Source organism: Rhodamnia argentea, chromosome 11 (assembly GCF_020921035.1).
Source record: "Rhodamnia argentea isolate NSW1041297 chromosome 11, ASM2092103v1, whole genome shotgun sequence".
NCBI lineage: Eukaryota > Viridiplantae > Streptophyta > Magnoliopsida > Myrtales > Myrtaceae > Rhodamnia > Rhodamnia argentea.
In genome coordinates this window covers 13,700,708-13,803,087 of record NC_063160.1, presented here as the reverse complement: position 1 = coordinate 13,803,087, position 102,380 = coordinate 13,700,708, and the positions used below count along the sequence as shown (strand labels likewise).

The following is a 102,380-nucleotide window of genomic DNA, read 5'->3' as shown; positions in this document are numbered from 1 at the left end:
TTGGTAATTTTATAATATTTTAAAAGAAAAATTCTAAATAAGGTCTTGAAATGCTTTTATTTTCTTAAATAAGGGTTTGAAGTAGACTTTGTTTCAAATAAAGAATTGAAGAATGCTTGTTTTAAACAAGGAATTGAAGCGCTTTTATTATTTCAAAGACAGGCCCGACCAAGAGGATTTTTATCATTTACCTTTTTTTTTTTTCTTTTTTCCCCTTTCTTTTCTCTAGTAGCTAGTCTCGGGTGATGGCCAGCCACAGGCAAAAGTTGGGCGAGGATGTTCCTCGCCCGTGGCCATCGAGGCGAGGTCGCCCTAGATGGCCGCGAGGGACAACCTCAATTAGGCAAGTCTGTCCCTCGCTTGTAGCCGTTGAGGCGTGGTCTCGCTTGGGTGAGCCCTCGCTTGATCTGGCAAGGGTTGCCTCGCGATTCTTGGTGAGGGCATAAGCGAGGCGACTCTTGTCAACCGCAATAAATAAAAAAAGAAATAGGAAAAATGAAGAGAAAAAATGAAAACAAATAAAAAAGTAAATGACGAAAATGCTCTCTCGGGTTTTTTTTTATACAATAAGTATATTTGAGATCCTTATTTGAAAAAATAAGAATACGAAGTGTCTTATTTGGAATTTTACTTATTTTAAAAGACGCTAGAAAATTTTCAGTCTTGTATACAATATTATCAAATGGATAATTTAGAAGTCGGAAGCATCAAATCCATCCACTCATTTTCCCTCCCTCCCTCCCTCGAAAACACAAAGCCGAACACCATGGAGGCTGGGATCCTCCATTCCCTCGCTCCTAGTCCTAAATCACCGCCACCGTCATTCTTCGCCTTCACAACCACCACCACCGCCACCACCACCTCTCCTCCCCTCCTCCTCCTCCCTCGACGCCGGCGTCCCATCCCCACCGTCAAGGCCAGCGCCACCGGAGGCTCCGGGGACGACGAGCGGAGTAACCCCGCGCCGCCGACAACGCCGCCGGACGCGGTGGAGATACGGTTCCGGAGGGGGTCGAGGAGGAGGAGCAGGCAGCAGCAGAGGGAGGACGGAGCGGGCGGGGGAGCGGCGAAGGCGGCGACGGAGAGGGCGACGGCGACGGCGACGCCGAAGAGGTGGGAGGAGATGAGCGTGGCGGAGAAGGCGGTGGAGCTGTACGTGGGGGAGAAGGGGCTGCTGTTCTGGCTCAACAAGTTCGCCTACGCTTCGATCTTCATCGTGATCGGAGCTTGGATCCTGTTCAGGTTCGTCGGGCCTTCGCTCAATCTGTACCAGCTGGACTCTCCTCCTCTGTCGCCGACGTCCATACTCAAGGGCTGAGATCGTCTCCAAAATTCACGACTGGGTTTCTGCTCCTCAAGAGAAACAGATTTGATTTCTCTCTCTAGTTACACAATGCCAAATTCTTGTGTGCTGCTATAAATTTGGATGAAGGTCCTAAGTATAGATTGAGATCAGGTCATGCTTGTCCAAGACGGGCCGAGAACTCAATCAATCCCGACCGAATACCGTATTTTTGGATCAAGTTAGTGCAACTTCGACAGTATCGAGAATTCGATTAATCCCGATCAAATACTGGAATTCTGGGTCAAGTTAGTGCAACTTTGACAGCATCGAGTAGATAAATCAGCTGAATTTGTGAATCTATGTCACCAAAATGTGCTTCACTGAGGACCCTAGCACTAGCTTCATCAAGGACTGGATCAGCATGAGCTTCAAGAACAATCTGCTAAGACCACATTCTGGAATTACTGCTATACTTGCCGCTTCCCAGTAGAACACATTTCCTTCTTTGCAGGATCTAACTATTGATGGGCGGGCATGACAACACTTTTGCGTCAGAAATCAACTTTTGACCAAAACTTAATTTTTCTAGAGAGATACTGCAATAGCTAGATCCTGCAAAGAAGGATACTGACCCCGTTTGAGCATTGCAAACAAAAGCTGCGATCATGATGCCGACACCGACACCGACACAACATACCTTTTTTCCTCGGCCCACGTAAACTCGAGTTTGTGGCAGCGTGTTCAGAGCTCGTGCCCGAAAACAATGTCGAAACCTTCCTGAAAGATTTTTTGTAGCAGCTTATCATTGTTTCATAGAAGCACGGCCTTCAGCCACGTCAAATGCTTCTCTTCCTTTGACAAGACCAACATCTTCCTCCATGTCAGGTTCTGAAACAAGCATCTGGTGCTGCCTGGAGAGACCGCAACCAAGTCCTAAGGCCGATCCGCTGAGAAAGCATGATGTACTCAGATAATGCATCTGCATTCAACTTGGCTTTGCGAGCCTTGATCGAGATATCCTCTGTTTCATCCAAATGGTCGATTGGTCATCCTGGCTTGAAGTAGGCACGAAGCAATCATCACAAAAGGGCTTCGAATTTGATCAATTTCTTGATTCAACACACTTCCACTGTAGTGTCCGAGCAGATATCTTACTTTTGACCTCGCCGGTCCCTCTCTTTTCTCATCTCTCCTGTACATTTTGAGCTTTTCGATTGGACCTCACTCATGCACTATTGTGGATGTGGCTTGTGCCGACAAACCCGGGTTACCTCCTGCCTTCCGACTCAGTCATGAGACATTGCTGGCGTACTCTCTATGCCGAAGCTCAGAATGCACCTGCAAGTTCCCGGAGAATCAGCTCAACTCGAACGGCAATCATAAAAGCAAAAGTCTCGTTAATGTCTAGAACAAACGAGTTTCACCTTTAACACATTCACTTACGGAATCGATCCGGACCACCTTACCAGCCACCGTGTTTGTAAAGCGTCTTCACTATCCTGTATGTTTCCCTCAACAAGGCGAGATGTCTATCGAGCTCGAGCTTCTTGTGCTCCGCACCCATCTGCCAGGTCAATTCTTCACGCACGTGATCCAGTGAATTGTCATTAAGATCGAGGTGCGCGCGTCAAGATGATTCCCCATTTCGTCAATTAGCAAATTCGGAAATGTTCTCTCCGAATGGCACGCCAGTTCAGGTTCCGCCACACGTACTCTGACCGATCCGACTTTTCATAGAGCCGTTCGCTCTTACATTAGACATTAGGTAGACGAGGCATCGTTGGAATCGAACATGTTACTCAAGTGTACGCAATCCCTTTCACTGGGACAACCAACCAGGATTCAAGATGAAGCACTCAACAAGCTGAAAACTCTCAATCTCTCTGTTATATCGAGATTGTCGTTTTACCCTCTGAGTGAATCACGAAGCCACATATAGGTGGGAAGTCAGTCAGCACGTCGGATTCGTCGAGTTTCGAGGGCCGTGTCGTTTTACTGCTTTCATCTTCCTTTGTTGCTCCGGCTATCAAGTAGAGTCAAACTTCATCCTATCACTGTTAAACTTCCCATTTCCTTACCAATTTGAGTGTACTTAAGGACTTGTCCCTACTACAAACATCAGCCTTTGAAATTTAGAGGGCTGCGGTAATGTGTACGATGAGCATGTCTGTTCTGGTTATGAAACCTGGGCCTTTATTTGACACGCAGAGAAAGATTCAGGACGGAGAATCGGGGCCCAGGTTGAGGCCCAGGTTTATTTAATCAAGCTACGGCCCGAGAACAAATCGGCCTTTAGTTCCACCTTAACAACTGAATTTTAAACGTGAAAATGTTTCGAACTCAATTGATACAATTAAGAATTTTTGGACCATTTTCTCGAGTTAGAGTTGAGGCTGTTATGAGTTAAAATAACCATTTACATAGGACATGGACCTAATTAAGGTTGACAATATGTGTTCACATGTCATATTTTAGTTTTATAACCATTTCAAGTCGCATCACCAAAAAACCACCATCTCGTTAATTATGCAACAAAACTAACGCACGATTCGGGTCTAACACATGAAAGAGACCATGGCGTGAATGAACAGAACGTCGACGAATGCTAAATTTGTAATAATGGTACGATGTTTCGTGCTTTTTGGAGAGGGTTAAAAGTTTTGTGATTACATTTGTATGAAATGATTTAATGTTGTTATTTTTTAAGACATACGAAACTAACCGTTGATTCTACAATGTAAAAAGGTCGTGTATTTACTCTCCCTCTCTTTCCTTTTTCTTGCATTTGCTAATTGGTCGATCCCAATTACAGCTCGTATTATTTTCATCGACCTGGTACTACCAAATCAATCATGTCACTGTCACACACCATTTTATTGTCGTGGTCTTTAATGGGTTTCTCAAAGTATAATCCAAATAGTATCATCTCCACACCCGATGGAGTTATGTTTTAAATGAAGTTAAAAAAAACAAATTGGGGTCCACGTGGCACTCAGACAAATTGTGGTTTTTTTTCTCAGCAAGCAGTCACTTGCCTTCAGCTTCTTCCAACAAGAAAAACGAAGCAGACTCCCTGCCGTTTCGTCTGTCAGGATCTGCAGCCCCGTTGGTACTTGTCTCCGATTCCATGGTGGCATCCCTCTTCGGCCAGATCTCGACCCTCCGTTCCACGTAGACCTCGATCCAACGGCCCAACACATTCCGGATACCGGGTGACGACGAATGGAGCGAATCTGTCACATAAACATTGGTATGAAAGAGGAAAGATAACGTTAAACCGGATGGCATCCCGTTCCCCAGATTCAACTGACACAGTTGGTTTCTTCTCTGCCGTTAAGCCCACCAATTTCATCTGGTTCTTGGTTATGTCTTGAGCTCACCAAGTTTAATCTTTCGAATTTCCCCGGATCAGCTGCGATGTATCGCAGTAGGATCGAATCCTCTGATCGGAAGGAGCGAGCGACGACGATTCGAATATGAGCGCTGAGCACCTGGAAGATGAAAAATGGTTTTTTTCCCCCCCACTTTTTGCTGTGTTCTTTGAAGAAGAATGAGTTCTGAGGATTGGAGATGGAGACTAAGACGGCTGGCAATGTGAAAAAGTCCGAGGGATGGTTTTGGCGGGTTTCAGTGACTGTCATCGGAGCTCTTGTGATTGCGGCGGCTGTGCTCACGATTCTGGGGGACTTCCGTTCCAAGGCGCCAAAGGTCCACAGCCGCCACGGTCCTGTCGTGCAGAAATATGCAGATGCTCTCGGAATCGCTATGCAGTTCTTCGACGTTCAAAAATGTCCGTGCACTTGCCCTTCTCAAATGAAGAAAAATAGTAGACGTAGTTCATTTTCAGTGTTGTCGATGCGGATGGGCAACAGGCTCGGCATGAATTCAAACATCCGGTTGTAGATGTTCAGGCAATCGCATCCCGCTTTTCGCCCTCCGCTGATAAAAAAAAAAAATCATGGTTAATAGTTAGCAAAATGTTGAAAAAAGGAGATTAGCAATTCTTTCTCTGTGAATTTCTTCATATTGGGATACTTTTCTAAGTGGAGACTTAAGAGATACTATGACTTATGTTCCTGCAGCTGGTAAGTTGGTGAATAACAGGATTTCTTGGAGGGGCGATTCGGGTCTCACGGATGGCAGCGAAGAAGGCTTAGATTTGTCGAAAGGAATGTACGACGCGGGGGACTCGATGAAGTTCAATTTCCCCATGGCGTTCACCGCGACGATGCTATCGTGGGCGATACTCGAGTATGGAGATCAGATGAATGCGGTGAAGCAGTTGAGACCTGCACAGGACTCCCTCAAATGGATCACTGATTATCTCATCAACTCCCATCCTTCACCAGATGTGCTCTATATTCAGGCAACCCTATTCCTTAACCCTATGTTGAACGTTATAACGTCACAATATTATAACTTGTCTTGAATTTTGCTGCAAGGATAGTACTTGTGCTTGCATTTCACGACTTCTCAGATGATTTTCTGAGAGGATCAAGCGGATGATGATATGGTCATCGGTATCTATCATCGATTGCCTTCTATCAACTACAAAGCCTATCTTGCTTGCTTTCCTTCCCTAATTCTGTTCTCTAGCCATTTTTGTGCTGCAACATGAAACTCGTTGCAGGCGACTGGAAACACGACTGATAAGCCAGTTTGAATTGTCAATAGGAACTGAGATTCTCACTTCAGTATCCCTAGGACGTTCTCAACCGCCAAATTGGCCAGTCTATTATGGGCATTTGCAGTGCCTGCTTGTTTAGGATTTCGATCCTTCCTTTTTCCGCTTAAACATTTGTAATCTTGTGCCGTTCTTGAAGGTGGGTGATCCTGACTTGGACCATAAGTGTTGGCAAAGGCCCGAATCCTTGTCCTCGCAAAGACCCCTGACTCAAGTGAACACGTCGTTTCCAGGAACAGAGGTTGCGGCAGAAACTGCCGCTGCAATGGCGTCTGCTTCTCTGGTCTTCAAGAAGATCAACTCCACTTATTCAAGTTCGCTGCTGATGCATGCGGAGCAGCTGTTTGCTTTTGCTGATACCTACCAGGGTTCATACAGTGTCACGGTCCCCAGTGGGCAAAGATTCTACAATTCTTCAGGCTATGGAGATGAACTGCTTTGGGCAGCTAGCTGGCTCTACCTTGCGTCTGCCGACAGATCGTATCTAAGTTATGTAACAGTCGACCATGGGCAGGAATTTGGTAATTGGAGACGACCGAGCTGGATTAGTTGGGATGACAAGCTTCCAGGAGTCCAGGTAAATGTCATGATAATCTTTGGTCATTTACCTCACGGAAGTGGATAATCGTGTTTATAGTTTGCACCTGTTTGTCAAGCTAGAATTTCATGACTTAAAGAGGGGTGGATCTTTGCCGTACGGAATGCAATACATGACTATTTGTGATCTTCAAGCAGGTGTTACTATCGCGCATAGATTTCTTCGGAGCAAGCGAAGTTCCGATCGCTGAGAATCTCGCGCTCCAGATGTACAGGGAAACCGCCGAGATGATGATGTGTAGCCTTCCGCCTGATTCACCGACTGCAACATCTAGCAGAACGGAAAGTAAGTGCCTGAAACAAATAAAATAAAAAAATTCCTAGTCATAATTTATCTGGATAACCCTCTGATACAGAGATTTTCAGTAATTTGAAGCTCCTTCTTCTTGAAGCAAAACGTGATTTCAACAGGATCCTGATTGGTCCTGTCTTTGGTATTTCTTTATATGAGGAATGAGATTGTCCTGTGATCCAGGTGGGCTAATTTGGGTGACTGAATGGAACTCGCTGCTGCATCCTGTGGGTGCGGCATTCCTAGCCATCCTTTACAGCGATTACATGCTCACTTCCGGTACCGAGGCCTTGGAATGCAGCGGGAGATCCTATAGCCCAGGCGAACTTCGGGATTTTGTGACTTCGCAGGTACACTTTGATGCCGGAAACGTGCATTCATCGGATGGTTGTGGCTAGGACTTGTGGAGTGTCAACATTGATATCCAGGATTAGTGATCCTGAATTCTTGATCTGGCTCTCAGGTTGCGAAAATCAGCAAATTCAAGGCCCTCATTTTGGGTCAAAAACCTTTTATCTTCAAATCAATGAAGGGCTCAATCCGATATCGGCATCCTGGTTTCTTTGCTTCTTTCCAGGACTTCTTCATGAACCTGGACAATGTCATTGAAGAAGATACTTCTAGTCAACATAAACCATGATCATCACAGTAACTATTTCAATGTGAATCATGCTCACTTTATTCACTCCTTGTTCTCATTTCAAATTTTCGCAGGTGGATTATGTATTGGGTGAAAACCCGATGAAGCTGAGCTATCTTGTCGGGTTTGGGGAAAACTACCCTCAGTATGTACACCACAGAGGGTCTTCCATCCCGGTCGATGCGACCACCGGGTGCAGAGACGGGTTTAAGTGGCTCAACTCCTCCGCTCCCAACCCGAACCTAGCGGTCGGAGCGCTCGTCGGCGGGCCCTTCCAGAACGAGACATACAGCGACTCTCGTAACAACTCGATGCAAGGCGAGCCGAGCACTTACAATAGCGGCCTCATAGTTGGCGTCCTCTCGGGTTTGGTCACGAGCTCTCCAGTGGCGAAATCCTTCCTATAGGGGTAGCATATCCTTGTAAGAATGACCGGATGTCGTCTCCTCCGGCGAATCGCGACGCGTCCATGTAGCACGGGCTACTTACTACTCGTTAGGAAATCTGTTCTGTTCCTGTTGTACATCTCTACTTCTGTGCCCATTCGAATCATGTGTAAAGAGCCTCTTCTTAACTGAGATGGGTCAGTTTCCAGAATGTTTAAAGTCTTTTCAGTTGGTATCTATCCATGACATGGCCCAAAGTGTTGCCTGATGATAGCTTAGGGCAAAAAGACTGTCTTTTTCTATTAAAAAAAATGGTTATTTTTTTTTTAAATATAATCACTTTTAGTTGTATTGTCTGAAATAACTAGTCAATAGAAAATATTTTTGTTATGAGCAATAATCTATGTTTAAATATTATCGTGAATGATGGAAATATTTTTTGTTCACTTATTTTTGTAAGTAATACGAGCGGTCACTTTCAAGAATATATTTTTAAAATTATTTATTTTTCGTGAAATAAGCATGCCTTTTGTACTCAAATCATACCCAAGGAGATCATAATTGGAAACTGAGATTATCATATAGAAGCACCATTCGAAATGAAGACGGGGCGGATCATATTTTTATGACCGGACCGGAAGCTAATTTAGGATATTACCCGACTTTTACCCGGAAGAAGAAGAAGAAGAAGAAGAAGAAGAAGAAGAGAGAAACGAATATGTGAATAAAGTAATATGTAATGTTCACGAGGAGATTTGTTAATTTCCGAATGTGGGTATTGAATGAAAATTACTATGAAGACTTAGGGGTTGATTGTTTCTTAAGACCATTGCATTGCATTGGAGTTTTTTCGCATTTCACTTGAGCAAAACAATGTGTCAACGAGCAATAAGAAGGAACGATGGCACAAATGATCTTTGAATTTAGATCCAACGTTCAATATAATTCCTAAATTTTAACCAAATGTGCATCTTGATTCCTTAATATTTAATTTGATCAATATAGTCATGGAATTTTTGGAATATGTTTAACGTAGTCCGTGAATTATAAGAAGATATTGAATGCAGTCCTTCTATTAATTCAAGTTCATGAACGATTTTGTATATTTATTTTTATATTTTAGAGGCTATATTAAATATATTTCAAAAGTTTGGGATCATATTTAACAAATTAAGATTTTATGGATCATATTACATATTGAACTAACGTTTATAGATTATATTAGTTAAATTAAAAATTTTAAAAATCACGTTGCATGTTAAGCTTAAAGTGTTCGGGGATCATATGCGTCATTTTCCCACCGTAAGAAAGAAAAATCGAATGATGAGGACAAAAAGAAAGAAGTAAAAATGAAAGCAACGCTACCGCCGAAATGGGAGAGCCGGAAGGAATTAAGCCCCGTCAAAACCCTAATTCCCAATTATCGCTCGACGTAGAATTTCTCGGTCGTCGAATTCTTCAGCGCGAGCAACCCGAATTTCGGTTCAGAATCAGGCAGAACAATGTCCTCGAGGAAACAGGGCGACATCCAGCCCGAAGATGGCGGCACTGGCTTTAAGCGCATCAAGATCACAAAATCTTCGGAAGATCCCGAGAAGAAGGTGCCATTCGCCGTCCCTTTTCTCTTTCGCACTCTAGATCATCTTCCTCGGTAGTTTAGTCTCCGATAGCCAGAAGTTTTGCATGTGACCGGAGGTTTGTGTTCCCCGTGTGAGGAAGGGTCTGCGTTCACCGGCGAATGAGTGAAGTGATGGGTCGGTTAGTTAAGGTGCTTTAATTTTTGAATTTGATCTGGATGTTGTTGCTCCTGGGTTTTGTTACTAGGGCTTAAGCCGGAGGCTCAAGGATGCTGAAATTAGCTTGCCGATCGTGTACGGAACCATTGCGTTCTATCTAGGTAGAAAGGCTAGTGAGTAAGTATCGATCTTTTTATTTCGTGTCTGTACTGTTGGTGGCTTGATGTTGGCTATATCATGTTGCCCTGATGTGTTGGTAATAACCGGTTCTTTTGTGTTTCCCATGATAAGGTCCCAATCGCATAAATGGACGGTGTATGTCCGCGGGGCGACAAATGAAGATCTTGGTGCGGTGATCAAGCGGGTTGTGTTCCAATTGCATCCCAGTTTCAACAATCCTACGAGAGTTGTCGAAGCTCCACCTTTTGAATTGACAGAATGTGGCTGGGGTGAATTTGAAATCGCTATTTCCCTTGTCTTTCATCCTGATGTTTGCGACAAGCAGTTGGATCTGTGAGTTCTTTGTGCTGTTACTCCATCGATTTCTCCTTGTTGGAGGCAGCTTTATTTACCCGTTGTTTCACATGTAGTTATCACCATTTGAAGCTGTACCCGGAAGATGAGTCTGGTCCTCAATCAACCAAGAAACCAGTTGTTGTTGAATCTTATGATGAGATTGTCTTCCCCGATTCTTCAGAGTCTTTCTATGCCCGGGTTCAGAATCATCCAGCTGTTATAGTGCCACGCATGTCCGCCGGTTTTAACATTTCTGCTTCTGGTAAATCATCATCCTTCTGTCTTCTGATTATCTCTGCTGCCCTTTGGATGTTTTGTTTATTCTATAGACCCTGCAGTACCCCCAGAAAACTCTAATGAACGGGAGAGAGGCGATACTAAAGATCATCCTCTTAGTCAATGGTTCTTGAATTTCTCAGAGGCAGATGAGCTGCTGAAGCTTGCTGCAGCTCGCCAGCAGGTCAGAAAGGCCTTAGTTTATTCTTGTTTGTCGTTCATTCTTAACTTTCTTATGCTTCTTCTGAAGTTGTTGGGCATGGGCATCCGCATTCATTTTTATAAAGGAATTAGGATTGCACTTTGGAGCTTTTATGTGTTGGCTTACATCTATGGTGTATTCAGGATATGACGTGGGGTGGCTGGTGTTGAGTCAAGCAATTTTGAACAAAAATCGAAGTAATGAGAAATGACACATTTCATCAGCATATTTTAACAAGCACCTGACAAGAGGGCAGCTGCTGCCACCAGCTTCGCTCTCCTCCTCGTTTCTCCCCCTCCATCCGCTTCGACACCCACACAATCTAAGTCTCAATTTTCTACCTGGCACCATATGGATAATAATTTTTCTCTCTCATCTATTTGTTGAAACTGGAATTTTGGATAGTCTCTGATGTCACAAGCAGTTGGAATTTGGAAATACTCATCTGTTCAGTTCTCAATAATGCCTCCTTACTTGATGTTTGTTTGGGAAGGAGGTTTAAAGGCTGGGGAGTTGTGTTAAAAGTTAACATTGTTTAAACATGATTTGCATTTAGGTGCAAGCTCATATTATCAAGCTGAGGAGACAACTTAGTGTGATGGATGGGATGCCTCAACTGTCAAAGCCAGCCTCTGCTTATGAATAAATATGTCATGTGAGACTTCTGAAGTTTCTCCTTCAGCTTTCTCATGCAGGAACTGATAGATGACATGTCAGATAGTGGAGTGGCGTAATATTGTGAAGCATTCTCCTTTTGTTGAGTAGTTACTCCTGCAAGAGTTTTTTCAGAATTTGAGAAGCTGAAGGAAAAGGGTCAAACCATATCTTAGTGAAGAATCTGACTAATGAGGAACAAACAAATAAATTATCACTATGTTTATTCCTTTTTCTACTTCTTCCAAGTGCGTGTCGGTGAGGGATACACTTACCAGAGCAAAGTAACTGGTTGGAAGCTTGATATCAACCTCCATTTACATCTCTTTGATAACTGTCTGCAATGTGGAACTGAATGCAGAGTAGAGATGCCACTTTGCCATGTCTGGTAATTCTTACGTTACTCAATCTGATAGAATGTAAATATTATTTCACGGGGTTACAAATGAGTCAATTTTCTGGAGTCAATTGAACGTACCAAACAAAATTTAGAATGACCAATTTACATACTTAGTGTTACCAACTTTAGCCATGGAAGCAGTGTACTCTCATCCTTGGTCTATGGGGAATCCAATCTGGATTGTAATTTTTGGAACATTGTCTCTGGTGCATCCGTTCTAATCGTGCCTCTTCTCTATGCCTATGAATATTTTCATATGCTATACTTCATGGAGTGATAGTCAAAAACTGTGTAGGCATGGCTTCTTTGTCATTGGCCAATGATCACAATGAGAAATAGTCAGTTGTAAGTCAGAACTACTGTTCTGGAAGTTCAGAAAAGTTAATGAAGACAGCTAAATATATATATATATATATATATATATGTATGAAGGGATATTGATGAGGGAAATGTAATTACTCGTTACTTACAATTTCCAATAATATTTGGAGCCTTTTGTTAAACGCTTTTATGGATATCCCATATTTTAGTTTCATGGGATGCTTGTTCTCTTTCCAAATAGTTGGTAGCCATTCATGGAGACGATGTATGAAAATAGATGGAGGCTTGTATTTACAAGGAGATCTTCGGACGAGGAAGATATTGCTCTAATGGTAAGGTTTTTTTTTTGGTCAACTAATGGGGCAATGATGCAGCTAGTGAGGTACTAGTGGTAAGTTTCAGATATTCAGTTTTGCGGGTGAAGTGTCCATCCATTATCTAAGTAAGAAGATTGTGGGAATGACTAGTTCTTAGCTTCATGCTATCTCGGTAGTTGTGTTTTAGTAACAACATGGCTCGCATTTGTCCATAATTCAACTTTGGCATTGTATGCTTCATATAAGTTTGCAATATTCAATTATCGCAAAACATCTTGCAGCCATCGACACGCGAAGAAAAGTAGGAATTAGTCTTATTTCCGATAGTTTTAGATTGCCAGTCGTTTTTCTTCTTTTGAGGATTCCTCATTTATCTCCACTTTGTATCTTCTTTTTTATTTATCGCATCTTGGCACATAGGAATTTTTTTTAGAGGAAGCTTAACTCCGTTAGAGAAATTCTTGAGTGGGTGGTTGTTCTACTTTGCTATCCCACATAGCTTATGTCTTTAACTTGGGATGATCGGATATTGGGAACCATTTGTCAGAATATTTAAATAGTAAATCACGCCATCACCTAACAGTTTAAAGTTTTGAGTTGAAAATTCTACCTCGGAGTATAAGGTCCTAAGTTCAAATTTTCCTAGCCTCTAATTTGTCTCTACAATTATATATCCTCACACTTTAGTCTTGGGCGAAATCCAAGCCGGCGGAGCATTTAATATTAGACCACACCTTCATACAATAATGTCCACTTCCAGAATAGATGGCAGCGGTCCCACAAACTTGTTGACCATTTAATGGGAAATGCTGCTCTTAAACCGAGATTCTGCATTGTACACGAGATTTATATGTCCAAGTGTGATAGATATTTAGGGGATTCTGCTGCTTCATTCCATCTAGCATTTCCTTAATATGGTTGTTATAAAGAACAACAAATTGTGCAAATACCTATAGTGGCAGGTTTCCTAGGACAGCTATTGTTATTATAACTGGTGATTACTTTTAATTTAACTTCTCGTCGTAACCTAGCTTTCAAGGAGGTAATCACCATATATATAGTTATTGGGGAGTCTAATTTATGTCCGTTGTTACATGGCCGTAAGACAAGTTAGGAATCTAATGTTCGTGTTTTCTGTCATAATTCCAACCTGTCTTAGATGCTAAATGATACTGTGTCAAACACTTAATTTGTCAATCCTTTTAAAACTCTTTTGAGTCATTTTGGTGACTTATGGTTCCGTATTTGCAACCATCGATATGTCTATGTCGTTTTTTTTTTTTTAAATTTTTGGTCGGACGTGTCTATGTCGTCGCGGACATCATGTTTGTTGATTATTATTATTGTTATTATTATTTTTTTTGTATCTTGTGTTACGGGGATAAGTTGTTGGAAGCAAGATACATGATTTTTAATTCTTTCCGATTGTCAACGGTAATTAACTTTATTTGATGAGAAAAACAACGTATATATACAAACTAAGATAAAACTCCCAAAACCCACAAGCCCACAAAGACAATTCTACCCTTACTCTTTAACACTCCCCCTCAAGTTGGAGCATGGATATCAAGTATGCCCAGCTTGTTACAAATATACTCAACCCTACTACTTCCTAGAGATTTGGTGAAAATATCGGCCAGTTGTTCACCGGTCTTAATATAACTAGTAGAGATAACTCTAGCTTGAAGTTTCTCACGAACAAGATGACAATCAACTTCAATATTTTTGGTACGCTCATGGAATATTGGATTAAAAGTAATATGGATAGTTGCTTGATTATCGCACCACAACTCCATTGGTGCGGGATCTTTGAATCCGAGTTTAACTAATAGCCGACGCATCCGGATTAACTCACAAGTAGCTTGAGCCATAGCCTTATATTCTGATTCCGCACTTGATCTAGCCACAACACTTTGTTTTTTACTCTTCTAAGATACTAGGTTTCCTCCCACAAAGGTGCGGTAGCTTGATGTAGATCTTCTATCTATGGGAGATCCCGCCCAATCGACATCCGAGAAGGCTTCCACTTTTCCGTGACCACGATCCCTATAAATGAGCCCACGACCTGGGACTTTCTTCAAGTATCTCGGAATTCTAATTACGGCATCCCAATGTGAGGTACGGGAGAAGACATAAACCGACTCACAACACTAATCGGAAAGGAAATATCGGGTCGAGTGATAGTCGGATAATTTAGCTTTCCAACAAGTCTTCGATACCTTTACGAATCCTCTAATAGTTCACCATTCTCTGCCATCAACTTCAAGCCCACTTCCATTGGTGTATCCAATGGTTTAGCTCCTAACATACCGTCTCGCATAAGTAAATCCAGAACATACTTTCGTTGTGAAATATGAATGCCTTTCTTCGCCCGTGCCACTTCGATACCCAAGAAGTATCTCGGTGATCCTAAATCCTTTATATGGAATTGCTGCTGCGGATATAGTTTTAACTCATTAATTCCCGTAGAATCATCTCCAGTTATGACAATATCATCCACATAAACTATAAGAAATATGCGACTAGCTCCAGAAACTCGGTAAAACATCGAATGATCTCCAGTACATCTACTCGGTCAAAACTGGAGTACCGCATCAGAAAACTTCCCGAACCATGCTTTGGGAGATTGTTTCAAACCGTATTAAGATTTTTTTAAGCGACAAACATGGCCGGACTCCCCCTGAGCAACAAACCCGGGTGGTTTCTCTATATACACCTCTTCCCGTAAATCTCCATGAAGAAAGACATTTTTAACATCAAGCTGAAACAGAGGCCAACTAGCAGAGGTAGCCAAAGAAAGTAAGAGACAAACAGAGGTCATCTTAACCACCGGGGAAAAGGTATCACCATAATCGACTCCAGAAACTTGTGCATACCCTTTAGCAACCAATCTCGCCTTAAGACGAGCAAGAGAACCATCAGAATTAACCTTGACAAGAAATACCCACTTACATCCAATAGCCGTCTTCCCTGGGAGTAAAGAGACAAGATCCCAAGTTTGGTTTTGGTCCAATGCCAATAGTTCCTCCTCCATAGCTTTCCTCCAGCCTGGACTAGATAATGCTTCAGCAAGAGTTTTAGGAATAGGATGTGTATCAATGGTCATTAGACTAGCACGATAAGAGGCAGATAAACCAGAATAGGAGACAAACTGTGCAATAAAGTGTTTCGTACAACTACGAACTCCTTTTCGATGTGCAATGGGAATATCAAGGTCAGTATATAACTAACTTACCTCGGGTTCGGAGGACAAAGAAGACGAAGTAGGCTCAGACTCATCTGCAGGGGGCTCCACATGCCGACGAGGACGTCTACCGTAAACATAATGGACAGGTGGAGGAGTTGGAGGTTCTGAAGTTGGTGTTGATTCCATAATGACATATGTCAAGGAATCATCATCCATTGTAGGAGGCGCCATTGGAATATCGGAATAGACAATAGACTAAAAAAATGAGACATCTCAGGTAGTAAAATACTTATGTAAAGAGGGACAGTAGCACTAGTAACCCTTTTGTGTACGAGAGTACCCCACAAAGATGCATTTAAGAGATCATGGATCAAGTTTAGAAAGTCCTGGATGATGATCACGAATATAACAGACAACCAAATATACGAGGTGGCAGATGAAATAAAGGGTTGGAAGGAAAAAGGAGAGAGTGAGGAATTGCACCTTTAAGAACAGAGGATGACATGCGATTGATAAGATAGCATGCGATCATAACTGCGTCAGCCCAAAAAGATTTATCTATTTTCATTTCAAACATCAAAGAAAGAGTAACTTCTAATAAGTGACGATTCTTTCTTTCAGCTACACCATTTTGTTGTGGTGTATCCGAACAAGAAGATTGATGAAGAATGCCCCGTTGAGACATGAATTCGGAGAAAGGCTTAGAAAAGTACTCTTTGGCGTTGTCACTTCGAAGAATACGAACAGAGGTAGAAAATTGAGTATGTACTTCGTTAACAAATGCACAAAAAATAGAGAATAATTCAAAACGACTTTTCATTAGATATAGCCAAGTGGCTCTTGAATAATCATCTACAAAAGTAACGAAGTACTTAAAGCTCAACTTTGAAGTAATCAAACAAGGACCCCAAACATCAGAATGAACTAACGCAAATGGTCGAGAGGCCTGTTTATTGACTCTTGGACTATAACTAATACGGTGCAATTTCCCAAACCGACACGACTCACACTCAATATGAGACAAAGAATGAAAACGAGAATCTAACTTCTGCAAACTTCTCAAAGAGGGATGTCCCAAGCGACAATGAATTTGATGTGGGGAAACTGTCGAACAAGCAACACTTGTGGTATCATCAAACACATTTAGCCCCGCAGACATGTGTCCCCTACCAATCGTCTTCTTCGTCTTCAAATCCTTAAAGACACGGGAACATGATAGAAGGTTACGGAACGGTTATATTCTTTGGTAAGATGGCTAATAGACATAAGGTTAAATGGAAAATTTGGGAGGTATATGACGGAAGATAAAGATATGGAGGATGTTAGGGGAACTGTGCATATCCCTTTTATTGTGGATAAAGAACCATCGGCTATAGTAACATTGGAGACAGACTCATGAAAGGTAGAAAATATACCCGAAGATCCGGTCATATGATCCGTAGCACTTGAATCAATGATCCAGGATCGAGAGATAGATGAGAGACATGCTATTGCATTACCTGTCCGAGCAAAGGTAGGCGTGGAAGAGGAAACTGGTTGAGAAATCTGGAACCGATTGTACCTAGCAAGTTCCTCTTCTGACATTCTGATCAATGTTCCTCCCTCGGAGGACCGAGAAGAAATAACAAATTCAGTTGCATTAGTTACATTTGCTGCAACGGAATGAGGGGGCCTTCCATGAAGTTTATAGCAGAAACGCTAAATATGTCCAGGCATACCACAATGATAACATGTGCATGCAGGTCTAGTATTACTTGCCGGGTCACCGGAGGTGCTACTAAATGATTGTGATTGACCTCTACTGAACCCATGGCCATTACCACTACTACTAAAGGCTGCGACCACTCGACCACCACCACGACCTCGACCACCACCTCGGTTCCCTTGGGCTGCCAAGGCAGAGTTATCACCTAGGGGGGATATATCTTTAGATGATTCACGTGAGACCCTTAAGACCCGAGAAAAGGTCTCCGTCGGTGAGGCCACGATATCTCCTCCAAGAATTTGTGAACGAACCGCCTCAAACTCTGGTCCTAGTGCTCCCAAAAAACCCATAATGGCCAATTGTTCTCATTGCTCCCGCATCTTCCTAACATCAGGGGTAATTAGCAAAAGATGATTAAGTTCCTCATACATTTGTTTAAAATTAGCAAAGAATTGAGTAAGAGGCCGACCCTTTCTATCGGCTCTAAAGAAATCTTGAGAAACTTCATAAATTCTTGACAGATTATTTTCTCCAGAATAGAGGACATTCAAGTAATCCCACGGCTCCTTAACCGTAGTGACATGTGTAACTAAGGCAGCCACATGAGATTCCATAGAATTCCACATTTGTCTAAGAATTATGGCATCCATTGTATTCCATTTAGTATCGGCATCGGTTCGTTCATCCGTCAAATGATGATTCAGCTCTCTTCCAATCAATACTACCATCACAATTCTTCTCCAATGCTGGTAATTGGAGACACCAGCTAATTTTGCCTCTGTCAAACGACTAGAGGATGCGGATACGACCTCGGTCACTACTCCTTTGCCGTCCGCCATAACTCAAGCTTCCGAACAACCAATAAATTAGAAATCAAACACCCCTTCCAAATCAAGAACAAAACTTCTCAGATTATCACAATACCACAAATTACCAATTAAATTAGTACCAATGATCAATAATGAGGACAAAAATCAACAATCGAGACCCCCACAATCTTCTCCTTAACCGTTAAGATCACCAAAACCTTCCCGGCACAAACTAGCTTCCACGTAAACACTGCACACCTCAACTCAGCATAACATCCATAGGTACCACCTTCCACAAAAAACAAGATTCGGTTTCAGCAACACTTCACGCCTCCATAAAATCCGACATCCATGCCACTTACCCGTATTTTCACCTGTGGGGGCATCAGGAAATCAGCCGGAGAACTCCTTCGCCTCAACAGCACATCAAAAACACCAACCCTAGAGAACTCCGGCTTGAATTGACGTTGGAGCCGAGCTGCGCCGACTCACTGGGTTAGGACGACGCCGGAGAAGAACTTCGCCGGCCTAGGTAATGTCCGGCGACGTCAGATCTGGCTTCGCCGGGCCTAGGCGACGCCCGAGAAAGACTTCGCCGGCATTTAAAGTGGTCCGAATGGTGCCAATACGGGCATGCTGGTAGTCTAAGAACCGTGTATCCAAAAGAGCAATTCTGGCTACAACAGGGAGACCTTTACGGCAATGGAAGGAAAGAGCAAGTCCGATGGCTTCGAAATGAAGATGGGTAAACCCTTGTTGGATCCACTAGAGTGGAAATTCAGGATGAATTTGGAGTGTCACAAATCGTTCTTGTTGCGTAGCAAGAATATGATCTTGGTCAAACTTGGAGGATCGAACATACTCTTTGACGGAGCGGGGAGTGTGTCGGATAAGGTGTTTGATGGAGCGGATTAGGGAAAAGGAAGTGGGTTTGGCAAAAGCCGAATATGGATTAATTAGGGGAAGATGGGTTTCAGAGATTTTGTTGTCTTCGAAAAAGGCTACCTCATAGAGATAGTCTATTTTGGATGCGATAGATTTTCGTAACTCTGGGGGTGATGCAAGAGAGAGTGGAGACCGATGCTGTATGGGAGTAAGCATGCTTTCTTCCGGAGTTTCCATGGTGTATAAAAATTTCTCTTCATCACAGATCTTCAAACACTAAAATATCAATATTAATCTATCTTCAATGGCATATGGCTCTGATACCAAAAAGGAGCGGAAGCAAGAACTTAATCCGAAACAAGTATGCTATCCCACACGGGCTCTCTGGCCACTCAAGGGATCGCTTTGTTAGTTTCCGGATCTCGCTCTTGGAACTAATCCTTTAAGACATCGATTTCTGATCCACAGGATCCACTATTCATTACCACCATAGGTTTATCCCGATCTTAATATTGGATAGATCCAGCGCTCACTTGCGAAGTTAATTAACAAATGGAGAGAGGCCCCGCCGGACTCTACATGCGCTTTAACCCAATATCGGATCTAATAAACTTTCCGGATGATTACGTAATTTGTGGCAAGTGGAGAGCATACTGAACCAACCATCGTAATAGAGAAGTAGAGACATTTTAACGCAGAAGAATCTGCTCGAAGAGAAAAGAGGAGAATTTTAGAAACTCATGAAGCAAACTTTTACTTGGATTCTACAAAGGAAGCCAAGTCTTGGCCTTTATAAGGGGTAAACATGCCTTATATAGGCGGACTCACAAAGGAACCTCTATAATTGAGGTCCGACAAGCACACCTAAACAACAACAAACATTGACTTCCGAGGAAGCCATTATTGCGAACAAGCACACATAAACTCTGCTGCCTCTCTTGACTTTTTACAACGCGGAATAGGAGAGCAGGTAAACACACGTCTTCTTGGACTTTTTGCAACGCTGTCTGATGGATTGGAGCAGGTGAAGCAGGTGAACGACTTATCGTCTTCTGTCTGGGTCGGGATGATAATTGGCGTCGTCTGAGTCGGAGCTGCCTGGTCCATCATAGTCGGAGGGGCCGTCTTTTTGACTTCTGTAAGCTCGTAGTAATTGTTCTTTTTCATAATCCGAGATGATTTGGTCTAAGTGTGGATCATGAGGAACGCCCGTGGTGCTTCTAGATGAGGAAGGGACGTCGGGCATGACAAGTTGTGGGTAGCAGTATGGATCTTGTGACATTTGTCCACCCCATGGATCAAAGGATGGAGTATCTATATCCATGGAGGAGCTTGGTTGATTGTTGTTGTACTCCTTGAGTGCTTCGAATACATGAGGATGGGTCCTGGGTGTATCCCAAGAGTAGCTAACTGAGCTATAAGGCTATATCTCGGGTAGTATAACCTTATTCTCTTGACGGAGGATTAGCTGGAGTTCTCTATATTCATGAGGAATGTCAAATACGATGCTGGAGTACGTCTTGTGAATCTTGAAGACTTGATCTTGGAGTACCGGCTTGAAAGTGGTAGTGCCAGATTCTGCAGCATTAGATCTTTTATCTCCTGCGGGTCCATTGAATGACCAAGGATGATGAAAGAGGACAACCTGTGTGTCGATGGGTTACGGTCTACCAACTTGTCTTTGGAGGACGAACAAGTGTTTCCATGCTTGAAGGGGTTGGAACCAAGTGAGGATATCAAGGAAGAATTTCCGGGGATGGTCCCGATAATTTCCAAAAAGGGAATCGAACAAAACCTTGATGATTTCGTCTAAGGGAAATTCTATAGCAACTTGGTAGAGGTGAAACATGAACCAAAACATCCATTTTAGATCAAAAGGGAATGGGATGGTAGAAGACCATCTTAGGGGATGTATGAACGGATAATCACAATTGAGACATGGTTTGAGGAACAATCCACCATAGTCTTTGAAAATGACATAATGATAATCCCAAAATAGTCCGTGAAAATTATCAGAGAGGGAATTTTGCTTGAGAAGAGGAGGAATATCAAGTGGATACTGGTGTGATGGCCACTGGTGTTCACGCATATTCTGGACTTTGAAGGATCCCGAAAACTCTTTTCGGATAAACATGTTTATGGATTCGAAAGGTTCGTTTGGCCTAGAAAAGAAATCAGCCAAAATATTTTTCTTTCCAGAAATGTGTTTTGAATCGAAAGAGTATTTGGAGAACCATTCTGCCCAACGCAAGAGTTGAGGATAAGGAACTTGCTTTTGTTTGAATTTGAGCATCCGAGGAAAAGAGGACATGTCCATTTCGACTAAAAAATGATGACCGATGAGATGAAATTCAAATTTTTTTATTCCATTTTTTACAGCAAGAATTTCTTTGAATGTGGAATGGTAATGCATTGCCGTTGCTGAAAACTTTCCACTTTTGTATGCACAAATTCTTCGCTTACCTTTATGTTCTTCAAGGAGGATAGGCGCCCAGTATTTGTCACTAGCATCCGTCAGGAGGATTCTGGTTCCAGTGGAAGGGATTTGAAGAGGAGGCAAATTTTGCAGTATTTCTTTTAAAGTTTTAATGGAAGTGGTTTGTTTTTGTGACCAAGGAGGAGGATTTTTTTTTCAACATCTTTTGCAGAAGAGAAAGGATCCGAGAAATTTTTGGGATGAAATCTCCGAGATAATTGACGATTCTTAAAAAGGATTGAACCCGGTGAATTGAGAGGTTTTCATCTAGGAATTTCTGGAGATCTTTTGCAATATGTGGACCTGGGCAATAGGTTCCATTCTTCAAACGCATGCCGAGAAATTCAATTTCTCGTTGAGCTATGACCATCTTCTTCTATGAGAGCATGATGCCATGAGTATGCACAATTTCAGCAAATTGCTGAAGGAGTTTTGCATGAGAGTGTTTATCATGGGAAAATAGGAGGATATCATCAATGTAGATCTGGGCATTGGCAAGGATAGGTTGGAAAATTTTGCACATGGCCTTTTGGAATAAGGACGGAATGCTTTTAAGTCCAAAGGGAAGGACTTTCCATTGGAAGTGCTGGTTAGGGATGCAGAAACCAGTTTTGAATCTGTCTGAAGGATGAATTCCTAATTGCCAAAAGCCCGCCTTAAGATCGAATTTGGAATAGATCTTGGCTTGGACAAGACCGGAGAACAAAAAGTTCTTATGGGGCAATGGGAATTTGTCATCTTGTATGAACAGATTGAGAGGCTAGTAATTTATGACTAGACGCAGCTTTCCACGATTTTGCTCCGCTCTTTTGTTGACATAAAAGGCTTCACATGCCCAAGGGGAGTCAGAAGGCTCAATGAGGCCTTGAGAAAGGAGCCGAGCACATTTTGCTTGTGCTAGAGCAAGGTGATCCGGGTTCATGCCCGAATGACTTGCTTTGGTAGGATTAATTTCTCCATTTTTCTTGAAGGGAATTTTGACAAAAAAGTCAGAATTTTGCCAAAGAGGGTTGGAGCAAATTTGAGCAAATCATTGGTGAGATTCCGAACAATGAGAGAGAAGAGATTGATAGATGGGATCAAGGATTTCCGGTTGGATGAGAAAGAGTCTCCGGATTTCAACAAACTCCTGGAACTTCTTTTGGAATTTTAACCCCTTAGGGTTAATCTTGAGTTGTGGGAGTTTAGAGAAAATATCCCAACCGATAATGAGATCCTTGTCATGGGATGGACATCCAAGGATTTGAGTGGTGATTTCACAACTAGGGAGAATATGGATGGTGAGAGGTTTACTACGCAATTTGGTAGTAAAAGTTTCTCCCGAGGCCGCCTGGAAATATCTGGTATATGGTGTCCAGTATTCTTCCGGGAGGATTTTGGTATCTAGCAGAGATGCGGCTGCACCAATATCAATGAGGGCAATAACTTGGATGGATTTGGTGTTTTCTGAAAATTGAAGTTGGACTGGAAAATGCGGGGGATGGAATGTTGGGGAGTGGATTCTGAAGGAATCGGTAAGAGGAAAGAATGAGAGAATATCTCCTGGAGAAGAGTCCGAATCAGAAGAGTAAGTTTCAATAGCACACAAGGTGTCCGGAGACGGCTCTTCTTCAATGGAGAAGATGGATTCAACGTCTTCATCACCGAGAGAAATCCCAGCAACGTCGGATCAGGCTTCGCCCGGCCCGAGCGACCTTGGATTTGGCTCGCCGGAGCCGAGCGACGGTCGCAGAGCTTGGGCGACGCCGGGCTAAGGTCGCCGGCCTTGGGATCTGTTTCGCCAACCTTCGCCGAGCCTAGATCCGGGTTCGCCGGGCTTAATTCTTCAATTAGCGGTGGTCGGTGATAATTTTAGGGTTCGGATCTAGGGTTTAGGCCTAGATCTAGGGTTTAGGCTCTGATACCATGTCGACAGTAATTACCTTTATTTGATGAGAAAAACAACGTATATATACAAACTAAGATAAAACTCCCAAAACCCACAAGCCCACAAAGACAATTTTACCCTTACTCTTTAACACTGATGAATTGTAAGAAGATGTGGCCTAAGTTTTGTCTTTTTAAAGTACTTAGAACATTCTGACAAAAAAAAAAGAGTACTTAGAAGACAAGAGTAACATGGTCGTCACATGTTTCTACTCCATGGTTTCGCCATCTCTTTGGAATTGTTGAATCGTTAATTAGCAGATGTTTTTCATTCGCTAAATGACAAGGATAGGTTATCCTGTACATCTTGTCCTTATTTATGTTACCTATTTTTCCTCCATAGAACATGGGTAGCTGCCTCTGCAGACAACAACCTGCTGGCTTCCAATGTTCTCATTATGTTTAGCTTGGTTGACGTTCCTTACTCAAAAAGTTTGTATTAGAATTGTGTGCAACGTTGATTTTTAAGTTGATTTGGCAGGTTCTGCTAGGACTTGGTAGTTATGTCCAAAATTTGGTATGTGTTTAGTGCTCACTCTTGATTTAATTTTTGTTGATTTGATCTTTCATGAAAAGCAAAAAAGAAAAGCTCTGTGGGCCTCTCACCTCTTGTCCAGTTAGCATAAGTGGTGCTTGATTTTATGAATTTTAGATGTCCTTGAAGTTCTGTACTGTGTGATTGTGGTGGCTCGGAATTTGGCAGGACCATGTGGGTAGGCAGTCCTTCAATGCAGAAACAATCGTCATAACTAACCGGAGAGCGTGAAAAACTCGTGCTGCATTGTATCTGAATACTCTGATGATTCAATCGGGCATCATGCCCTTTGGAACCTTATTGCCTGGGTGTCCTACTGAGATGATGGGCTTCCTCGTCGTTTTCTTTTTGTTTTGACATCCTAGGTACTTGTATTCTCGTCGGATGGAGGCATTTTTACCTTTTCCATGTACGATTGGTGCACAAGGGTAATTTTTTCCTTCCCTCCCTTTGACAAAAATTGCACCTTGAGATGAATTTAATAGTATCCAGGGATGTTATATGCATCTGATGCTGGAATCATTCCTTTGCTATAATTGGACATACCCATTATGAGGTAATTTCTTGGTTTTGTGAGATTTTGATGTCGGGGGCCTATTCCCTAAAGCTCTTGAAAAGGACTCTTACCGTGGCTTTTGATGGGGAACCTTGGAGACAGCTTCCTTTAAGGTCAGGTGGAGCCTGAAAGAGAGAGCAAAAAATGTATGGGTCAATCTATTGGCCAAAGGGTACTTTCGCAAGGAACAAGGTTGAAAAAGTTCTTGAAGTCTTTGTTTCTTCATAGCACTCCCTCTTAAAGTTTTGCCTTGCTCAGGCATATTATTTTTATTGGGCTGACCTCTATTGGACCCCAATTCGCACAGTGTGGAGGAATTCCATCTCTTTTTTCTGGGACCGACCCAATTGTAGATTTGTCTGCAAGCCAACTATAAGGATTTGATTGATGGGGACAAGTCAATTTCAAGAGCTCGGCTGCGTACCCATTTTGAGGACATCTAAGGCGATTTGACGTCATCAACTGGATTGAAGTTGACTGCATTGACCTGGGACCATAGTGGGGAAATGCCGACGAGCCACGTAGCTTCTCAGGTAAATTTACTCCGGGAGCTATGGCTAGACACCCGAATATAAGGTCCACTGGCCGGATCCGTCTTAGTCTTCCTCTTATGTGTATAGATGGTAATAGTACAAACAGAGGCATGGTCTCTCTGTAAAAGCGTAAAGTATCTCATCGCTCGAGTCCTCAAAGGGCTAAGTCAAGGGACATCTTCAGTTACAATGCGCAAGCTTGAGGCATTCGGGTAGCATCAACAGACTATTTTTTGAGAAAAATGAAGAACATATGCATGACTATTTAGTCAGGAGAGCATAAGCGGGTCTAAAGACAGCGCAGAAAGAAAATGACGACGACAGAGGTTGTACTCAAAATAACTCGAGTTTTGATGTTTTAATCGACCTCAGCACGCGGTAAAAGCAAACTTATGTCAAGTGTTGTTTTCCCAATCTTGGGTCTTGGTGTCTAATTTCCATCTCTTGAGCACTGAATCACCAAAGGGGGATTAATGCGGAAGAGCTCAGAGAACGAAGAGATCACCAGCTTTCAAGGTTACCAATAGTAGACGAATTGCGATGAAGTAAGAATTTTGTCGGACTCTTTATGTTAATCACGCAACATTACCGATGTTAATATGTGGCGGTGTTATTGTTCCGCGACATACATGGTTCACGAGACTGCAATGTAGCTCAGGCAATCGCTCTAATACTCGACCAAGTACACCAAGTGCTATAAAAAGATTAATGGTTGAGGACGACACGGGTTCTCTATCTTCGACCCTTCCCCTCAGGCCAGGAGAAGATGAAAACTTAGATCAAAGGTTAGGGAATGTTGGAGTAAGAACAGAGAGAGAAGATAACAAAACAGTCTCCATCGTACTTGGGTGGCCAGTTCTTAGTATTGTTGAGGCCATTTGCCAACTCATTTAAAGAGAAAGAAGAAGAAGACGGCGACGACAACAACAACACAAGGAAGAAACGAACAAAGAGAAAATGCAACTTCGTATCTCAGCTCTCCCTGGATGTTACATTGAAGTGGCATGTCCAAATGAGTTGCCAAAAGGTATCCTAGTCTTTTTCTATCTCTCTCGAGTACATCTTCGGATTGACGAAATGTGCTTCCCCCCATGTGGATTACGAGCCAGTTTCGTAAGAACCCAATGCTTGTGGAAGCACAATTCGGCTGGCCGACATGTCGAGCTGAGACCATCAAAACCTAACCAATCATAGCCTCCATTGGTCTTGGTACATACTTGGCTAATATGTGAACTGGTCATGGCCAATCTCTCTCTCTCTCTCTCTCTCTCTCTCTCTCTCTCTCTCTCTCTCTCTCTCTCTCTCTCTCTCTGCTACAGGTACTAGTATTCATTGGATGTGAACAGTCCCTGAGGCCTGAGTGAATGGGGATGGGGACACCAACCATTGCATGGAGACGAAATGTTAGACAAAGAGGTAAGGGTCCCCTGTTGCCCTATGAGAAAGCATACACTGCAGGGAGAATTACAAAAAAAAGTCATAAACCTATTGCAATTGTGCAGAATCCAACGATATAATATTTTAATATTTTTTTAGATTTTTTCATTTTATATTCTTTTTCTTTCTTCTTTTTTTCTTCCATCGTCTTCCTTTAGTCGGTCATCGGCCGCCCATCGGCGACATCGGCCTCGCCAGGGGCTGACGAGGACCTCGCCCGGCCCACGGCGACATCGGCCTCGCCAGGGGCTGACGAGGGCGACCTCGCCCAGCCATGGAGAGGACAAGTCTCGCTAGTGGCCGGCCTTGGTTGGGCGACTAGCTAGAGGAAGAAGAGGGTTGAAAATAAAAGAAGAAAGAAAAAAAAAAGGAAAAATAAAATAAAATAGGAAAATAAAAATTTAAAAAAATTAAAATATTATGTCGTTGGATGTACTGAATTAGCACAATTGTAATAAATTTAATTTTTTTTTTTGTAATTTAGGGCACAACCCCACGGCACATTGGCATTGGCATTGAACAGTTTTCCATTGCCCTTGCTAAATTACACTTAGCCCAGCAAAATACCAAATAGCTTCTCCCCTTCTTTCCTTTTTTTTTTTTTTTTGTTTCCTTCTGACATGTCACATGACATTGACTATGTTCCAAATTGGCGCCCAACCCAAAAAAATTGAGAGAAAAAAGAAGAAGAAGAAGAAGAAGAAGAGAGAACACTCCCTATAAATACCTCTGCATCTCTTCTCTCCTTCCCCCACCACCATTTTTCCCCCCCAAGAACTCCTCTCCAAACCCTCTTTGGCTCTCTTCCCAAAGAACGCCCCCAGAGAGAAACCCAGTAATTTCTCTCCCTCTCTCCAAGATCAAACATTGGACTGCCCATATGGCAATGAGGAGGAAGTCAAACAAGCTGCCTCAAGTAGCAGCAATCAAACAGATCCTCAAGAAATGCTCAGGCCTGGGCAAGAGATCCTCAAACGGCTACAACAACAATGGGGGACCTGGCCCGCCTGAGGATGTGCCCAAGGGTCACTTTGCGGTGTACGTGGGAGAGAACAGGAGCAGGTATATCGTGCCCATCTCCTGGTTGGCTCACCCCAAGTTCCAGAGCCTGCTTCGGAGAGCCGAAGAAGAGTACGGGTTCGGTCATGACATGGGAATCACCATCCCTTGTGAAGAAGTTGTGTTCCAGTCTCTAGCTTCCATGATCAGCTGATCAGAGAGAGAGAGAGAGAGAAACTCTTTGGGGAAGATTTGATTTGCATTTATAGAGAGTTAGTTTCCGGAGGATATATGACAAATAACTCATCCAGTCCTTCTAGGGAGGTCTTGGTTGGTTCTGACCAATTTGTTATACGGATATCCGTAGAGTCGTGTTCATCGTTTGCATGTTACGTTTATGAATGAAATTGATCAAGAAGAGCTTGACATTATCAGAGTAACCAAAGAGCAGTGTCCCTTGTGCTCTTCATCTTTCTTCCTGCTGATCATCATCCTAATCCTATCCGTTTTCTATGATCAATAATGTCCAGATCAGAAAGGAACACTGTAAGGACATAGAGTGCTTTTCTTCAGCAATTCAAGTCGGAGACAACATCACCGAAAAGAGTGATGCCAGTTCGACTGAAACTGGTTTATAAATGTTAACATGCTCAGTTCGTGACACTGTGTCTCTCCCTTCTTACCAACTGGTGAGTTAGACAGGAAAAGTTCGATTGTGGAAGCTCGTGCAGGGACATTTGGTGTCAAAAGCATCGGCCTTTCGCCGCCGTGCAGAGAAAATATTTCTCCCTCTTGAGGAAGTTTAGCTTCGAGACGTGAAAGGCCTGAAAGAATCGCTGCATTGTTCGGATCCGGCAGTCTTTATGGCAAGGGATGAGTACCTATATACCATTTAAGCTAAATGAATCTCGGCTAAAGGAACGAGGCGATAGAAACAGAGTTTGTTTCGAAGAGAACCACGTAACTCGAAGTCGACGAGTTCATGCCCGACAATGACTCAGACATGCAAGGAGCAAGTCTCCGGTCCCGAGTTTCGTCGCCATCAGTATGTTATTGGTTTGCTAATGACCTTGTGGAGGTACAATTCTTAGTCTTCAAAGAAGTGATAACAGCAGTTTCTGTCCGTTGCTCTCACGTAGTCCCCCCTCCCCCTCTTTTCCGGCATGCACGCGAGATGTTAATACATTTGCTTGGTCGAGTTTAATGTTGTTTGTGCCGTAAGCGAGTAACTTTCCTATTATATAACCTAACATTAATGTATCCGGCGACAAAAAAAAGGTTGACTCTCTCGATCCATTTTAGTACACTTAGACACGTCAAGATGACGCTCGTATTACTTCTGTAAACTTATTGACATTGGTGTCGTGCTTTGAGTATTGGTAGATTCTTTCCAGGAAAGTTTACACCCCAAGAACCCTACTTGTTGAGAGAGAGAGAGAGAGAGAGAGAGAGAGGGGGGAGGCGTGGGCTGATGTTCGAGAGTCATTCGTCACGTTAAGTTTACACGAGTGTTACGTAGAAGTAGCGGTGAGCATGATTTCAAGGTAGAACCGGAACCTAAGAACCCATTCGGTTTTAGGTTTCAAAAATTAGAGAACCTATTCCGACATGCACGTCCCAAGTTCCAGATGGAACTTGGAACTTGTCTTGGTGTTTTTCTTGTTTTATGTTTTCATGCAATTCTACGGTATTTCATGTCGTTTGATAATGAGAGTGTAATCACGAACCACTAGCCCGAGATTTTATTTCCGGCGACATCGTGGATCGAGACTTTTACTCCGTTAATATTTCATATTCTTCGCGTGTCTGAATATGATTTGTGGTCGGCGGATTGTAGTAGCAAATGATAGTCATTAGGGGTAAGGATCACTAAAGAATACGGGTGGAGCTTGGGTAGAGCCTGGAATCGACTTTGGAACCCGTGACTGTAGATTACAAGTTTCAAGGTATGCAAGGTAGGTTTCAAATTCCAAAAATTTTAAAAATCAGTTCCGATAGTTATAAGCTTCAGATTCTAGGTGTCGTCACCCCTACATAGAAGCATGTCGAAAGGAAGGGCGAAGGAAGTTTTTTTCTTCTTATCGGAATCGACGGGTTTATTTTCCTTCATCCCCGATCGAAGAAAACATGATCTATTCTCGCTTTCGGTTGGCGGGGCTGGCTATCACCCACATCCAAACTTAAATTAGAAGAACGATAGGAGGTAATTTTCTCCGATCAGGGGAAAATACATGGCGTCCCCCTTAAAAAGAAAGCGTAAGTAGTAGTTAAAAGGGTCCAATGTTTGATGTTGATTGTAGGATTGAGTTGAGTTGACTGAAGAGGTTACTATTTGAAGAGCTTGGTTACTTTGATGAAGTTCCTAACTTCAGAGATGGGAGACAAATCCCACATGGGCTATCTGTGAATTAATGGATCGAAAAGGAGTCATCCTCCTTCACTAAAATTGTGTCTATGCATGCTTGGCGTGAATCAATTATCAAGGTCGTCTTACTCCATATGGCACGCATTTTTTTCTTTTTTTGTGGCTAAAATCGACACTTTGCGTGAATCAATTAGCTTTTTTGTTATTGTGGGGTTGTTGACAGGACAGGCATTAACGTGGGGATCAGGTCTCAATAGGGCGTTCATGGTTTCATTCATGCATTGTAACTCACCCTATCCCTTCTGCTCTTTGAACTCGATGAGTGTAAGACGTTTCATGGTTTTATATTGTCTTTATGGTAGCAAAAAACTTTTTTGTGCATTGCGCCGTTGGGTTGGATTGCGCCGTGGGAATGATTGTCCAAAAAGTTTTAAATTTATTGTACGGTGGTTAATTCAGTCCTAAATCTTTTGAGTTGATCGATTTAGTCCTAAATCTTTGGATAATTTATCAACTTTGGCCGGAATTTGAGGACGCGAGCATCGGCCGTCTTGTGGGGCATGGCCGACGCCGACGTGGATAATTAATTATAATTTTTAAAAAAAATTTCCTGAATTTTTTTTATAGTTCTTTATTTTTTTTTTTCTAATATACATTCTTTTTTCTTGAAGGGTAGACGGGTGTCGGGGCATCGACGATGGCTAGTGACCCTTGTCAACCACAAGTGACGGCCATGACGCCCCCTGCTAGTCGCGAGTGAGGGCCGCAAAGCCCTCGCCAGGTTTGTACGAGTAGGGGGGGAAGTCACAACAGCCTTCGCCTCTGTGTGAGGCGAGGGCTATCGTGGTCCCCTACCATGAGACCCTTGACGACCGCTTTCGCTGGGCCTTCGAGAAAGAAGAATGATGAAAAAAGGAAGAAAAGAAAAGAGAAAAAGATTATTTTTTTGAAAGTTTTATGACTCGATTATACTTTTGTGACAGGTTTTATGACTTGATTGTACTTTTTGAAAGTTTTTAGGACTCGATTGCACTTCCTCGACAAATTTAAGGACTTGATTGCACTTTTTAAAAATTTGAAGACTCAATTACATTTTCGTGATAAGGTTTAGGACTTTCAGTGTACTTATCCCGATAAAAAAAATGATCAAACTATGCACGAGTTTCTAAAATAGAACACACACACATACACAAAAGACCTAAACATCAAGGCACAAAGGTTGTGAAAGTAACAAAGAGGGCAGGCATGCATTTTACCGAGACTACAGAAATCTTCCTCAATCGTTAGTATTGATTTCTGTGAATCTTGAGATACTGGTGGCCTCAACATTTTTTGAATTTGTCTGTGAATCTGCAAAAGTCAGATTTCCCTGTTTTCTCACTCTTATAGCTGAAAATAATCATCATCAATTCACTTCATCTTCTATACGTGGATTTATTCCTCTCTCTTGAAAAAATTACCAAAAAAGTTATAAATTTATATTTTTTTTGTCGAAGGTATAAATTTATTGGAATTGTGCTAATTTAGTTATCAACTTTTGTTTTTGTCAATTTAGTCTTAAAGGTTTTGCATTTGTGCTAATTCAGTTATTCTAGCCAATTTTGACCAACAATCGCTAACTTGGTGCGACCGGCTCTTCCGTGGCAATTTTTTACAATATTTTTTTGATTTGTTTCTTTTCTTTCTTTTTTTTTTCCCCCTTTTTCTTTCAGCTTGGCAACCGGCCGGAAGCCGGGGCCGGCGAGGCCAAATCTTGCCTGTCCTAGCCTCTGGCCTATCGCCGAAGCCGGGCAATCAACTGGAGGAAGAAGAAAAGAAAGAGAGAAAAAAAAAAACTAACTTCGGAAAATATTATTAAAAATTGTCATGTTCCCGATTGCGCTACCTCAGCGATTTCCGGCCAAAATTGATCGGGGAGACTGAATTGGCACAAATGCTAAAAATTTAAAATTGGATTGACAAAAAATAAAGGACTATAATTAAATCGGCATAATTACAATAAGCTTATCGGATTTTTGCTTGGAGGAGCGTGAGTTGGGTGAGATGAGTTGGAGGGGACAGAAATGTTGGGTTCAGAAACTGCGACAAAAGGAGAGACCCCTCTTCGATTATGTCGAGGGTTTGCCGCCTTCGTCTCGTTCACTTAAAAACTTCTCAAAGCTCTGTTCGCCACACAATTCAAGGCCGAACTCTGGAAATCTTCCCGACTTGGCCAAGCCGGACTCCGAACATGTCCCAAACACGTTGTCTCCCAAAGTTCATCAGCTGTGTCTCGTGAGTCTTCTCAGGCTTTTTGTCCTTCCGCACTTGGTTTGGTACGTTATTGTGTCGGAAAATGATTATAAAAAAAAAAAAAGGTCTTAAACATATTTCACCGATACCAAATCAGTTTCCTAAACCTTTCGATTTGGCCAATTTAATCCTAAATAGACAAATTTTCAATTGAGTTCTTCAGGCCAATATGAGCCGAAAATCTCGCTAAGTAGATACCGATTGTCCTACGTAGCACGACCGGCGCTAACATGGACTACTTTTGAATTATTTTGATTTTTTAAATGTTCTTCATTATGGCGGGCGAGGGTGCAAAGGGCTAGCAGCTCTTGCTGGCCGTTAGCGAGGATAGCGGCCCTCGCCCATGCTCCCGTTGGTCGCAGGCAAGGGCGCGAAAACCTAGTCTAGATCTGCACGAGGCCATTGCCGCCTCGCTGGCTGCAATGAGAAAAATAAAATAAAAATAAAAGAAAACAATAACAAAAAAATTGTAAAAATTATTCACATCAGCTTTAATCGTCCTATGCGTCTACGTCAATAATTTTTGACCAAATTGATTGGAAAAATTAAATTAGCAAATTGTCAAAAGGTTTAAGACTAAATTGGCCAAATTGAAAAATTTAGGATTAAATTGGCGCCCGTACAATAGATTTGGGAAAAGTACAAAAAAAAAAGTCCTAAACATATTGTGTTGGTACCAATCCAGTTCTCTTCAGTTCTAAACCTTTTTGCATTGGTATCAATTGAATCCATTCGATAAATTTTGAACATAAGTTGTTAACGTGGATGCTAGCCATCCTACATAGCACATTCGACGCTGACATAAATATTTTTAATAATATTTAATGGATTTAGTAATTTTTTGGGTTCATATTTCGTTTTTCTTTTCTTTTATGTGCTTCTTTTCTAGTTCATTTTGTGGGCTGGCAAGGGCCGCAAAACCTTGCCCTCGATCCGGGGGTCACGGCCCTTGCCGAGTATGGGCGAGGGACCGCACGAACCCTCGCACTAGTAGCCGACAAGGGCATTGTGACCCTTGCCTAGAGTTGGCGAGGGCCACGAGGCTTTCGCCCAAGGCCAGCATGGGTTAGTTGGCAGCCCTTGTCGACCAACAACCAAAAAAGAAAGAAAGAAGTAAAGCACATAAAAGTTCAACAAAAAAAAAAGGTAGAAAAGAAAAGAAATTCAAAAAAATTCAAAAAAATATTTTTTATTTTAAAAATATCCACGTCAACACCGGCCGTACCATATAGGACGGTCGGCATTCACGTCAGCTATTTGCTGTCAAAATCGGCTTGATTGACTCAATTGGTACCAAAACTAAAAAGATTATGACTAAATTGATTCAATTAAAAGGTTTAAGATTGAATTAGTACTAATACAATAGATTTAGAACTTTTTTAGTTTGCGGAAAAATAGCTCGATGCCAGGATGATAAAAAGTGTAACACATCTCATTCTTATTACTACTTTTTCATATCTATTAAAAAAAAAAAAGAGAGGAAAAGGTTAGCTTCATCGGCAAGACAAGATGCACTCGTGGTGGCTAAAGACACATTTGGCATGGTGCTCGAACCTTGTTCAAAGATGTTTTTACTGGTATTGACCCGAATTTGGATGCTCAATGTGGTATGGTTCGGCAAACTACCGCTATCGAATTATTTGGTTCCACTCGTTATTAATGGGACCAGGGATATTTTCAGCAAGAAATATATCGAAGAGTTGGTGCTCAGCTCTTTCCCGATAAAGCTAGAAAAACCCAGCACGCGCGCGCACACATATATATGTATATCCTTATTGGGTTAGCCATATACTTCACATGTTTCTAGCGATTCATATGATATTATCAAATGATCCAAATCTCGGATAAGAATCTAATTTTTTTCTCGAAGTATCGTATGCAGCCGTTGCACATCGTGATACACAGGCCAAGGGCCATCACAGATGTCGCATGCACCGACCAATGGCGATTTATTTGAATTCGCGAGAGTCAGTCAAGTCTAAGGTTTTGAACGAAAATTGACACCATCTCCTTCTTACCGGAGGCAGCCCCCACCGGCCCCACTATATAATCGTCATTGCAATTTTTGTGCGACGACGTATATCTTCCACTCTACTACTCCAAGACTACTCACTGAATAGCTCTTCTTCAAGTGTTAGAAAAAGGAAAAGAATACGTGATCGTCAGCCACAAAATGCTCTTATGCTTCTAGTTTATCGATCAGGCATGAGAGCCTAACACCGTTGCATTACCATATCACCCGTAAACTTTCTGTACTAAAAAGTTCTATTCATTAATATGTAATTCTGTCGAGGGTACCTTATCTTTTGCTTGGTTAAGTTTCAAGGTGAGGCGTTGAAGGGTGGGAGTCCGATGTGAGTCACAATGTGCCCCATAACCGGTACACCAGGTGCATTTCCGGTCCTCTCGTACTAAGGAAAGGCCCTCTCAAAGCTGATGCCTTCCGATTTATGTGAACTTTTACTTGTCGAGCGATAGCCCTTCCCCTTGGCACCGTGAGACCACTGAGGCCGGCTTTCAATGTCTATACACCCGAGAAAGAATTAGCTAGTTCCTTTTTCCACCCTAACCGCTACTAGATGGGAAGATTCATGAGCAAAATAAGATGAAAAATGCGCATATAACCTAGACTTATATTGTCTATGGACGTGATAAATCAGCAACTACAGGATTTCAGTAACCAAGCCATTACAGGACCCCAGTTAATTATACGACTAAACTCACAAGAGAAGTGATTGTCAACGATAATGTAACGTGAGATTGATCTACAAGGGTGTAAATATCTTGAACGTGTCAATCACAAATTGTAAATTGCCAGGCAAGATTCTACGGTTCTTACGGTAGCTTAAGTCCGAGCAAGGCACCATGAGAATGGACTCCGATAGAAGTCTGTCAAACTTTGTTGATGACATGATGTGAATTAGCATGTTTATTCTGTCATCCCGGAATAAGTTTGTTGGCTAGCATAGACTTGATTATTGGGAAAAAAAAAAAAGGCAAATTACTTTGCGTTCTTTAACTAAGTACGGTAAACATCGGTCGCTACATAATAGTCTTGCATTTCCAGAGTGTGGAAACTAATCGCATGCAATGGAAATCGGGAGGGCTCTTCCATCGATGCTCGCCACTCCCTGAAATCAACACTACACAGTTCAGCTTTGATCATATTCATCTAATCTGTTGAGGCGGCCTCTTTCATTTTTCATCGAAATGCTGTCGTCTCGGCTTAGCCTCTACAAGCTTTCCTCCGTTTGCTTCTCATCAAATTTGAGAGGCCTTGCTTTCTGGGTGGGGTTGCAGAGCCGTCAGTTGCTTGCTTAGAAGATAAATGGTATCTTGACACTCTGCAAGCTTCTGTGCTGCTGCGGCTATCTCCTCCTGCCAGAGTATTAGAGAAAATGCAAAATTGCTGACAGACTAGAAAACATGCATTCACACCTTTCAACCACGAAAAACGATTATTTACATCTCTGGATGTAGTCATTGAATGGTATCAAGACTGGACAGACAATTGGAGATCAAAATAAATACATCTTTCTCAATGCTTAGCGGTCTACACTTGAATATGAAGCTGATCTATTTTGTTAGGAGGGTTGAAAAGAGCAACTGTAATGTTGACTACAATCTAATGGCGCAGTGGAGTTTGTCCTATCAATGGACTTTGAAATAAGATAGATCCATTTGACGGACATGTCCGTTGGTGAGGCATGTGATCGATAGTCCATAAACAAAAAGGTACAAGACAAGAAGAGCAAATTAACAGCTACTAGTTGACGATGACAAAATTGTCATCATATTCTTCCTGATCCTCAATGTATGTGTATATCAAAGATGTGTGGCGCTTCGTAAATGCCTCTGCACCTTGCAATAATAGGTATGTGTCTACCATGACTCTTTCCAATTTAACTTACTGAAGATAAGAAGCAAGTCTAAGGAAGACTGTTAATTAAGATTAGGTAAATCTACCGTACCTGTTTGCTCTTGATATCAAGATCTGCTGCAGATGATGAGCATGTTGTGCAGTTCTCCTTCCTTTGAAAAGAGATAGAGGACATGTAAGATATACTTTTGACATCAAGTTAAAAAAAAAAAGGTCACAATGAAAAACAAGCTGCTTATGTATGAAGTTGGTAGCCTGAATAGCATGACAATTACTCAGAAGCGATGAAAGGCAGCTGACATTAAAGTACAACATTGGAAATTGCACAAGCATGACATTTATCTCAGGACATAGGCATGATTTTTATCAGCTCTGATCGGAGGGCATTCTCCAACTAAGAAATTGCAAGACATTCCTTTCAAGATTTTTTTAACCTTGAAGGAATTCCAATGACCTGGCTGATATGCCTATGGTTATAGGGTACGAGCAGGAGAAAACAGCAATCTACAAGTCCTGGGTCTAAACGTGGGTTTTATCTGACCTCAAGCCCTAAAAAAAAACAGGGAATCACCTCCACTCAAAAAGCCTATTTTGGAAATGAACGATGATTAATTTTTATTCTGTAAGTTCAACCCTGGGACAAGTTAATCTTAGCCGACTGTAATATCCTTCATTTAAAGGTGAGGCAACAAATTTCGACCTTTTGATTTTCTGCTGAAGATCCTCACACTTAGCTTGAGTTTCCTGATGATGGTGCTTTTCTTCAGCAAGTTGCTCCTCTAACTTCTCAATCTTGCCATGTAAAAGTTTCACTTCAGCTTCCAAATCATGTGCCTGCATTTCTAATGATTTGTAAGACTCTGTCATGCATTTTAGTTGAACCTCCGCTAAGCTGTGTGAGTTTTGACATGATTCTAACTGCAATTTCAGTCCTGTAAGAAGCTTCTCTTTTTCCAGCAGCTGAAGCTTTGTAGTCTCAAGATCAGTGCACCTAGATATGCCTGATACGATGTCCTCTTTCTGTGACTTTAACAGGTTCACACCCTCCTTCGAATATTCGTAAGATGCAACCTTTGACCCAATCTGGGAGCTCGTGTTTTCTTCTTGAAATCCCTCAACATAATCCTCAATATTAGAAGTAGAAGGGATATTGCCACATTCATCTGCAAATGTATTTCCTGACAGCTTTTCCTCAATGACCTTGCTCTCCAGCAAAGCAACCTTGTCTATGCATTCTCCATCACTAGTATCTCCCTCACAACCTGTGTAGCTAATGATGCCAGATTTTAGTTCACTAGCTTTACCAACGATATCTGAAAGTTCAATAACAAAGTCAGCCAAGGTTAAGTTGTTGCATGCAAGGTTCTCAACAGAGGTGGAGAAAGATTGTATCATCTTTTCCAACCCATGCCCATAACTGGAAAAATCCTGGCATAAGGCTGCTTCCTTGCCTAGAGAAAATACAAACTCATGTATCTGAGAAACTGCCTTTTCAAGGTTTTGCTTTCTGATATTTATGTTGCTAGTCATAGGGCTACCCGGAATGGCTGATATCACACTCTCTGCAGTCTTCACTTTATCTTCAGCAGTAGGACGCTGATCATATCTATCACTTGGATGAGCTTCCTCTAAGATACGACCGACTGAATGAAGTAACGGAGAATCTGGGATCTGCACAGCATGTTTTATATCTAGCAAAACTTTTCCTACATCAACATCTGGAGCATGAGACTCAATCACCATACCGATTTTGGAAAGCAGATTAGGCAATTGCAGATCCTCTGTATGGGGCTTGAGCTGTCTGTTTAGAGGACAAGCATATGGCACCTCCTGATTCACTGATGAATTTATGCGAGGATCCTGCTTAGGAAGGAGATTTGCATCCTTGGAATTTGTACCATCTGCCGGTGCTACACATTCTATATTTGCTTTGCTGGCAGAACCTGCAGTTCTAACAGAGGAACTGTTTACAAATGTATCATCAGATGAACAGGCCAATTTCTCCATTTCAAGAAAGTCATCCATTAATTGTCTGTCGCTCTCATGTGACCGCTCATCAGATTTGTCTATGCTCTTAGCACTCTTCAACTGAGACATGCTGCAGATATGCGGACCCCAAGATTCAGAGGAGCTTCCTTCTTCTTCAATTCCATCTTCACAAGTAGAACTGGCACTTGGCGGAACGCTTGCAATTTGACTTGAGAAATCTTCAATATCCAAACCCATGTTGGACTCAGGGGACCGTTTCAGTTCAACTGCCTGAATCTGAGCTCCCAAGCTCTTAAGCCTGCCAACAGTTTTGGCACACATGTTTCTCAAAGCCTGCAATTCTGAGTCACGAGCAGCCAAAGTTTCTTTCAACATCTTTGATTCTTCTTCCGTTGCCAGCAAATGTTTACTGAGAAAATCAGATTCTTTGTAACATAGCTGAGGACGGTCAAAGGAGATTTCAGTCTCACAAGGCAACCTAGAACTAGGATTGCTAGCTGTATTCTTCCTTAGCCAATTGTCACTGGAGATTCGGCCTGAGCTCCCAACTTCCAGCTTCATTTGAGCTAATGCAGCTGGACCAGGCAATTTCTTGCGAACAAGGCCACGTAGTCTTTGGCATTCTGCTTCCAGTTTTGAGATTTTTTTGACATCCTCCAAATGCCTGTGGTTTAAAGCTTCTGCTGATTTCATGCTTATATTCTTCTCCTGATTTCTAATATCAAGTTCTTTAGAAACCATGTGCAGCTCATATTTCAGTGAGCTCATGTCCTTCTCATATACCTTGATATCCTGCTTAAAAACTTCAATCTGCAAATTAGCTAGAGATTTTTCTTCATTGACACTTAATATTGTGTCGATATGATCCTGTAATGACCTGGAAAGTGCGGCATTTTCTGCAGTTGCCTGAAGAAGTCGACAATCTAGTTCAGCTACCTGTGCCTCAAAACCAAGTTTCATTTCGTTCCATTGCTTGGCTTTGGTACGAATTACTTCTTGCAAGTTTCTCTCACTCTCCTCCTTTACATTTCTTGTCTGCCTCATGCACTCCTTCAAAGCACCATCCAAGTGGGATGCCCGGTCCTCAGCAGTGAGCTTCAACAGCATAGTAGATTCAAGTTGCTGTCTCAGTGCAAGAGCTTCTGCATCTGCCTTCTCCCATCCTGAGAAAAATGAGGTAATGTTGTTTAACCTATTTAGCGCCTCACACTTTTAAACAATTCAAACCCCCCCTGGGCAAGACAACTGTAACGTAAATTTTGGTATTACGAACTCTATTGCTTAATGCACCTTCCTGTCCTCACACAAGTCAAGCATTTTGATTGCATTTTTTATGAGTTTAAAGAGAGGTAAGCACCACTACATATTTATCAAATTCATATGTGCACTGAAGTAATCTAAGTGAACATGTCAAAAAGTCATTGATAAATCTGACAGAGGAAGTGCTAACTATTGCTCTTATCTGCATGATTGGGTGGAGATAGAGAGAGATATAGAGATTATTTAAACTACTTAAGCCAAGCAGACTACTAGGGATTTGACCTGAAACAGCTTCTTCAGCAACTTTGGCATGTTGTTTGACCAGATTCTCCTTCAAACTAATCTCCAAATAAGCTGCAGACAGCTTTTCTTTCAAGTCCTTAACTTGAGACCCCAAAGTAGTAACTTGAGACTCCAAAGTAGTGACTTGAGATTCCAGTGTAGTGACATGACCTTCCAATCCACTCAAATGCTTATATGAATCCAAGGGTATCTGAACATAGCTTACCTTCACACAGTCCTGGCCATGAAAACGGAGAAACTTAGGCAGGAGTTATTTGACCAAGAGCACAAGGTGATTTGCTAAAATGTTCATTTTAAAAAACATAAAAAGACTACTCCCTTGATCCCTGGCACAAGTAAAACTGACAATGATGAATGAAGATGAATATGTTCAGTTAAAATTTTCATGCAGATATGGACAGCTTTCTTATGCCTGCCAAATTATGCTTTCGACCCCAAGTTCAATGAGCATACCTCATGTCCCAGCGATGCTGCTTTAGACAAGGTAATTGCAGGATCAGGTGGGGCAACATCTTTGTCGGACAGGTTCTTGCCCAACGATTTCTTCTTCCACGGCCAGCCACGATGGTCCATTTCAGGATATGCTTCCTAAGTTCATAATACGTAATTGTTATTAATTACCTATCTATTCTTCCGGGCAGGGGGCATAGAGTGAACAACAAAAATGAGGAGGCAAAAAAAAAAAAAAACAACTAAATGGAGGGCACTCAACAGATGACCTATGAGAAAATAAAAATGTAAATTTTACTAGGAACGACCTTGAATTTTGCGGATGCTAATCATCTCAAAATCACAATGATATTGAAATAGACATGAGAGCGTGATCATCTGATGCCAAATTTATCCGAACCTCCTGCAAAAAGATCAATTCTCTCCGTTCTCAGTCATTAATTACTCAGTAATCACACAAAAGCTCAGAACATTTTTCTCAATGGCTCGAAATTCTCACTCGTGTCTAGGACAAACATTCGCCAAGAACAGAGTGGGTTCTTCCACAGTCGTAGAAAAAAAATTCACCAAGAACAGAATCAGCCAACATCATTTGGAAAAATGCTAAACGGCTAGCAAATTATTGCAGCTCTGGACCAACCACCGAAATAACAAAAAACTAAAGAAATAGAGCTAACCAACCGTGTGTTGTCTAAACGGAGGGAAAAGAAAACTTGAAACGAATAGAGCGAACTGGAGCCAAACAAAAAAAAAAGCACGATTGTCGTTCAGTAAATTTCATCAGTCACAGTCCAATCCTTCATTGAAACCACTCAAAACGCAAAACGAAGCAGCAGGATCAATGGCCGAGTCTACTTCACTCGCTCCTACTTACAGAGAGAGAGCTTGGGCCTCGCAATGACATCCATGGCCAAAACTAGAGGAACAGAAACGAAGCAAAAACCAGAACGAGCTCAGCTACACAAACGGCGACAACGCCAGGGACAAGAAATTTCATAATCCGCGTCTAGACGGCTCACCCCCACGATGCAGCCCCGACGACCTCCTAAAAAGCGGACGGGAAAAGCGACTTCTACTCGGCTAAACACTCGGAACGCAGCGGAATCTACGTAGCTTGATCGCGAGCAAAATGCGAGCGAGCAAACGAACGTGAGAGAGATGTGGAAAGCGAGGGAAAACCAGAAGCGCTACTTCTCTCTAACCGAAACTCACCGGAAGAAGCGGCGACGAATTTGAGCTCGACGAGGTCGATCGAGCTTCGACGAGTGTGCCGTCTCTGTGGGGAGAAGCGAGCTTGGGATGAGCGCGAGGAAAGCGAAGAAGGCGACGCGAGAGAAGAAATAGGAGGGAGCTTCAAAAAAAAAATGCGTGCGACGTCTCAATCAGGAGACGCTCCTCCGAGAAAGCCAGCGAAAAGCGGCGACGCCACGTCAGCCGCATGTGGGGCCCGCGGCTATCTAATTACCGTTTTGCCCTTGCAACAGTCGGACTCATTAACGGTTGGTAGATGTGTCAATATGGGTCTTGGACCTCCTTTTTAACCCACTTCCATTTATTTAGGTCAATTATGGATTCAATAAATTTAAAAAATGAGTCAAATATGGATTTAGATTACTAAAGCCTCTACAAATATGAGTTTTGACTCAATCCATTTTTGATTCATTTTCGACCTGTGACCTAAACTTCGCAATAACACTTTTTTTTCAACCGAAAAAAGAAAATGCCGCCAGCCCACCTTCGTCACTTGTTGCTGCCGCTCGCCACCACCGCCTGCCGCCACCGCCCACCTTCTCCCCCCCAGCGGCCACCGCCGTTGCCAGCCACCCACCGCGTGGTCATCATCTTCTGCGATGAAGTTGAATTTAGAGCGCAGCGATGATGATTGGCCATCGCCAATGCTGTTCTTCTGCAATATGCCCGTGAAAATTTTCTAACTTCTCTGGTGGAACCGATCATGATGGCAAACAAGCAGCGTGCTGTGTATAAATACACTCATGAATGGACGAGTGAACGAACTTCAATTACTGTTGGGGGATCGTGCGCTGTCTCGCGTATAAACCAAGCCCATGCATGCATGAACAGCCTTCATCAATTTCATTTATTGGACAAGATGAATACGAGAGAGAGCCTAATAATTACAGGGAGGTTGTGGAATTATTGGCTCGTTCTTCGATTCCGAAAAATCTGGTGGACTTTAGGAATACCGAGGATTCTGGGGCTGTCAAACTCAAACACGAATTCACTTGGCAAAAGCTCGTGATACACGGGAAGGAAAATTGTTTCGCCGATCGCCCACCGCTGCCAGTTGTCCACCGGGCACCACCCCCTACTGTCGCCCCCACGCGGGCCCGTCCAGCACCGTCGCCGCCGCCTTCCCACCACAGCGGTGTGGGCGGGGGCGGTAGGCGGGCAGGCTAGCCAGCCATGGAGGCGGCGGTGAGCGGGCCATAGTGGCGAGTGATCGACGATACGCTTTTTACATTTTTTAATTTTATGAAATAAATACTTCATGATTTGATTAAATATATAAGTATTTAAATTATACTAGTTGGGTCGGGTATGGATTGGGTCCGGGTTGGATCGGGTTTGGGTGACAAAATTTGTACTGTATAAAAATGGGTCAAAACGGGTTAAATTGATCAATATGAATCAAATCATATTTGACCCGATCCAAATCCAACCCGACCCACGCGTTTGACGCCTCTAACAGTTGGTAATAGTCAACGCCCAAGACTCGGGTGGCGGGGGACTCTTCCATTGGAGTCAAGTTCATTCCTTTTCGGGCAAGTTTGTCGTAACTCAATAGCCTTGAAATTTGAATTGCAGCTTTGATCTTTTCCGTTACTACCACGTAGCAGTCCTAAACTTTGTACCATATAAACACTGTATCTCCAATATCCACACAGGATACCAAACTCATGATAGAATAGATTAAGGATGCCCCACCGGATCTGATTCATATGGAAATCGAAGTGAATCGGCTTGGACTGATCAATTCAAGGCCAACCTTAGGGAGGAATGGTTCGGTTTCTAAATTTGCAAATCTAGCTCTGACCTGGAACAGGTATTCTCGGTTCCATTCGGAAACCGGTTCAACTAATCTGGTTTTTATGTTAAACTAACTTTGAGGTCTTTTTCACCCAAAGTGAAAAATTCGTACCTATCGGGACTTAGAAAGTTGAACATGAAGAAACCACAATGCCATCACTTAACCTAATAATATTTTTGAATTATTTTAGTTTTTTACGCAAAACATAATATGGATTAGTTCCTTAGTTGAACCGGGAACAAATCATAACCTGCCGGTGCCGGTTGAAGAACGGACTTTCCCAGAACCAACCGGTTCGGTTCACGATCTCGCTATTTTTGAATCGGGTCACAGGAGTTGAGAAACCCACCCATCTCGAATCGGGTCGTCTCTAAAATAAAACCATACGAGATCTCGGCTCTTTTTCGGGTCAGGGCCCATTTGGCCCAAACCTCAGACGAGGAAGGCCCAAGTCACTCAACTCAAGCCCAAAAGGACAGCTTCTTCACTCTTTTCACTACGCTAACTATATAAGCCTCTCACACAAACCCTAGCAACCCTCCACCTTCTTCTTCTTCTTCGTCTCCGACACTTGCACCCAGGCACGCACGCCTCCCCTTCGCCCGCCGCGAGAATGGGTCGGGTCATCCGGGCGCAGAGGAAGGGAGCGGGATCCGTCTTCAAGTCCCACACCCACCACCGCAAGGGCCCCGCCCGCTTCCGCAGCCTCGACTTCGGCGAGCGCAATGGCTACCTGAAGGGCGTCGTCACCGAGATCGTCCACGACCCGGGCCGCGGCGCGCCCCTCGCCCGCGTCTCCTTCCGCCACCCCTTCCGCTACAAGAAGCAGAAGGAGCTCTTCGTCGCCGCCGAGGGCATGTACACCGGCCAGTTCGTCTACTGCGGCAAGAAGGCCACCCTCGTTGTCGGCAACGTCCTGCCGCTGAGGTCGATCCCCGAGGGTGCCGTCGTCTGCAACGTCGAGCACCACGTCGGCGACCGCGGCGTCTTCGCCAGGTCATCTGGGGACTACGCCGTGGTGATCAGTCACAACCCGGATAACGACACTAGCAGGTGCGTGCGTGTTGTTTCCCTTTTTTCTGGATCGAATAGGATTAGGTTGTCCTTTTAGTGTGTTTGAGCTGAGGGAATGAGGTGGTGGTGAACAGAGCGTGTAGCAGATACGAGTTGTGATTGCCTGAGTCGTGGTGGACTGTTGGATTGCTCTTGCTTGTGGTTGATTTGATTTGAAATGGTTAAACTTTTAGTAAGATGTATTATTCGTAGGCCCCATGTAAGCACAGTTGTGCGCACTAGAATCGAGCATTTGTTCGTATGGTAAGAACTGAATAGCGGGGTGATTTCGTTACTTAATAGAACAGCTGATGATTATCTTGATTGCATGATAATTCTGGCTTCTCTATTCTGTTTGTTGGTGTATTTCAGCAAGGCCCCGAAAGAAAAATGTCGTTCTTGTCAGGTTATAAACTTGTTTATGTTCATTGTATGGGTTTCTGCATAAAATGTTTAAACTCTTAATCTGAGGCTGTCACATCCAGTGGAGATATTTTAGTATGTTTCACTTGTTTTTAACTTTGTTCTCTGTCAAAGTTATTAGTCCGTACGGCAGATTCTATTGGAAAAATGTCATTTGGTGAGGCAAATGATTATATAATGCTCACATACATTAAATTTTGGTTCCCAGAGATAAGAAAAATGGCTTGCAAGTGTTGGGAGTTTCACTCTTGTTCAATTTGTGGATGGTTTTCGATATTTTGCTTATATGACCTACATTGTTGGAGTCGGTGAACTTTTAGCCCACTAAAATCCCAAGAAAACATGCAAGGAGTGACCCTGAGATGTGGATCATCCAAGGTACATTGTTTTCACTCCTTGCATGTTTTCTTGGCTTTTATGTCAAGTCATCTACTGCTAAGGGGATGGGAGCCAATTGGAGGGGGTAGGTATAGTAGAGTTGATAAAGTGAAGGGATTAGCCGATGATTTGCCTACATAAATGCAGCAGTGATGCTCTTGGGAGGAAGGGAAATCCCTGACTATTTTCATGGGACAAGGAAAAATTTGGAACTTGGAATTCTGTTTGACATTTCAGTTAACAAGTCCTACACGGTGGGAAGGTGATGACATGAGATATTTTGACATGACTTTGACCTATCAAGTCTTCATATTGTGATGACATGGTGTGCACGTTATGGTTAGAAATTGCATTATCAGATCTTAATTTGCTTGTGGTATCATATTAGTTCCCACACCCAATAAGTGAAGCTCACAAAATAACCTATGAGCTCGCATTGTTTGCACTGGATGGCAGAATCAAGCTCCCTTCCGGTTCTAAGAAGATTGTTCCAAGTGGGTGCCGAGCAATGATCGGGCAGGTCGCTGGTGGAGGGAGGACTGAGAAGCCTCTCCTTAAGGCTGGTAATGCTTACCACAAATTCAGAGTCAAGAGGAACTGCTGGCCTAAGGTACGTGGTGTGGCAATGAACCCTGTCGAGCATCCCCACGGAGGAGGTAACCACCAACACATTGGGCATGCGAGCACGGTCAGGCGCGATGCTCCTCCTGGCCAGAAGGTTGGTCTTATTGCTGCGAGGAGGACCGGTAGGCTCAGAGGTCAAGCTGCGGCTACTGCTGCCAAAGCCGATAAGACAACTTAAGGAGCATTGCTGTTTTATCTTTGCCTTATTTTTCTTTCTTTTGGGATTGACTTATTGGGGACCTTTTGTAGTCCACTTCCAAAGATTAGTTGGCGCCTTTTGTAGACGGGGTACCAACAACTTCGAGAGTTGTGGTTTTATATATGATTGTTTGTGTTGCTTGGGAGCTTTTTATTATGCGATAAGCTGAATAACAATTGCTTTTAGTTCCTACTTCCTTTGCCTCTGTTTGGCAAAATATCTTCCAATGGCTTGACCTGACTCCCGGAGCTGCAACGGCTTGGGTGTGGTGGATTGGTGATGGTGGTATCTTTGACAGGTTTATTTTTTGGGTCAAAAGTGGAATAGGCTGTCGTTAGATGGTTTTGACTGTTTTATGAATCAGAACTTGGTTTGGTTGCTGCTGGCCATATCAGAGGAGAGAGAGAGAGAGAGAGAGAGAGAGATGGTGGTTGGTGGTGGTGGACAGTGGCGGAGCAGCACAACAGAGGGCTTTCGGGGTGCGGATGTGGAAGCTGTACCTCTACTGTGGTGTTTGGCGATGGATGGTGGAGGTTGTGATGCGGTTGCAGTGCTATAAATGAAGGTGGAGCCATGATCGGTCTGCCCTAGCTGTGCCATCAGGGAAGGATCTACTGGGAGCCTCCTCTCCTCTGCTCTCCAAATGGAGGCGCCGTTTCTGGGTACATTTGCCCAGCTCCGGTGTAATGTTTATAAGGTCAGTGCTTTGTATAACGTCGTTTTAGTTGATTGAAATGCTTTAATCCGGGTTGATGTGAGTACATGTTCAAAATATGCATTGTTTCAGTCATCCATACTTCGTTTGGCAATCCGAATTTGAGTTTGTATATGATAACTTGTTTTTCTTATCCTAAATATGGGGACGTCATTTGAACCGGACAAACTTGGATATGGCCGAATAAAACCTGGGAAAGAAATCCGTAACAATGGGTAAGATAGACTTGCATTGGATAACATTAAAAAAAAGGAGAAGTGTGCTGAAAGTCTTAAAACTTGTCAAAAAGTACAATCAAGTTTTGACACTCGGTGCAGTCAAGTCTTAAAATTTTCAAAATGTATAATTAAGTCATAAAACTTTTAAAAGTGCATTGAGTGGAATGATTTGATTTCACCAATTTGACAAGTTTTATGATTTAATTGTATTTTTTGAAATTTTTATGACTTAATTGCACTTTCTGACAAGTTTTAGGATTTAATTGCACTTTTTGAAAGTTTTGGGATTCAATTGTACCGTCGTGATAAGTTTTAAAACTCTCGATGACGCACTTATCCCTTAAATAAAATACGTAACTTTGACGGTGGTGGTAACCTTCACAAGACAAAGAAGAAGACCTTTGCGCTCCTTGATGAAGATTTCTACACGATAAAGACGTACCGCTGCATGGCCGTGCATAAATGACGCTCGTGATCACCTGAAATCCCGTCGTCTCCTCTCTCTATGGTGATCTCTAATCGGTGGATTTGGACCACACTCCACCAGCAACAGTCGTGCAGAGAAGATTCCTCAATCTCATATCTATGGATTCGATAATCACGATTCCCCAACTCATTTTCTCTATTCTTGCTCACGCTCACGTTCAATCACTCTGATTTCGTTGTGGTAGACCACCATGAAAACGGCTGTGTAGAGGTCAGGTAAGCGGTCGCCTTCTTCGATTTTAGCTACTGCGGCGGCGGCCGCCGCAATCTATGGTTTTTCCTTTTTAGTTTTTTTTTTTAAATTTATTGAAATTTCTAGTTTTACCTTTTCACTTTAATTGAATTTTTTTTTTACTTTTCAATCTTCTTTTGATACTTTACCAAACATTCATTTGATAGGAATATATATATCTACATTTTTTTGTGTCATATATATATCTACATTTAGGTCCCATTTATTTCGCAATATTAATATTTAAAAAACATTTTCATTAATTTCCCGTGTTCTTTTTTTTTTTTTTTTGTCCCCAAAGGTTAAACCTCTAGTTCAAAGTGGAGGAAAATGACTTTCATGGGATTAGGATCTTGCATGCGATCTTGGCGAGCCTTCTTCTCTCTCTTTCTCAATAGGGGAAAATAAGACAAATATTTTTCCTTTTCCATATTAGAAAATTCATTTTCCTAACTTTAAATATACATGTCGTCTTCTTCTTTTTTATCTTAAATGAATTTTCGTTAATTAATCATTTTCAATAAACCAAATGGGGTGAAAATTCAAAACAAAAAAAAATTAAATTTTGAAAAATTCTCACTCGAACAAACATACCCTGATTTTCGTTAGTCAGTGATGCTTCCCATAGTTTTTTCTCGTCTTGTTGCTTTTTTTTCCCCCCTGATCGGAATCTTGGGGCTTTTCAATCTGCTATGGTAATCACGGGAGGTTGCCTCACTGCCTACTTGGGAAGGGGGAGGTCGGGATTTCAATTCCCCACTTTCTCAGGGGTGAGAGGATGTGTAAATAAGGGAGCAATACACGGCATATAGCGCGTGGTATGACTTGTAAAATACAATAGAACCAGAAAAAAGAAAAAAAGAAAGAAAGAATAAGTCAGCTGTGGTGGCCATGTTTCTTCAATTCTCTATCGGAAATCAAAAGCTGTTTAGCTGTACTTGTGAGCGTTATTATTTAAATAAACTGGTTTATTCACAACCGGCGCAGATGTTTTTTTTTATTTTTATCAATTGATATGTTGGCGTTCTGCCCAAGCTCCAAAAAATTCTGTCATTTTCTAGAAAAAAGAGAGAGAGAGAACTTCTCGAAAAATATTTTCTTAAAGTATCACATTTTTCGCAAAAATAAACTAAGCCTTACTTTCCGGATCTTTTATCAGGGTCTCGACGCAGAATTAGCATATACGGACCGGGGCATCGGAAGTCCAATTATCTTTTACAGCCTCTTTTATCGCCTCTTACCAGAACAGGAGACCCGAGAATCCAATCGCAGTAAGGGCAACCTTTTCTCGGCGGGGTACTGGGAATCCAACGTAGGTCTTCAAAATGTCGGAACAGATTACCAAGCCGTTATTCACGCGCGGTCTGAATTTTCAAGAGGTGAGAAAGGTCCCGATGATGGTTGACCGATCCATTCGCACGTCCCCATTAGAAGTCTGCCAAATGCTTGCTGTTCAGCTTGACGATCACAAGAAAATGACGATTCCAGGTGCGAGTTATTCCTCGACATATGACTTCCGACAACGCTCCGACAGAATTTACTAAGTTACCGTATTTGCAAGGCCAATCCATTAATGATAAAATTCCAACCAGCTTTAAATGTAATCGCTGCAGATACGCTCAACCCGAAAATTAGTTTCCTATGATAAAAATCCAAATCCAACCAACGATGAATGTAATTGCTGCCGATACGCTTACTCCGAAAATTAGTTTCCATCATATGAAATATGCAAAAGGCAAGCAGGGATTCCAGTCTAACACACCCAAAGAATCAGAGTCAAATCTGCTCACGAAATAATTTAACTAGGTAATAAAATTGGTCCTCCCTCCGGTTCCGATTAATTAATCCTTCTATGATCCGACAAAGAAAATACTTGTTCTTACGTCCTTACCATTCTCATTTACTCATGACAGCCATCAACTCCCAAAACTTTAACCACCAAATTTCATCCTCTTTGCACTTTGTTCCCCAGCTGGATCGTCACTCCCCTGCTGAGGAGGCATTTCATGCAGATAAGAGCAATTGGACCCGTTTCGGCAACCCTTCGCAGTATTAAAGAACATGCAAATCATCTTCTCATTCTTGAGTGTCATCGCTTCATTAGGTCCTAGATTTTGATCCATTTTCAGATTTTGCAGTTGATTCTGATTTACCCCATTTGGTGCAATGTGCACCAAGTTTTCTGGCTTCTCTCCTCCATGTTTTCTTACCAAGTCCTTATAGTAGTTAGCATCTTTCACATTGTGTGGTCTCACTGCCTCCGTAGTTGGGACAGAAGCAGGACTTGGTAGCGTGCTTACCTTATAAGTGAAAGGTGGCCGTGCTGTAGTGCTGGAAGGTGGTATTGGCGGAGACAGTAAAGCACTCCCAGGATGTGCTGTTGGTGCTGTTGGTGCCCACATAGTGGGGTTGGGAGTAGGACCAGGTAGAATACTCACCTCATGAGCGAAAGTCGGCCGAACTGGCATGGTGCAGGAAGTTGGAATCAGCGCAGTCGGTAGAACATCCATAGGATGCGCTCTTCCTGCAGCCATAATTGGGACTGGAACAGGAGTCGGTAGACGACTCGCTTTATAGGTGAAAGTTGGTCGATGTGGCACAGCCCATGAAGTTGCTAATGGAGGACCAGCAAACTGAATGGGGGGAGTAGAACTCTGAGCGTTCACTCCACCTAACCCAGGCAATGGAACAACAACTGGCCAAGCTTGTGGTGCCCTGAATGGAGGTTGCATCTGGTTTGGTACAGAAAAGATTGCATTAGCAGGGGTCGGCGGCAGAAATTTCAGAGACGGACCAATTGGGGGAGTTATCCGCTTTGGTTCAAACAATAGCAGCTCACAGCTTGACACAGAACTTGGTGGACATGTTTGCTTGGGTTGAGGTAGCGAAAGCTCGGGGCTTGATAGAGGAATTGGAGTTTCTTGCTTTGATTCGGTTAGCAACTGTTTGGGTATTGAAATGGGAATCGATGGACATATTTGTTTGGTAACAGGTTGGGAAGCTTCAGGGCTTGACGGAGGTATTGGTGGAAGAATATGTTGTGACACGGGTAACACAACTTTGGGGCTTGCTGGGGAAGTCAGTGGTTGATTTTTCTTTGAATGGAGGAGCGACATATTGGGGCTCGATGGAGGAGCTAGTGAACTTTTTTCCTCTGATACAGGTATAACATGTTTTGGGCTTGCCAGGGTAATTGGTGGGTGACATAGCCTTGACTTGGTTACCGAAGGTTCTGAGTTTGACAGGAGATTTGGTGCACACATTTGTTTCAACTCAGACGGTAAAACTTCGGGACTACCAATTAGCTTTGATTCGGCCGGGGGAAGTTCCGGGCTTGACATGGGAAGTGAAAGAGTTGTCTGCTTTGACTCTGGTAGAGAAAGTGGGGTACTTGACTGAGAAATTTGGGGAATAGCTTGCTTTGACTCAGGCGATTGAGTTTCATTCTTCAAAAACTTCCCAAACAGTTGGGGGTCATTCAGGAATTTGACGAGCAGATCGGTGTCAACCTTATTTCCCTGCTCACTGTTCTTCACGAGGACAGTGAAAAACATCACCGCTGCAGCAGCAGCTAACTCTGCATCTTCAACAGATAACTCTACATCTCCAACAGAGATAGTCTCAACTCCTGAACTTTTCATCTGCTTCTCTTCGATAGAAGTTTTATTTTCCTGTTTACCTACCAGTAGTTCCAAGGAAGGAGTTTCAGAGTCTGACAGAAGTTGGAAAGAAAGTATTGAAGTTGAGGTAATAAAATTAATTTCCGACCATTAAAAAAAAGGTAGTAAAATTAATGCTGAGTGTTTCCAAATCAGGTGGAGACTCACTGGTGTCTGTATCTTCAACACCGATGATGGGAATGATTGGTGTGAGGGTATCATCATAGTCTTCGCGTGCGACATCAGATGATACAAACGGGCTAAGAATAAAGAAAGAAAAAGAAGAGAAGAATGAAAATGCAGAATAATATAATCCAGAAAAATGAGTGTTCAGAATAAAAGAGTATATTTACTTAGTTGGTATATATATTGACTGCGGGTAAAACTCCTCGAGCACTCTCAACGCTCGACCGTCTTCAGCTCTTGCCTCTTCACTTTCTTCACCAGTGGCAACAAGCCAGTTGCTTCTCACAGCAAACTACAAAATTATTCAAAAGGAAATACCAGGAGTGTAAATTTAATTCAACAACAAAGGGCACCGAATGCATTCAGATAAAACATTAATTAGCCACAGACCATATTTAATGCCCGAGAAAATATATAACGATAACATGAGCTGAAGATATCTTAGAACGGAGAATCTTACTTTGGGAGGGCAGCTCCAATGAATGCAAGGGACTCGAATACGCTCTCTTGATTGCTTTGTCGGAGAGCTGCCTCCATATCCCGGGGGCACGGCGTCAAATTTCGCACCATTCAAATCCGATATCTGCAGCAACTTGCCAGAAAATTATGCTTAGCGTTCGGTACAACCTGTGAAGGACAATTCCTCGACAAGGACTGCACAAAACTACGTGCAAGGACAATCTTCTAAGGTACTCAGGTTTGACATAATAACAACCACTTACAAATAACATTGTCGCATATTCTTCATAACAGTAGAAGAACATCAGCTCATTAACAGTATTACCTCATAACATAGTTGAGAAGCTAAAGTTAGATTAACACTCACTAATTAGATGACCAATGTAAATCATCTTAGGAAGATACTCCTCCAAATGAAGTTTGAATGCTATTGGAAAAAGGGAAACCTTCTTTTAAGAGCTTTTTCACCAATCCTTAGTAATTGCATATTTTGGCACATCTTTAAACTCCCGAATCTTCCTCACAGATTCATAGTCCTTTAGAGGAAGCTTCTAACTAGCTTCTTTCTGCTATCCTTAATAAAATGCATACTCAGCAGTTCATAAACTTCTCATTGCTTCGTTTAAGTCTTTAATAAGGTCCTGATCTTGTATACATCGCAGTTTGCAAATCTTATAAGTCCCGTTAGTATTCCCGCAATATCTTAGGACTTTGCCAACGAACTCCGAAGAGGGAAAAGCTTATCACTTGCTTAATCCATATTCTAAACTATGGATAATAATCCTGAAGAACCCTTTAAAATGTACATCATTGAACATGCAAGGAGCAGAGCAGAGAATCATCAAGTCTTTTCACTTAATTGTTATTTACAGACCTACCTGTATCAAAGTTGTACACAAAAGAATATACATATACATTGTCATATTACTTTCATGTCCAAAAGTCGATTTGTAACCCCATCATTGCTAGTCATCAGTAATATGGAAAAAAGTACTCATGAGAGATTTATACATGAAAGGCAGTTTTAAAGTCAAGGCCCCCAGACTAACAAAAGATCAGGGAGAACAATATGACTTGATATTCACCATGGATTACAATGTGTGTCAATCATGCTAAAGTTTAGCTCATTAAGCTATTTATGTACGTCATTTAACCATTCAAGCAAGTGATTCCAGTTGAAAATTTTACCGACTGCCATGCCAAGAAGTCAAAGCCACTCCAGAAGACACAGCAGTTTAATATGGGATGGCAAAGTTCTATTCCAAAATCTAGATCATCAAGAAAGCTTATTTTTGTCAACCCACAAATACTTGTTACTAGCAGAACAAGTTGACCTGCTTGATTAAATTAGGGAATGTTATCCTAAAAAAAGGCCTGGAGGAGAAAAATTCACAAGCCGCCTGTGCATTGGTTGTACCGACTGAATCTTTCAATAAATAACACAGAAAATGCTCAGTCAGTGCATATAAGGCACACTAAATCAGAGAAAATGATTAGTTCCCCCAAAATGTTAAATCAAGATAATGGACATTGCATTGAATGACCAAGCATATGCAAGTCTTCGAGTAACACTGTTTAGAGAAGCTTAAGGTTTGTAACACAAAAATATGTCTTTAACATGAATTTACAATCTCAAGTCTTTGTCTAGACTAAGAAATTACACCACTGCAGATTCATCTAAGTCAAGCGATTGTCTGGGGATAGCTGCAATCAGCTTTCTTATGTGATACAATTCAGAAAGTAACTAACAAGATTGGGAGATCCTTTACCTGCACCTGAAGTTTATAAACGGCTCGTAAAACCTCTCCTATGCAGATTTCGGCACTTATTTTTGACATTCTGGCAGACTTTCTCTTTCACAGAGTATTTAGTCTTTGTAATTGGTAATAACGCAATCAGAGCAAGGAATAAGTTTCCATATTTCATTATACTCTATGGAGTAATCTCTCCATGAATAACCGTGGTGCCCCAAAACAACTGTAAATCTGATCCCCCTTTGCAAATATGTTAAAGACATCCCACATAAACGGATAGCAATTGAATGCCAACTGGAGCTGTAAATATAGCTCGAGTTATTCTTTCCAAAACGCTGATTTTATACACATAAGTAATATATAAACTCCATCTCTCGGGAAATATGGTTCTTGCTCATAGGTCACTCCGTACGCTTATTAGAATTCTCACTTGTCTGTTCCTATGAAATTTAATTTGCACATAACCACACTAAACCTACAAAACTGGCAAGTCGTTCCGGAATAGTCTTTTATAAGTACACTCCACTTAAGTCGAGATCCACATCATATCGTAGCTTTAAGCTCGTTTAACATGAAGTCTTAGATTATCGAACATGGAAAATTAACAATGCGATCATCGTACCGATGAAAATATCTGCCACTAACCGGAAAAATAGTTCAACAGAGGACAGCAAAAATCTGCCACAATTTACCCAAGCACAAGCAAGGTAATCTTTTCAAAAAGCTTGAAATTGAACAGAGTGGAAATCAAATCATCAATCAACTAACTAAAAGCGAATGCATTTTACCGTCCGTCAAGCAGAGACTTCGGAATGCTGCCTTGAACGGACGCAGCAATTTACCGTCTCAAACTAACCAATCAATTTCGATACGCACTTCTCTAAAATGCCAAAAAAAGAACTCTTCAAGCACAAGGAAATCAACATCTCAACTCTTTTTGTCCTCCATCCTCAAAATCGAACTCAATTGATTCTTCGCCAACGGAAAATGTGTTAACCCCATCGCAGTACCTGACAAAGCTTATCGCCCGAAGCCCACGACACGCGCTTCGAACTCTTGGTCCTGCTGCTCTTCATGTCTTCTCGACGACTCGCGAGTCACCGAGCGGACGATCTCCAGTGCTGCTAGTCACTCCGTTCCTCGTTCTCTGCCGGCGGCGATTCGGAATGCGAAGCAGGGCGGACCGATTCATGAAGCTGGCTTTATATACGAAACCGCCGCGGAACCCTAGCGAGAGCGGGAGGGGGAGAGAGAGTGAATGAGGAACGGTGCTTGTTTTGGGAAGATGATGAAGCGACGCGTCTGTTGGCGAGAAGAAGAGGAAGGATAATCAAGAGCTTACCTTCGTTGCGGTTGTCTGAGTGGATGTCCTACTGTTGCTGATGAAGTTAATGATTTGGATGACGCTGGCCTTGTTTTGGAGGGAGGCGAGCGACAGCTAAGATTTTCCCTTCCTTTTGACCTTTCTCCTATGGCTAGGGTTTGCTGCCTTGGCTTGGTGACGAAGAAAAGTGCTGGCTACAAATTTTTTTTATTTTTAAGTAGAGACGTAGATGTACGGCTACGCCGGACGACGCAAACTCGAATCGCCGGGAGAGCAAGACGAGCGTCGTCTGCTAGACATTGGACATTTGCAACCCATGCGAACGGCACGTGGGATGGTCGTAAGCGGTGACTCGAGATGGCTACGGTCGTAAACAGTAGCCCATGAGCAGCAAGCTGCGATGGCAACAACGGGCCGGCTCTTTCTTTACCCGAGGAAAAAAAATCACAAGGAGAGCAATACAAGTGTCGTCTTGCTAGACATTGAATACTTGTAATCCATGCGAATAGCACACGAGACCGCCATAAGCGGTGACCCGAGATAGCTATGATTGCAAATAGTAGCCTGAGAGCGGCGAATTGCAATGGCAACGATGGCCCGGCTTTGTTCTTGCCAGAAAAAAAAAAATCGGCAAAGAGAGCAATACGAGCGTCGTCCTACTAGACATTGAATAGTTCTCATCCATGCGAATGGCACATGGGATGGTCATAATTGGTGACCTGAGATAGCTACGATTGCAAATAGTAGCCTAACAGTGGCGAATTGCAATGGCAACGACGAGCTAGCTCTGTTTCTGTCGCCGCCGCGACGATTGCAAATCATTATGTTCGGAAAGATTTGTTCTACTAGGGTTTAGATTTAGGGATTTTTTTTTTTTGTCCGAAGATTTAGGGATTTCAAGAAGAGGAAAAAGACGAAAAGAAAGAGAGAGGGAACAAATCCGTGGTTGGATCCAAGCACCTTTATATAGAGGAGTCGAGAAAACATTCAATGGTTGCAAAAGTGCCACGTCAATGGAAGACGTGATACGTGTTTTTTACTCATTCCCAACAATAATTAGACACGTGTTGGATGAGTTGGAATAAAAAATAAAAACATGATTTTCTGTTTTCCTCTACCAATTTGGTTGTCGTCCACGACAGCCGACGGTTCCTCCTCAATCATAGAGCACCATCTCATTCAGCGACCATCTCCACCCTTCCCGGTGTTGCTTACGGTCAACCCAACCTATCCCTCCGTCATCACTCGCCTTCGGTTCGTTACTCATCCAATATGGCCTCGACCATGGCCGCAAGCTTTGCTCGTCCATCCATCCATCGATTGCAATAACAATGGCACCACAAGAAGCCGCGACTAGAGTTTGCCCATCTACCGATGACAACAAGTGAGCAACAAAGTCAACATATGGTTGCCGTGACTATAATTGCAAGCAACAAAGACAAGCGACAAAGTCCATGTCTAGTCTCCATAGTCTCCATGATAAAGATTGCAAGCAACAAGTTCAATTCCAGTTACCATTGTTGGGACTTTGGTCTTCAAATCCCATAATAAGGTGAATGAGAAGTGAGGGATGGAGCAAATTCCATATTGGAAAGAAGAGGAGTTGAGAGGTGGGTTTAAATATAGAAATCTCACATATGAGTTTGGGCCCCAAGGGGCATCCCACTTTTGTGGAAGGGAGAGCAAAGCTTGACTCACACACGCGCGCCGCCGCCCACCGGCTCGGCTCTGGCTTGGGCCTGGACTGGGCTGGCCGGGCTGGTTCCTATTCTTTTTTGGAGCCCATCAGTTTTTTTTATCCAAATAGACATGTTTGTCTGGAAATTTTTTCTTTGAACAAATATGTTCATTTGGAAGATATCTGTTCGGGTTCGTGACTCTTCATTCTTAATCGCTTCACCGCCTATAAATACAAACATTGACTGCCTCGAATTAATTCAATTTTTTTTTCACTTTCGGCATTATCGTCATTTTGTCATTCTTTCTCATCGTCATCATTTTGTGTGATTATTCCGCAAAGTTGAGTTCGAAGGTTTCCTATTGGAGTAGTACCGCTTCATAGGAAAGGTAATCTATTCTATCCCGAGAGACAATTGTCCAAGGACCTTGAGTACCAGTGGAGGGGACAAATTTTCTTAAGGACACAACGTGAATTCGTTGGGCTCGGATTATCCATGCGCATTCGGATTACTCAACTGCATTCAATTTCAAGTTTGTCTATCAACTCTCTTATGCGTATACATACACATAGGTTCAAACAATTTTAAGACAATTTGGTTTGTATCGTTGCTTTTCGTTGCAAATTTTCTGTTTTCATAACAAAAATGGCTACAACATCGGTGACACCTATTGCTTATGTACCAACTCATGGAGAGATGCCAAAAAAGTTCAATGGGGCCGATTTCAAAAGATAGCAATAGAAAATGTTGTTCTATCTTACAACATTGAATCTGGCAATGTTCCTCACAAAGGATGCTCTTAAGTTGGATGAAGGAGAGGCGGACAAAAAAAGTTTGTTGTGATAGATGCGTGGAAGCATTCTGACTTCCCGTGTCGCAATTACATCCTCAATGGTTTGGACAATTCCATCTATAACGTTTATAGTTCGTTGAAAACGGCTAAAGAATTATGGGAAAGTCTGGACAAGAAGTACAAACAGAAGATGATGGGTTGAAGAAATTCATCGTCGACAAATTTTTATGGTAGATTCTAAAACTATCTTAAGTCAAGTTCGGGAACTTCAAGTGATCATGCATGACATTCATGCTGAAGGTATGATTGTAAGTGAATCATTTCAAGTGGTTGCTTTCATTGAAAAGTTACCACCGTCCTCGAAAGGTTTCAAGAATTATCTCAAATATAAGATAAATGAGTTATTACTTCAAGACCTAATTGGACGGTTGAGGATACAGGAAGATAATAGGTTTTCCGAGAAAAAAGTTGACAGCAAACCGGAGGTTTGAAGGGCCAACGTTGTTGAAGAATGATCAAAATCCAACAAGAAAAGGAAAAGGAATGGAGAGGGATCCACCCAAGACCAGAAAATTTTTTTGTGATAATTGTGGAAAGTCTGGACATCGTGCCAAAGATTGCAGTGCCAAGAAAAGAAAGAAGACTCGGGCAAATGTGGTGGAAGAGATTTCCAGTAGTGTTGATAATATCAACCTTATCGCTATGATATTCGAGTGCAACATGGTGGAAAACCTCAAAGAATGGTAGGTTGACACTAGAGTAACTCGTCACATTTGCGCCAACAAATTGATGTTCTTATCTTACACATTTGTAGGGGGTGATGAAAAACTATACATGGGTAATTCATTAACATCTAAGGTTGAAGGTGTTGGAAAGGTTGCTCTGAATATGACCTCTAGGAAAACAGTGACACTAACCAATGTGCTACATGTGCCGGACATACACAAAAATTTAGTGTCCGGATCTCTCCTAAGCAAGAATGGCTTCAAGTTGATGTTTATATATGATAATTTTGTACTCTCCAAAAATGAGATGTATATAGGAAAGGGATATCTTAGTGATGGTCTTTTCAAATTAAATGTAATGACTGTTGTAATCAAGGATGATATTAATAAAAATAAAGTTATTTATGCTTATATGCTTGAGTCTCATGATTTATAGCATGCTAGATTAGGACACGTTAATTATAAGTTAATAAAGAAATTAATGAACATGAAGTTATTGCCAAAATTTGACTATCTAAATGAAAAATGCCAAATGTGTATTGAGTTTAAATTTTCTAAGCCTCAATTTCATTTTGTAGGTAATAGAAATGCGGAACCTTTAGATCTAATATACACAAACATATGTGATATGAAAACAATACCATCTAGGGGTGGTAAGAAGTATTTTATCATATTTATAAATGACTATACAAGATATTGTTATGTTTACTTGCTTAATAGTAAAGATGAGGCTGTGAATGCATTTAAAATTTATAAGTCCGAAGTTGAAATTCAATTAAATAAGAAAATAAAAATAATAAGAAGTGATAGAGGATATGAATATAAATTTCCTTTTGATGAAATCTGTTATGAATTCGATATCATTCACCAAATCACCCTTCCTTATGCGCTACAATCTAATGGAGTGGTGGAAAGGAACAATTAATCTTTAAAGGAAACAATGAATGTATTGTTGAATAGTTCCGATTTACCACAAAATATGTGAGGGGAAGCTGTTTTGACGGCCGCTTATATCTTAAACAGAGTATTCTACAAAAAGACATAACAAATTCCCTACGAAAAGTGGAAAGGAAGAAAGCCTAATTTGAAATATCTTAAAGTGTGGGGGCGTTTGGCTAAGGTTGTAGTTCTTAAACCTAAAAAGGTTAAGATAGAACTAAAAACCGTTGATTGTGTTTTTATTGGTTATGCTCTTAATAGCAATGCATATCAATTTCTTGTTCATAAGTCTAAGGTCCCAGATATATATGTTAATACGATAATTGAATTAAGGGTCGCTTTGTTCTTTGAAAATATATTTTCATATAACATAGTATATGAGTCAAAAGATAATAATAAGAGGCCTCGGGATACTACATCTAGAAGCGATTCTATAGAGAATGAACCTAGACGTAGTAAAAGACAGATGACTTCTACATCATTTGGACCTGATTTTCTAACATATTTATTAGAAAATGAGCCTCGGATCTATAAGGAGGTCAGAATATCCCCGTAAGCCCCGTTCTGGAAAGAAGCTATCAATAGTGAAATTGAATCCATCTTGTCAAACCATACTTGAGAATTGGTTGACATCCCTCCCGATAATAAACCACACAATGTAAGTGGATTTTCAAGAAGAAAATGAAAGCGGATGGTACTATTGATAAATATAAGGCTATGCTTGTAGTAAAAGGCCACAAGTAACGAGAAGGTCTTGATTATTTTGATACATATTCGCCTGTTGCAAAAATTACATCTATAATGATGTTAATTGCCGTATCGTCGTTATATAGGCTTGAAATTCACCAAATGGATGTAAAAACGGCCTGCTTAAATGAGGATTTATAAGAAGAAATATATTTGGAACAACTTGAAGAATTCATTGTTCCAGGACGAGAGAATAAAGTATGTTGACTTATCAAGTCTCTCTATGGCTTGAAACAAACACCGAAACAATGGCATGCCAAATTTGATCCAATCGTGTTATCGAATGGTTTTACAATTAAGAAGTGTGATAAATGTATATATGTTAAGAACACTCATAATGGCTTTGTCATTTTGTACTTGTATGTAGATGATATGCTTATAATGAGCAGAAATAGTGATGTTGTCAAGGCAACCAAACGCATGCTCACAAGTAAACTTGATATGAAAGACATGAGGTCGCAGATGTTATTTTGGGAATTAAAATCCATAAAATATATGAAGGATTAGCACTATATTAAAAAGATTCTTGGAAAGTGTAAGAATCTAGATATTATACTAGTAAAGACTCCTATAGATATTAATTTACATTTTTCAAAAAACACCAGTGAAAGCAAGACTCAAAAAGAGTATGCTAGTATACTAGGCGCTTTAATGTATGTCATGAACTGCACAAGGTTGGACATAGCTTGTGCTATGAGCAAGTTAAGTTGGTTTACAGTTAGTCCAAATGAAAACCATTGGAGAGTTATGAAAAGTGTATTGGGTTATTTGAAGCATACTCAAAATTATGTTTTGCATTACATAGAGTATCCAACAATGCTTGAAAGATACAGTGATGCAAATTGGATAACCGGCACAAAAGACATAAAATCCACATGTGGATATGTGTTTACACTTGGCGAGAAAGCGCTCTCTTGGAAATCATCCAAACAAACCCGTATTGCGAGGTCTATTATGGAAGCATAATTTATTGCTATGGATAAGGCCGGTAAAGAAGCAGAGTGACTTCGAAACTTCTTAGAGGACATTCCTAATTGGCCTAAACCAGTGCCAGCTGTGTATTTTCATTGTGATAGTCAAGCAGCAATAGGCAAGGCAAGGAACATAATGTATAATGGTAAGTCTCGACATATATGTCGAAGACACGATACCATAATACAACTACTTTCTAGTGGAATTATTATGATTGACTTTGTGAAGTTAAAAGATAATGTTACGGATCCACTAACAAAATGCCTAACTAGAGAGATAGTTGTAAAAACATCAAGGGGAATAGGTTGAAGGCTTATAAAATAAGTCATCATAACGAAAACCCTACCTAGTTGATTGGAGATCCCAAGATCTAGATTCAAAGGGACAATCAAGTTATGTTGGCGGTGTAGAGTACTGACAATTCTCACCCATGTATTAAGATAGTACTAACATGTGGAGGTTAAGCATAAGTTTTTAATGATTCTGAATCGGGTATTTGGTATACCACACATTCGAAAATCACCTATGTGAGTGTGACGTGAAGGCCACTTTTATGAGAATTTGAAAGGCTGAATTCTCTAAAGCACTCATGAAATAGGGTGGTGTTCATGGCCAAAACGAACACAACAGTGAGAATTAACTTTGTTCGAGACATAGTTGTTTGATTTCTATTGTCTAAGCTTACACCAAAGGTCGATGGTTCAAGGACATCAAGTTTATTGATTGATCGAGTAAGTCCGATAGGTCTCACTAGGGAAAGTTCAAAGTCTCAAACTACTTATCCCGATGCAATAGTCTCTCATTGAATAATCGCACACTGTGCATCTTATGCATTTACGAAGAGTCATAATAACCGAACTTTTCATTCATGTGGGGGATTGCTAGGACTTTGGTCTCCAAATCCCATAATAAGGTGAATGAGAAGTGAGGGATGGAGGAAATCCCACATTGAAAAGAAGAGGAGTTGAGAGGTGGGTTTATATATAGGAATTTCACATATGGGTTTGGGCCCCAAGGGGTACCCTACTTTTGTGGAAGGGAGAGAACCTAGGCTTTGCTAGGTTGACCCACACGCGCGCGCCGCCGCCCGCCGGCACGGCTCGGCCTCCGAGCCGGCTGGTTCCTATTCTTTTTTGGAGCCCATTGGTTTTTTTTTTTCATCCGAACATACATGTTTGTTTGGAAATTTTTTCTTTAAACAAACATGTCGTTTCAAAGATATCCGTTCGGGTTCGTGACTCTTCATTCTTAACCGCTTCACCGCCTATAAATACAAACATTGATTGCCTCGAATTAATTCAATTTTTTTTTTCGCTTTCGGCATTTCTATCATTTTGTCATTCTTTCTCATTGTCTTCATTTTGTGCAATTATTCCGCAAAGTTGAGTTCGAAGGTTTCCTATTGGAGTAGTATCGCTTCATAGGAAAGACAATTCTTTCTATTTTGGGAGGCAATTGTCCAAGGACATGGGTATCAATAGAGGGGACAAATTGTCCTAAGGACACAACGTGAATTCGTTGGGCTCGGATTATCCATGTGCATTCGGATTACTCACCTGCATTCAATTTCCGATTTGTCTATCAACTTTCTTATGCGTATACATACACATAAGTTCAAACAGCCACGACTCTAGACTACGAGTGATGCGGTAAGACGACATCGCTGTATCCAAGCCAAGCACCCATCATCATTCTTGCTTGCTCATGGCAGGTGCTTCCCGATCTAGCCCGACCCGACCAAACTTTTACATCTTGAACCATGGTCGCGAGTGACGACGGTTCGGCCGTGACTCCATACCTAAGGATTGGGAGTAACACAATCCGAGTCGAGCACCCCATCGTCGTCCTTGCTCACCCATGTCCGGTGCTCACCGATCGTGCCCGGCTGAACTTTTACATCCCGTGCCATGGCCGCAAGTGACATCGGTTCGTTCGGTGCCGAGGGCCATGGACAACTTCTCTAAAGAGTCGGCAAAAAAGATGCTCTAATGTGGCGTCGACCGCCATGGACGACAACCAAATCACCGACGAAAGTGGGTGGTGGAGGATGAAGAGAAAAATCAAATTTTATTTTGTTCCACCTCGGTTGATACGTGTCAATTTATTATTGGATATAAGTGAAAAATGTGCGCCACATCAGCGATTAAAAGGAAAAAAAAAAGTGGGTAAATTCCACGTTGCAACTCAAGGAGCATCCAATTTTTTTTTTCCTTCACCTAGTTTCATCTCCGAAAGAAAAATATTTATGAAATTTCGAGAATCATTATCCAAGGATAAGTATTTTGGGGGCATAAATTTTAAAGGTGGACACCATGAAAAGGAATTATGGCGACAAGATAACGTGATATATATGTTGCAAATCATCTTTCATGCGATGACATAGACGACTGACAAAAAAAAAAAAAGAGTAAGATTTCTTATTTAATCGGAAAAAAAAATCATGTATATAAGATTGATCTCTTTAGTAAATTAATTTCATGGGTAAGATTCACAGCACATTGATTTGATTACAACTTGAATTTTCACGTAAGTTCCGTTTATTTTACAAAAAATAAATGATTTGGAAAATATTTTTTTTAAATAATCGCTTGCATAACTAAAAATAATTAGTCAACTAAAGATATTTTCGTTATCGTCAATAATTTATGTCTAAACATTTCCATAGACTATGAAAATAATTTTCGTTCTAATTATTTTTGTAAGAGGTATAAGTGATCATTTTTTTTCAAAACTATTTTATAAATTGTTCATTTTTGCGAAATAAGTGGAGAGGATTCTACGTGACCACACTCATTTTATTTATTTATTTTGGTCAGAGCCCACACTCATTTTGATTTGCTATTTTCTTCATTAATCGAAGGGAAAATTTCAAAAAAGGGTCTCAAGTGCTCTCATTTTCTCAAAAAAGGGTATGAGTGGACATTGTTTCAACAAAAGGCCCGAAGGACTCGATCATGGGTATTTTGGTCATTATTTTTTTCAATTATTTTTCCCTTTTTTATTTTTTTTTTCTATTTCCCTTTTCTTTCCTTTTTTCGTTTTTCCCCCTTCCCTCCCCCAGGCCATCACCGGTCACCGACGAAGGTCGTCACCTTGGGCGAGGATTGCTCGCGCCTACCCGGCCCAGGCGAGTGCGATCGTCGCTCGACACCGGCGACCTCAACCCTTGCCCTCGCCTGGGCTCTGAAAGAAGTAAAACATGGAAATCTCCCTATTGCTCAGAACGCACAACTCAAAGAGGAAGGCAACGAAGCAATGCAGCGCCAGAAGCAAATCAATGATCTCAAAGCAAAATACAAATCGAAAAGGGGGAGGAAAGGGAAACAAGAAAGACACCAAAAACGACCCGAAAAAGATGCGAAGGTCAGCGAATCAATTTATTGAAATCATGTTAATGACCTCTGTCGAACTAATAATTTGGAGTGCCAGCCCACACAAGGGCGAGGGCCACCTTCGCACGATCTGGCGAGCTAAGCCCTTGCCTGCCCAGGCTAGGGTCACCGGATGCTCGCGAGGGCATCCATCGCCCTTGTCGGATTTGGCGAGCTAAGCCCTCGCCCGCCTAGGGAAGGGTCCCTCGATGCCGGCCTTCGCTTGGGGTGAGTGAGGCAAGCCCTTGCGGCGTCATGCGAGGGGAAGAGTAAAAAAGGCAAAAGGAACGGAATAAAAAGAAAGAAAAATGGGTAAATAATAAAAAAATGTAAAAAGTGAAAATATCTTTACTGAGGCTCTTCTTTAAAATAAAAATAGCACATTAGACTTTTATTTGAAATAAGATTTACTTCAAACCTTATTTGATAATTTTTTGGGTCCTTTTTTGGAATTTTGCCTTAATCGAAACAACGGAAATCACGAGTCATAAAAAGGGCCCACAAAAAACAAAATAAAATCATGCATGACCCCGAAAGGTACTGCCCGGAACGGCGTCGTGGGCAACTTCTGCTCGTGGATAAACCGCCGGGCTCCCGAGCGACGTCATCATTTGTAGCTCGTATCAACCAAATCGCCATAGCAGGCAGCACCTTCAACCCTTCACTCTCGACCTAATTCGGTTTCGTCTTCTCGCGTCCCTCGCCATGAGGACGAGAAACGCCGACGCGCCCAAGCCGGCCGCCCCTAAAAGGACGCTGCGGGCAAGGAAATCGGCCGCTAAGGCCGGCCCGGGTCCGAGCTCTGACCCGAACGACGCAGCGGCGGGCTCGGCGACGCCCCAGGTCGGCGAGACGAAGCGTGTCTCCGCCACGCGGGCGAGGCAAGCGAGGAAAACCGCCTCCACGCCGGCTAGGAATGAGAATGAGGACCCTACAGCCGAACCTTCGCGAGGTATATTTTAGCCTTTGATGATGGTAATTGCTTGTGGCTTTTCCGATGATTAGGGATTAGTTTGGCCTAGCTGCTAGAGTTGCTTGGACGATGTTGGAGACTGTTGTCGGGAACTATCTCAGCTGCTACTTCGATGAATTATGCTGGAAGTTCATTTGTTTCATTTCGTTGGCCTCTGGCTGTTTGCATATATCGTTGTGTTTGGCATGTGCTATCTCGCATCAAAGGATCTGGACGTTTTAGTAAGGATAAGTAATCTGGTAATCTGTCTCTTATGCTTGCTAAGCTGCATGAAGTGTGCAATAGCAATGAAGCAAAGGTTGTCTTTGCGTATATAATTTCCGGGTTTTCAAGTGAGAGTAAATTGTGTGTCACCATTGCCGTGCATAACACATTTCTCTCTTTACGTGTTTAATTGTTTGATTGCACGTTGGCTCACGTGAATGTTATTATCTTTGGTTTTCAAAACTTTGTTACAGCTGAAGAAGTAGAAGCATCTGCTAATGCTGCTGCCGAAGTGAAACCAGTGACAAAAGTTAGGACAACTCCGAAGTCGACAGGGAGGAAAACAGCAGGACGCACTAAGTCTCCTGCTTCAACCAAAGCTTTGTCCTCTCAGATGCCGAAGTCGCTTGAATCTGTTGAAGTTCCTGTAGAGGAGACTTTTGAGGAGATGGTGGTATTAGCTGATGCCCACGGGGAAGATGATAACTCAAAAATTGAATGTGCGCCTAAGTGTGTTGAAGAGCCTTTAGGAGGGGAAAAAACTGATTTGGCAATGGTTGAACCCCCCGAAGATGTCATTAAGCCGGTGGACAAGGAACAGGCTCTTGTACAAGTGGAAAAAGCTGCTATTGAGGATGGTGGGCATCTGGTGGATAATGTAAAATCTCCACTTGCCAATTTTACAGTATTTCATGAAAGAGAACAAATGCAAGTGGAAGTTGAAATAGCTCCTCCTCCTGGTGGTGAGGAATCTCTTAAGGAAGAGATAAATGCTGAAGCGACTTCAAAGCCATCAGATGATCGTGAAGTCTGTGAAGTGAAGCAGGGAGAGGAAGTTATTGAAAAAAGAGATTTACTGATCGGAACTAATGCAGGGAGTGTAGAGAAATCCCAAAATATGAAAGAGAATGTCCAGGAGAAGTTTCAAGGAGATTGTTTGCAGACTATAGATGATGACTACCGGGACGATGATGAGGGAATGGAGGAGTATGGTGATCGATTGGACTTTGGAGAACCTGGAGAGGAAGACATTGGTGAGGATGATGGAGATGAACCTGCTGAAGAAGCAGACACTTTAGAAGAGGAGCATAAGGAACTATCAGCTATTGCAAAGGAACAAAAGATTAAGAAAGAGCATGAAATTTTTGTTGGTGGTCTCGACCGTGATGCTGTAGAAGAGGATGTGAGGAGGGTGTTTGAGAGGATTGGTGAGATAGTCGAGATCAGGTTGCATAAAGAGTTTTCAACCAATAAGAACAAGGGATATGCCTTTGTTAAGTTTGCAAACAAGGAGCATGCAAAGCGGGCCCTGGTAGAGATGAAGAATCCTGTTGTAAGAGACTGTTAATACTATTTTATCTTGATTTATTTACTGGTGCAAGTAGGCTTTCTACACACTATTGTCCAGAAACTATTTTGATCAGTTATAGGAATGAAAGGAACTTAGGATGCCTTTCACTTGTTTTTACTTGCAGATTCGTGGAAAGAGATGCGGCACTGCACCCAGTGAGGACAATGACATATTGTTCCTAGGAAATATCTGCAACACATGGACAAAGGAAGCTGTAAGTGTTGAAATGTTCGCAATAGCTGTTACTTAAGTTCAGCTTCTGGTTGTTCATTTGTTTTGTGATGGCAGATAAAACAAAAGTTGAAGGAATACGGTGTTGAAGGGGTAGAGAGCATAACTCTTGTTCCGGATGCTCTACGTGAAGGGTTGAGTCGTGGTTTTGCATTTCTTGAGTTTTCTTGCCACTCTGATGCAATGCTAGCATATAAGAGGCTTCAAAAGCCTGATGTTGTTTTTGGTCATTCAGAGAGAACAGCTAAAGTTGCTTTTGGCGAACCACTACGTGACCACGACCCGGAAGTCATGGCTCAAGTGAAATCGGTTTTCATTGATGGGCTTCCTCCTTATTGGGATGAGGAGTGTGTAAGAGAGCAACTTAAAACTTTTGGAGAGATTGTGCGTGTGGTCCTTGCTCGAAACATGTCGACTGCTAAGAGGAAAGATTTTGGGTTTGTTGATTTTTCTAGCCATGAGGCAGCTGTTGCTTGTGTTGATGGAATCAATACTTCAGAGTTAGGTAATGGTAACACAAAGGTACTCCCTCGTGCTTATTATTTTCTGCCTTTTGGTACTTTTTTTTTTTTTGCTGAATATGTGGAAGAGATATATTTACATGAAATGAAGAGATTTTAATAAAATTGTGAGCCGTTTTTTCCCCTTTGGACATTTAGATAGGTGGTCTTCAAACTCTGTTGATTAATTTCCTTAAGTTCTGTCTCTTATTTACTGCCTCTGTCTCCCATGTTGATTGTTTACAACAATAAAGATGCAGAATGCACACAAATCACCAACTCTTTGAACAATTGCTTGAGTGGAATTGTGCTAATGTTGTTTATATGGAGATTGTAGGCTAAAGTTAGAGCAAGGCTTTCCAATCCAATGCCTAAAACTCAGGCAGTGAAGGGTGGAATGTCCGGTGGATTTCGAATTGGTCGCGGTAGCGTTAGCACTGTTCCAAGACATGGTATTTTCTGAAATTTGCTGCCTCATAATTTTTTTTTTTCATCCCATCTCCAGCTTACTTGAACTCTTTTATTAATAGGAAGGGGATTTGGGTGGGGAGGACATTCATACAACAGAGGGAATTACCATAGCTGGAATTTCCATCAACGTGGACATGATCAAAGCAGCAGAATGCATTTTAGCTATGACCACGAGTTTGATAATCCATACTCCGATTTTCACAGGAGGCAATCTTCTGGGGGAGGTTGTTGATTTGGCTTTCTTCTCTTAGTAACTTCTATGCGGCTAGTGTTGTTGGTTTGATGTCCTGAGTTAATGCAGGGGGAAGAAGGGGCATATCACGAGGTGGTCATTACATGTCTGGTCGTCATGTCCCTGTAGGCACGTCTTCGAGACCACCTATTGACAGACCATGGCGTGGTTATCCCGACAGAGGCCCTGGCATGCATCTGCCTTCTAGGCGGTTACCTTACTCTCCTGAAGAACAATACAACGCACATTTTGAGGGCAGGCAGTTTGATGACCACCACTTCTATGATAGTGGTGCCCATGGTTTGAAGCGTCCCTTTCCTATGACAGTAAGTATCTCCACTGTTGTTCCCGTTTTTTTTTCTCTTCATTAACTCTTCTTCTGTTATATCATCATGTTTATCTGATGTCTTCTACTGTAAGTATCATCTTTCTCTGAGTTCTTTTGTATCCAACCTTTTTTTTCTTCTTGCGTTGTCAGGATCAAAATGCGGATTACATGGAGCCAAGTAGAGTACGTCCTCGTTTTGATTTTACGGATTCTTCATTACCACTGCATGGAAGTGTTTATCGTGGTATGTTTTCTGCTAGCAACATCAGAATCTTCTGATTCTCACTGATATACTGCTTCTTTTTTTTCTCATCACTTACTGGCTTATCTGGTTTCCTGCTTCAGATGCTTTTGGAGTTGGAAGTGGGCCCTATCCACATGATTATTATGGTTCTGATGTAAGCAAAGCTGTAGCTTCCCAATTAAATATTGGTCTGTCTATAATATGCTATGCTGACATCTAGGAAATGCTGCAGTATGGTCGAGGTCCGTATCCATCTTATTATGGGGATGATCGCTCTTATGGAGGTGGCTACTACTATTAGATTCAAGTTCCAAGGTAACCCATTTCGTTCATGAGCCATTTTCTTGTATCTGAATGTGAATTATGCTAATTTGGTTATTGAAGCGTTCGCTTTATTGTTTTCAGGTAAGTTTGGAAATGCAGGAAATGCTTCATGGTAATGGAGAAAGGTTCCCTGTTGCGAGAACATCTAAGTTTGATTACCTTTCTCCTATAGGATATATTGCTTTAGTCTTTTACATCACATCTACTGTCTAACATCTTTTCATATCTATCCGCATTTCGTCAGGGATTCCCTATAGTTGTTAGGTTATGTCAAGACTTTAGAGTCTTTAGATAAGGTGGCTTGAGGATGGGACCAAATAAGTGATATCTTTTTGTGTGAAAGTAGAAATGCATCCTGCATTTGCACTACGTATGAGGAGTTTGAGGTCTTCTACCACTTGAAGTGCAGATGTTGTACTATGCCTCATGGATATCATGTACAGCTGGTCATTTTTAATGTCTTGGTTTAATGAAATAAATTGAGTGAATTTATTGGCAGTCCGAAGTTTTGGGAGTTCAGTTTAATTGATGGGGAGCTGATTTTATAGTTAATGATTTTGGTGGAGACTCATCTAGAGACAATATTAGCTGCTTTTAAGGGAGCTCAATTAGGATTTGAATTGTGTGCAATCGGCGGTTATTATGAGTGAATACAGCAAGGATTTCTTGCTTGAGGTGACTTCCTCCATCAGCTTCAGGGGATCAAGTTGTTGCCTCCATTAAAGATGGGCAGGTTAAAGCAGAAATTTTGGTAATGTACTCCATAGGCAATGGTGCTCCAAACATTAGTTGGTTAAGTTTTCAGTGTATAGCTCAGAATCATGTCAACTAATGTATCCGAACTTCTTATGGTTTCTGAATCCTTTGCCATTTGACATGGATAATTGCATGAGCGTTTTAGGTGGATGCAGATTCCTGGGCCCATTGATTTTGGTTCATGGATGTTCTCTCTAAGCAGAATAGTAATCTGATTCAGTGGTCTGTTATTCCATTTACTTCTGTATGTTACGTATTTACTGTGTATCTTTCATGGGAATATATTTCAGTAGATGGAAAAGTCTGCTCGGGTGCCTTGGAGTTTAGGAGCTACGAAAGTCAGTCATGTGCTATGGCTTATGCATTGGGATTTAGAGTAGTTGGAGATTTTGAGAAAACCTTGTCTCACCCATTCATTGTGGGAATTGGGAAGAAATAAGGGCATAAAGAATTTGGAGAAACTTCTAAGCGTTACGTTGACAGTGGGGTATCAAATGCCACGAATTTGCAAGTTTAAAGTTCTTTCATGTGTGATTGTTCATCTATAGGTTATGATATGATTCGGAGGTCACTTGTAATGACTCTGCAAACTTTGAAGTTGACTATCATTGGTTTGTCGATGACAAAGTCCTTTACACGAGATTTGACATGCTCATTATGATGTGAATGGCGATAATGTGGAACTAGTTTGAGTTTGGGTTTTTCTATAGGATAGAAGTGTTTGTGCTGGCTTTAAGAATGCTCGTGTTTGTGATCATCATGATTTTGATGTGAATAATCACTGTGGATAGTTAGGCCATAGGAATGTTGACTTGGTGACTTTTGAGGACAACAGCACCTGTAGTTTCTCCCTTATTGTTTGGTATATGCTCTAACTAGACTTACCATATATATTCCTCACGGGCATTGTGGTAAGGCGCATTAGGGAGAAATAGAAAGAGTTCTCAGAGTACTTGGTGTAATGTGGGGTCACATAATCTTTGGTACGTGGTGGAATATCTGTTGTAAGTGGTTTTGGGAAACTTGAATATTTGGTGAACATTATTGAGGTGGCTTTAGGCATTCACATCTTTCATTTACTGAGGCGATTTTGGGATCTTCAGTTAGCATTACAGTTTAATTGGTCTTCCTAATCTTTGCCATTCCTCTTTCTTCATATACTGTAGGCAGAGTTTTTATTCTTTCTGCATTGAAGTTGCTAATATTTTGATGGCCTCTCTTTCCTTTTTAAATGGTTTACTCATGTATCATTTGAAATCTGCATCTTATTCGTCCAGAAGCTTTTTCTTTTTTCTTCTAAAGATCCGTTCAAGAATCTGTGTTTTTAACTGCCTTGATCATTTATGGAAAAAGGAAGTTTCTAAAGGAATAAGACGCAGTTTACTTATGGAACAGTAGTTTCTTCGAGACTAGTGATTTTCATCTGTTTCTATTCTATGTGCATCAGCTATGACGTTTGGTCAACTGTAATATATTAGGAGTACCTTATAGCTTTATGCTTCTAGATTTGGACCATTTACTTTTCCATTATCTATACCTGGTAAAGTTGTAATTTCTTGGCAAGTTAACTGTAGCGAGACTGATAACTGCAAGCTGCTGAGCCATGTTGAATTATTGGTTTTCATACATTCGTTCTTTTAACTGGGTCCATACATGCTGTTGTCTCATTTTTTAGACAGTTAACTGGAAAGATGTTTTAGCTGTATCATCGGCAGGCATCAACTGTTATTTTATACTAGTAAGAGACTTTCGGTAGATTTCTTAGCATGCCTAGTGTTTTCCATTAACTATTGTGTACGCTAGTCGGAGTGAAACCTGATAAGGATAATCCTAAAGTATATTAAGGTTTTGTTTGCAAGCTGATGTCGCATTATTATGTGATTCAATTTTGTAAATCGGCGCATCGCTTGTACAGGAATTCTTCTCTCTTTTTTCCTGAAGTTAATTTGTTTTATCAAATTGGGGTTAGTGCTAGCTGACTACATGGTTATCGTGAATAAAATGTATTTGGTTAGCTGACTATATCTAGTGAGGTCTTGTGGACGCTCGACATGCATAGTGTAGAGTGAGAGAATTTTCCATTGAGCAGAATTTAATAGGGAAGAAAGAAGCTCACTGTAGGGAGCGGACTTTTGGTGTTGCTTTCACTGCATGCGTTTCAGACATGTCTTGAGTCTGTGGGCGTTATACGTGAACTCCTGTTGGATAGATTAGGATAAGGATCGTGTTTTTAGTGTTCTTAAATTTCGATAAGAAGTTCAAATTCGCATGGATAAGAGTTTCCTCTATTTATATTGCAACTTAAACAAAAAACCCCCTTTATGAATGTCCAGAGTCTGTCGTTTCCACTCTTTTTGTCCAAATAAGGCGAATTCGTAATACAACTTGTTGGGCGATGGAGTTTCGTGTTCTTGCCATCTTGATTCTTGCTTATGCGTAGATCTATTGCATATTTTCACGATGAATAGTTCGTGCTGTTGTTCTTTTTGTGAGATTACAAAATTGTCTTAACAAAAGTAAAATCTGGCCCGTGGTTTCGAAATATGTCTTAATTAAATTGGTTCTTCGTAGATGCTTGGTTATTGCGCTTATTTCCTTGTGATCTAGTTTGGTTTGGTCGGAAAACCAGCACTTAATTTGGGCAGAATACCTTTATAAGATCTAGTTGTATAGCAGATATTCTTTAAACTCTGTCGAGTTTCATGTACAGGACAAGCCATGTGTAGTTTTGGAAGAATAAAGATAATTGATTAAATATGTAGACTTTCTATGACATAACAGACGGCAGCAAAACAAAAAGGATTAGGTGCATTCATTGTGATTTATCGAATTTGAAGTGTAAATTCCTCAAATATTTATACCAGTCAATTTTGTTCTTTTAAACCCGAAAATAATCAAAGTATGCATATCTTTTATGTATCAAACTAAAATATTATTTGGTCTCACTTTATATTCCTTCCAAAACTACCCTTCACAAAATAATAAGAAAAAGGTAAGAATTAATCTCGACGCACCATCTAAGCACTTGCCCCATTCAAAAAATATGCACTCGCTTTCCTTTTTCAATGTATCTTTCAATTTATTAGTGTTTCCTTTTATATAATAATTGAAGTTCATAAACATTTTCAACACCAGTCACCATTTAAGGACCAAAATAATCATTCTCAATGCGCATTATCATGCCTGTAAGAGTGTTTGCAATTATCAATTTTTTTTTGGCCAATTGAATCATAAATCTTTGTATTTGTGCTAATTCAATCCATTCGATCAATTTTGGCTAAAATTCCTAACTTGGTGTGGCATATGCTAACGTGAATAATTTTAGATAATATTTCAATATTTGTGGAAATTTCATTTCTTTCTTTTTTCTTTTTCTTTCCTTTTGTTTTTCTTTCCCTCCTTTCTTTAGTTGATCGTTGGACTTCACCGATCGACAAGAGGCGAGGGTCGGCAAGTTCGGCCTTTGGCAAAGCTCGCTCCTACCGACCATTGGCAAGGGCGAGCCTTGCCATCTTTGGGCAAGGTCGGCCTTGCCACCATGGCCGAGTGAGGCTTGTCCTCACCAGCCGCAAGCGGGCGAGCTTTGCTAGAGGCTTGCGAAGTCAACCTCGATGGCCCTCACCTCTAGTCGATTGGCTGGGTGATTAGTCGGAGGAAGAAGGAAGGGACGAAAAGAAAAAAATAATTAAAATACTACTAAAGAATGTCAAGGTCAAGATCGACAGTAACACATTAGCATCGATTGCGCCACATTAATGATTTTCGACTAGAATTGGTACAAAAATAAAAAATTTAGGATTCAATAGGCAAAAATAAGATGTTGATGACTGAATTGGCATAATTGTAATAGATCTAAACTTTTTTGGTAATTCTCTAGAAAGAATTGCTTGTAATTAATTGAATTAAATGTGTTGCTTTGCTAGCAGGGGAATTTACTTCTGTTTTTGGGAAAAATATATTTATTATCAATTATAGAAAGATTGGACTGAAATTTTTGGACTTTCGCAAATCAGATGAAAGCCCAGAATTTAAAATACCCACTTGAGATGGGATAGGATTGCATCACGACTGACTCGTTAGTTATGAAGATGTTTTATGTTGCAATTTGCTGATTTGGTTTCCAACCTGACAAGTTCGGACGTTCGACAAACAATAACGTCACACATGAATTATCTACATATGATATTAAACTAAAATTAGAATATAATAATTAAAGTCATAGAATAACATGGACAATTATTTTTTCAAATTGAACAAAATTTAAAAAAATCGCAACAATTATTTTATTCTAATTTAGAGTTGGATATCATACGTGGATAATCTAATCCACGCATAATGTTTTTTTTTTCACCATCGAAATGTGCTGGATTGGACACCAAACCAGCAAAGAACAACATGAAACATTTTCATGAAGTCCAAAAGTTAAATTAAACACCTACAAAAAAGTTTAGAGGCTACACTGTATAGTGGGTAAAAGTTTTGAGGATTGCATTGAACAAGGTAAAAGTTTAGGAGTGACATCGTACTTGGGTCCAAAGTTTAGGGATCGGTCGTGTCATTTTTACCTCAATAAAAAAGTACAAGGAAGTTTCAATTATTACGGGGATGTATTTAACTTCATTGGGTATTTGCATATCGGTATAATTACATGTAGGTTTTTATTAGAGCCTGACGTAACTTTTACAATGAACAAAGGCACGAACGAAAAAGAAAATGCAGCCGAAGCGACCGTTCTCATTTCGCACCTTCACGCAGGACCCAAACCCCAGCCATTTCCGATCATTCAAATCACATTGAAACCTACACTTTCTCGGCTTCAATCCCATGTGAATTTCGTCCCAAGAATTGAAGCAGAAGCAGTCGAATTTGGCCCCAAAGCCAGCAAGAAAACACAACATCCCTCTCTTCTTCACAAAGGCCAATCTCCCACGTCCACGGCCGAAGAAATCCTATCCCCTTCTTTTTCCGCAGTCGCCAGCCCCACCCCCGAACGCTCGAAAATTCCCGTGGGGGCGAGAACCGGAAGCGACCGTCCGATCCTACACCACGTGTTCGGCCCAGATATGTCCTCCTCCCGCCTGGCGATCCCCGGGCAGCTGAGACGGACCAATCAGAATCCACATTCGATTTCGTCAGAGATCCTTCCTTCGGTATAAATAGCGCGGAGGCCATTTCGAGTGTCGTCATCGTGTTTCTTTGCACAAACAAAACCTTTTCGAAGTTTCTAGTGTTGCTACTGCTGCTACTTGCGAGTCCATGTCGACCACCGCAGAAGGCGAAGCACCGGCCGTCGAGCAGCCGCCGGCGGAGGCTCCGGCGCCGGCGACGGAGGACGAGAAGCCGAAGGAGGTGGAGCAGGAGGAGGAAGCGAAGAAGCCGGTGAAGGAGAAGAAGCCTCGGGCTCCGAGAGAGAAGAAGCCGAGGCCGCCGAAGACCGCCTCGCATCCTCCCTACTTCCAGGTACTGATTTTTGATCGATCTTAGCTTCGCGCGATACATCGACTAGTATCGGCAGAGCGTTCAATTGACCGATGCTGTGGACGTGATGTGACGGATACTGGTTTCTATTTGGAACAGATGATCAAGGAGGCGATCCTGGCGCTGGACGAGAAGAGCGGGTCGAGCCCGTACGCGATCGCCAAGTACATGGAGGACAAGCACAAGGCCGTGCTTCCCTCCAACTTCAGGAAGATTCTAGCGCTCCAGCTGAAGAACTCTGCCTCCAAGGGGAAGCTGATCAAGGTCAAGGCCTCGTACAAGCTCTCCGAGACGGGCAAGAAGGAGAGCGCCAAGCCCTCGTCGAAGCCTCCGAAGAAGACGGAGGCGGCCGCCAAGAAGCCGAAGGAGATGGCTCCTGTTCCGAGGGCCAAGCGGACGAGGAAGTCGGAGGCGACCAAGCCAGTGAAGAAGGCTGCGAAGAAGCCGGTGAAGAAGGCCGCGGCAGCAAAGCCGAAGCAGCCCAAGTCCATCAAGTCTCCTGCTGCGAAGAGGGCTAAGAAGGTAGCTGCTGCTTGATGTAGGAGGGACGGGGCAAAAAAGGAGAAAGAAGTGTAATGTAATTTTGGGCTTTTTGATCTTTTTTGGCGGGGGGGAGATGTGAATGTGAATGTGAATATGGGATGGAACGTCGCTGCTGCGTTTGGTTTAAGTTTCTTCTTCTGTCAATAAAAACGGGGTTGATGAAGAAGATGGGCGGTGGTAATTAGGGTTTATAAAGAGTGTTTGATGTTTACCGAATGGGTGTGAAAGCTTGATAGACCACTTTGATCTCTCGTCGCTTCATCGGACGGACGTTTTTCCTCCCGGTGAAGGGATTCGATGCCATTTGCGTTTCTTTTCCCCCCTCTTCAAAGAAGAAGATAGGGTTGAAGTTCATTCCAATCCTTTTCCCACTTCGATTGAAAATCGAATGTCCAATTTATTAATTTTACCTCATTTTGTCTCAATGTCTTATAAGTTAAAACTTCACCACCGCCACCACTTTCTGTACTTAGGGTTCGAAACCTTGACCTTGTAATAATCAATCCAAGTCTTTTCAGGCAAATGCTGGGATTACATTCACGATGTCCAAGTCTCACCCCAGTAACGATAGTTAACCCAAGAAAAATAGAGCTAATTCATATTAAGTAGAATAATATAAGTCATGTCGTTAATCAAGATGTCATGGCCCATTCCGTTAAACGAGTCACATGAGTTCCGCCCGGAACTCGACCCGTTTTATTAATCGTGTCAAAGGGGTTGACACGATTATAGCATGAACACCATTAGCATAGATTCGAGCAGGGTAACTACATGTCATGTTTTTGAAACACAAACCCCCAAAACCCAACCAAAAAAATCGTGCCCTCTTGTCGGAAATTTGCATTTCTAATCAGGTGGACCCTGATCCACGTGATCAATCGAAATTGTATTCATTAAAAAAAAAAAATTAAAAAGCTACTTCATCTCATCTGAGAAACAATCTATTCAAATTTGGTTTGAGAGGAGGAAGTTGCCATTCTATCACCACCCAAAGATCCTGGGCCGTTATCAGTTTGCAGTAACATATTAGTCCAAAATCAATCTAAGAAAACTCGTTCAATGAGCCTAATACATTATTACATTGCGTATGGATCGTTGACGGATCCCATGTGGATCTCATCGGCTCTAAACGGTCTGACTAAGGTTGAGGAAGTTAGGACCGTGTGGATCACATCGGCCGATTCAGCCTTTGCTCCAACTCCAATACGTCATTTTCATGGCGGGACTTGGGCATGGGCATGATCTATTGAAGCCTAATAACCTTTGGGCAATCCCCGGCCCGACTGCTTGCTAAGCATTTGAAATTTCGCAAAGGCCGGCAAACCTTAGCTTAGCCCATTCATGTGGTCTACTGACAGGTGTCAGCAAGTCTCGGTTCTGTGTGATCGTCGACGAACGGGATAATTACCGTTTGATGAATTTTTAATTTCTTCAATGTGGTTCATGAACTTTGATCCAATATATAATTTTGTCTCCGAACTTTTAATTTGTTCAATATGGTCCATTAACTTTTGGTAAATGTTCAATTTAGTCTTCAAAATGTAGGAAAATGTTCAATATTGATAATATTCATATAGTCGGTGAACTAAATTGAACTTGCACCAAATGTTTAGGGATCACATTTGAACAAATGAAGAGTTTATGTACTATATTGCACATTGAGCTAAAGTTCGGGAATCACATTGAACAAATTAAAATTTTATGGATTACACCGCACATTGGAGTAAAGTTCGGTGACCTCATTGAACATATTAAATGTCGGTGATCACGTTTTATATTGGGCCAAAATTTCGAGACAATTTATGTCATCTTCACTCGACGAACCACCAGGCGTTTGTTAGGACAAAAGAACAACAATCATGGTGAACGTCTGTCTAGACTCCGTCTATTTAGGTCTAGCGCACACCATTGGCTGCGGATATGTATTAGGACATGAGACATTGCGGTCTAAATGTCATGTGGCATAGGTATGCCATGTTGCTCCAAAGACTCCGATAACGCATGATCAGTCCGTGGCTTTCTAAATTATTTTCCTGTCGTGATCTTAAAAGAACCTACGCTTGCCCAAAGTAGTCTCCGTCGGATATGTATAAACAGTTATCTGGAATTCGAGACCACTCAAGGGTTCGATTGCGTTTTTTTTTTCCTTCCTTCTCCCTATCAGCTCGATTTCGTATCGGAATTGCTCCGGTCATCTGATGGCCGGGCTCGCCGCGACTCGTCTTGGACAGCATAGAATACTCAGGGGGCACGGGACGCAACCATCTCCAGTTACTTATGGCCGTTCGACTCGTCCGTTGGAGCGCTTCGAACGCAACCGGCAGACGTGAATTCGGCTCAGGAAGGGCTCGCCATCCGCAGTTCTCTTGTGAATTCAACCGGCGCCTTTCTCTCTCTGCCCTTCTTTTGAGCTAGCCCATAACGGCAGTTGCTGCTAAGTTACCATCGATGATCGAGGAAACCATGTGATGTCTCTGTTAAGTTCCCGCAGGTCCAAATCCAAAGTGGAGGGAAGGGGAGCTACAGCATGCATGCCGTGAAAACTTTTTCTTAGTGGTGGTCTGTGCATGGCTCCGAGGGGACATGTGGAACAAGGACACGCGACACGAGTAAGCATGCCTAAGCCGGAGCCACCAATTGGTTCCGCGCATGCCGGACAACCCTCGGCCCCATGTTCCCTACTTCATTCTCATTCCTTTTTGTGCTCCATTTCTGTCTTCGGGCAGAGCAAAGCGCAAAGGAAACGAACCCGTGTGCTTGTCAAACAATGTACGGACATTCCCTAGCTCTCTTCCTGTAACGGCGGGATTAGAGTTAAGCTCTCGCTCTTTGAATTAAGACAAAGCATGTGATTCAGACAACGACTCGCTGATACCATAGGATAGAGAACAATCTCAGATAATGGATCCCCATCCCACTTGCTTGATTTTTCCCCTTTTTTTTTTTTCTTTTTTTACCAAGGCTTTGGAGATTACCGCCATCGGGTGTCTTTATGTATGCCGCGCCTACATCGGTTGCCGGCGCTATAGTTAGCATTAAACTTGTCGAAGGATGCCGATTTCGGTACAATCGGATAAGGCTAGCTCAAATGTTTCATACCGAACATTCCGTAGCGGATGTGAGACCTTTTCGATAATGTTTCAAAATGACACAACTTGATAACTTTTCGGTCTGTTTCACAAAAATCAACCTGCCGTCGATATGAATTAAGACCCAAATTATTTTTTAAATCCGAGACGAAGTGGCCCACTGCATCAATTTTCACAAATTACAAGAAGATGTTCTTCTTGAGAATTCTTTGGGCGTGTTGTGCACAAAGAATTGGTAAAAAAAAAAATCATATCAACTGAGGAGAATCATATTGTCTCCTGCAAAAGAATATAAACTCTTTTCTTCTTCTTTTTTTCCTGGTAAATTTCTATTCGTATCGATAAGTGTTGGTAAAAAAAAAAAAATTGACTAGTGATTTTCTTCTAGAAATCTTGTTAAATTTTCAATATTCTTATGAAATTACCAATGCGTTTTTTTATAGTTTGCAAATTATAAGTTTATAGATTAACTTACCAACTTTTATTTACATAACTCGCATACAACTTTGATTTGCTAACTTTTATTTGAAATTATCAACTCCCATTTGAGATTACTAACCTAAATTAGTGCCACTCACTAACTTTCGTCTCACTAAATTACCACGTCATGTCAGGTTACAAATTCTTTACTTAAGCTACTATGCAACATTTATTTGTGTGTGCGTTTTTTTTTTTTATTTTCCGACTTTTCTTATTCTTTGGAATTTGTCATTTGCATTTCCAACAGTTCATTTCCGGAAATTACCAACAATAATTATACTTATCATCTTTAGGGGATTATCAAGTTTTTCACCAACTTAGCTACCAATTAATTTGTTGTTACCAACTCTCCTTTGAGTTACACATCAAATTTATTTCTTTAATTACAAATTCTTGTAGGGTCTGCATGATAATCATTTTCATTCTCCGATTCTCATTCTGATCCAAAAAAACCGATTCTAGTTTAAATGAATTTTTTGATTCCGTTCTTGAATGAGTTTTAGAAAATCAGAACGTGTTTGATAACTGCACAAAATTTATGTTTTAAAAAAATAATTATTTCCCTATTTTTTTCATTTAAGTCAAATAACTATGCATTTAATTTATAAAATTTCATCCTAAATTAAAGACTAATTTTCAATGCACGCTCAAATAATTTAAAATACATTATTTTTTAACATGTCATGAAGGAAATGCAAATTTTAATACATGATATTTAAAATTCTTTAAATGTTGCGTTTTCTAAATACATAGAAACATCTTGTGACGCACGGCTACCAGTATGCATATTGGATGCCCTCATCCTCTGCAATATTCTTTGTCGGAGATTGAAATCTATGAAATTTATGAAATTTAGGCCCAATTTTATGAAAATAAGGTCAAACTAGCATAATCTAAGCTTTTTCTATTTTTTAGGATTTTCTAAATTTGTTGTTATTTTTTAAAAAAATTATTTTTATTTTATTTTATTTTATTTTTATTATGTTGAGGAGACAAAATGACGAGAAAATTACAAGGAAAAAGTGAGAGATGTGAAACTTCATTCTGTTTGCTATTTTCAAAAGTCATTCTTTTTCTAGAAGCAACTTTTTTTTGCTTCTGGATTTTACTCTAAAACCGATTCTGATTCTCCAAAATTGATTCCGGGAATAGAATCAGAATCAGAATTATTTACGTTACCAAACAACATTCTCATTTTTTACTGTTCTGGGATGAGAATCGGAGAATGGAAATGGTTACCATGCGGACCATTAGTCTTTACTATCTTTTTTATTTATATTTCTTAATTATGCCTCGGATTTATGAACTCTTACATGAAATGACTGACTTCAATTTGAGTGACTGTTCACCCTTTCTCCATTGAAGTTATGAACTAATTATGAGTTACTAACTCTCACTTGAGTTAGTCAGCGATGTTTATTTGCTTTTTCCATTTGCCGACTTTTCTAGTTGGCTAATTACTTTGGTGGGATGTAAAAGAAGTCGACCATTTTAAAAGAACCAAATGAACAGTGGTAACTAACTCAAATAATAGTCACTACAAAAAAACACAGATTTAGCCACGAAAAATTTGTGACGGAAAAAATTTATTGCTAATTTCCGACGAAAATAGCGACAAAATGAATATTCTTCGCTATTTGCGACGAAAATAGCAACGAAAAAATTAGTCGCTAATTAGCAACGAATATAGCCATGAAAACAAATACGTCGCTAATTAGCAACGAATATAGCCATGGAAAAAATTTCGTCGCTAATTAGCGACGAATATAGCCACGAAAAATAATTTGTCACTAATTTGTGACGAAAATAGCCACGAAAAATATTTCGTTGCAATATCCTTTGCGACAACAATACGCTTCGTCGCCAATTAGCGACGAATATCTTCTTTTGTTGCAAATTCTTCTCTTAAAAGTTAGCGACGAAAATCAACATTTGTCGTTAATTAGCGACAAACGTTGATTTTTGTCGCAAAATTAGCACTTTGAATAAAAATAACAAAGAAAATATTAAAATTACCAACGAATCATTATTTTCGTCGCTAATTTTAGCGACAAAATGTATTATTCGTCGCTAATATGATAGAAATAAAAATAAAAAAGAAAATGGTCAATTTAGCGACGAATGAGCTTTTTCGTCGCTAAGGTAGCGACGAAATTTATTTTGCGTCACTAATATGATATAAATAAAAATCACAATAAAAATAAAAAATAATTAGCGACGAGCAATGTTTTTGGTCGCTAATTAGCGACGAAATCAAATTTCGTCACAAATTTGTTGCTATTATTTAGCGACGAAAACCTATTTTGTCACTACTTAGCGACGAACCACGTTTTTCGTGACTAATTTGTTGCAAATTCTCTTCTTAAAATTTAGCGACGAAAATTGCTGCTCGTCGCTAATTAGCAATGAACGTTGATTTCGTCGCAAAATTAGCACTATGAATAAAAATAAAGAAGAAAATATTAAAATTAGCGACGAATCATATTTTTCGTCGCTAATTTTATATAAATATAAAAAAAGGAAATATTCAATTTAGCGACGAATTAACTTTGTCGTCGCAAATATGCTATAAATAAAAATAAATTATTAAAATTAGCGACGAATTAGCTTTTTCATCGCTAATTTAGCGATGAACAATTTTGGTCGTCACAAAATTGACACTGTGAATAAAAATAAAAAAAGAAAATATTTCAATTGAGCGACGAAAATAATTTTTTCATTGCTAATTTAGTGACGAAATGTATTATTCGTCGCTAATATGATATAAATAAAAAATAAAAAAGAAAATATTAGCGATGAATTTTTTTTCCGTCGCTAATTTAGCAAAAAATTAGCTTTTTCGTCACTAAATTAGCGACGAATTGTTTTGTTCGTCGCTAAATAAGCCACAAATTATTTTTTTCGTCACTACATTTCTCTCTCTTATCTTACTAATCTTTCTTTTAGCGTTACTTTCTAAAAGCCTCCTGCCCTCTCTCTCTCCCGCTTGTACGATGTCTTCATCTGCTAGTACGACGTCCTTATCTTCCTTTCTTTTTCTTCTTCTGCATCTTCTTCCTTTCTTTTTCTTCTTGTTCTTCCTTTCTTTTTCTTCTTCAACCGAGTGACCCACCTCCACCTGACCACTACAGCCTACACCACCACCCTCCGTCCACTCCCGTCGCCAGCTACGCCTCACGGCCACCGGGCCTCGCGCGAGCCGCAACCAGCCGAGATTGTCGCCTGGTTGCCAGAAACCCGGGACCTTCGCCCATGACCCTCCTCGACCCGAGCTCCTCCGCCATCGATCACCGTTACCCACCCACCTCCAACTACGTGAGCTGGTCGAGACCCACAGATTTGACGATGAGCCTCTTGCGACGACGATTTGAGCTCCCCGCTCGTGAACCCGACGCCCACCCAAACCACCGTAGCCACCGCTCGGCTTGGCCCTCACTTCGCGGCTCAGCCGTACCTCTCCGATCGCCATCAACCCGAGACCCTCACCTCGGGAGCTCTGAGATCCGCGAGGCCCAAGTATCGACCCGCGAGCTAGCGGCCCCGCCGTGCTGCGCTATCTTCCCCAACAGCCCCGTCGCCGTTGTCCAGCCACTATCCGAGCCCTAGCCGTCCGTGGCGTGTCGACCAGCTGCTGTCGATCGTGGAACCGGGAGCCTCGCGACCCAAGCCCGTTAAGTTGACCCAACTCGAGGAACCCACCAACTCCTACGGAACCGTGATATTATTAAGTGCTAAATCAATGTTAAATATAAATTGCAGAAATTAAATTTTCTTTTAATTAAATTAAAAATCGAAAAGTAAAAGAAATGATTTTATCATATGAAAAAAATAAAATTTCGTCGCTAAATTGGGTTTTGCAACGAATTTTGCCACGAAAAAAAAATTCGTAGCTAATCAGGCGTCGCTAAATTTAGCAACGAAACATTGTGTTTCCGTCGCTAAATTTAGCAACGAAATTTATTTTCGTGGGAAAATTCGTGACTAATTAACGAGGAATAAGTTTCGTCACTAATTTGCCACTGAGGGTAATTCGTCACAAAATTCGTGGCCAATTAGCGACGAAACTTATTCCTCGCTAATTAGCCACGGATAGGTATTCGTCGCAAAATTCGTCGCTAATTAGTCACGAATTTTTTTTTTCGTCGCTAAATTTTGCGACGCCGAATTGGCAATGAATATTTTTCTGTCGCTAATTTTCGTCGCAAATTAGTTTAGCGACGAATTTTGGTCAATTTTTCGTGGCAAAATCTGTGGCTAAATCCTTGTTTTTTTGTAGTGAGTGAGGAAGACAAAAAATTTATGGGTAACTTAATCGTAAAATAGCGTTTGGTAAGCAAGACAAATAAATATCGTAAATCAATAGACATACTAATAAATAAATAATAATTAAATGAAAATCAGTAAGCAACTCAAATGAGAGTTGGCCAATTAATTGCTTGTGCAGCAGTTGGAAATTTCCAACTGAGGTGTGTGGGCTAATCTTTCGCCATACAAAACAAGCTCTACCTGACTTATACCGAACCATGTTCTAACGGGGTAGCCTACCCAATCCTCTTCATTGCCAAAAGTAACCGTGGGTTTGGTAGTCGGGATAAAATTCAGGATATGTTAAAATTTATCTTATCTTGCGTTTGGTGCTTGCCTAGGACGGGATAAAATGGGATATATAAGGGATATAGCCTGGATAAAATTATCTCATGAGGGAGGTGAGATAAAGGTGGATAGGATTTCTAATAATACTAATGCATAAGTTACTTTTCTCGAATAATAGTTTTCTTAAGTTAATACAAATAAAATTGTATTCGATTTTAAATAATATTCGATTTCTAATAAAAAAAATTCAGAATAAAAAAAATATAATAAACATAATTTCATTATTATTTATTCCTCATTTTTACTTATGCATTTGAATTTTTTTCTATCTCATAATATGAATTCAATATATATATATATATATATATATATATATATATTTGTATTTATTACATATTTTGGTAATTTAGGAATATTAATCTAGTTTAGTAAAATGTTATTAGAGAATGATGGAAGGGGAAAAAATAATTAAAAAAATAAAAGGAAAAATAAGAAATGAGCAATAAAAATGAAGAAGGCAAGAGTTACATGAGAGATTCCTACCATTTTCGTTTATGCAATTTTTAGATTCATTTACAGTGATATATTGTTCACACCAAACAATAGATAAAATAGAATGTGAAAATATCCGGCTGTTTTTTGCGAGTCATCAAACAATCGGATAGGATATAAAAAAATCCATGGATTTCATATCCTATCTTATCCAATCTTACCATGTCTAGAAATCCCGATGACCAAACCTTAGCCTAGCCAACTCGTTTTCTCCACTTCCTGCTCATTTCTTACTCCTAAGATTCACATTCAAAAGTGAAAGCACATCCCAGTTATCGGCTCTTTGCTCTTATTCAACTGGATGTGTTTACACCAAAATCCGCCAAATGGATGCGAATTCCTCAAGGAAGACTCCCCAATGAAGGCTAAACTTGAGATCGACAAATACGAAAAAAACATTGCCCTCGTATTATTGATCAAACGATTTATAGCGTAGAAACAAAGGCAAACTAAGCTTGCGGGTGCTCGAAACTGAAGCCCGACACCACAAGTTTCGAGACACACTCACAAGAGCGAGAGCTTGGCAAAATGGAAAAACCAAAAAAGGAACGAGGAATCGAATGAAATAAGTAAAATCTTGTGATCTGGTAGAGTGTGATCAGTTTGTTCTTTGAATCTTAATCTTGCTTTTATACATTTTGTTCCTTGCCTGCCACGCCACGAGAAATTTCTAGGCGCCCTTTATTTTATTTTTTTCAATCTAGTTTGGTCTCTTTCCTTGTTCCTAAATCTTCGTACTTGGCGTAGAAGTGTTTCTGTGACTATTGTGCAGGTTTGGAACATTCCCTTTTTGTTTTGCCGTATTCGACATTTTAGGACTTGTGCCATTAGATAGTGAATTTTGGGATTTTAGGGTTGTTGTTCATGTATGATTTCCCTCAGGCTCGCATCATCGCGGTTTGGTATCATTTGCATACTTTCCCGAGATTTGGGATTTCTCATAAACTCACTCATTTTGGACTTACACCTTTTTAATGAAATCACTCGTCGCCCATCCTTATTTTCGCTCATCGACGAGGAAAATTATCAAAAAGTTCCTAAACCTATTGTAATTGTACCAATTCAATTTTAAACTTTTTTTTTTTTGCAAATTGAGTCCTAAACCTTTTGCATTTGTGTCAATTCAATCTATCCTATCGAAAATCACTGTCTTGGATGCCGATCGTCCTATGTGGTTTAGCCAGCACTAACGTTGACAAATTTTAATGTATTTTTTGTAATTTTATATTTATCTTTTATCTTTTTTTTTCCTCCTCTTCTTCCTCTAGTCGGGCGTTGGATCTCGGCACTTGACCGAAGGTCGAGGCCAGAAAGGATGAGGCTCATCATTACCGGATTTGGCAAGGTCGACCTCGCCCGCTTGGCAATGGTCGGCCTCGCCAAGTCTAGAGAGAGCGAGCCTTGCCTAGTGACGGTGAACGACTCTCGCCTTTGGCTTGTCACCGAGGTCCGATGACCAGCAAGAAGAAGATGGGAAGAAAAAAAAAGAAAGAAAAAGAAAATAAAAAAAAGGAAAACTAAAAATAAATAAATAATTGGAAAAGTATTAAAATATTATTAAAAATTACTCACATCAGAATCGGCCGCGCCACGTAAGACGGCCAACGTCCAATTCAACGATTTACCACCAAATGAGCTCAATTAGCGTAAATGCAAAAGGTTTATGACACAATTGGGACAAAAAGGTTTAGGACATAATTAACATAGGTTACAATATGTTTGGGATTTTTTTCGGTAATTTTCCCCTCATTGATGCCCGAGGTTTTTCATGGGCTAGCCATGCCAATTCTTGGTGCCAAAAATGAGGGATGTGGAATTGACTATCAATTCTAGGACTAGCATCTACAGCAAAATCGATTGCATAAATTCCACGATTGTCGAGGTACAATGTCTAAGAACCGATTAGGCATCGAGTGGGGTGACGATCACCTAGATTTTGAGCATAAACCTTTTTGCGTAGCTTTGACTCAAGTAAACTATATAGTATGACTCATCTTTTATCGTAGCTTTGACCGTAATTATTTTATCTTAGAATTGATTCAAATGCTTCTTTCTCAAAGAGAGAGAGCGAGTTACAAACTTTCACAACCCATTTTGTTCAACAGAAATAATATCCACTCTTCATCATTCAACGTCAGAGGTTCATATATGCTCTTATCATATATAAAGACTTTTCTCTTCCTTACAGATTCATAGTTTCTCAAATAAACATATTCCCGCGTCGCATTCGGCGCCGGAAGTCAAGAAACTGTTCGGCTTGGTCGCTTCGCATCCTCGAGCACTCTCCAGCAACATCAAAGCCATGTCCGAGCTGTCGTGCTGGTCGAAGCTCGCCGTTATTCCGTCACCCTCGTACCTCTCCTCTTGACTCAACTGAGAAGCGACGAACTTGTCAAGGGCCCTCCAATCGGTCACTCTCCTATTGGAATCATCGTCGTTGTGTTCCTCTAAGCGCTCATTATTGTTACTGTTGCGGTCGTTGTTGTTGATCTCCGACATTAGCGAGACAGAGCTCATCGGCCTCTTCACGAAGGGAAGGGACGGGCTTTCTAGCTGAGGAAGCTGTAGGAAGTAGCCGTCGTCCGGATTGAAGAGCTTCAGGTTCTCCGCCACTTCTCTCTCTTGCTTGCACACGAAGCTCGAGTTGGGCATGTAGCCGAGGACCGGCCTCGAGATGCATTCGACGGGGTCAATGACCGAGCTCGCACCGCTTTGCTCGTCGTAGAAGTAGCTTGTGTCCCAGCCGTCGAGGGCACTCTTGGTCATCCCGGTGGTCCGTTTCTTGAACGCTCGACAAACCACCCATCCTTCTTCCTGAGAAAAAATTCGGCCCTAATATATCAGATAAGCAAATTCATAAAGCAAGAAACTTGTGCATCATACTAGATATCTCGAACCAGTCGCCCTATTGGGAATGAAACATTACCAGAGTGCACGATATTTGCGAGGATGTAAGTATAGATGTGGACCAACTTAAAAGCAAATGAAGAATTTGTATAACAGAGAGAAATGCAAGAAGAATTCAATTCAGTGTCCTATGTGATATGTTTCTTTAATAATTCATGATTTGTGCAATAGAAATCATTTGGTGATAAACTTGATGGTTGAATCAAATATCGAACATTCCGAGGAACTTTGATGTGTAACCAGTGGATTTGTGCATACCGTGTATAAATACAATGAAATACACGAAAGGCTTCTAAGAGCCTCACAAGGTCACAAGTTCTAGTAATTTATCCATCCCCATGGTAGAAAGTGCAATCAATTTGCACATCGTGCGTCGACAAAGACTCAGACAAAACACCGACTCGCAAGGAATGCGCGAATCATGCCTAACTTAAAAAAGGTGAATGGACGACCAAGAAAACTTAGCTCTCCTTCCTTTCTCTCCCTTGTCCCATTTATAGCATCATATTCTTCTTGATTCAAACACTTTAGTGAGCTTCCTTTTTGCTTGATAAAGTGGAGGAGGAGATAGTCAATGGAGAGAGAGAGAGAGAGAGAGAGAGAGAGAGAGAGAGCCTAGGAAGAGGGGAAACGGAATATTTCTTTTTCGACAAGCACATCGAGTGCAAAGTGCATACCGGGAAAGGGAATCGAATGACAAAGTCGTGCATGCATTTTGCTTTTTAACACGGTACCTTTTTGACTTTGTTACGGTGGTGGAGGCCGATTTGCACTCAAAACGAACCCAAAACTTGAGCAGATTGAAGCTATCTACTGGTCTACTCAATTAGATTGGTGTGTTTAAGTGATACACGGATCTAATGTATCAATTTAGTAAATCGGTCTTGAATAGTATATCGAACTTTGTTCTATTTTCTTCAAGAGTAAAAGCCACCAAAACCCTTAAACCAAGCCCACTGTGACACATTTATCCCAATTTTTTTTTGGTAACACGAAAAAGCCCAAACTTGTACTGGTATGACAGATTTAATCAAAAAACTTTTACTATTATGATATATTTATGTCAGAATTTTTATTGTAACACCAAAAACCCTAAATTTGTATCAGTGTGACACATTTACCTCAAAATTTAGGGTGAATATATCACACAAGTAAAAGTTTTGGGCTGTTGATCTCACAAAAAAAGTTATGAGTAAATATGTAACATGAGTACACGTTTGGGATTTTTTATGTCACAATAAGCATGATTTAGGATTTTTTGTGGCTTTTTCTCTCTATGAAAACGAAAAAATGGGGCATTATTTGGAGCTTGGAAACACTAACATAAGCTGGTTTCTTGTGAGGAGCTATCATCTTCCCCCGGGGGAGAGAGAGGGGAGAGAGAGAGATATTTTGTCAACCCATGCTAGGTCAAAGGCACTGTTTAAAAGCTCATGCTGTACATAATGATGACTGTTCTCCCTTATCCACTCGAATTCACATGCTCAATGGAAGTGTGTTGTATGTGTTCATGAGAAAGAAGAGAAAGAAAAAGCTTGTGCAGAACAATGCGCAATTTATTGACGTGATATCACTGACTCAATCATATGTCCGTCGTCGTTCATTTGTCAGTATCTCCCATAGAGATTAAGAATGCAAACCCTTTATATTGATGGAATGATGTCAAATTAGCATTCCCTATCTCGGGGTATAGATGTTACTGGAGAGAGAGAGAGAGGAGCAGATGTATACGGTACTTGCCTGAGGAGGTCCATTCTCATCGGATTCGAGCCGATACTCATGCATGATCCAGTCGGACTTCTGACCATTCGGAGCCCTTCCTCGGTAGAAAACCAGGGTCTTCCTCATGCCGATCAACTTGGCCTTATCGTAAACGGCCTTGTCTCTCCCAGTTGCTTTCCAAAACCCAGCAATGGTGGCTCTGTTGGTCCTCGTTCCTGTTGGGTATTTCTTGTCTTTATGGCTAAAGAAGTACCACTCGTTTTGCTCTTCATACCCAATCCTGCATCTCTCTGTCCATCCATAACCAAACACACAAAAAAGGAAAAAGAAAAAAAGAGAGAGAGTTAAAACAAGTCTAATGGGGAAAAAAAAAAATGCAAAGTAGGGTTATCAGTCAAGAGGTTAAGTATGTGTGGTTTTATTGGTGATCATGGCAAGATCTAGCCATTCTGCAGCTAGGTTTTATTGAAGGACCTCCTTCTTTTGCTTTCAAATAAGGAACCGACATGTTTATACATATGCGCAATATGCTCTTGAGGGTTCTTGAATTGGATCGGTCTCGATTTAAAGATCCACATGCTCACGTAGTTAGCGATCCACCTCAGGAAGAAGCTGACTGATCTTTGTACACACCGGATCATGAGCTTGCTCGATTTAGATCATCTATATATACTAGGAAAGCATTAAGATGCTATTACCTTGCAGATCCCATGGCTCGATTCTGTACAGATCGATGTCTCTAATAACGTCGAGGTCGATCTTCTGCGAGGCTACCTTCTTCCTCAGGTAGTAGCCGACAAGCTCCTCATCAGTCGGATGGAACCGAAACCCTGGCGGCACGCACGACTCCATCGACTCCATAGTCACTCAAATTATCTCGCTAAACACACTGCATCAAATCCACCACCACGACATAAAGCTCCTGTTATCCTTTCACAACTCTTAAATCGTGATTGATTTGATCTAACTTGAAGAGAGGAGGAGAGAAACAGATCAAAAAACTAGACAAGGGAGTTAGAACTTAGAAGGAGAAGAAAATAGGAGAAACAATTGCAAAAGGAAATGATGGGCCCTTTCAGAGGAAGGTGGCAATTGCTATAGGAACATTTATGGAATCATAGCTCATTTGGTGGTGAGCAATGTTCACCCATTTGTTACCAACAGTAAAGAGAAATGATAAGAGCCTAGTAATTAGCAGGTTGTTGGAAAAACAGAACCACACCCATCATTTTTATTCAACAATGATATGCGTCTTAGCTAGGGATAAAAAGAAGAAGGGAAAAAGGTGTGGGGAAAAGGTAGAGAGAGTATGCAATCATCATTCATGAAAGTTTGGTTTTTTCCTTGATGAAATCTCCGAGGCTAAGTGGGGAGGTTAACAAGGGTTTTTTGTGCAGGCGTTGCAAGCTAGTGGTTTGTGCTAATGATGTTGTCTTGTGTTGGTGAATGGTGGGAATGATTCGTCAAGAACGGAGACTCCACTAGAATAATGCAAGAAAATTGAGAATCAACGGCAATGGAATGAATGCGTCTAGGAAACTTTAATGAACATCAGACGTAGTAATAAACATTCCGAGAAGGCTAGCTAACAAAACAAACAGTTACTTTTTCTGGAAGGAGCTTTTTTATTTTTATTTTTTTCTATTGGATATGGATGTACAGTGAGTGGAGGAGATAACCTAAGCTCTCCCCACCCCCAATAAAAGAAAAAGCTTCATTCAGCTTGATCGAGACGCGAGAGAGAGAGAGGACGAAGAGGATGACGTCATTACTGGTTAAGCACGCGTTGTTCCTTCTGAAAGCAAAAAGGTGATCAAGGGATGAGAGAGAGAGATAGAGAGGGGGGGACACCATTCTTGAATTTCGAAAGAATGAAGAGAGAGAGAGAGAGCATGAAAGGGGCTTTCTGAGAGAAAATCATGCAAAGAGCTTCAGAGAGTTCTGTCTGCTTGTCGATAGTTTGGGTTGCACACCATCTGACCTATCTCTATCTCTGTGTTTGCACTGCTAGAGAGAGCGAAAGTCTAGTGGGCGGTGAGGGATTCGTCAGCAGAAGTAACGCATCACGACTGTATACTTTCTGATACTCATCTGCCACTGGCCAGCTCAGAGAGAGAGAGAGGACTCTTACCCTGCATCTTTTCATGACAAAGCTTGCCATTTTGAGGTAATCTAACGTTCTGGGTGTGAGCTTTCTACAGTTGAATGTTCATGCAGATCAGACCAACGGCCTCGTGCTGATGACTGAGAGAGAGAGAGAGAGGGAGAGGGAGAGAGAGAGAAGAGATCAAAGAGCAGCAATCCTGAAAAACTGGAAGCTCTATCAAAAGCGCTGGTGAGACCGAGGATATCAGAAAATGAGTTGAAGCTAGGATTGGAATCGGATGAAGAGATGAACAAACTCAGGCTCAAGAAGAAAATGACAACCATACAAAAGAGAACGGAAAAGCAGAGAAAATTAAGACCCAAGTGATCCAAACCCCGTCCCTCACCTTGGACGAACTTCACAAGAAGAGAGATCAACTCGCAGAGTCGGTGCAATTACCAGTTAGAGACAGAAGCTCTTAAAGAAGAAGAAGACAAAGGAAGGTGTGAGAGAGAGAGAGAGAGAGAGAGAGATGGAAGGGGAAGGAGAGTGGGTGGAGAGAATATAAAAAGGGAAGGAAGAGAGGACCGCTCGATTGCGCATGGAGGGCTATTATGGTTGGTTGTCCCCCCGCCCCCTCACCCCAGCTGCTTACGTCATCCCTCCTCTACCTTTGTCCTTCTCGGCTCGTCAAGACATTTTGGTCCTTCCTAGTTAAAAATGACTTTGGGACAGAACTTTCTCAGTTTCCCATTCCTTTGGACGCAATTATTCTCGGATGGGAAAATTGCAAACGAGCCAAAAAATGATTTTGGGTGACAACACTTTTCTCAACTTGTCTTCGGAAATGACCCGTCATATTTCATTTCAGTTAGAGGAAATTCCCTCCACTCACGGAAACCCGAACATAGATATGAATTATTTTAAATAAGCTAAACTTGTACATGGTGTCTGAAAAACATAATTGTGATAAATTTTCTCGACAAGGGAAGGAAGAGGTCAGCTTGCTTTTGTCATGCAAAACATTACTACACCGCTCCAATTTATCGTCTAACAATCGCGAGATACCGATATATTAATTCTCGAATCACCCGCCACTCTGGCACAACATGAAAACTCCCCCATGCCACGTGTCGCCAACAAAGGAACCGCCCCAACCAACGCACGAAGGGTGCCGGTGCTCAGAGCTCACATGGCCGATGGCTCATCCCACCCACTTGGCGGCTTCGCCTCCGGTTCTCTCGTCAATTTACCACGTTGCCCCTCAACGATGTCGTAAGTGCTTCCTTTGCCTAATGAAAGGATGTATGAACAACTTTTCGAACTGAATTGACATGATTGCATTATTTTAAGGCTTTTTTTTGGTAATTTCTCCATTTTACAACCCCGGTTCATGATTTAGATGTTCAAACGTTTAGAAAATTAAATCCATATTCGATGCAGTAATAGTCAACATTTTGATTCTCATGTAGAATTTTTTTTGTCTTTTGGGTTTCGTTTCGTTTCAAGTTTAAAGATGTGTTATTGATGTCTGGAATCTTGCGCGACACTTCTACTAATTGGGCTAGAGAACTTAAATCCAACATAACCCGCATAATACACTGGGTAATTCCGACACTACTGGCATGACTTATTTCATCCAATTGGTCAGATCGAATCAAACCAACTTGAATTTTTTCAAGACGGTGTTTTCGTATGTATGGTTTTCTTTCGTGATAATAATCTGCTTACTGTGATTTTCACAAAAAAAGCAAATTTAGAAAAAGGTAAACAAAACTTATCCGAACAAAACATATCCGCTCATCCTTATTTGTAAAGGGCAGAAAGATCTAGCTTTCGGGCAAGTAGGATCACTGGAGGTGGCTCTTGCGGTTTACGAGGTGGTCTCTATACTGTAGCATTTTGATATACGTTTCGAATGGGTTAAGATAGTTCTTATTATTATTTAGTATTTTACTATTCTTTTTTTTTCCCTTAATTGAAGATAATTGGAAAATAAAACAGCAAGTGCAGAGATGAGTAATAAACCCCGGTAGAGATTGGTACGATTCAATTCAACATTTTGTTCGTTCGGATTTGATTGTATTGCTGCTTTATAATTTGTATTAGATTTACTGTTGGATGAACTGCATTGCTGATATTGACTCTAAAAAAGAAACGGTAGGTACAGCTAATCCATTAACAGCTAACCATCGCATTGTTAAAATTGGATGATCCACAGAGACTGTTTTACACAACTTTTTCTTGGTACTGTGCAAGTCGGATTACGAGTGACACATGGAATTTGACTAATGAAGTGTGGATGCAGATCACGAAAGAGCCTAGCACTAGCTCTAATTCCATGTTAGAATATCTAATCCAAAACCTTAAACCGATGGATGAAGGGACGACATGAATATAAGGAGCGTATAATTGTCAAATGATGCGAGATGATACTTCAACGGTAACACAACCGTGATGCCACCGTAATTATACGGAACCCGAAATCTATGCTTTCACATCCTTTCGACCCAGCGAGATGCTCCGATACACAAGATGTTATGCTGCTTCTTTCCATAACTTGAAGATTTCCGAGCCTGTCAAGCAAATCGCTGGAGTAAACGTCAACCGTGAGCTGAACTCCCAAGCTAAAGGCACAAGTTGGAAGGAGCAAAGAGACTGATATCGCTTTCAAAAGAGGTTGGTTTGGTCAAAATGGGAAGATCTAACCATATCAAACGCGCTTTCTACAGAAATCGATCTCACGCCTGACAAGTACTCCCAAGAAGGATCTTGGTATAACAAAATAAAGAAAGAACACGAATGAGAAAAGGCATGTCGACGTGTAAGCCGGAGATTGGCTGGTGGAACACAGTACTTTACGTAGAAGATAAACAAAGCAAGGACAGGGACGATGTATTCTGGTGTTCTGTAAGGCCGGCTTTGATCATGAGGACCCCCCACTTCCACCTCCCCTTTGATGTACTTTATTTTCCCCTTGAATTCATATGTTGGTACATACTCAAGATTACTCAACGATATTGTTTGAGAGGATATTTTATGAGGGTAATATGCTTCATCATTAAGAGGATGCCATCGGTATGTTTTTAGCGTTGTAGAAGAAAGTACTCTTTACACTTGGTTCATCACCATGTGTAACAATCTCGACTTAGAATTATGATGAGCCACATCTTGAATGCGGCAGAACCCTATTGTTTTCCGCACCCAATAACATGATTTTTTTTTTGGTTACTAATATATTTCAATAAGTGTCGATTAGTATCGAGAATGTATTGGTGGAGGGTTTTTTTTTTTTTTTTTTTTGGCTTATCAACATTTTTTGCTATTACCATTTTTTTCACAATTTGCAAATTAACCATTTTTATATCAACTTACCAAGTTTTCTTTACATTACTTACTAATATTTCGAATTTGTTGAATCTTTTATGAGATTACTACGAACTTCCATTATATTTGATATGGGGCCATTTTAAGTTACTGACATTTGATTTACTTGCCAATGTTCGATTGTCATTTTTTATTTTAACATTTTTCTATTCTATTATCATCTTTTATTTGCCTAAGTTAGCAACCTCTTATATCAACTATTTTTTTTATAGATTAATGACCTAAATTAGTGTGGTTCGCTAATTTTTCTCCAGTTAAGTTATCAGCAAGTGTTGGATTTGAATTACTTATTGACGTTCATTTTATTATTCCAAATTTGTCCTATTGTTTATAAACTATTATCTACAATTCTTTAGAATGCCTTGAATTTACTAACTTTTCTTAGAAATCAACAATATCAATTAAAGTGACTTGCTAACTCTTCTCCCATTAAGTTACCATTTAATTTTTTTAATTAAAAATTTAATCTTCTTTTAATTACAAAATTTTCTTACCTTTTAACCAACTTTTGTACCTTTATTAAGTACCTCTTATTCTTATACCAACTCTTAGATGAAGCTACTAATCTTAATTTAAGTGAATTATAAAAAAAAAGTTCAATTGATTTATCAAATAATTTTAGGTTATCAACTCTTATTTGAGTTAGGTATTGATTATTCAACCAATTTTCTTTTTAATTTACCAACTTTTCTACAGTTGGTAAATGACTTAAATAAAAGTTGTCAAATAATAGTTAGATAGGAGTAAAAATTCTAAATCAAAAGTTGGTTAAAGGCGAGATGAGTTTTTTAAACAGAAATAAGAGAAGTTGTGAATACAAGGAAAAACAAATAAATATGGTAGCTAAATTTAATAAAAGCTAATAATGCAAAACTAGTTAGTAATCCGATTATAGAAAGGGTTTGTAAGTGAGGCAATTAAATGCGGTAACTTAATAGAATAGTAGTTAAGAAACTCAAATGAGAATTGATAACAAAAAAAAATAAAAAACTAATTGCTAACTTGATCGGAAAAAAAAAAGTTAGTGAGCCACCGAACAAAGATCGTCAATTTCATGTAGTAAGTGGAGAGCTTGAAGAAATCCATGCTGAATAAATAGTCACGTTTATTTTATAATTGTTTACAGCATTTGTACACACAAAGACCGGGAGCAATAGTAAACCCCATGCACCAAACTATAGTAACCAAAATCACCCATTCCGAGATTGATTTAGTGGTAAGAGCATTTCCGTACTAAAACCGATTATTGTAAGTCCGATCCCTACTCCGGAGAACTCGAAGTTAAGGAGGCAGCCATGGCAGTGGATTGTTGTACTAGTTTCCCTTAATTAGTCGGCTATTGTCGCTCTCTCCATATCCATGCACAAAGAAAAAAAAAGAAAAAAATAATAACAAACAGCGTTACGTGGTTCAAATTGATGAACCTTTCATCCCATATATCATAATTTGCTAATGAGGCAGGTGTACCTGAATTAGACACCGACTCTAGCATGGTGGCAACGACCACAGGTTTAGGTTCGGCCTCAATGAGAAAATAAAATGGAGCACCTAATGACGTATCTTCACAGACTACAAAAGTAGTCTTGACACATAATTTTTTGAAGTGATTTTGCAAAATTTCAGATGGATAACGCGACATGCATACTGAATAGGCAAAGCGCAAATTGATGATCTGAGCACTCCAAGCAACATCATGATCTTCAGATGCCGCCTAGGTCTATAAGGCTTGATACATAATTTTTTTTGACTTTAGTGTGCAAATTATTGCTAATCATTGAAACAATGCACGCACGTGTTTTCCACTTTTCGTTCTAGATGGGAAGAAGCTAAGGCTCTCTATTCCATGTCTTGCATGCAAAATTTAGCAACATGGAGATTTCATGACCATAAATAAGTTCAAATTAGCATCCAACCTTCTACGTTATAGCATCTCCGGTCCGGAAGGGCTTTGTTTTGCCATCAGTAAAAGGAAGTCGGATTTAGTATGGATCGTATAGGAATCGTAGTTGGAGCCGACGACCCTCTTAGGGTTCCCTCATATGAGATCCTCAAGAAAGATGATCGAGTTGGCCCCTTGCTATGAATAACTTAAAATGCCACGTGAGTGACAAATATTACTAACCAATAAAATGACCGGAAGTTCAAGCATAAATATGACGCGAACGATATGTAATGGCCGATACAGCATCAAGGAAATCCTTACAAAATGCTTACTACGTTCCCTGCTATGATGAAACGGGCATATAGAGGCCAATCTAGCAGAAGCCAGCCATTAGAGATGCAGCTCCATGGTGACAATGCCAAGGATTTCTTCCTCCAACGTATGATATGGGCAATGATAATGCGATAGCCAATTTGGTAGAATCTCGACATAGTGAAAGGATCCGTGTTCGCTACGGTGACCCGAGATCATTGTTTGGATCTTAAAGATCAAATTGCAATGATGAAGAGTCATGAGTTGAAGACAGAGACAGGAGATGAAAAATTTCTTTTCTTCTATTTTCATTTTTTGTGCAATTTTCTATTTAGACATGAAAACCAAATGAGACAAATTAACTAATTACCATATCAATGCTGCCTAAAAGTTCATGCGCACATATTTGCTAATTATCTGGAGTAAACCCAAGATTAATTCTAGGGTTCTAATGTAGTTGTAGTGTCATAACATGCATAAAACTGATTGAATTCTAATAAAGAAGCTGGTCGAAAACCTTGGCTTCCCCAAACAAAGAGACATCTTTTTCCTTTAGAAGAGTACCAAAGACTTTGGGGGCCAGTCCTAGTGAGTAACATTTGTTTTTTCTCGTGGACAACCTAAATTCTTAGTAATTAGGGTGATGATACTATGTTTGAGCATACTGGCATGAGGTCAACTCTGGCACACTAGATTGAACACGTTTTGCATCTTGTGTTGATGGCCAAAGCGAACCTTCCATGCACGCTGATAATACAAGGTTAAGTGACGACTAACTTTCTCGTGATCCAGCTATATTAAAAGGTTACGTTGAGAAAGCACCGAGGCCGAGACCGAGCCATAGCTCAAGACCGCACGATTAGTGGGGTTATATAAATACCGACTAGTATAGCTATCCAACATGCGGACAATCACTTGGGGATTTACATATGTGCTCATAGTAATATTAAGATTGGAGAGCTCGCATGCTTTCAAGGTTTAATGGGGTGAAATTTATCAAGATTAAATGGCGTAAGACAGGGTTGCAAGGATAAGGCAATTAATTAGACCTAGTGTCATATAATACAGGCTACACAAAGGGAGGCGGACGGTGAGTCCGTAGGCGGTGGTTGTCGGCCGTGGACACACCAATCATGCGGCGGACCGCATCATTGAAGTCATGAGACTCTCCGCGGTCCCCACTCACCATTTCCACACACCTCTCATTTTTAAGCTGGGGCGGTGAGAGCTCAACTTCAAGACTCTCTCTCTCTCTCTCTCTCTCTCTCTAAACCCTAAAAGGTGGTGTTTCAAATTTCAACATGTCGATAAAGAAACCATCTTTCCTACAAAGCTAATAAGCATGGGACGGGGGAAAGTAAACTCTAAGAAATTGGTAGAGTGGTCAAGCGCTTTTCTGTGTTAAAATCACGGCATCTCCCATTTCGAACAGCTTTGGAGGCTGCGTTTATTGTTTAGTAGACGCGACTTTAATCGATATATGTGAACGAAGGCATTTCTGTTACAGCCATGTAATTCAATCGAGTCGAAAGATTCGAATATCAAGAATTCCGACGCACTTTTTTGCAAAATGATTGGCCTTACTTTGTCCTTGCTCATATAATTTACATTGAATGGATCTTTTATCACATTTTTCATTCTTGGGGGAGGGAGATAGAAGAGTTAGCGTAATCGGCAAAAGGAGATCCTTGGCGGGTCCAATTGGGATCTTTAAACCTTTTTGACATCGACCCTCCTCCAAACCCCTCTCTCTCTCTCTCTCTCTCTCTCTCTCCCTCAATACAAGAAGAACACCTTACCCTTCATTATTCATATTAGTTAGCTCCACGCAATTCTTGATTTTGTGGTTGATCTAGGTGGTGGAAGATAAATGGCCCTGAAAATTTTCTTTTTTTTCCCTTAAGATAACAAATCAATAGCTTTAACCAATCTCTTCAACATCACTCCTCTCTCTCTCTCTCTCTCTCTCTCTCTACACACCAAGAGTTGTGAAACACAAGCTTCTGTCAGGGGGACATGAACCATGATAGCGCCCCACTGATGAGTACCTTCTCCCTTTGAAAATAACCGTGCAATGTCCATCCCCTGTTCATCTTCTTGAGTGTGACTTTGGGGACGGAAGGTAAGAGAGGGAAAAAGAGAGCGAGAGAGATGCCGAAATGATTCGGGTGGATACGTGATACCCTTCAACAGGAACTCTCTAGCAGTACACCAGTAGGCACGAAAGAGGAGAAAAAGAAGCAAAAAGATATAACCCCCAACTTTGATTGAGAAAGAATATTGAAGACTATGCAAGCCCCCGATGGCGATCTGCATCGAATGGCAGGACGACGAATGATAATGGTGATGATGATGACGGAGACGGTGGTTGGTCTTGGCTCTGCCTCGTGTTTGTCCGCGCCATGGCCGAAGCTTTTCCCTTGGGGGAGGGGAGAAGGGGGGGTCCAATTGCGAAATCATGTTTGTGACATTGGGAAATTAACAAGTTAATTATATGCGTTTGCTTGTGCTGCTCGACAAGCCTCTTTAGGTTCTAGAGACTCTTCTCTTTTGCGTTTGATGAGGAATGATGTCTGTGCTAATTTGACAAAAAAGGGTTGCGCTCTTCTTGATGCCCTAAGCTTTATCTATCCTTCCTTTCCGCATTTATTTCGTCAAGATTCTTCATTATTTGGCTGGTTACTCACGCGTTAGTAGTCACGTCGAAAGTACACATGGGAGATGACATCATTTCTCAGCATGAATTGCAGATATATTGAAGTCACAATATGTTCGGTCTAGTATTAAGTGTCACCCCTCCGTATTATCATCACGTTAGAGTCGCATATGCTAGAAAGTACTTAACAAGTATCGAGTTGGATTTCGACGTGTCATGTCAGCAAAATTGACTCAGCGATCGCCGAAAGAACTTGATTGTAGAGGCTCGGAATCGTTGGGGACTTGATTCCATATTTTCACACATTTAGGACTTAAATTGCACATTAGGCAAAACGTTTGTGGCTATTTGGTGTAATTTTCCCGTTAATCAAACTAATATATTAGACCTAATTCATGGGCAAGCTAATTTATATTAGTGGTAGATTTCTTATTTTTATGTGAAATACTTTTTGTGAGGCACAACATAAGCTCGATACCTTCGTTCCAGAAGAAGATCACCTAGAGAGATGCCAAGTTTGAACCCATTGTTGTATTCAATTGAACCTAAGAGTTATGGCCGACTTAACATATATTGGTTGCTTCACACCACATTCCACGCGAGACTTCTTTCATCTAACACCTTCACACGTGCATCTCGTCTAAAGTAAAAGTGGATTTCCTTCACGGTTTATCGAAGAAGCCACGCGAAATGATTATAAATACACCTAGTTGCCATGTCCACATATACTTCATACTCATTTAACCTTGCGTTACCTCCATCAGTCCCGGTCCCATCTTTCTGTTCAAGCCTTGAGTGAACGGCAATCATTTTGAACGTGTGTCTCAGTCTCAATACCTCCTTTTGGCAAAAGTTTATTGCCCTTCCACAAAAAAAATCTAGGTATTTTCTTATGGTTTTGAATGATCGAATACACTTAATGCGAAGACGATTTGTCATTTCAATTGAATCAAAGGTTCTGTGCCATCGGAAGAGGAAAATGACAAAAAAGCCAACCTTTGTTTTGCCATTGACATGATGAATTTGTGCATGCAATACAAGTTCTTGCTAAGAACATTAAAAAAAGGCAAGAAGTGACGTGTGTGAAGGATCATATCTCCCATCGGAAACATGATGCATTTGCATCGTTTTCGATCTTGAAGCTTTGACACGTCTCACATGAAAGCAATCCATCACAGGAATTATTGTAGCTAGGGTTTCTTTCTTCCTTTTTTTTCCCTTTTCCTTTTGTTTTTTTTTTTAATGACACGACAAAGCAAAAAGGGGAAAAAAAGCTAGGTTGTAAATGTTCGATTGGAAGGTGTTAGGCCAGGCCAATCCAAGCTTGGGTCCTATAAGTAAAATTGATTTGACTTTCGAAAAAGCCTCTCCACTTTAGTGAAACATATAGCTAGACGGGTCAATTTTAAGCAAAAAATTGAAGAGTTTCGAATGGATTTGGTGAGAAGAGAGTCCAGTAATCTCTATACGATGAACTAGAAAACGAGTTAGCTCAAGTGGTTCTTCTTGCATTTACGAACTTCTCTTCACCCAGATGACTTCAAGAGCTCTCTCTTCGAACCTAGACATGGATTTTTCAAAATTGGTTGAGAGATTATTCGTGTGCTAAATTAAACAGAGACGACATATATAACAAGGTCTGCTCTCGAAATGTAGTTTTCCATATGTATGAGCCAAATTATCTTCTTCAAGTTATGTTGGGGGTCGGGTTTGACTCGAATCCCCTTATCTTTTTTGTATATAGAGTTATTGTGATGGTCGACAAATCCCACGCTACCTCGGGAAGGTCGCATTTTCAAGCCATGCCTGTGTCGGCAACCCTCGACAAGAAATGTCGTGAAGGCCCGAGTTGGGGCAACCAATATGGACGCATCACCCGATATCCGTGTTGTTGCACTCATAGATATATAAGTCTAGGGTGCCTTGAAAACGAAGCATTTTAAAAGCAATGCGGGCATCGGGTGGGGTGGCCTACAAGAGACATGATCTTTTTTTTTGTCATTTTTAAGGAGCGGCCTTAAAATGAGTATCTTTATCCATCCAAATCAATCATAAAATACGTCAAGTGTTTTGATTACCTAATGTCTTTTCAAAAGTGACGACACTATCTGAATAGTGATTGATTGGATAGATAGAAATGTTGTATTGTAAGAGCATCTAAAAATCTCTCTTAGATTTCTAAGGTTGTTGCTCGTTCTTAATCTCATAAATGTAGCAAGCACTTGGGCTACATCTTATTAGATATGGGACGCATGTGTTGCAAGTCTAAAAACTTGTAAACTTTGTGCACTTTAGTCATATAACTCATGCATTTAATTCCTAAAATTTGCCAACTCCTAGCGCTTCAATCTTTTTGTTACCTTCATTGGGTTTTAAGCTAGTGTACAGAACATACCAAGTAGCTTTTTAATTATTTTTTGATAATACGTGGCTTTTCCAATAATTTTTTCAATTCTTGCACACAAAACGACATGCCGCATCAGAAAATTACAAATATAAACTAAATAAAATAAACATAGAAAATAATCCAAAAAAATAACGGATGACAAATTGGGGTAGTGGTGTAGGGGAGAAGAGGGGCGACGCCGCTTCTACAATCAATCGGCTCTCATAAGCCACCCTCACTGGGGTTGCGACGGCCCTCACCGATGGTTAGGCAATGGTCGTCGGCTCTCATCATGCCCTCGGCAGGGAAATGGGGGGCCCCCAGGTTGCCTCTACCTAGAGGGGGCCATTTGGGCCCGTGGGCCCGGAACCGGCCCGTTGACCGGGCCCACGGTTCCAACCCAGAACCGGAACCGGCCCTCATGGGCCGGTTCTGCGCCGGTTCGGAACCGCGAAAATTAAAAAAAAAAAAAAAAAGGGGCCCGGGGCAAAGAGCCGTTGGGCTCTCTGCCCCCGGACCCGCCCGCCACTACCCCCCTCTCTTCTTTGGGCCGTTGCACAAATTAAAAAAAATTAAAAAAAAAAATTAAAAATAATTCTTGTCTATAAATACATATGATTCCCCTTTCATTTTTGTCACAAATTCTCTGAACAATCTCTCGAATTCTCTCCGAAATCCTCTCAAATCGCTCAAATTCTCCCAATTCTCTCAATCCCGACTCAATTCTCTCAATCGGATTTCCGATCAATTCTCTCAAAAATGGCAAGTGGAAGCAGAAATGCTGACAAGGGCAAGATGACTATGAAAGATTCCGA

The 102,380-nt window shown here is 41.1% G+C and overlaps 10 protein-coding genes across 26 annotated transcripts; 7 read left to right on the top strand and 3 right to left on the bottom strand.

Annotated features, from left to right (window-relative positions):
• The first annotated feature begins 690 nt into the window (after window positions 1-690).
• Window positions 691-4,823, top strand: LOC115736311. Its single transcript, XM_030667943.2, has 2 exons — window positions 691-1,388; window positions 4,802-4,823. The coding sequence occupies exon 1, from the start codon at window positions 767-769 to the stop codon at window positions 1,316-1,318; it is 552 nt and encodes a 183-aa protein (XP_030523803.1). The 5' UTR covers window positions 691-766; the 3' UTR covers window positions 1,319-1,388; window positions 4,802-4,823.
• On the top strand, window positions 4,627-7,994 carry LOC115736450 (endoglucanase 24-like). Its single transcript, XM_030668166.2, has 6 exons — window positions 4,627-5,075; window positions 5,368-5,651; window positions 6,109-6,546; window positions 6,705-6,852; window positions 7,042-7,208; window positions 7,573-7,994. The coding sequence occupies exons 1-6, from the start codon at window positions 4,856-4,858 to the stop codon at window positions 7,903-7,905; spliced, it is 1,590 nt and encodes a 529-aa protein (XP_030524026.1). The 5' UTR covers window positions 4,627-4,855; the 3' UTR covers window positions 7,906-7,994.
• A 1,239-nt stretch (window positions 7,995-9,233) lies between these two features.
• Window positions 9,234-24,344, top strand: LOC115736309 (transcription initiation factor TFIID subunit 14b-like). 11 transcript variants are annotated; one of them, XR_007196846.1, is made up of 9 exons: window positions 9,234-9,485; window positions 9,709-9,797; window positions 9,912-10,133; window positions 10,211-10,398; window positions 10,475-10,596; window positions 11,171-11,267; window positions 11,590-11,656; window positions 12,231-12,321; window positions 23,998-24,344. XR_007196846.1 is itself a non-coding variant. In XM_030667939.2 (6 exons), the coding sequence occupies exons 1-6, from the start codon at window positions 9,387-9,389 to the stop codon at window positions 11,258-11,260; spliced, it is 810 nt and encodes a 269-aa protein (XP_030523799.1). In that variant the 5' UTR covers window positions 9,235-9,386; the 3' UTR covers window positions 11,261-11,509. The 11 variants fall into 11 exon arrangements, 1 of the variants encoding a protein (XP_030523799.1); XR_007196843.1 differs by having other exon boundaries at window positions 23,776-24,344; XR_007196841.1 differs by lacking the exon at window positions 23,998-24,344 and adding an exon at window positions 12,386-13,142 and having other exon boundaries at window positions 12,231-12,326.
• A 2,880-nt stretch (window positions 24,345-27,224) lies between these two features.
• LOC115736396 (auxin-responsive protein SAUR50-like) lies at window positions 27,225-27,816 on the top strand. The gene has a single exon (XM_030668095.2). It carries the CDS (start codon window positions 27,236-27,238, stop codon window positions 27,566-27,568), a length of 333 nt encoding a protein of 110 aa, XP_030523955.1. The 5' UTR covers window positions 27,225-27,235; the 3' UTR covers window positions 27,569-27,816.
• A 7,240-nt stretch (window positions 27,817-35,056) lies between these two features.
• LOC115736484 (filament-like plant protein 4) lies at window positions 35,057-41,255 on the bottom strand. Of its 2 annotated transcripts, none has more exons than XM_030668209.2 (6): window positions 41,106-41,255; window positions 39,897-40,031; window positions 39,423-39,660; window positions 36,592-39,043; window positions 35,983-36,043; window positions 35,057-35,389 (listed from the first exon to the last, which is right to left on the bottom strand). In XM_030668209.2, exons 2-6 carry the CDS (start codon window positions 40,014-40,016, stop codon window positions 35,273-35,275), a joined length of 2,988 nt encoding a protein of 995 aa, XP_030524069.1. In that variant the 5' UTR covers window positions 40,017-40,031; window positions 41,106-41,255; the 3' UTR covers window positions 35,057-35,272. The 2 variants fall into 2 exon arrangements, with proteins under 2 accessions (XP_030524069.1, XP_030524070.1); XM_030668210.2 differs by having other exon boundaries at window positions 35,057-35,386.
• A 2,219-nt stretch (window positions 41,256-43,474) lies between these two features.
• LOC115736326 (60S ribosomal protein L8-3-like) lies at window positions 43,475-45,804 on the top strand. Its single transcript, XM_030667966.2, has 2 exons — window positions 43,475-43,995; window positions 45,253-45,804. The coding sequence occupies exons 1-2, from the start codon at window positions 43,556-43,558 to the stop codon at window positions 45,596-45,598; spliced, it is 786 nt and encodes a 261-aa protein (XP_030523826.1). The 5' UTR covers window positions 43,475-43,555; the 3' UTR covers window positions 45,599-45,804.
• A 3,059-nt stretch (window positions 45,805-48,863) lies between these two features.
• LOC115736324 (zinc finger CCCH domain-containing protein 68-like) lies at window positions 48,864-54,743 on the bottom strand. Of its 3 annotated transcripts, XM_048272131.1 has the most exons (7): window positions 54,671-54,743; window positions 54,339-54,555; window positions 51,576-51,707; window positions 51,283-51,407; window positions 51,098-51,189; window positions 49,201-50,949; window positions 48,864-49,156 (listed from the first exon to the last, which is right to left on the bottom strand). In XM_048272131.1, the coding sequence occupies exons 2-6, from the start codon at window positions 54,402-54,404 to the stop codon at window positions 49,202-49,204; spliced, it is 2,163 nt and encodes a 720-aa protein (XP_048128088.1). In that variant the 5' UTR covers window positions 54,405-54,555; window positions 54,671-54,743; the 3' UTR covers window positions 48,864-49,156; window position 49,201. The 3 variants fall into 3 exon arrangements, with proteins under 3 accessions (XP_048128088.1, XP_048128087.1, XP_048128089.1); XM_048272130.1 differs by having other exon boundaries at window positions 54,339-54,738; XM_048272132.1 differs by having other exon boundaries at window positions 51,576-51,698; window positions 54,339-54,738.
• Window positions 54,744-64,466: 9,723 nt separating this feature from the next.
• On the top strand, window positions 64,467-71,257 carry LOC115736320 (nucleolin-like). Of its 2 annotated transcripts, none has more exons than XM_030667957.2 (11): window positions 64,467-64,830; window positions 65,310-66,388; window positions 66,531-66,620; window positions 66,695-67,159; window positions 67,475-67,589; window positions 67,668-67,832; window positions 67,910-68,166; window positions 68,319-68,412; window positions 68,514-68,566; window positions 68,645-68,727; window positions 68,818-71,257. In XM_030667957.2, exons 1-10 carry the CDS (start codon window positions 64,584-64,586, stop codon window positions 68,711-68,713), a joined length of 2,634 nt encoding a protein of 877 aa, XP_030523817.2. In that variant the 5' UTR covers window positions 64,467-64,583; the 3' UTR covers window positions 68,714-68,727; window positions 68,818-71,257. The 2 variants fall into 2 exon arrangements, with proteins under 2 accessions (XP_030523817.2, XP_048128146.1); XM_048272189.1 differs by having other exon boundaries at window positions 68,642-68,727.
• Window positions 71,258-74,671: 3,414 nt separating this feature from the next.
• LOC115736426 (histone H1) lies at window positions 74,672-75,726 on the top strand. Its single transcript, XM_030668142.1, has 2 exons — window positions 74,672-74,952; window positions 75,070-75,726. Exons 1-2 carry the CDS (start codon window positions 74,749-74,751, stop codon window positions 75,505-75,507), a joined length of 642 nt encoding a protein of 213 aa, XP_030524002.1. The 5' UTR covers window positions 74,672-74,748; the 3' UTR covers window positions 75,508-75,726.
• A 10,568-nt stretch (window positions 75,727-86,294) lies between these two features.
• Window positions 86,295-91,483, bottom strand: LOC115736480 (NAC domain-containing protein 37-like). Of its 3 annotated transcripts, none has more exons than XM_030668201.2 (4): window positions 91,349-91,483; window positions 89,555-89,745; window positions 88,875-89,146; window positions 86,295-87,041 (listed from the first exon to the last, which is right to left on the bottom strand). In XM_030668201.2, exons 2-4 carry the CDS (start codon window positions 89,715-89,717, stop codon window positions 86,418-86,420), a joined length of 1,059 nt encoding a protein of 352 aa, XP_030524061.1. In that variant the 5' UTR covers window positions 89,718-89,745; window positions 91,349-91,483; the 3' UTR covers window positions 86,295-86,417. The 3 variants fall into 3 exon arrangements, with proteins under 3 accessions (XP_030524061.1, XP_048128810.1, XP_030524062.1); XM_048272853.1 differs by lacking the exon at window positions 91,349-91,483 and adding an exon at window positions 90,988-91,130; XM_030668202.2 differs by lacking the exon at window positions 91,349-91,483 and adding an exon at window positions 89,905-90,552.
• Between the last annotated feature and the right edge of the window lie 10,897 nt (window positions 91,484-102,380).

What these genes read in the sequence shown, in the direction of transcription:
- LOC115736309 (XM_030667939.2), top strand. Translation starts at nt 9,387, where the DNA reads ATGTCCTCGAGGAAACAGGGCGACATCCAGCCCGAAGATGGCGGCACT. An exon ending in CGGAAGATCCCGAGAAGAAG is followed by an intron (nt 9,486 to 9,708) that starts GTGCCATTCGCC and finishes TTTTGTTACTAG; the next exon opens with GGCTTAAGCCGGAGGCTCAA. An exon ending in CTAGGTAGAAAGGCTAGTGA is followed by an intron (nt 9,798 to 9,911) that starts GTAAGTATCGAT and finishes TCCCATGATAAG; the next exon opens with GTCCCAATCGCATAAATGGA.
- LOC115736320 (XM_048272189.1), top strand. Translation starts at nt 64,584, where the DNA reads ATGAGGACGAGAAACGCCGACGCGCCCAAGCCGGCCGCCCCTAAAAGG. An exon ending in TAGAGATGAAGAATCCTGTT is followed by an intron (nt 66,389 to 66,530) that starts GTAAGAGACTGT and finishes TTTTACTTGCAG; the next exon opens with ATTCGTGGAAAGAGATGCGG. An exon ending in AGCGTCCCTTTCCTATGACA is followed by an intron (nt 68,167 to 68,318) that starts GTAAGTATCTCC and finishes TTGCGTTGTCAG; the next exon opens with GATCAAAATGCGGATTACAT.
- LOC115736426 (XM_030668142.1), top strand. Translation starts at nt 74,749, where the DNA reads ATGTCGACCACCGCAGAAGGCGAAGCACCGGCCGTCGAGCAGCCGCCG. An exon ending in CGCATCCTCCCTACTTCCAG is followed by an intron (nt 74,953 to 75,069) that starts GTACTGATTTTT and finishes TATTTGGAACAG; the next exon opens with ATGATCAAGGAGGCGATCCT.
- LOC115736326 (XM_030667966.2), top strand. Translation starts at nt 43,556, where the DNA reads ATGGGTCGGGTCATCCGGGCGCAGAGGAAGGGAGCGGGATCCGTCTTC. An exon ending in CCGGATAACGACACTAGCAG is followed by an intron (nt 43,996 to 45,252) that starts GTGCGTGCGTGT and finishes ACTGGATGGCAG; the next exon opens with AATCAAGCTCCCTTCCGGTT.
- LOC115736311 (XM_030667943.2), top strand. Translation starts at nt 767, where the DNA reads ATGGAGGCTGGGATCCTCCATTCCCTCGCTCCTAGTCCTAAATCACCG.
- LOC115736484 (XM_030668209.2), bottom strand. Translation starts at nt 40,016, where the DNA reads ATGGACCATCGTGGCTGGCCGTGGAAGAAGAAATCGTTGGGCAAGAAC. An exon ending in TGCTGAAGAAGCTGTTTCAG is followed by an intron (nt 39,044 to 39,422) that starts GTCAAATCCCTA and finishes CATTTTTCTCAG; the next exon opens with GATGGGAGAAGGCAGATGCA. An exon ending in CTTCAGCAGAAAATCAAAAG is followed by an intron (nt 36,044 to 36,591) that starts GTCGAAATTTGT and finishes CTCTTTTCAAAG; the next exon opens with GAAGGAGAACTGCACAACAT.
- LOC115736324 (XM_048272131.1), bottom strand. Translation starts at nt 54,404, where the DNA reads ATGAAGAGCAGCAGGACCAAGAGTTCGAAGCGCGTGTCGTGGGCTTCG. An exon ending in TCAATATATATACCAACTAA is followed by an intron (nt 51,190 to 51,282) that starts GTAAATATACTC and finishes CTTTATTCTTAG; the next exon opens with CCCGTTTGTATCATCTGATG. An exon ending in TGTTGAAGATACAGACACCA is followed by an intron (nt 50,950 to 51,097) that starts GTGAGTCTCCAC and finishes AACTACTGGTAG; the next exon opens with GTAAACAGGAAAATAAAACT.
- LOC115736396 (XM_030668095.2), top strand. Translation starts at nt 27,236, where the DNA reads ATGGCAATGAGGAGGAAGTCAAACAAGCTGCCTCAAGTAGCAGCAATC.
- LOC115736480 (XM_030668201.2), bottom strand. Translation starts at nt 89,717, where the DNA reads ATGGAGTCGATGGAGTCGTGCGTGCCGCCAGGGTTTCGGTTCCATCCG. An exon ending in CGAGCCATGGGATCTGCAAG is followed by an intron (nt 89,147 to 89,554) that starts GTAATAGCATCT and finishes ATGGATGGACAG; the next exon opens with AGAGATGCAGGATTGGGTAT. An exon ending in ATGAGAATGGACCTCCTCAG is followed by an intron (nt 87,042 to 88,874) that starts GCAAGTACCGTA and finishes ATTTTTTCTCAG; the next exon opens with GAAGAAGGATGGGTGGTTTG.
- LOC115736450 (XM_030668166.2), top strand. Translation starts at nt 4,856, where the DNA reads ATGGAGACTAAGACGGCTGGCAATGTGAAAAAGTCCGAGGGATGGTTT. An exon ending in CAGATGTGCTCTATATTCAG is followed by an intron (nt 5,652 to 6,108) that starts GCAACCCTATTC and finishes CCGTTCTTGAAG; the next exon opens with GTGGGTGATCCTGACTTGGA. An exon ending in GGGATTTTGTGACTTCGCAG is followed by an intron (nt 7,209 to 7,572) that starts GTACACTTTGAT and finishes AAATTTTCGCAG; the next exon opens with GTGGATTATGTATTGGGTGA.